The sequence below is a fragment of the Pezoporus wallicus genome, unplaced genomic scaffold (assembly GCF_028554395.1).
Source record: "Pezoporus wallicus isolate ANWC-B61680 ecotype Strahan unplaced genomic scaffold, APGP_CSIRO_Pwel_v1 contig_7731, whole genome shotgun sequence".
NCBI lineage: Eukaryota > Metazoa > Chordata > Aves > Psittaciformes > Psittacidae > Pezoporus > Pezoporus wallicus.
This window is the reverse complement of record NW_026635361.1, coordinates 1,481,807-1,614,602: the sequence shown is the minus strand read 5'-3', so window position 1 is coordinate 1,614,602 and position 132,796 is coordinate 1,481,807. Positions and strand designations below refer to the sequence as shown.

The 132,796-nt window shown below is 57.0% G+C and overlaps 11 protein-coding genes across 13 annotated transcripts; 5 read left to right on the top strand and 6 right to left on the bottom strand.

The window, feature by feature from the left end:
* Nucleotides 1–11,480: 11,480 nt before the first annotated feature.
* On the bottom strand, nucleotides 11,481–16,163 carry CUNH15orf39 (chromosome unknown C15orf39 homolog). The gene is made up of 3 exons (XM_057421542.1): nucleotides 13,330–16,163; nucleotides 12,014–12,909; nucleotides 11,481–11,518 (listed from the first exon to the last, which is right to left on the bottom strand). The coding sequence occupies exons 1-3, from the start codon at nucleotides 16,146–16,148 to the stop codon at nucleotides 11,481–11,483; spliced, it is 3,753 nt and encodes a 1,250-aa protein (XP_057277525.1). The 5' UTR covers nucleotides 16,149–16,163.
* Nucleotides 16,164–42,359: 26,196 nt separating this feature from the next.
* PPCDC (phosphopantothenoylcysteine decarboxylase) lies at nucleotides 42,360–58,460 on the bottom strand. Of its 2 annotated transcripts, XM_057421522.1 has the most exons (6): nucleotides 58,424–58,460; nucleotides 57,391–57,557; nucleotides 52,001–52,096; nucleotides 49,543–49,671; nucleotides 47,490–47,658; nucleotides 42,361–42,971 (listed from the first exon to the last, which is right to left on the bottom strand). In XM_057421522.1, the coding sequence occupies exons 2-6, from the start codon at nucleotides 57,541–57,543 to the stop codon at nucleotides 42,886–42,888; spliced, it is 633 nt and encodes a 210-aa protein (XP_057277505.1). In that variant the 5' UTR covers nucleotides 57,544–57,557; nucleotides 58,424–58,460; the 3' UTR covers nucleotides 42,361–42,885. The 2 variants fall into 2 exon arrangements, with proteins under 2 accessions (XP_057277511.1, XP_057277505.1); XM_057421528.1 differs by lacking the exons at nucleotides 49,543–49,671; nucleotides 58,424–58,460 and having other exon boundaries at nucleotides 42,360–42,971; nucleotides 57,391–57,794.
* Nucleotides 58,461–61,091: 2,631 nt separating this feature from the next.
* Nucleotides 61,092–65,955, bottom strand: SCAMP5 (secretory carrier membrane protein 5). Its single transcript, XM_057421510.1, has 6 exons — nucleotides 65,877–65,955; nucleotides 65,461–65,589; nucleotides 63,109–63,265; nucleotides 62,301–62,402; nucleotides 61,636–61,753; nucleotides 61,092–61,536 (listed from the first exon to the last, which is right to left on the bottom strand). Exons 1-6 carry the CDS (start codon nucleotides 65,881–65,883, stop codon nucleotides 61,342–61,344), a joined length of 708 nt encoding a protein of 235 aa, XP_057277493.1. The 5' UTR covers nucleotides 65,884–65,955; the 3' UTR covers nucleotides 61,092–61,341.
* Nucleotides 65,956–72,596: 6,641 nt separating this feature from the next.
* On the top strand, nucleotides 72,597–73,677 carry RPP25 (ribonuclease P and MRP subunit p25). The gene has a single exon (XM_057421495.1). The coding sequence runs from the start codon at nucleotides 73,027–73,029 to the stop codon at nucleotides 73,675–73,677; it is 651 nt and encodes a 216-aa protein (XP_057277478.1). The 5' UTR covers nucleotides 72,597–73,026.
* A 2,227-nt stretch (nucleotides 73,678–75,904) lies between these two features.
* Nucleotides 75,905–83,183, top strand: LOC130605756 (cytochrome c oxidase subunit 5A, mitochondrial). Its single transcript, XM_057421481.1, has 5 exons — nucleotides 75,905–76,051; nucleotides 79,734–79,850; nucleotides 80,780–80,901; nucleotides 81,793–81,915; nucleotides 83,024–83,183. Exons 1-4 carry the CDS (start codon nucleotides 75,970–75,972, stop codon nucleotides 81,904–81,906), a joined length of 435 nt encoding a protein of 144 aa, XP_057277464.1. The 5' UTR covers nucleotides 75,905–75,969; the 3' UTR covers nucleotides 81,907–81,915; nucleotides 83,024–83,183.
* A 1,758-nt stretch (nucleotides 83,184–84,941) lies between these two features.
* On the top strand, nucleotides 84,942–87,133 carry FAM219B (family with sequence similarity 219 member B). Of its 2 annotated transcripts, none has more exons than XM_057420426.1 (5): nucleotides 84,942–85,120; nucleotides 85,248–85,335; nucleotides 85,628–85,705; nucleotides 85,835–85,883; nucleotides 86,092–87,133. In XM_057420426.1, the coding sequence occupies exons 1-5, from the start codon at nucleotides 85,021–85,023 to the stop codon at nucleotides 86,245–86,247; spliced, it is 471 nt and encodes a 156-aa protein (XP_057276409.1). In that variant the 5' UTR covers nucleotides 84,942–85,020; the 3' UTR covers nucleotides 86,248–87,133. The 2 variants fall into 2 exon arrangements, with proteins under 2 accessions (XP_057276409.1, XP_057276399.1); XM_057420416.1 differs by having other exon boundaries at nucleotides 86,089–87,133.
* Nucleotides 87,134–87,366: 233 nt separating this feature from the next.
* Nucleotides 87,367–90,208, bottom strand: MPI (mannose phosphate isomerase). Its single transcript, XM_057421469.1, has 6 exons — nucleotides 89,827–90,208; nucleotides 89,607–89,748; nucleotides 88,964–89,146; nucleotides 88,692–88,865; nucleotides 88,377–88,585; nucleotides 87,367–88,125 (listed from the first exon to the last, which is right to left on the bottom strand). The coding sequence occupies exons 1-6, from the start codon at nucleotides 90,205–90,207 to the stop codon at nucleotides 87,907–87,909; spliced, it is 1,308 nt and encodes a 435-aa protein (XP_057277452.1). The 5' UTR covers nucleotide 90,208; the 3' UTR covers nucleotides 87,367–87,906.
* A 4,430-nt stretch (nucleotides 90,209–94,638) lies between these two features.
* On the top strand, nucleotides 94,639–102,921 carry SCAMP2 (secretory carrier membrane protein 2). The gene is made up of 9 exons (XM_057420498.1): nucleotides 94,639–94,693; nucleotides 95,258–95,391; nucleotides 96,042–96,131; nucleotides 97,374–97,491; nucleotides 97,870–97,998; nucleotides 98,696–98,855; nucleotides 99,113–99,214; nucleotides 101,359–101,476; nucleotides 102,546–102,921. Exons 1-9 carry the CDS (start codon nucleotides 94,639–94,641, stop codon nucleotides 102,690–102,692), a joined length of 1,053 nt encoding a protein of 350 aa, XP_057276481.1. The 3' UTR covers nucleotides 102,693–102,921.
* A 1,170-nt stretch (nucleotides 102,922–104,091) lies between these two features.
* ULK3 (unc-51 like kinase 3) lies at nucleotides 104,092–107,286 on the top strand. Its single transcript, XM_057420402.1, has 16 exons — nucleotides 104,092–104,246; nucleotides 104,429–104,569; nucleotides 104,651–104,771; nucleotides 104,887–104,991; nucleotides 105,097–105,240; nucleotides 105,340–105,422; nucleotides 105,499–105,654; nucleotides 105,732–105,837; nucleotides 105,948–105,988; nucleotides 106,076–106,178; nucleotides 106,259–106,323; nucleotides 106,429–106,507; nucleotides 106,592–106,632; nucleotides 106,721–106,768; nucleotides 106,844–106,898; nucleotides 107,072–107,286. The coding sequence occupies exons 1-16, from the start codon at nucleotides 104,145–104,147 to the stop codon at nucleotides 107,086–107,088; spliced, it is 1,407 nt and encodes a 468-aa protein (XP_057276385.1). The 5' UTR covers nucleotides 104,092–104,144; the 3' UTR covers nucleotides 107,089–107,286.
* Nucleotides 107,287–110,581: 3,295 nt separating this feature from the next.
* CPLX3 (complexin 3) lies at nucleotides 110,582–113,530 on the bottom strand. The gene is made up of 3 exons (XM_057420389.1): nucleotides 113,259–113,530; nucleotides 112,855–112,942; nucleotides 110,582–111,627 (listed from the first exon to the last, which is right to left on the bottom strand). The coding sequence occupies exons 1-3, from the start codon at nucleotides 113,417–113,419 to the stop codon at nucleotides 111,403–111,405; spliced, it is 474 nt and encodes a 157-aa protein (XP_057276372.1). The 5' UTR covers nucleotides 113,420–113,530; the 3' UTR covers nucleotides 110,582–111,402.
* Nucleotides 113,531–120,740: 7,210 nt separating this feature from the next.
* Nucleotides 120,741–131,206, bottom strand: CSK (C-terminal Src kinase). Its single transcript, XM_057421465.1, has 13 exons — nucleotides 131,077–131,206; nucleotides 125,653–125,728; nucleotides 125,241–125,354; nucleotides 124,621–124,733; nucleotides 123,803–124,022; nucleotides 123,391–123,484; nucleotides 123,249–123,314; nucleotides 123,015–123,114; nucleotides 122,779–122,869; nucleotides 121,984–122,057; nucleotides 121,678–121,873; nucleotides 121,160–121,246; nucleotides 120,741–121,065 (listed from the first exon to the last, which is right to left on the bottom strand). The coding sequence occupies exons 2-13, from the start codon at nucleotides 125,665–125,667 to the stop codon at nucleotides 120,883–120,885; spliced, it is 1,353 nt and encodes a 450-aa protein (XP_057277448.1). The 5' UTR covers nucleotides 125,668–125,728; nucleotides 131,077–131,206; the 3' UTR covers nucleotides 120,741–120,882.
* Nucleotides 131,207–132,796: the final 1,590 nt, after the last annotated feature.

Sequence of the window (132,796 nt, the reverse complement as noted above, 5' to 3'; positions counted from 1 at the left end):
TAGGGCTTAGCTGAACTAGACACACAGGGTTGGAGCTGGGCTGCTATAGAGACTCTGGAGCCAGAGCTGAGCCTCCACAGAGCTGGAGCTGGAATGAAAGCACTGGGGCTGGAGAATAAAGCTTGTGGGAACGAGGTGAAATCACTGAGGGCTGGGATCTTGGCTGGGACTGGGATCTTGGCTGCAGATTGGAGCTGGGTTAAGGCAGAGCTGGACTGGAATGAATCTTCTAGAGCTGGAAAATAAAGCTGGTGGGAATGAGCTGAAATCACTGAGAGCTGTGGTCTTTTCTGGGCTGGGACCATGGCTAGGGCTAGAGATGGGATCTCAGCTGGAGCCAGGATAAGGTAGCTGGTTTGGAATGAATCTCCTGGAGCTGGAAAATAAAGCTTGTGGGAATAAGCTGAAACACCGAGTGTGGGGCTGGATCTGGATAAATCCCATAGGACTGAGCTGAACTAGAGACACTGGGTTGGAGCTGGGATCTCCTGGAGCTGGGCTGCTATAGAGACCCTAGAGCCAGAGCTGAGCCTCCATAGAGGCAGGGCTGTAATGAAAGCACTGGGGCTGGAGAATAAAGCTTGTGGGAACAAGGTGAAATCACTGAGGGCTTGGATGTTGGCTGGGCTTGGAAAAGATGGCCAGGTCTGAAAAGAAAGCACTGGGGCAGGAAAATAAAGCTGATGGGAATGAGGTAAAATCACTGAGGGCTTGGATGTTGGCTGGGGCTGCAGCTTGGTGGGGGCTGGAGATGGAATCTCAGCTGGAGGTGGGATAAGGCAGAGCTGGACTGGAATGAATCTTCTGGAGCTGGAAAATAAAGCTTGAATAAAGCTTGTGGGAATGAGCTGAAATCGCTGAGTGTGGGGCTGGATCTGGATAAATCCCATAGGGCTGAGCTGAACTAGAGACACAGGGTTGGAGCTGGGATCTCCTGGAGCTAGGTGTGAAATAAAGACTCTGAAGCCAGAGTTGGAATGAAAGCACTGGGGCTGGAGAATAAAACTGGGGGGGGAAATGAGGTGAAATCACTGAGGGCTGGGATGCTTTGTGTCTGCGATACAGAGCCAGAGCTGGGCCATGACTGAGCCAGACTGGAATGCACCTTCTGGAGCTGGAAAATAAAGCTGATGGGAATGAGCCAAAAATCATTGCAGGTTGTGATCCCCTGCGGCTGGCCTTTACATAGAGACCTGGAGCCAGACCTGATACAGCACAGAACCAGGGCTGGATTGAGAGTGCTGGAGCTGGAAAACAAAGTTGTGGGAATGAGCTGAAATTAGTTGAGACTGGGGCTGAGCTGGAGCCTGAATAACAATTGTGGGTCTGGAGCCAAGACCATGCAGAACTGGAGCTGGCCATAAAGCTTGTGGGAACGAGCTGCAATCCCACAGAGCTGGAATAAAACCCTGTGGGGCTGAGCTGGAATTTCCCACTGCCGAGGCCAAAATAAGCTCTTTAGGGCTGGTAGTGCCCTGGGGCAGAGCAGGAGCTGAAACACCGGGTGGGGCTCGCAATAAAGCTTGTGGGGCAGAGCTGCAGCACAGAACCTGGGGATGGGATCTCCTGGAGCTGCAATAGAGATCCCAGAGCTGGTGCGGGAATAACCTCTCGGGGTCGGGCCAGGGCAGGGGCTGAGGCCAGGTCGCGTCTGGCGCATTTGGGCACAGCAGCCGTTTTCCGTCCTCCAGCTGTTCCTCCTCTATCCCCACCATTCCCGTTGGGAAGCGGCTCCAAGGACGCAGCCGGTTTTCCCCCAGGAAGCGGGTTCCGTGTGCGGCAGCTCAGAGGGAAGCGCAGCTGGAGGCGCTCTCCCCCTTGGAGAGGAGCGGGGAGCTCAGCACAGCCCCGGAGCATCCCTCCCACGGGTCCAGCACCCCCAGAGCAGCTTGCGGCCAGCTCTGCCCGTGCCTGCTGTGGAGACCCGCAGCACTGGCTGACCTGTAGCTAGAGAAGAGTTCCTGAAGCTGCTCCTAGCAGCGAGTGTCTGTCTGTAGAGCTGCTTCCTGCCACCAGAGCCTGGGGAAAGCACGCTTTTGGGTGGCAAAACCCCAACGCTTCTCCTTGCCATTACTGACAGGCCCCAGCCGTGGGTGCTGAGCCTGCTGGGGTGACAGGCAGCCCCCAGTTCCCTCACCCCAGCCCCACGAGGGAAGCATTTCCTCACCCCTTTAACCCACATCACTAGAGCCTGGGGAGGCAGAGGTTTCAGCAAACCCAGCCCAGAAGCAGAGCTCCTGCACCACTGGCTTTGGCATTTCATAAACAGTTTAATAAAGTTCAACACACAGATTTCTTTGTCTACTGAGCCTGCATCCACCAGGGAGCAGGGATGGCTTCTTGGCATCTCTCCCCCCATAGCTGCTCCTCAGGCTCCCCCATCAGCTGCGTTTCCTCTCCTCAGGCTGAGGAACTGTGCCACTGTTGCTGAGCATCCCCAGCGCCCTGTGGGGAGAGGGGGAGAAGCTGTTCCACCAAGGGCAGTGGGGAGGTCTCCACCCCCACAGGGCTGCCCCAAGCCCTCAGGTACATCAGGGACCTGCCCTAACCTCAGCTGCACCTCAAGGCTCCAGCTCTGCAGCACAGGAGCTCAATTCAGGGGCCTAGAAGCCACTTGCCTGCTCAGAGGATGCCCAGAAGCCTTGGCTATCCATTTCCAGGGTCTGGATCCCTGCCTCAGGGTCTCTTCTGTCCGAGAGAGGTTCCACGTGCCACCAGCTCAGCCTCTTGGTCCTCAAGCACTGGGGAGGAGAGCACAGGGGCTGCAGCCATGCTTGACTCCTCAGTGGTCTCTCTGCTCAGAGACCAGCACTGCTTCACCCCGGCTTGATCCTGTTCTCCCCCCCCAACACAGACAGGGCCCTTACCAGCAGCAAGATGACAGGAACAGTGATGATGACGAGGCCACACACCACCATGATGGCCACACCGTACTCCGGGAAGCCCGGCTCAGGCAGGGGTGGCTCCAGGGTGTCCTCTGGAGCAGAACACAAGGGGTTGGATCAGTGGGTGGAATACCAGGGTAGCACAGGACACAGGGCAATAACATCCATGAGACAGCCTGCAGGAAGTGACCCTTCCCTCCTGTCCTCTGCCAGCCTGCAGCACATGGTGTATTGGAGACAGGGATGAGGGCATGGTTGCTGCCAGAATGGCCCTTTCAAATCAGCCCTTTCAAGCTGTCACCTCACCAGCCAGAAGGTGTCACCCTCCCCTTGCCCAAAGGACCTGCACCTAGCTAGTTATGGATCTAAGCTTTCAGTGTGCATAGAGCCACAGGCTTCTCTACCCATGCCCCAAAGGGATGCTTACCTCCCACAGCAAGGGAATACGGATCCACCTGGAAGTCTGAACCAGCCAAAGCCTTGTTTGACCCAACTGAGAGCACAAGCGCCTCCAACACTTCCAGGCTGGTTGGAGCTGGGTGCAGGAAGACCAAATCCCCATGGCAGATCAAGGAGCCTGGCCTGTAGGGTGAGGTAGGAAGAGCTCCAGCAGCCGTCAGTCCCATCAGCCCCCCCCCCCCCCCGCCCCGACACCACACACCAGTGCTGCTCAGTGAGGCAATGGGTCCGGATCTGCTCTTTGGGATGGCAAGGACATCCCCGAGGGTGCCTGCTGCAGGCCCTCGTGTGGCAGAGGTAACTCCCAACAGCCATGACCTGGCTGTTGATGTCTATGGGGAGACCTCCCAAGCCCTGCCCCAGCAGAGCCTCTGCTCCCACTCACAGGAATTCTCTTAGCAGCACTTGCAGGAAGCTCCTGTGGTCCCTCAGGGCTCGCACCACCTGAAAGAGAGGTTTGGGCTCAGCTCCACACCAGCCTCCGAGAGGTTTCCCCCAGCCAGATCCCCGTTTCCACCTCCCCAGGGAAGAGGAGGACTCCCAGCAATGGACAAGGTGTTGGGACATCTGGTCTGAGTCATGTTTTGCTTAGAATGATCCTCGAGGTCCCTTCCAACGGCATTCTGTGACTGACGATGGAGCTGGGTCAGTCAGCACAGCAGGAACACAGGGCAGCTGTGGCCCTGCAGCACCTCCAGATGTAGTGTGGTGGCTTGAACCGCCATCAGCAGAGGTGCCAGCACCCTGTCAGGGATGCCTCAGTGCCAGCCTCCAGCAGGCACCAGCACAACACTGGAGACGTGGATCTGGTTCAGACAACCCCAAAGCAGTCCCTCCTCCTCCTCCCGTGGTCCCCAGTACCCTCAAGGACCCTGCTCCGCTCCCTCCAGCCATTCCTACCACATCCCCAATGCCCGTGCTGAGCTCGTGGTGCAATGCAGAGAGCGGATCCAGGAGGTCCTCACTGAAGCGTCTGTTGGTGACGAGGAGGGAGAGCGGGTACAGCTGGAGGTGCAGCCTGGCTCCTGGGGAGGCAAGGTACGGCTGGTGGGTGAGCAGCGCTGGCCCCGAGCCCCACCAGCACACAGGGGCTGCCCTCACCCTCCAGCGAGAGCGAGGTCAGGTCCACAGAGCAAGCTTTCAGAGCCGTCAGGGCTTGCAGAGCCTCCGGAACATCCACATGGGCGATGGTGTCAAGGTAAATGTCTCCAGTGAGCTCCAGGTCCCCACTGTGGGTTCTAGGGGAAGAAAGGCTCTAAGCAAGGCAGGGAGGTGGAACAGGCTCCCCAAGCACACCCTGGCTGGCCCTGGTCTTTCATGGCTCCTCAGCCCAAGGACGAGGCTCAGGGCATTGCCGCCAGCCCCACATCACCCTCCCTGAGCTCCCTAGTGCAGCAGAGCTCATCCTTCCCACCCTTGCAGCATGGCTAATGCCACAGAGAGCACACAAAGGGTAGCGAAAGACATTAAATGAAGAGCTTTGGGCAGTTGTGCCCCATACCTGAGCTGGGTGATAGTGAAGTTCCTCACACTGTGAAGGGCACCAAGAGACTCTGTCACCTGGATGAAGGGAAAACAACTCACACCTTGCCCTTGCTTTAGGATGCGCTGTCCCATGGTGCAGGCAGCAGCCAGCCTGGGCCCATCCTCCCAGCATCGTCTTTGGGAAGAGCCCCCAAGGCTCACCATACCTTGCTGATCACCCCCCCCAGGGGGTCTGTCCTGCTCCTGCCAGGCTGGAGGACAGTGAAGGAGATGGACAGCTTCTCCGGGGCCAGGTTCTCCAGGCTGAACCCTGGAAGCGTTCAGACAGTTACACTCATCCCTGCTCCTTCACCGTCCTTGGACCTATCATCAGTCTTGAGCATCCTGTGCACTGAATACAGAGCCCAGCACGGCAGGGTGAGGTACCTCATCCTGGGTGAGGATGAGTGGCTTGTAGCGGTGGGAAGGGCTTGGCAGGACAGGACAGGAGAAGCAGGTTGAGGAGAGGAAGCCATAGGGTTTAGCAGGAACACTGGACCCCACAGGTCCAACTGCTGCAGATGTTGCCTCCAGCAGCCTTAACACTACAGGGCTTTGTATGGGTTGGGATGTTCAGGCTTCACCTTCACTTCAGTGCGGACTGGGCAGGTTCTGGCTTTGACAGAGGTACAGGGAGGACGCTGAGAGCAGCGGCTGTGCTCTGGGAAGGTCTCCATTGCTTACCGCCGGACTGGACAGACCGTGGCTCCAGCCGCCAGCTGAAGGAGCTCCTTCCTCTGCTCGCCTCCGTGACCATGGTGCGGATGAGGTGGGAGCTGGTGGGAGCAGGAGCGTCCCCCCGGAACAGAGCCTGCGCTCGCACCACCACCGAGCCGTTCCTGCAGGGAGAGCAGGCCACGGGCAGCTCGGAGCCCCCCATGAACACCCACCCAAAGTCAGGGCTTCAGCCACCTGCAGGCAGGGATCCCTTGGGATGATGCCCCTGTGGAGGGAGCGCGGCCCCTCACAAGAGCATTTCACTGCGCAACCACTTCCGTCCAAGCCAAAGCCACCCCTCTCCACGTTGCCACTCACATGAACTCTAGGACTTTTGCCCGCAGGAAGGTCTCATAGATGGACAGCGTCTGGTTCAGCTGGAAGACAGAAGCACGTGTTAATTGGGCCCATGGAAAGGGGTATTCCAGGTCTCTGGAGGCGGTCCTGGCTAAGCTGACATAACCAGGGCTCCATCAGCATAGAGACAGCAGCCAGGAGGGGACACCCCAGCACCACCAGTGTACAACAGCCCCGATGGCTGCCCAAGTCCCACCTCAAGCCAGGAACCCCTTCCAGCTCCAGTGGTGGGATCTGCTCGTCTCCACCATGACGAGAGCCCTCCGGCTCCTCACCCCAGCAGTAGCTCCTCAGCTGCACCCCAAAGCACCAGCATCCCCACCCGCCAACTCCTGCACTCACCAGCAGCATCACTTCCTCCTCCAGCCGCCTGTAGCTCTCTGAAGCGCTGCTGCTCAGAGCCTCCGTGTAAGTGATGCCCAAGAGCCGGAACTGCAAGGGCAGAACGTGAGCAGAAGAGGGGAGCCCGGAGGGGTGGGATGGAGCCGAGGAGCCAGGTTTGCCCGTGGGCATCAGCTCATATGCAGGGAGATGCTCTGTGGCTGCGGAGGGTTGCTGGGAGGTGACAGAGTGCCTGCACACGGGCTGAGCATCACAGGGCACGGGCTGGGAGCCGACTGCATGCACAGCTCTGGTGGAAGCCAGCGGGTAGGATGGGGATGGGAACGTGGTGCCAGCACGGTGGGCAGCACCAGAGCCATGCTCCAGAGTGGGCAGCTTGGAGCCTGGGCTGGCACTGGGGGGCTCTGGAGGTCCTGCTGGGGCAGCCCCCGTAGTGGCCTCATGGTGCTGCCCTGCAGAGGGTCCATCTGCGGATGCTGTTGTGAGGAAGGGGTCTGGACGCAGAGATGGCCCCTGGGCAGGTGATGCTGCAGCTCGTGGGGAGGGGGGGGTCACCACAGCAGCTCCATCCTTGTGGGAGGCTTCGGTCACTCCAGGCTCTGCTGCTGCGCTCACCCCAGTCACAGAGGGACCCACAGCACCGGGAGCCCTGATCCAAGCTGGGGAGGGGTGGGCTCTGGTGGGTGCCATGGGCTGCTGTGCAGGGGGTGCAGATGGGTCGCTCGCTTTCCCCAAGGTGACAGCAGGTCCCGCGGGCTCCACTGTAGGAAGGGAAGGAGCCAGGACTTGTGGGTGGGTGACCCCATGAGCCGGCGCAGCACTGGGGAAGGAAGCCAGGACCGTGCCCAGAAACACAGACCCATTTCCTGCAGCATCGGCCACGGCATCCACCGGCAGAGCAGCTTCTCCGTGCAGGAAGGTGCCAGCGGGCTGCGTGTCCCAGAGCACCTCAGGCGTCGCAGCAGAGGGGACCCACTCGGTGCCGGGATGAGCGGTGCTGGAGATGGACATCCCTGCTGCTGGCGGAGCTGAGGGCAGCCAGGGCAGGGGAGGAGCGGCCGTGTGGTCCCCACCCACACCACGCTCAGGGCTTGGCCTCACCTCTCCCTTCTGCCCGTTGCAGCTCCTCGCTGCGGCTCCGGCAATGGAAGCTCCACTGACTGCAGGCTGAGGAGCTGCGGTTGCGCCGCTGGGAGCCCAGGGAGGCGAGGTGCTGGCTGTGACCACAGCAGCAGGCTCAGAGCTCACAGCCAGGCTCAGATCAGCTCTGTGGGGCATGGTCCAAGGGCCAGGGGATGCCCCAAGGGCTGGTGTCCGCTCCTCTCTGTGCTCCTCCATCAAGCTGTGGCTCTGGGAGGGGATTCCCGTCACGGTCCACACTGACCCTGTGCTGTCCTCAGAGCTCCCCTCAGGGTGCCAGGGCTCTGCTGTGCCCGCAGCCTGCCCAACACCATGAGCTGAGGTCGTTGCATCGTGTGAGCCTGGTTCTGGGCCACGGGGACTTCCTGAAGCTGGGCCATGCCAGGAGCCAGGGCTGGGCTCACCCAGGGGCTGGAGGACCTGAGCAGAGGTATCAGGCACCCCTGTACCAAGCCACTGCGCAGGGGATGGTGTCACAGCCACTGCTGTGCCCAACATGAGCCCTTCCTGGTCCCTGGGTCCGGGATGCCCCAACAGTGAGGTCTGAGCAGTCTGTGTCCTCTGGCTCCATCCCGCAGTATCCACACCATGGGTCAGGCTCCATCCTTCAGCATCCACCCCATGGGTCACACTCCATCCCTCAGCATCCGCACCATGGGTCAGGCTCCATCCCTCAGCATCCACCCCATGGGTCAGGCTCCATCCTTCAGCATCCACCCCATGGGTCACACTCCATCCCTCAGCATCTGCCCCATGGGTCAGGCTCCATCCTTCAGCATCCACCCCATGGGTCACACTCCATCCTTCAGCATCCACCCCATGGGTCACACTCCATCCCTCAGCATCCACACCATGGGTCAGGCTCCATCCCTCAGCATCCACCCCATGGGTCACACTCCATTCCTCAGCATCCACCCCATGGGTCACATCTCCTTTGACCCCTGGGGTGCCCACTGAAACTATCAGCACCCTTCCATGCTGCTGCATCGCTGGCTCCTCACGCAGGCCCCTGTGTGTTGCCATCAGATCACCACTGGTCTCTCTCTGGGAGCCTGGCGAGTCAGGCCAAGCATGGGATGGTGCCAGGGGGCCCAGCAGGACAGCCAGAGACCCCAGGCCATAGGGCAGGGCAGTGGCAGACAGGCAGATGCCCAGCACCAGGAAGGCTTTGCACCGCAGCCCACCCACAGCAGCAGCCGCATGGGCAGCAGGAGCCACATCCACAGCCCCTTCCCTCTCAGCACAGGGCATGGGTTGTGGCTGCAGGGCAGCAGTGTCCGTAGGGCCTGGGGGTCCTACCCCTCTGCTCAGCTCAGGAGAGGCCATGGGGAGAGCCCAGCTGTGGAGAGACACAGGAGGGGCTTTAAGCTGGGTCCCTCCAAGCTGCCCCCAAGCAGTGACAATCCCACACCCAAAGCACCCGCACACCAGAGCCAAGGACATGATGCCCCTCGTCAAACACCTCCCTGGTCTCCAGCAGCACTGAGCAGCTTCCCCAGCTCAGGAAGCTTTGTGCTAGGGCTCAGCATCACCCAGGAAGACTCCTGGTGCAGAGCACAGCTGTAACCGGCCTTGGGGTCAGCCATTACCCCATTCCCTGCCCCAAACACCCACCACATCCCTGATAACCTCACCGGAGGCCACAGGATGCTCCAGCCCAGCAGCACCCCTTACCTGGCAGCACCCAAGGGGAAGAGAGCACCAAGCTCCCAGCCCAGCCCCGTGCTTTTATCCCATTGCCAAGGCCTGATAGTGGCTCCATTCCAGCTGCTCCCAATTCACACCCAAGCTCATTTGCACCACCCCAGGTGAAGCTCTTTCCCTCTGGAAGGGTCCCAGCTTCCCTCTGCTCCTCATTAAGCCCTTGGCACTTTGTTTCCCAAGCACCAGCTTGAGGATGTTTCCTATAACCCTGTATTCTCCTGCCAGGATGGAGTGATTTGGGTTGGAAACGTGGCTCGGGGTGCCTGGCTCTCAGGACCAGGCAGATTTCATGCTCCTCATGGGGGTTCATAAGGGATAGGACCCCCAGGGGACCGCTGCCAACCCTGCTGCACCCACAGCTCTCCTGACCAGCTTCTGATGCAGACACCTCCACCAGCACCCTCCTGCCCAGCTATCACCTGGGGGGCTCAGGATGTTGCCTTCATGGGTGCTGGGATGTGCTCCCTTGGGTGCTCACCAATGGGTGACCCATGGGGCACCCCCAGCAGGCCTCACAGTGGACGAGTGGATGGAGATGGGCACATCACTCATGGCTTCTTGCAGGGAGAAGCTAGCAAGTGCATTGCAGGGGGGACCCAGACCTGTGGCTTGGTCTGTGCAAGCCAGCTGGGTGATGCTGGGTGCTGATGTGGGACCCCCCTTTGTCCCTGGAAAGGTCCCGTGGTGCCCATGCTGGCAATTAGAGGCTGAAACACGGTGTCTGGAAATGAACCAAACCCTTTTATTCAGGCAAGGCACCTCTGAGAATCCATGTTCTTACAAAACATTAAATAAAGTGAAGGAACTTTCTTCCCTGGAACCTCTCATATATATATAGACATGTACAAAAAATACAGTATTATCAACAAGCACTGCTTTACAATGCTATGCACACGTGTGGATGGCAAGGGGGAGCTGCATCCCTCCTTCCCTATCCCATCCATGGCCAGCACATCCCAATGGAAAATCAGAAACACACGGATCAAACCACAGTCTCTGGTGGGTTTTTTCTTATTTTTAGTTGGGGTTTTTTGTTTGTTTTAAAATAAATATTTCCTGTAGTGAAATCCTTGTTTTGTTCCTCCGCACCCAGAATCAGCCGGAAGAACACCCGAGTGTTGAGTTTGTAAGGTCTCTGCTGTGTCCTGCTGCTGCAGACCGGGCAAGGGGCGTGCAGGCTGGCAGGATTCCTCCCGGGATCCCCATCAACTTTCCATCAGCCCATGCAGGGATGAAAGCATCTCTCCTCCCAAGGTCTCGCTGCATCGCTCCCCTCTCCCGCCCCTCCGGCATCACCACATCTCCATCTCCATCAAGGTTGTCCCTCGTGGATGCCCCACGTTCTCCATTGGGACAGCTGGGATGTGCGTGGTGCAGTGAGCTGAGCTTCTTTAGCTGCCTTTAAAGACTTCTTGCAGCTATTTTAAGCTCCGATTGGGACCGAAACCCTTGGCCCCAACAAGCTCCCACAGGTCCAGCAGGGAAGAGGAGAAACCACGAGTTCAAATAAACCACAAGTATAAATTACTCTATTTTTATACAAACCCCACATAACCCGAAGGCAGCAGCTCCTTATAAAGGTAAATTCAGAACAGTTAAAAAATGTCTTCATTTAAAACAAGAAGAAAATCAGTCCTGGGACTCCCGACGTCGCGGTTCCCTTGACCGGTTGAGATGGGTTAAATCTCCAGAGCCCTGGAAAGATTCAAAGCCAGGAGGAAGGTTTCTTTATTGGGAACGGGGTGTATAAAGCAGCAGAGGCGAGTCAGAGCAGTCTTCTGTGGCCACTGCCATGCTCCCCTTGGAGCCGCTCCATTGGAACTCCAATCATTCCCTCCTGGTTCTCCAGCTGCAGCCGGGCTGGTCATGGATGGAGGTGGGAGATGCTCTACAAGATGAGGCATGGAAAGAAATGCAGCTCCAGCTGCTGTGAGGGGCTTGAGCTCATCCCTGTGGGTACCACACCAGCCAGGGCATCACCCCGGACGGAGCATCCCTGTTCCAGGCATCAGCATCCCGGGAGGACCTGTCCCCATCCTCAGCATCTGCATCACAGGCAGCTCGGCTCCTGCCATCGGCACATTCCTTCATGCCTCCTTTTTCTTTGTGCTATCCATAGCTATCACTTTGCCATCAGAACCTCCATGCCAGGACTACCTGGGGGAGAAAAGCGTGGTTAGGGAGGGCAGGGTCTTCACCTCCCCATCCCAAATAATCCCCCCTCCAGCCCAGCAGAGCCACTTTGTGCTCCTCCCCAGCCAGCCCAAACTCCCCATCATCACAGCAAATGCACACAAATACACAGACAGTCACGGCACATGTAAATCCAAACACACCCACAGGAAGAGTGACCTACTTGGAGGGATTCTTGCCAGCCGTCGAGCTTGAACCTGGAAGAGATGAAGCTGTTGGCAACAGCCTTGAGCAGCAGCAACCCCCCCCCCGATATCCCCAGAATGACTTTTCTCATCCCCTGGCTCCATCACCACCCCCAGCTCAAGCCTTCCTCCTCCACAACCCACAGGGGAAAGCTGAATCACCCAGGATGGTTTGGGTTGAAGGGACCTTAAAGCCCCTCCAGCTCCAATCCCTGCCACGGGCAGGGACACCTTCCACTAGAGCAGCTTGCTCCAAGCCCCTGTGTCCAACCTGGCCTTGAACACTGCCAGGGATGGGGCAGCCACAGCTTCTCTGGGCACCCTGTGCCAGCGCCTCAGCACCCTCACAGGGACCAAATGCCCACAGAACCCTTGGGAGGACCAGGATGCTGAGGGACAATGCAAGCCGATCAGCTGCATCTTGGGAGGCCGACGGAGCTGGAGCTTCCGTGGAGGAGGAGTCCCAGGGTGTCCCCAGCCCTCCACAGGAGATGCCGGGCTGCTTACCCAGCTGCTGCTTGATGGAGTTGTGCCAGTGGAGGTTCAGCAGGTCCGGGTAGATGTCAGGGAGCTGCTTGAGTGCCAGGAGCTTCAGCATGCGCAAGGTGCAGCTCTTCAGCTCCAGGTCCCTCAAGTGCCTCTCCTCCGAGAGCGTGGTGGGGCGCAGCTCCACCTTGTGCTCCTGCAGCACTTGGTCCACGGAGACGCCAGGGAGCTTGGGGAAGAGCTTCTCCTTCACCACGTGGATGGGGATGAAGACGGCCCCTGCCCGCACCACGTGTGGGAAAGGACACGAGGGAGCGAACATGAAGGACTCCAGCTGGGACAGCAGGTTGGCGAGGAGGGCAGGCACGTCCTGGAAAGCCAACCAGACCTCCTTGCCCTTGGCGGCCCTGTGATGCTCGGGGAGCCTGGAGCCGTTCTTGGCTTCCAGGGGGGATTTGGGCGCCGTCTCCCCCTGCTCCTCCGCCGGCTCCGCCTTCCGGAGCCACTCCCGCAGGCGCTGCGGGGAGGAGCTGGTCACGGAGCACGAGAGGAGGTCGCAGAGCCCCGTGTGCAGGGCGGTGAAGCAGTGCTCGGCAGAGGGCACCGGCCCCGGCTCCTCGCCCGGCGCCGAGCTGGGGGGCTCCGGCAGCGCCAAGGGGCTGGGCTGGGGGCCGGGCTGCGGGGAGGCAGGGGGGGAGCTGCTGCAGGGCGCTGGGCTGCACTGCGGGCTGCCGGGCGGAGAGGGAACGGAGCTGGGTAGAGCAGGAGTGGTGCTGGATGGAGCGGGAAGGGTGCTGGGTAGAGCGGGAAGGGTGCTGGATGGAGCGGGAATGGTACTGGAAAGAGCAGGAATCGTGCTTGATAGAGCAGGAATGATGCTAGGTGCAGCGGGAATGGTGCTGGAGAGAGTGGGAATCCTGCTGGATAGAGCGGGAATGAGGCAGGACAGAGCAGGAATGGTGCTGGATAGAACGGGAATGGTGCTGGATAGAACGGGAATGGTGCTGGGTAGAGCAGGAATGACACTGGATAGAGCGGGAATGGTGCTGGATAGAGTGGGAACGATGCTGGGTAGAGCAGGAATGGTGCTGGATGGAGCAGGAGTGGTGCTGGATAGAGCAGGAATGATGCTGGATAGAGCAGGAATGGTACTGAATAGAGCAGGAATGGTTCTGGATAGAGTGGGAATGGTGGTGGATGGAGCAGGAGTGGTTCTGAATGGAGAAGGAATGATGCTGGATAGAGCAGGAATGGTACTGGATAGAGCAGGCATGGTGCAGGATGGAGCAAGAATGGTTCTGGATGCAGCAGGAGTGGAGATGGATGGAGCAGAAATGGTGCTGGGTGGAGCAGGAATGGAGGTGGATGGAGCAGGCACGGTGCTGGATGGAGCAGGAATGGTGCTGGATAAAGCAGGAGTGGTGCTGGATGGAGCAGAAATGGTGCTGGATAGAGTGGAAATGGCTTTGGACGGAGCTGGAATGGTGCTGGATGGAGCAGGAATGGTGCCTGATAGACCAGGCATGGTGTCGGATGGAGCAGGTATGGCTCTGGATGGAGCGGGAATGGTGCTGGATAGAGCAGGAATGGCTCTGGATGGAGCAGGAATGGTGCTGGATAGAGTGGGAATGGTGCTGGATAGAGCAGGAATGGCTCTAGATGGAGCAGGAATGGTGCTGGATAGAGTGGGAATGGTGCTGGACAGAGCAGGAATGGCTCTAGATGGAGTGGGAATGGTGCTGGATGGAGCGGGAATGGTGCTGGATGGAGCAGGAATGGTGCTGGATAGAGTGGAAATGGTGCTGGATAGAGCAGGAATGGCTCTAGATGGAGTGGGAATGGTGCTGGATGGAGCGGGAATGGTGCTGGATGGAGCAGGAATGGTGCTGGATAGAGTGGAAATGGTGCTGGATGGAGCAGGAATGGTGCTGGATAGAGTGGAAATGGTGCTGGATAGAGCGGGAATGGTGCTGGATGGAGTGGGAATGGTGCTGGATGGAGCGGGAATGGTGCTGGATGGAGCAGGAATGGTGCTGGATGGAGCAGGAAGGGTGCTGGATGGAGCGGGAATGGTGCTGGATGGAGCAGGAATGGTGCTGGATGGAGCAGGAAGGGTGCTGGGTGCAGCTAAGGGGGAGCGCAGGACCAGGAAGGAGGCCGACCTCTGGAAGCTGCTCTTGTCCCAAGAGATGACCCTGACCAGCAAGGGGTCCCTCTGGAGCTGGGTTCCCGCTCGCCCTCCCGCCTCCCTCTCTTCACCCTTTTCCTCCTCCTTCCCCTCTTCCCCATCCAGCACCCAGATGCTCTCCCCGACTTCCACCCATCTCTTCTTTACGCTGAGGTCCAGCGCCCCCTCCTCAGAGCCCAGGGCCTGGGGCTCAGGCTCTGGCTCTCCAGGGACCCCCCTGCACCCGCTCTCCCCTTGGCCCTGCACCACCCCTTCATGGGCCAGCTCCTGGCCGGCCGCGGCGGGCACCGTGTCTGGTGGGTCCGCGTCCTCCCACAGGTGCTCCCTGCAGAAGGAGTCCGAGGCCTCGGCCTCCTCCAGGAAGTCTCCATAGGATGCCAGGCTGAAGACTTTTTTGATCACTGGCATGGGCGGGGAGGGAGGAGGAACCTCGCTGCCCCTTGGGTCTTCCGGCCCCTCTGGCAGGGATGCAGGTGGAGGAGGAGAGATGAGATCCTTGGTTGCATCCTTGACCTTGCAAGTATCTCCTTTCTCTATGATGATGAGAGCCGGTGGTCCCTCACGGGGGGTCTCCTGGGGGGCCGGGCTGGCTCTTCTCTCTGGGTTAGCAGGCTCCTGCTTCCCTAAGCCCCTTTGTCCTTTGGGAAAGGCCTCTGGGATCCCACCGGAGCCCCCAGGCGCCTCCTGGGCGCAGACGGGTTGGAAAGCACTGCTGTGCCTCACCACCCCTGGCCAACGGGGACCTTCTGCCTGGTGCTGCTCACATCCCGGCTCCATGTGGGCTCTGGGGGTGCTGGATGCAGCCGTGCCACCGGGACTGAAGGCAAAGCTGGAGCTCAGCACGTACTCCTCTTGCCTCGATGGCTTCGCATCCCTCGGCAGCGCCGCTGGCTTGGAAGGGGGCAACACCACTGCACTGGTTGCCCTTGGCATGTAGGTATCCGACGGGGTGGGGAAGAATCTCCATGGGGCTTGGGGCCTGAGGTAAGTGCCGGGATAGGGCTCCCTGCTTCCCTCAAAGCCAAAGCCTCTGTAGGCACAGGGCTGTGCCTCCATGTGGGGTGCCGGTGGGGGGAAGAGGAGGGGAGCCTTATGGAGGGACGGATAACACTCGGGTGGCCTCTCCTGGTACCCGGTGCTGGTGGCGGGTGGACAGAGCTTGTGCCAGGGCTCCGGGCTCAGCCTGTGCGTCTCAGGCACCTTCCTCTGGGTGGGGGGGCTGTCATCCAGGAACGGGGATTTGGGGGGGCTCCGGTACTGATGAAAGGCAGCATAGTAGGGGGAGAAGGCAGCCGGGGAGCCCACCTTCTCCCTGGCGGGCAGCACCATGCCGGGGTGCAGCGGTGGGAGGCTGGGGTCAGCGTGGGGTCCCCTCCTTTGCTCCCCCCGGTGGAAGGGGTGGCTGGCAGCGGGCAGAGCCCAGTCTGCATTGCCTGGTCTCTGCTGCAGCGACTGAGCCACCCTGAGGTCCATGAAGTATGCAGGAGCCCTGTACATGGGCCTGGGGACAGCCAGGGTGGGTGCCCTCTTCACCATTGCCGGGTGCCTCACCAGGAAGGGGTTCCCTGGCCCCACGCTGCCCCACTTCTCCCTGGCCACCACCGGCTCCGGCACCAGCCTGTCCCTGCCCATCTCAGCACTGGGGGGGGGCTGAAGCCCAGGTCCCACACTCTCGGGTGGGTTGGGGGGGCAGCACTCGCCTGGTCCCTCCACCGGCATGGGCTGGCTGCTGGCACCGGTGCCGTAGTGCAGGTGGCGAGGTGCCGGGCTCTGTTGCATGTGGGGCGCCTTGGGGCCATTGGGGCTCTGCAGCGCGCAGGCAAAGTAGGAGCCCTTGTAGTCAAAATGGGGTTTGGAGCCCGGTTTGCAGTGGCCCGTGGGGAAGCTGGCGCCGGGGTCCTTCTCGAGCCGAGGCAGCTTGACGAAGATCACAGGCTCCAGAGGCTCCACGTTACGTTTTGAGGCCATTTGTACGGTGCTGCCAGTACAGTGCGAGGTGGGAGAGGTGAGCTGGCCTTCCTGAGCGGGAGAGAGGAAACAAACCGTGAGCACAGCGAGTCCCCACGGCGAGCACGCAGCCCAGGGTGGAGCAGCAATGGGGTGATAGGGGCTGCCAAGAGCCCCCCCGAAGTCACCTTGCCATGTGCTCACTGGAGAAAGCATGTTGCTTCCCATGTGCAGCTCTTCCTTATGCAGCTGTGATGCTCAGCATCACACTGGGAGGCTGAAGGAGAGGAGGGAAAGTCCTGCTTGTCCCACCGTCAGCCTCGGCCAAGCACAACAAGGACTTGTTTCCCTTCTCCCACCCTCCTGGGATCTGGCAGAGATCCTAAACCTACCCAACCCACCCCAGCTGGGAAGCAACATTAGATCCTCAGTGGGGAAGCTCGGGATCAGCTCACGGGGACCCTTCCCCCTGGCCTCTCCTGGTTTGGGGCTCTGGCCTACAGCGTGCATGCCAGCAGGTGGAGCTGGCAGACCGTCCCAGCACTGCCCTGCAGCACTCCCCTTGAGCATCCTCTTGAGCATCGCAAGGATGCCCCCAGCATCTCCGGCCATCACCAGCATCCCCCCAGTACCGCCCTGCACCTCCCGAGCATCTCACTGAGACACCTGAGCACCACGTGAGCCCAAACAGCATCACTGAACCGTCTCCCGGTATCCTCCCAGCATCACCTGAGCATTGTGTACATCCCCCAAGCAAGCCCCAAGACCTGCCTGAGCATCGCTGGACCACGGCTCAGCATCCTCAGCGTGGCCAAACATCACCCTGCATCTCCAAATGTCACTCAGAATCTCCCAGCATCCTCCAAGCATGGCCTGGCATCTCCCAGCCCACGGTTGGAGCTACTACAACGAGATCTCAGGCCTGTTCACACACACACATACACACCCATGGTTTCTTTTTCCTTTCTGTGGCAGGAATTAGGAAGCAGAGGAAGAGTGTGGAGATAAGATAAAAAGCTTGTCCACAGGAGGGAAACGGAGCTGATAACTGGGGAGACCTGTGAGGGTGGATAAGGGACCCGAGCACGGCTGGAGCCCAGAGCTGCACACAGCCCTCTCTGAGGAGCACCCCACTGACACCTCTCCATGCAGGCAGAGCCCTGCCAGGCCCATTCCAGCCACAAACAGGGCTCCCGGGTCCACCAGCCCCCCAACTGCAGCTCTGCCCCCTCCATGGCCCAGGGAGGGACCAGGGGACAGCCCAAAGGCAGAGCTTTCCCCCAGAAGAGCAGCTCTGGGGTGACCAAGCAGAGCAGGGTGCACCCCTCCACTGTTCCTTCAGGTTGGGCTCCTTTGCCAAACCTCACCAACTCCTTGCTTTCCAGGGAGGATGCTGCCTCCCCTTTGGAGGGTTGGTGCAGTTGAGAAGGAAGCTCCTGTCCCCACCTGCACTCTCAAAAGCAGTTCCCCAAATAAAGGGGTTGTGGGGCAACCACATCATTTCCAAGCTTTATCCTCAGGAGCCTTGCAGTAACTTCCAAGACATCCAGAGGATCATGGGATGGTTTGGGTTGGAAAGGACCTTAAGATCATCCAGCTCCAACCCCTGCCACGGGCAGGGACACCTTCCACTAGAGCAGCTTGCTCCAAGCCCCTGTGTCCAACCTGGCCTTGAACACTGCCAGGGATAACAGTACCAGTCAAATTTGCCATCTCTTAGATCCTAGAAAAATGGGGAGAAAACCCTAAAAACCTGCAACTGGTTTATTTTCCTTGCCCCATCCACGAGCCCAAGAGGGATGTCTCCAGGTGGTTAGTGTTTAAATCCTGGGAGATGCTGTGTGGGATCCCTTCCATGCAGTGATGATGCTCAGGGTGGGACAGAAACCCGGGATCTTGTGACTTCCGACATTTCCCCTTTTGCTGAAGCTCAGGGATCTACATCCCCGCGGTGGGGACGTTGCGCAACCGGCCATGCCATTGTGTAGGATTTGGTGACGCTGCAGGATTTGGTGTCGTGGGCAGCGCTGGTGCAATCACCCGTTTCCAAACCCCACTGCAGCAGCGGGAACCCCCCTTCAGCAGAGAAGGAAAAGGACTCATAACCCCCTTACAAGGAGGCTTTTTCTCCTTGGGAACACCGATGCAGTGGGAAAGGGAAGCAGGGGTGGCCAGCTCCGGCTGGCCTTGCCACAGGGATGCAGAAGTGAGCAAGTCACCTCCCAGCTGCGGCCGGAGCCAGGCACGTGGGTGCTCTGATGTCTGCTAAGGTTGAGCTCAGTAACCTCATTAGGGCGAGAGCATTAATGGGCTCTCTCTACGAAATACACTGGGGCTTTGCTGGGCTGGCGCCATCCCCACACCTGCGCTGTCTGCCCCAAGAACACGGCTCTGCTGTTGCCATCACCATCAGCCCGCTGGGAATATCCCCTTGCAGCCTCCTTCCTCCCCCCCCACCGCAGCCACGGGAGAGCTCTCAGGGCCGGGGGGAGGCATAGGGAGGAGAGGGGCACAGGGGGATGAGGGGATGCCGGAGTCAACACTAACACGTGTAGCCAGTGCTTGTGATACCGAAACCCCACAGCTGGCGAAAGCAGTGGGTGGCTTAAACACAGCCCATTCATTCTTCCTTTTTAGTACTTTCAAACTTGTTTTTCCCCTCCCTCTTCTTCGCAGGGGGTTTCCCATAAGGGACTGTTTGGCTGGGAGGGAGAAAAGTCGAACCAAACGAGAAGGAGCACGCAGCATCTCCCAAACGGCTGCGTGCAGGCGAGACCTCCCCGATAAGAGCTCGCAAGCCGCAGCCAGCTTTATCTGCATCGTTTCGGGTGTTGGAGGAGCACGGGAGGGCTCCTTGGCCCGTTGGGTTGTCCAGGCACCCCTTTTTGCTCTCAGAGCTCGTCAAGCGCGGCCGTGCCCGTTATCGCCGGGGCACAGCAGACGGCTCCCGGTACTTCCTCCCCAGGATACGATGTCCTAAAACGCGGCAGTGAGAGGTGGAAGCCTCTCACCGCAGCCTCCCGCCTCCTCCGTTGCCACGTGATGCGGAGAAACAACCGCCAGCAAACAAGGATCAAGAAACGAACCCCCAAATCTCCAAACCCCGCTGGCACCAGGACCCCCGAACCCATCCCACAGCACCCCCTCCGCCCCCCCACCCTAGGGTCCGAGGGTCCCCAGCGGAGGGGCTTTTCCCGTGTCACCACGAACCACGACCGTGTCCCGCGGGACGAAGGGGGTTTCCCGTCCGGCTCTAACACCGGTTCCAGTCACGGGGACGCTGGGTCCCAGCCCAGGGATCAGTTTTCCCACCTCCCCGATGGGTTGGGATGCGATGGCCAGCAAGGCTCCCCCCGTTGAGGCCATTTGAGGGAGCAAACAAGAGGCCTCACCGGTCCCAGCTTCCCCATTCCAGACCTTATCCCTCTTCAGAAAAGTTTGCAGCTCCCGAGCTTTTCCCAAGGAGGCAAAAGCCCGCTTGGAGCTTTCACTCGGACCAAGGCAGTATCCTCGCGGAATGCCTGCAGGAATCCCTGCTTGCACTGCACATGAGGTGGTTGTTCCTCAAAACTCCCCCAGAATAGTCACTTTTACATAAAAAACCCTTAATTAAGCGCGTAACAGCCAGCACAGCGACTGCCCCCAGAATAACCGAGTGTTTAACGGGTTAAACCCTTATCTACACACGAGTAAAACCGCATCGATCCAACGCCATGGGTGTCACGTCCCAGGCTGGCCGCAGGCACCGCAGTGACACGCTCCTGCCCAGCCACGAGGTCCGGGCTGGACGCCCGCGTCCGTCCTTCTGTCCTGTCCACACGGTCACAGCGTTTGTGTAGGCAACGCTGTCGCGATCACCGCCGTAACCACCGGCGGGTTCCTGCTCTCGCAGGGGAGCGAACGCACGTTCGGCCCCGCGGACACTTCGCTCATGTGGCTGATGCCCAACGCGTCCATGGGGAAAAATGGGGGTCAGGCTCCGGAGCCAGGGATCTAACCCCCTAAACCCCATTTTTCCCTGCATCGCGCAACCAGAAGGAGATGATCTGGAGCAAAACATCCGCACAGGGTGCAGGAAAGCTTGGGGAAGCCCTCCTGCAGCCATGCCCCGGCCAGGAGCTGCACCCTCCGGGGGTCCCCGCAACGCGCTGGCCCCGGTGCCCTCCCCTGGTCCCTGGCCCCATCCCACACTCACCTCCGGCTGCGGAGCGGTTCCTCCCCCGGAGCATCTCTACGGGGCCGTGCGGGGGACTCGGAGGCGGGGGGGGTCCTGCTGCCGCCTCCCCGCTCGACCGGCAGCGTGCATCGTGCGGAGGAAGTGGGAGGAGGAGGAGGACGGGCAGGGAGGAGGAGGGCTGGGTGTGCGTGGGGGCCGGCTGGAGGAGGGGATGGGACGGGACGGGACGGGAAAGGATGGGATGGGATGGGATGGGACAGCCAAGCCCAGCCCAGCGCGCCACATGTGCAAGGAGCTGCTCGGGTCTCTGCCCGCCCTGTCCCGCCTGGCTCTTCGGTACAGGGTAATCCTCCCCCTTAACCGCTCATTTCGGGGAACCTCTGGTATGGAAGGGTTCCTATTGCAGCAAGCCTCCCATTATGGAGGAATAGCCATACGGGGAGTCTATAGTCGGGGAACTCCCGTTAAGGGATTTCATTGTACGGAGCCCCCACTATGGGGAGCTTGCACTGAACTGAGTCCCGATGTGGGGAGCACTCCCATTATAGGGAGCCCCCATTGTACAGAGCCCCTGTTAGGGAGGAGTCCCCATTATGGGGATCCCTGATGGTATGGAGCCCCCATTAAGGGAAGACCCCATAGTGGCAAGCCCCCATTATGGGGATCCTTCACTGCAGGCAGTCCCTGCTTTGCTAGGAGCCCCGGTTAAAAAGGACCCCCAGTTAGAAGGACCCCCCTTACAGAGGAGCCCCAGCTCCTCAGGGATGCCCCCCCACCCTGATGCAGGCACCGATGCAGCTGCAGGGTCTGAGTCTGGCTGGCTGCGAGTCCATCCATCCACACACAGGAGCTTCCCCATCCCCTGTGCAGGAACAGAGGGAAGCTGAGGGATCCTCTGGAAGCCTGGGGTGGGCTGGGGGTGGTTTTCTAGCCCCACTTCCCCCCCCCCAAGAAAAGCCTCTCTGAATTTAACCACACACACAGGGGACTCCCACACAGCGCCACAGGTTGGATGCCAGCAGTCCCCAACTAATCATTAGCCCTCATAAAAGGCCCGTAAATACGACTAGCCCAGTGACACACATGCTGTGAGATGAAGCGAGCTCCCCAATGCCAAAGAACGAAGACGTGGCAGAGACTCAGCTCCCACCTGGAGAGAGAAACAACCATTTCTAAGTGAGAAACAAAGGTTCCTACTTTTCAAATCGCCTTTCCTTCCCATATAGCCCAGCCTGCTCCTTGTGCAGCACGGAGGTGCCTGAAAATCCAGGCATCGGAGCCCCTCTTTCCTTGGAACCAAACCCCTCCGAGCACCTTTGGATGGCAGGTGGCAGGAGAAAAGGGAAGGAAAATGATTCCCTTGGACGTTTCCCAAGAGAATGAGCTTCCCATTTACTAAACGTGAAGGCAACACAATGGTTAGCGCTGGCAAAGGGGTTATATGGGTTGTTTCAGGCAGGGATCTACCCCACCTCCAGCTCACCGGCATGGAAGAAGCCGCTCACGCTCTTTCTGGCTCCAATTCAGCACAGGGCTTAGGAATGTGCCTAATCATTAATACAGGTGATTAAAGACGTTATTGAGCAAAGGCCGAGGAGGCAGCGTTTGAACTCCCCTCTCCTGGGCCTCACAACCATTATTTTTCCCTTCCCTATTTAATTTATAGCAGTTTTGTGGCAGTTGGTTCCTGCACAGAAAAGAAGTGGTTGGGAGGAGCTGTCTCTGAGCTCCCAGTCCCTGAGCTCTCATGTCTGGAGCCCATCAATCGCGTGCTGCCGTTTGATCGAGCTGTAATGCAATTCTCTACTCATTATCGTGTGTTTAACTTTCAGGTGTATTAGGGTGTAATACAGAATTATTGCTATGTATCAATGTGGGTAAATGGGAGCATAATAGAGCTTTATTTGGAGTTCTGGCCATTACAAACCTATCGGTGTTACTTTTCCCCTTGCTGCAACTCACTCCACATGGCAAATAATCCCTTTAAGCTTGAGGTGGTTGAGACATTGGCTTAACTTGACATCAGGAACACCCTTCCCCATCCGTACATGGACACATCTCTGGTGCCAGTCATTCAGCTGAACCTGAAAACTAAATCCCATCGAGTTCTCCTCCCTATTCTTGGGTCTGATGGGGTTTTGATATTGGTGTTGTAATTTGTGTTACCCTTTTCCTCCTACCCAGGCTTTTAAAGGCTGGGACGTGTGGCACCAGGTTCTCACCACAGCCCCCTCGGGTTTCTAGAGGATGTTTTGTTTTTAGGGTGACTTGTTCTAAACCACACATGATTTCCCTTGTTGTCTCCCTCTTGAAATAACTCACTCTTCTCTGAGGGGCTCCACCTGGCCTCTAACCAAATACCTGCTCTGTTTCCTTCATTTCTCCTCTGAATTGCCATCAACTTCCTGCGTGTTTCATCTCTTCATTAGCAACTGAAATCAAGCAGGAGGCAAACCTTGCTGAGGCGTCAAACCTGCCAGCACCACGAGCAGCAGCCTCAAAACCCCCCTGTTTTATATGGTCTATGATTAATGAAGACATAAGTGCTTAGGAATAAGGCCTCTGGGTGCTGATCCCAGCGCTGGTGTGCCCAGGGGATGGCTGGAACTCTTTGCCCCTCCATCCTCCTCCACGGTGGGTGAGCACCCAGAGGATGCAGGGATCCCCCCTGCTCCCCCATCCCTGTGGGGCTGACGTGAGCACCGAGGAGGTGAGGTTTTGACCGGCTTACTCAGATGTTGGCCATGTGGTTTCCCATTTTCTGCTTGAGGCTTCTCAGCCCCGGCAGCCTCCCGCTCTATCTCTGGGTTCATCGCTTGGGCCATCCCACCTGTGGTTTGCCGTGCTCGGGCTCCCTCCCAGCATGCAGGAAACCTGCTGCCTTCAGATTGCTGCTGCTGCTGCTGCAGCCAGGGACACCCGCTCCTGGGGGTCACCCCTGCAGGCATAGGGATAGGGGAGCTTGGCCATCAGGCTCCATCCCCCAGGCAGCGCCTCAGGTTTGAGCCATCGCTGCTCCCCAGCCGTGCTACTTCTCCCCTATCCCCCCAGAGGGTCTGTTCTGGTCCCAGCTTGTGCTGCCCAATTTGTCCTGGTGCTAATTAAGCCCCTTGGGGGGGGGGGGGGGGAATTAACCCCCTTTAGGTAGGCAGCACCCAGAGTGATGCAGGATGGGGGTACCCAGCTCCTGGAGACGGCCAGAGAACAGATCCCTGCCCATCTCCTCTTCCCACAGCAGATCACTCCAGGAGCATCTTCCCTTTATTTCTTTCCCTCTCTTTTTTCCCCTCTTCTATTTGATCCACTTCCCCATAGAGTTGTGCTCCAGCTTCCTGTAGGTTTTAGCTGATCTCTTGGCAACACGGAGAAGTGAGATTTAAAGTTCACAAACACAGCTACAAAGCTTCTTATTTGGCCATCAAAAACCTATTGGTGTTAGTTTTCCCTTCACTGGGTGGAACTACCAAGCGTTTAAATACAGCATCCTTCCAAAAAGGCCTTGGGTTTGCTCATGGTACCTGGGCAAAGGCTTTGGAGCGGGACCGGCTGCTTATGCAGTGATGAGAAAACCCCTCTGCCCTCCTCAAATCACCTAGCAACCCCCAGATTACCCAAGCAAGCCCAAACAGAGAATGAGAGATGCCTGCTGGACCCGTGTCCCTGTGGGTACTCTATGGGGGATGACAGGAGGTGGTCATAGGGTCCTGCCTGGGACTTCCCAGCCTTGTTAGCAGCTCTCACCTTGGAGACATCCTTGGAGGCTGCATCATCCTTGATGAGGCTCTAATCATGGAGCTAATTGGGGCAAGAGAGCTGTACTGATGGTCTTAATTTCTACTTTGCGTGTTCCCCACACGCTGCAAGAGAGGGGCTGATCCCACATCACACTGGTGAGCAAAGGAAAACAGGGATGAAGGGATAGAGCGGTGCTGAGAGAGCTGGAGGGAGGAGGATGGAGGGTCATAAGGGAGGGCTTCCAGCAGCTTCCAGGGTGCTTGGGTTTAGATACACTTACTGAGAAAAGAGAGAGAGGTCAGGGCTTCCTCCTCCTTTCAGTGCCAAGGTGAAGGGGTTGAAGCCTTGGGAGCTGCCTGATCATCCGCTAAGGTGAAATGACCTTTAAGGATGAATTAGGAGAAAATAAAACACAAGGCAGGCCTGGTTGCTTGCCCAATGTTGTGCCAGCTTCAGACCTTCGATTTACATCACATCAGGGCCTACAATTACTTGTAAATGAATAAAACCCCAACCTGCACATCTCACTGCCCCAGGAAAGCAATAAAGACAAGGCCCAGTAAAGCATAGATGCAGGTATCTCATTAGCTCTGGATAATTATCAGTAGGTAATGAGATATCCAACCCCCAGCTACAGCGGGGTGGGTATAGATTCCCAAGGGCCATAAAACATCATCACCCAGAAGATGGGCAGCACCTACATGATGGCAATGGAGGTGCTGGGAGCAGACCTGACCAGCCAAGAGGGTTTTTCCTCTGCTAAACCATATCCTCAGCAAAGCTGCTCTCAAAGGGACGTTGAAAACAAGCCTAATTCTGTTCTCCCAGGGGGAGGAGAACAAACATGACCCTGCGGATGAATGAACAGCACAAAGCTGAGGCTTGGGTAGCGTTTGGGAGCTGAAAGCTCTCCAGCTCCGTGTTCCTGCTTGAATTATTGCTTCTGCATTCACATGCTGTTCCTCCGCTCACAGCAAGCCAAACACACACACACAAAGAGGCCCGAGGGTTGCTTTTTGCTTTTATTTCCCAGCCAGGAGGCTTTGCCCTATAAAACCCTTGGGGAGGGCATGGGGAGGGAGAGCCGAGCAGCCCCTGGGTGCCTGGTCCCATGCTGCTGGTGGTGGAGCTCGCAGTGGGGTTATTTTATAGCCCTTGAGAGCAGAGCCTCCCCCTTCTCTGTTCTTCTCTCTCTCGAGTGCAAACCCAAAGCCACCCTTTTTGGTTGGGAGGTGATGAATTAGGGCTCCTGACAGCCTGGGGAGGCTTCCTGGAGCAGGGCTGGCAGGAGCCCGCCCTCATCCACAATGGGGTGAGGCTGCCAAGCACTCTGCTTCAAGGCTGTGCCCCACATCCTCCCACTGGGATGCTCCCAGGATGCGGATGGAGCTGCTTCTCACCCCTCGGAGCAGCTCACAGTGATGGATCCTGTCCAAAGGCAAGGAAAATCACTCTCACATTATGGCTTGAGAGCTCATGGCTCCAGCACTGAAGCCCAGCACATTTGGATGCTCTGACCATGGGAAGTCCCATGGTTGGGGTGGCCTCGGGGGTGTTCCAGACACACTTCCCTGCTCTTTTGATGGGCAGGATGCAGGCACTGGGGTGGCTCATCTGCTCCCTGCCTGCGGGAAGGGAACAACCCCAATCCCAGAGACCCATTCAATACTCAAAGCAGCCCCATGGTACAGCTTCTCCCCAGCACCAGCACATGCATGGGAACAGAGGAGCCTCCTGGGCTGTGAGGAATGGGCTTTTGCAGGAATCCCACACTCAGGAGCAGAGATCCCTGGGCCAGGGCTCCCCTGTGAGCTTCCCCTCCTTCCACCCTTCCAGCAGGGAAGCTCAGCTCCCTGCCTGGGTTTGTTCCTCGGGCACCCATCACCTCCAGGGACACCCCCTGCATTCCCCAGAGCCTGTTGAGGAGGAAGAGGACGTGAGCAGGCGGGGCAGGGAAACTACCTTGCTCAGTGCTTCATGGTGAGGAATAGACCTGTGGTCTTGGAAAAGGCTTGGATGTGGCTACAGGTGAGCCCAGGGAAGCTGGCAAGATGCCCTCTGCTCTGGATAACAGCGGCTGAGCACGGACACGCAGGAGCCAGGCCCATGCCCGAGCATCCCTCACCTCTCTGGGCTCCAAAACCAAGCCAGGTCCTCCTTCAGGACCTGATCCCACTGCTGTCCCATACACCAGTGTGGTGTCCGCACCACAACCTCAACGTCAGTGCCTTAGGGTTAGGCTGTGCCAGGCTCTCCACTGTACGGTGTGCAGATGTGCCGCATCCTCCTGCAGCAGCACCCGTGCCCAGGGACCTGCCATCCCGGCGGGAAGGTGGCTCTGTTCCCGGTTACACCAGTGTGGGGTGCCCTGCACGCCTCTCCATGGCAAAGCAGCCGGTGGGATCTCTCCGTGGGATCCTTGGTGAGGATCCCAGGCAGGGGAGCACCCAGGGGCCCTGGGAGGGCACGGGCTGGGCTCTGCTGCAGGTGCCTGATGAACACCATGATGTAACCCAGGGCGAGCCTTGCGGGAGCAGCCCGGGGACGCTGCAGCTCCTTTGATGGATGTGTTTACCTCTGCCTTTTTCCACCCTGGTTGAGGTCACCCGGTGTGACCCACAGCAACACGTGGGTTTTCCTCCCCTTCTCCTCCCACCCGCGGCCGCAGCTCCCGAAGGGGAAGCCTTGACCTCTCGGAGGCTTTCTGCGCTCTCAGGAGCATCTGGGGTTTGCTTTTGTTGCTAAACGCGTGGTTTGGCTGCCTCGGAAATGCCACCTATAGCCACAAATGAGCCCGATGCGATGACTAAGGAGGGAGCTCTCTCTGGCTTGCATGGCCCCTGGGCTTTTTGGGCTGTCGAAGGAGATGGGTGGATGAAAGGACCGGCTTTCCATGGAGCTGATGGAGCCATCGTTCTCCTTTTACCTGCACACTACCCCGAGGCGGTGTGGCACAAAACATCCTCAATGCGAACAAAGGCTCCTTCATCCCGGTGCAGGGAGAAATGGGGCTCGCAGGGATCCAGAGCAAGCAGTCCGTTGCTGTGTGTGGGGCTGGGGAGGGTGGAGGTGGCCTCTGCCAGCCAGGATGGAGGGGTTTCAGCTCCTCAGCTGCCTTCAGGGCACTGGGGATGGTGACACCTCCTCTGGGAAGGCAGCAGAGGGGCACGGAGGAGGCGGGAAGCACCATTTCCCAACCAGCATCAGGATCATGGGTGCTGCACCCCATCAGCCTGGCTTACACAGCAAGCAGCGGACAGTACCGGGCATGGAGACACCGGTCGGGACCCACGGGGCACCGGGATGGAGGCAGAAGTCCGCGGGTCTGCCCCACATTATAAAGATGAAGCCTGAGGGTGTGAGATAGCGGTGAAGGGATTAGCGAAGTGTGGTCCTCGCAGCAGGCTGAGCGGGGTGATCGGCTGCTGATGGGCTATCAGGGGGAGGCCTGATGGTCCTTTGTGCTGCCTTAGCTTATGCAAACGATTAAGGGCTCTGTTCAGCCCTTGCAGGAGAGCCCTAGAGCAGCCTGACCGAAGGTGATCGAAATTCATTACCCTGCATTTACATATAAAACACTCTGAAGTGGCCCCTGCGCTGGGACTCACTCAATGGGGTGGGTTTGGAAGGGGTTTCCAGCAGCAAAAGCTGAGCTGAGTCTGTGCTGCCACATATACCTAAGGCTCAGGATAGGTTAATTCATGGATTTCCATGCGGTTCCCAGTGTGGGGATGGCTGCAGGACTCTGTCACCTCCGGTCTGTTCCCCATCAGCTGTCCTGATATCCGTGTGCCCGGGGCTCGTCCAGGCCAGCCTGCAGCTGCCTCCCACCCATACAGCCTGCACTGAGATGCTCTCAAAGTCTTTAAACCCCTTTTGGTTCCTCCCCCCAGCTGGGTCAGAGGTGGGCTCACCTCTGCAGGGTCTTCACATGGCATATGAATGACTTGGTGTTGAACTGGGTTGGTTCATTCTCCCCTTCTGCCTGCAGAAACCACTGGAAACCCTTCAAGGTGTTCTGCATGGCTCTGGTCCCACATGGGAGCTTGCTTTTTCCCCTCTAGGATGCTCTAAGGTCGTTTGTCCTTTTCCACTGGGATCCACTTGATGCTGATGGGGAGGAGGACCCCAAGAAGGATGAGGAGCCAACCTCTGCTGCTGCCAGCACCACTGAGCCACAGACCTGGGGGCGTCCCAAGAGTTTCTGCAGGAGCCCCGAGGACCAGGGTGGAAGGTCCAATGGTCCAGGATGCAGGTCCAGTGGGACTCATGGCTGCGGTGGTGGCCACCATGTCCCTAGAGCTGAAAGGCCTCTGCTGTGCTAGCAGGGAGGTCCCTCCCTTGCAGAGGTCACCTTGTTCCTCCCAGCTGGGTCTCTTGGCTTGGGTCCACTCTCCCCATGCCTCAGAGCACCCAAAGCTGGCTGTGATACAGGTGATGAAAGCATCAGAAGCGCCTTCCTCCCAGTGGGACATCCTCAAGGAGCTCTGCACAGGAGGGGCTGTCCCAGGAGGCTGATTACAGCCGCGTGGTTTTCTCTCCTGGGTGCTTTGGCTCCAGGTCCCACCAGAGCAGAGGGCAAGAGCATCCCCTTTACCTGCCAGAGCAGACCGGGGCTCGTGTCCTCCAGCCTGCAGAAGGGCAGCTCAGCTGCAGGGTGGGATGGAGAAGAGGAGCCCTCTCTGTTTACTCACATAGCTTCAAGGTGAATAACGCACTCACAGCCTTTGGTTCGACCGCCCTCCCCAGCCCTTGGGTTGCCAGGATGGGCAGAAGCAGCTGTTCAAGGGGAACCCATGGGGTTTTCAGCCCCCTTCTGCCCCATGCCAGCTGGGGCTGGTGGCCACAGCCCCCTCCTCGCTGGCACACAGCTCTTTGTCCTCTTCTCCTCTGCCTCCCCCTTTGTTCTGGCACAAAGGAGCTGCGCTGATGCCCTCCCGAGACACATTTTCCACCGATAACTGATCCTTGTGGTTGCTCCTGTGACCGGCTCCTACTGAGTCATTCTTCCTGTGGGGAGAAATTCCAGCAGCTCCAGCTCCCTTTGGCCACCTTGGGAATGGGGATCTCTCCTTTCCTTCATCTCCACCAGCAGCAAATACCCCTCCCTTGCTCCTGACCCTGCTCAAGGCTGCGAGCCCTGACCCAGGGCTTAGCCCACCCTTGGTCAATGTGTCCCCACGTGCCGCTCTGTGCCTTGGGCCAGGGTTTCACCAGGAGTGAGCAGAGGTGCCACCCACCAGTGGGTATTTCTCCTTTCCAACCATAGAATCATGGAATGGTTTGGGTTGGAAAGGACCTTAAACTCATCCGGTTCCAACCCGCTGCCATGGGCAGGGATGCCTCGCCCTCGACCATGCCACCCAAGGCTCTGTTCAACCTGGCCTCGAGCAGACAACCAAGGGAAAACACGAGACCTCAGCACACACAGGTTACCTGTAAACCCCTTGTAGCACCCAGCAGAGCGAGCTGGCGATGGTCCTTGCATCCTGAGTGGCTTGCCCTTCCAGGAGCTGCTGTTTTGAAACAACCCTCAGCCTTCTGCATCACACTGCCTTGCGACAAAGGGCTCCGCAGCTTAATCCTTTGGAGAAGCATCTCCTTTGGGCTGCTTGGAACCTGCCAGCTGCTGCCCTACAGCAAGGGGCAGGGGTTCATCACCCCTTCATTGATCGTCTCTGGAGTCATGGCTATAGCTCCGTGACACACAGACCTTGGTCATGGTTGCTCCAGTGTCTCTGTGCCAGCCTGTTTCATCACCCTTTGCACTAGAGGAAGGCAGGGGACCACGGCTCTCTGAGGCTGTTTGCCGCAGGAAGGATGCTCATGGGATTTGGGAATCCTCCCTTGTCTGCAGGGTGTGGGGAGGGTTGTCTGGGAACATCTTGTGCTCTGCAGCCTCTGCTGGCAGCGGGAGGTGGGAATGGCTCCTGGTGGTTGTTGCCATAGTGGTGAGGTAAACTGGATTAGCCCGTTGGGCAATGGTCCGGACCCTCTTGCCCAGGCTGGAACCATATTGCAGCAGCACCAGAGCCCCGGGGCCACGGGCAGGCAATCACCACCCCGTCTGCTGGAACATCTCATTGCCCTCATAAACCCTTGTTTCACTCATCAGGATAATGTGGGATTTAACCGGAGCAATTACAGTCTCATAAAGGGACCCACCACAACCTCCCCCAAGCCTTCTGCCCTCACCAGGGCCTTTGGTGGGGCTTGGTTGTGAGAAGAAAAGCCAGCTTTTCCCTTCCCCTCCCCAAGGCAGCTTTGAGACCATTCACTCTGCAGCAGGAGTGAAGAGCCCCCCTCCCACACCCCACAAAAAGGCCATCCCCCCCCCCCCCCCCTTTTTGTCTTGCACCCAGCCCGCGGGCGCAGGGAGCTGTTGGAGCAGAAGCACTCCAGGTTTTGGCATGGAAGCTCCTGGTTCATCCCATTTATAGTGGGGGGGGGGGTGAGAGGATCCAGCCCCAAGGAGCCTGCCAAGCTGCCGGCGAGCTGGAGATGAACCTGAAGCATTCCTTGCCTTGGGAACCAGCCAAGCTCTATTGGCCAAGTGTCTTCTTTATTCCCTTCCAGGCTTTTTCCGTGCCTGGGTGTATTTCCACGGTGTGGAAAATTACTGGTGATGCTGCGGTGCCAGGCCTCTGCCCCGGCACAGCTGAGCTAAGGCTGTGCATTCATAGAATCATGGAGCCATGGGATCGACTCCGTTGGAAAAGACCTTTAAGATCACCAAGTCCAACCGTTCAGCTGGGGAACTCCTTGGCACAGGAGGCTGAAAACACCTTTAAGTGTCAATTAGATCATTTAAGAAGAGAAAGCTGTTAAACCCAAATACCTCCAGTTTTGCTTAGAAATGCTCCTCTGCAGGGATCTCTACATGGCATCCCATGGAGAGGGGTTTTAGCAGCTTCTTGCTCCTCAGAAGTACCACGAGAAGCCACAACTACATCGCAGATGGCACAAAGAAGCAGATAAACTGAGATAAATGACGGGCACCAACATCAACAGCCCCAAAACCAACCAAGGAGCTTGTAAAGAAACACTCGGAAGCTGAGGAGCAAACAAGCTGTCAGGTTTCAACCTGCGACTGCAGGGTTTGCAAGAGGCTTTCCAAGAGAGCACGTGGTGGTGGTGCTGCAGGGAAGGAAGGGGGATATACACTGGGAAACAACCACAGACTCCCTTGGTACCCTTGGGGTGACAGGGAGCAAAAGGTTTAGTGCAACGGTGCAGGGATGGATGGGTGGGTGGATGGATAGATGGAGGATGGATGGATGGATGGATGGATGGATGGATGGATGGATGGATGGATGGATGGATGGATGGATGGATGGATGGGTGGATGGATGGATGAACAGATGGGTGCATGGGCGGATGGGTGGATGGATGGGTGGATGGATGGTGGATGGATGAGGAGCAGGGAGCAAGCCCTGAGGATCTCTGTTCTGCTAACTAAGGCATTATTCACAGACCACAAGGCCGGGCAGCCAAGACACTGCTCCTCCTAGGACACAGAGGGGAACATCGCAATCCTCCTGCTCTGGGAAACCCCTGATTTCAACACATAAACCAAGGGGCTAAGCCTTGGCACCATCCCCAACCAGATCCCTTGGGACTTTTACCCCTGCTCTTTGATGTCTCCCAATGCCTCTCTGTGGGCATGCTCCTCATTAGAGGGTGCAGCAGGGAAGGTGTGAGACCCCCTTGGGCTCTTTGCAAAGGCTGAGTGGATGCTCCAGGCTCAGGGATGCTTTCCCGACCCAATTCCCGTGCTGCGGGGCTGAGCCCAGACCAGCAGGAGGGATGCAGCGTGCCCTGCTTATATCCAGGTCACTGGAAAATCCCCTTGGCTGGGACAGAAGCAGCACATGGACATCAAACACATCAGAGGACCGAGGCTGGTGTCTCTGCTCCCGTGGCTCTGCAGCTCCAGCCTGCCTAGTTTTCTTCTGAAGCTACCAATTTTCCTAGTGTTAGTGTTGGGAAGTTGGCTTTTCCAGCCAGGAAGGGCAAGCCCAGGTGTTGGGATGGCCGTAGACAGAAACCATCTGCTTGGCAAGCTCGGCACAGCCATTCATCCACTCCAAATCCTCCTCTTCCCACGCAGCAATTTTCAGTGCCTGGAAAGGGAAAAACACGTAAATAAAAACGAGTGGATCATTGCAGTGTGCCGGGATGCAGGGATCAAAGCTGGATCCCACCAGCCAAAAGCTCTGATGTGCAGGCTCCCTCATTTTCCATCCCTCTGTTATTGAGATGGGGACTTTAGGAGTTGGTCCTCAGGTTCCCCTCAGGGCAGATGGGTCCAAGGGAGGTGGTGTGGGATGAGCCATGCTCCTGGGTGGCTTTAGCACTCTGTGTAGCAGAGAGGGATGGCTCAGGCTGCCATCTGATCATCCCACCCGGTGCCTGCAGGGAACCACAGATGGAACCGGCTCAGCATCACCGGGATGGGGGATCCCCTGGTCCCAGCTGATGCCACCAAAGTCCCCAGGGACTTCCCCGGGTCTGGGCTGGGCAGGAGCAGCCTTTGAGGGCTCGCACTCCGTGGGCCAGCCCTGGAGAAGCTGCCCCAGGGACACCCAGGGGTCCCCTCCTCCTCCTCTTGCTTCCTTGGGAGCTTTTCCTGCTTTGCCCGCTCTCCTTTAGCCCCGTTGGGCAGCCAGGAACACGGAGACCATCCCAAAGCTTTGTCCTTGTCCTCCATGGTGCAGGCAAGCCAGGCCTGACCAGGGCAAGCAAAATGTAAGAGCTGGAACCTCTGCGATGCTAACGCCATCCAGGTGAGATCCACACATTGAAGGCACTCAGGATCCCTCATCACCTCCCCTTATCTCTTCTCTCTTTGCCACTGTGCATCACCTCCTTTTACACACGTCCTTTGGTTTTCACTGCAGCACAATCCCACTTACCAAGCACTCTCTTGGCTGAGTACTTTACACCATCCCAATGGACACTGCTTTGAGAAGCTGCTGGAGAGAGGTGCAGGAGATGCAGCTCCATTTCCTGGCACACTTTTTCCCCAGCACCCTTTCCCCATCGCCTTTGGCCCTCCGATCCCATCCCAGGGCAGCACCACCTCGGAGCCTTCCTGGGTGTCCAATCTGGCCTCCTCACTGCTCCAAACACCTCCACACGTGCTAAGACAACTGGGTCAGTGGTGGCCTAGGGCTGGATCACTGTGCGCTGCTGGCTTTGCCTCCGAGGGATTGGGGACAGGCTGGGGAGGCAGCACAGGTGTCCCATAGTCAACCTCACGGACCAAAGCTGGGAGACACCATTGCGAACTCCATGCTGAGCACGGGATGCTCATAAGATGATGCCATCCCCAATATTCCCATCGTCTTCCCCTCTGCCAAAAAAGCGTGGGTAGGAACTGGGGTCATCCTCCTCTGTGTTATCTGGAACCACATCTTGGTGCCACCAGTGAGAAGGAGCTCAGAAGTCCAGAAGGAAAGAGAAATCCCAGAGGATAAATCAATGAGCTGCACCCAAACAGGGGTTTAATTGTCATCGTTAAAGCAGACTTCGGTGGGAGGAAGGAGAGCAGAGGTGGCCACGTGCAGCCGGTGAGGCTGGAGGAGCCGAGGCAGCCCTGATTTACCCCATGGAACAACGCGTGCCCCTCTCCACTTTGCAGGGAGCAGCGATTGAGCAATGGCCCGCTTGCACAAACCAGCCATGGACACGTTTGTCACCCCAGAACTGGGAAAGAAAACCCCAACCAACCCCATTCCTGCAGTGACACCATCATCCATGGCATGGAGCGGCCTGCTCTAGTGGAAGGTGTCCCTGCCCTTGGCACGGGGCTGGAACTGGGTGAGCTTTAAGGTCCCTCCAGCCCAAACCAGGCTGTGGTTCTGTGCCCAGCTCCTCCCAGGCTGCCTGCCACGGTGCAATGAGCAGGGCAGGAGCTGGCAGAGGAGCCCCATCAGCTGCGGGAGGGGTTTTGGAGCCAACCTGCCCTCCTTGGGAACACCCGCCTTGGCTTCCTCCATTCGGGGGGTCTTGCCAAGCCCAGCTCATGCTGGATGTGATCCCCTCTCTTTATCCACGGCTTCCCCATAACCCCCGAGGCTGCTCCTTCCAAGCTCCCCTCACTGATCCAGCCGGGTGCTGCTCCTTGCTGGGAGCATTGCTTCCTTCCTCCCCTCCAGGGAGACTTGCGGAGACGAGATAAGGATCCACTGGCTCCAATACTGGGATGGGGAGGGAAAAGCAGCCCCCCTGAACCATGCAAGTGTCCCCCAAGGATGAGGTGGAGGAAACCGTCTGCCATCAGATCCCGCTCTGCCAAAGAGCCCGAGGGCTCCTCGCACTGCAGCCTCCCTCCTACGCTGTCGGGTTCCCTTGGCCTGGGCATGCCTGGGAAGGCAAAAATGAGCACGAGATGAGATAAACCCAAGCAAAGAGGAGAAGGGGAAGTGCTGCGCTTCCCTGCCTGCTTCCAGAGCAATCCCCTTCCGAGCTGCAGTGAAGAACGCTCCTTTTCATCCATAGCGTTGGGATTGAGGCCGGCCGAGATCCGAGACCACACTGGGGGAAAGCAAAGCCAGCACCATGCAGTTCATATCCCCCCTTCTGCTGGGCCTGGAAGGATGCTCGGGACCCTGGGTTGGAGGGATCCTGCTCCTGTTTCCCACTAGGGAAGGGGGGATGTTGGGATCCTCATCGGGACCATCCCACCCGCACACCTGCAGGCTCCGGGGGTTTTGGTGATGCTGGGAAGGGAAGGACCAGGCTGGGGTGGGATGCTCAGGAGCAGGGTGAGCAGAGCAAACATCAGCAAAGGGCTCTGGAACCGGGTGAGGACACAAGCAATTGAAGATGAAACATGTCCAGGTCCCGCTGCTGAGCTCCACAGCTGGGATTCAGGGAATGGCTTTAACTTATCTGCCATACCCCCCCCCCAGTGACATTATTCCTTGTTTCTTGTGTTGGTTCAATCCAGAGGGAAAGCCTCCGGCCCTTTTCTTTTCCTCCTGCATTCCCCTGTCACTGCCTCCCTCTCTTGTCCCGCTTCCTCCGCCTCTGGAATAGGATTGACCTGATAATTATGGAATTTAAAGCTGGTGTATAGGAAGTGAAGGGGCCAAATGAGCTCAGCGCTAACAGAGCATGGAGGAGTGGGAAAGTAGGGTTGGAAATGGAGAGCAGCTGTCCCCAGGGAAAGGCTTTGCAGGGACGAGGATGCTCCCTCCCCAGCAGGTCAGGTCCCGGGTGTTTTGAAGTCAGGAATGCTGAAGCAGGCTGAAACTGATGGCTACATGTGGGAGGACGCTGGTTATTGTTTTGTCCCAAGCCCTGTGTCTGGGGAATGCTTATCTTGGCCTTCAAGATTCCAGGGGGTTTGGCCTTCACTCCTTACAGCAGCAGGACAAAGCGAGCCAGGAGCTGTTGTGTAAACCAGGAGCCAGGGAAAACCCTGAGGGAAAGCAATGTGGGGCTTTTTTAACACATCAGTACCATGCCAGAACCTCTCCATCGTCAGGTCTTGGCCATCCCTCACCTCTTCGTACTGTGGGTGAAAGGAAACCACTTGCTCTACACCCTGGAAGCTCTTTCAACCCTTAGTGATGAGTGTTTCACACCAACAGCTTTTACTGAGGTTCTTGATGTGCCAAAGCCCCCCCCACTCTGCCCACTACCAGGCCTCCAGTCCTGCATGGACCCATGGCAGGGACCCATGGGAGATGCACTCTGTTTAAAGATTCACATAGTTCCATATTCAGAGGCCAAGCACACAGATGCAGCCCATGCACCAGGGACTGGCAGCAGGGCTGGCAGCCTCTGCAGAGGGGATGGAGAGGGGTGATGCAGCTTGGACATGTCTGCAGCCTCGGCAGGGAAGGGATACCCTCCAAACCCCACCGTGCAGGGATGCTCAGTGGTACCCCTAAATCCCACCATGGCAGGGATGCTCATTGGTACCCCGAAACCCCACTGCGTGGGGATGCTCAGCGGTACCACCAAATCCCACCATGGCAGGGATGCTCATTGGTACCCCCAAACTCCAGGAATTTATGAGCAGAAACAGGGGAGGGGATAAAAAAGAGACAGAAGCCAGGAAAACCTGCCCTGACAGGGAAGTGAAACCCCCAAAGATAGCGCTCCCACTCTTTCACATGGGGACTTTCAGTAATCACAGCTGCTTTCACTTCTCCTTCACCGCCTGCCCTGCTCCTCACTGGTGGGTTTTGGTTCCTCTCTGCTCCTCCACCACCTTCCCCCTCCTGAGGCCAAGCCTTCAAACCACTTCAGCTCCTACTGCCAGTCTGGAAGCCTGTTCCCATGTCCCGTGATGTGCTCTGCCCCACTCCTGAGCCACGGCGCCCTATGAGGAGCTGGGGACACGGTGGGGATGGGGATGATGCTCCCACTGTGGTGGTCCAGCTTGGATGGATGCTCGGGGGGAGGATGATGCTGTGTGAGGGGTGGAAGAGAGGGGTAAGAAATAAGCAGCAGAGCAGGTTTTCCATGGCTTTTCCCACATCTTTGACTTCCAATAAAGCCCAAATCAATAAAACTATTTTATTATAATTGTTTTTATAGAGAATCAGCAAATTAAGCTGGTGTTGGAGGGAAGCTCGAGGCTTTGTGCTGCCGTTGGTAACTTCAGTGCTCAAGGGTCGATAGTGACTTTCTGTCCAAGCAAGTGGCAGGGTTCAGTGACCGGAGGCATCCATGCGCTCTGCCTGTTCCCTGCCTTTGGCCCGCCTGCGCCCTACCTGTATCCTGCCCGCACACAGGAGCTTTAGCCCTGCCTGTGCAATTCCCCCCAGCTAAAGAGCCATTTCCTACCAGTGCAAACCGGGGGCCGAGAGCAACGTCCCCGCCGCACATCCATCCATCCCAGCGCCAGCCCTGCCGGGGTGCGGATGCTGCAGGGCAGCACCTCCTGCCCTGGGGCATCGCTGCGGTCCTCGCCTTGCTCCCGGCTCCGCTGCCAGCCGCAGGCTGCGCCCGGCACCGCCCGCATTCCTCTGCGCTGACGCGGCTCTCGCTTCCCCCGTCCTTATCGCGCTCGGGTTCGCGGATCGCGCTTCTCCCCAGCTAAGAACCCCCCCTGCGGCCGTGCGAACCGAACGGGAAACGGGGCAGCGCCGGGCTCGGCTCTCCTGGGAAAGGCTCTTCCAGCCACGCAAAGAGAAACCCCGTTTATAAGGCTTGGTCCTGCCCCAAGGCCAGGAACCCTGCTTCCCCTTGGAGGGAAGGGATGCTGCCTGCCCCAGCGCTGCGGGGAGGATGGAGGGGATTTCCTGGCTACCTAAAGGGCTGGGGCCAGAGGGATGAGCGGGTCCTGGGATGCTCCCGGGCTGGCACTGGCCGTGGATAACTTAACAGACGCTTCAGGGCATGGGTGCAGGGGCTATGAGCACTTTCAGGCTGAGGTGTCTGCAACCAGCATCGGTGGAGCCTGATTACATCAGCCCCCAGGGCACAGCCCACCCCCGTGTATTGCCCAGGAGCCTGAGGTCAGAAACAGGTTGATTTTATCTTAAGTGCCCGGATTACAGCCTTAGGTTCTTTTAAATCCACCTTTATTCCTCATCTCCCTGGCCAGCACCAAGGCTTTCCGCTTGTGCTGACCCCTTCATCCTCTGCTCCCTGCCCAGAGAGCTGGAAAAGTGAGGTGCAACAAAACCAGGACTGCCAGAGACACAAATCCCAGTCTCCATGTGAAGGACAACACGACATCCCACCAGGAAACCCCAAACAGGGTGAGCCCACGCAGGGATCTGCCCCCATCCCATTCTTTCTCTGCATCTCTGAGCATCTTCATTCCTCTGCATCCCAACAAGCACAGGAACTCTCAGCAGGCTTCCTGCTGGAATTCAAGCTCCTAATGAAGCTCAATTACTCCTGAAAACAAACTGCAGCGAGGCTGCTGGCCAGGGCCAGAGCAGTGCACCTGCAAGCTCTAACGGCAAGGCTGTCACCACTGAAGCCAAGCTATCGCTGTAGTGGGTGCCAAGGAGTCTGTGCCGGGTCCTTTGGCACTGGCCTTATCGTGGTAACCTCTCCCAAGGGATGAAATGGATGCAAATGGCAGCAAAGCACATCCATTGGTTTTACAGTGACTTCTCCTCTGTCCCATGCTCAACCTTAGCCCCCTGGCCTGGCCACAGGGTGATGGGGTGGCCTTGGATGGAGCCTGAGATTGAGGGACCACCTCCTGCACCCACGGAAGCACCGCTGAGCCACAGCACTTGCCAATAAACCCCTCTGCTGGCTCTGGTACCTGAAGTACAGAACACATGGGGCAGGGCTCACAGGTATCCACTGGCTTGGGTCTGGCTCCGGTAACCGCATCCCTGGCAGTGCTCAAGGCCAGGTGGGAAACAGGGGCTTGGAGCAAGCTGCTCTAGTGGAAGGTGTCCCTGCCTGTGGCAGGGGTTGGAGCTGCATGGGATTTAAGGTCCCTTCAACCCAAAGCAGGCCGGGATTCTACACAAACCGGCTGGTTTTGGTCACGGCAATAACTGCCCATTGCTGGACCCACACCTTGGTTGAGAGCAAAGAGCCCTCAGGCTGTATTTGTGCCTCCAGATCAGATTTGGCTGGGGTACAAATGACAAGGGCTCTCCCCTTGGGTTGGGCATCCTTGAGGTTGAGAGCTCGACTGGTGAGTGAAACCCATTCAATTCCCTTTCAAACCCGGAGTCAGTCCCATAGTGTTGGATTCCTCCTGGCCCCTACAACCTGCAGTAGATTCTTGTTGCCATTCAATGAGTTTTGATGAGAATAAACTCCTTCTGGGGCTTGTCATCTACCAAAGGCAATTCTGTGGCCTCTGTGACAGTGACTAGTACGCTCAGCCCTGAAATCCTGCCCAATGTATGCCAAAGAATTGGTTGGCATGTGTATCTGCTCCTTCAGACATGAGCCATTGAGCAAGTCCGGGATTAGGAGTGGATCCAGCTGCATCTAAACACCCCTTTGAGGAATTTCGGAAGCAAGGGATCCTCCCTGAACCCTGTGACTCAATGGGTCTGTCCGACCCCATCCCCTACACAGCAATCAACCAAGTGAACCCTGCCATGGGATTGTGTTAGATCACTGTCCCATTTACCATGGAATTTCACCAATGGATTGATGCTTCCTACACCTGCTCCAGAGCCCTTTCCCGACCTGCCCATCGCTCCATGGGGCTCAGGAGCACCCGGTGCTCTCATGTGCCACCACCGCCTCGTCACCCCCGGGCCCTGGCACTGCTAAGCACAAACCCGCTTCCTGCCACCCGGCACCTTGGCAGCACAGCCCAGCGGGAGGTGTGAACCCAGCTGCTGCTGCTGCTGCTGGGTGTCAGATCCAGAGCCCCTGCAGAGCTGCAGCACCAAGCAGGGCTGGGCACTGGGGATGGTGAAGCCCAGCGTGACCATGCCTCAGTGTGGGCTTGAGCCCAGAACCCCCCCATGTGCTGGGCTGCACCCCCAGAGTGTGAGCAGCAGCTCAGGGAGGGGATCCTGCCCCTCTGCTGTGCTCTGGGGAGACTCCCCTGCAGTCCTGATCCAGCTCTGGGGCAGCAGCACAAGAGGGACGTGGAGCTGTTGGAGAGAGGCCAGAGGAGGCCATGGAGATGCTGCGAGGGCTGGAGCAGCTCTGCTCTGGAGCCAGGCTGAGAGAGCTGGGCTGGGGCAGCCTGGAAAAGAGAAGGCTCCTGAAGGGGAGACCTGAGAGCAGCTCCAGTGCCTGAAGGGGCTGCAGGAAACCTGGAGAGGGGCTTGGGACAAGGGATGTAGGGACAGGCCAAGGGCAATGGCTTGAACCTGCTCGAGGGGAGACTGAGATGAGCTCTTAGGCAGAAGCTCTTCCCTGGGAGGGTGCTGAGGCGCTGGCACAGGGTGCCCAGAGAAGCTGTGGCTGCCCCATCCCTGGCAGTGTTCAAGGCCAGGTTGGACACAGGGGCTTGGAGCAAGCTGCTCTAGGGGAAGGTGTCCCTGCCCGTGGCAGGGATTGGAACTGGGTGAGCTTTAAGGTCCCTTCAACCCAAACCAGTCTGGGATTCTATGGTCTGTTCATGGACCTTTGCTCTTGCTGCAGGACAAAGGCACAGGCTGATGCACCTCCTGTCACAACTGACAGCAGAGGGATTTGACACCTGGGGAGCCAACTCTTAAGCAAAGCACCACATTCGGAGCCATCCAGATGCAAACCAGCCCCGCAGCATCCCATCAAGTTTGGTATGAGAAATGGATGCTCCAAGTCACACCGGAGCCCAGATCTAAGCGCAGGGAGAAGGAAGGCTGCTGCCTGAGCTCAGCTTTGCTCCCAGCCCTTTATCGCTCCTTAGCCAGTGCTGAAAGTAAGTTTTGAGCAGCATGAATGCAATTGCAAGGCAGCCTCATGGGGATGCTGCCTTGCTCTTTAGAGAGCTTCATGGGAAAGCAAAACGAAGGATCAGTGCGTGCGTGGCTTAGAAAGAGCTGAAGGAAAAGCAAAAGCACCAAGGCAGCATCTTCTGCCCCCCCTGTGAACCTGAAACACACAAAGGTGAGAGGTGTCTGCAGGTCTGCCTCAAGGAACTTGTCACCCAGCACCTCTTGGTGACCTGGCTGCCCTGGTTTGGTGGCACTGAGGCATTTCCCAAGCCCTGGTTTTGAATCGGGTCCTTCCCCCATTGCCCCAGCCTTCATCCTGAAAGGCCTCATCCCAAAGCCAAACAAGTGGGACAGGGCTTTCCTGCAGGCAGCAGTGTCCTGGGTGCAGGCATGTGCTCTGGTTGAAGCTGCCCTTGCTTTAGCCCTTCCAAAAAGGATCTAACAGCTGCTTCTATTTGCCCTGAAGGAAAGGTGCTTCAGGGATGGGTTTATCCCAGTGTTATCCCGACCTTCCTCCAATGCATATCACAGCAGTTATGCAAAGGATCACTCAGCAGCACAATTAGCATCTGCTTCTGCAGGACAAAGAATCAGCTTCCTCTATTCACAGACCTGAGAGTGCTTTGCAAGTCTTAATTTCAGCCTCTCCACAAGCTTGAGAGGCAACTTTATAGCCTTAGCAGTGGCTTTCTGCCTGACAGATCAGCCTGGTGTCAGCTCTGTGGGGGACCAGGCAACCCAGCCCTGGATCTAAACCCACAATGTTCCCCTTTCCTGCTGAGTTATCAGAGCTCAAACAGTGCAGGGCACGTTGGGCACCTTCTTGGCCACCCTCCAGCTGACACCTGCCAACGTCTGCTGGCTCCAGCCAGCGACCCAGACTTGCAGGAGATAAAGACTCTTACCAAGGACAGGGTGTTTTGGGTCGGTCTGAGGAACAGGACTGCTGGATCCTGGGCACAGACTAGGAGGAAGGATAAGCAACTCCAACCACGAGGCAGCCCCAGCAGAGCCTAGCCCCAAGGCCAAGTTAGGGCTGCAACTGCCAGAACATGCATATCTCCGAGTAGGAGAAACAAAGTTCACTACAAACCCCATGGAAACCAAGCAGCATGTCTCCCACTACCTTCAATAAGCTGAAAGTAAGCTGCTCTGACAGGGAGGAGAGCTCTCACAGTGCTAAGGACGTCAGCACACGATACAGGTCACACCACAAAGGCAACGTTCACAGCCATGCTACCACCACGGCCCTTTGTGAGAGCCACAACCTCTGCTCTTTGGAGGCTGGAAGAACCAACAAAGATCCCTCTGTCTCAATCCCCAGAAGCTCTGGATCCCTGGATCTATCAGTAGAGGAGCCAGAGTGCTATTTGTGTGGTGTGGGATAGATAAGAAAAGCAAACATACCCCGAGAACCTCCTCCCTGGTGTGCAGCAGGCTGAAGGTTGCCCCCACAGGCAGGATGCACGTTCTGTACCAAAGGCCTTAAATTTGCCTGGGACTGGTTAAAAATAAACTCTCTGGGGCAGTGCTCTGCCACAGCAACGTGCCCCACAGCCCCAGTCTGCTCCCGTTCCTTCCCATTGCCAAGGGAAAGCTGGATGGGGCAGCCCTGGCTGCTCTGGCCCCAGTCGCTTTTATGCCAGTCAGTTAATTTTCAAGCTGAAACAGACCATCATAGGCAATGTTTGACTTCATTCCCTTGGGATACACCCAGCCTGGCTTTCCACAAGGGCTCAGGCTGTTCATTTCCTGACTAGAGCACTCAGATGGGCATTTTGGTACACAGTTGATGTCTGCAGCCCCATCCAGACAACAGATACAATAGAGCAAAAGCTGATCTGAGGACTAAAAAGCTGCTTTCTGCCTATTTTTCCCAAGTCTGACAGGAACCACATGCAGACACAACAGCTTAGCAATGACGTGAGGTGCAAACATCCCCCAGGGCAGCTACAAGAGGCAATTCTCCAGGGGCAGAATGCAAAGCTCTCATTTATTAAGTCCCAAAAAGGGGTTGGAGCGGGATGATTTTAAGGTCCTTTCCAAACCAAACCATTCTGTGATTCTACGAGCCTATGAAATGCCTTTTGGACAGTGACTCCTGCTGGAAAGGTGAAGCCAACACAACTACAACCCAGGCTTTGGAGAGCAGTGATATCCCCATGCAGGGGCCAGCACTATCCCCATGGCCAGGGCTTGCACTGCACTTTCTCTCCAGCAGCTCTTGGGGGAAACCACTGAAATACATCAGCAATTCCTTCTGCAGCCTCCTCAGGAAGGAAACGTGAGACACGAGGTGAGTGGCCAGGCAGAACGTTGCTCCATCTCTGTGAGATACCACAGGGCTTTCCCATACTAAAGCAGCATGTCCTTGGCTTTGGTTTCTGAGAGTCTGCAGCACTGAACCACATTTGAGGCTGGCACCAGCTGGAAGCAACTGTTTCAGTTCTTTGGTTGCAGAGCACTTGGTTTTATCTTCAAATCATTAGGGAGGCACCAAACACAATGAATGTGCCAAACATCAGCTCTGTGCTGGCAAGCCCCGCTCCTCCAGGATCCTCTTCACGCTCTCCACAATGGTCCACACCTCTGCCATGGCACCGCGACCTGCAGGGGAACAGCAAACCACACACAGTGAAATCCCAACACAAGAGGGACGTGGAGCTGCTGGGGTGAGACCAGAGGAGGCCACGGAGATGCTGCGAGGGCTGGAGCAGCTCTGCTCTGGAGCCAGGCTGAGAGAGCTGGGCTGGGGCAGCCTGGAGAAGAGAAGGCTCCTGAAGGGGAGACCTCAGAGCAGCTCCAGTGCCTGAAGGGGCTGCAGGAAACCTGGAGAGGGGCTTGGGACAAGGGATGTAGGGACAGGCCAAGGGCAATGGCTTTAACCTGCCAGAGGGGAGACTGAGATGAGCTCTTAGGCAGAAGCTCTTCCCTGTGAGGGTGCTGAGGCGCTGGCACAGGGTGCCCAGAGAAGCTGTGGCTGCCCCATCCCTGGCAGTGTTCAAGGCCAGGTTGGACACAGGGGCTTGGAGCAAGCTGCTCTAGTGGAAGGTGTCCCTGCCTGTGGCAGGGGGTGGGAACTGGATGAGCTTTAAGCTTCCTTCAACCCAAACCATTCTGGGATACTGTGAAATCCAGATCCACAGAGACATGAGGCATGTGCTTCCCCTGTCCCACCACCTCTCTGTTCCACACACTGCATGACTGCAGAAGATGAGCTGCACCGCAGTGGCACAGGTCAGCAGAGCTCACCAGGCATCCCCACGTTGTTTCCTTATGACCCAAGAGAAAGGAACCCCCAGTTCTGCAGGGGTTCTATGGCACGGGGGGACATCAGCAAGGGAGGAGAGTGAGAAGAGTCTTACAAGTTTGGTTCGTAACTCAGAAGTCCAGGCAGAAGCACAAGCTCTGCAGTCAATGGAGAGAGGCAGGAAACCTCAACAGGCAACTCAGATGACCTTCTGAAGCACCTCATCTTCCCAATCATCCCCAGAGGAGCCTGCATCTAACCCTTGACTGCACACGGAGTTACAATCTCAGCTCACACCACCCCGGGGGCAAACGTGCAAAAGCACCCCAAAAATAGCAAATCCTCTGTTCCACCTCCTTTCTTCACAATAAACTGTGTGTGCATGCTCAGGAGCTTTCTGAAACGGCCTTTGCCTAGGAAGAGCAGACTTTCAGATACTCATCTGGCACCAACCCAGTCCAGAAGGAAAAAAGCTTTTACATTTTGTTCTGTGCAGCACTCGGTCATCTCCAAGCATTACTCCCAGGATTCAAGCTGGTGCAGATCCAGAACAGCTTTCTCTAATGTGGGGGGAAATGGACTGGCTTGGTGCCAGATGAACATCTGAAAGTCTTTTTAAACTTAGGTTTAGAAGTTTAAGGCCAGAGAGCATTAAATCATGGTGTCCAAGCCTCTGTACTGAACTCCGCGCTCAGGCCATTCACTCCCGCAATTCCCCTGGGGCTGAGGAAGGATACTTCTCCCACTAGCATCTGTCTCCATTGGAAGATTGAAGAGATGGATCTCTATTGATCTTCTGTCCTGCTGGCTCTAAACACTGGAAATATGTGCTTTACTGGGCAGCAGCAATCAGTTTCTCACCTGAGACTTGTCTGGGACCAAAGGTGTAGCTGGATACAGAACCCAGACTGGTTTGGGTTGGAAGGGGCCTTAAAGCTCATCCAGTTCGAACCCCTGCCATGGGCAGGGACACCTTCCACTAGAGCAGCTTGCTCCAAGCCCTTGTGTCCAACCTGGCCTTGAGCACTGCCAGGGATGGGGCAGCCACAGCTTCTCTGGGCACCCTGTGCCAACGCCTCAGCACCCTCACAGGGAAGAGCTTCTGCCTTAGATCTAACCTGAACTTCCCCTACTTCAGTTTGAACCCATCACCCCTTGTCCTGAGGATTTGTGGTGAAGAATGGTATTTTTGGAAGGAGAAGAAAATTGGGTTTCCCTGCAGTGTAAGCCTGTGAATGCCTTTCAGACCTGCCCATCCCAGGAGGTCTGGAGCATCCTGTGGACAAGCTGCAGGCAGATGTGGGCCCTCCTGATCTCCTCACCTCAAGGAGAGGAGCTGCAGTTGCCCGGTCCTGCTAAACACGAGACATTCCCTGCCTGCCTCTGCAGAGCTGAGAACAATCCCAAGACCTGCCTTTGTCCTCTACCACCCACTTGCTCAACAATTGGGCAATTCCCAGCTGGATTCTTAGGTTGAGCAGAGCCTGTCTTGCAGCACAGCTCATGCCTACAGGTCAAAACCTTCCAGTGTGTCTGGCTCTAGAAATGCAGCCAAGAGTGAGGAAGATCCCAGCAGTCTGGCAATGCTTTTGCCAAGGGGAATCGCTGCAGGCCCATGGGTGGGATGGCACCTCCCAGAGCTCCCTTTCTATTGTGATATAAAGATAGCATTTAACTACCCAGCCAAGGAAACAGTTTAGTTGTCAACTCAATTTAACTGATGATTTGAACTCTTTTAGGATCTGGCCCACTTCAGGTGAGACCAGCCACATGAGTGAGGACCTAATCCTCTTCTGCAGCAAGCCAAACCGCAGCGTCAACAGACAGAACTGGGGCAAACTGAATCTCTTTCCTTCAGCAGCAGCTGTGAGAACTTTGTTACCTGCTGCTCGGGTGAAGCTTTGTGGATGAAACCCACATTCAATTACTAGAGAGGAAGAGGCTTTGGGGTGAACGGCCTGAAACAGAGGGGATGAGAGGAAAAAGGCAGTGGTGGAGAGTGTCTTGGGTCTTAAAGAGACCTGGAGTCCATCACTGCTGTGCTGGATGGAGTTCATTTACTTCGGATTAGCTCCAATGGGGCTGTTGGTTGGATTTGGGCTGGAAATAGCGTTAGGAACACTGGGATGTTTTCCTTCTTGCTGAGCAGCACTTACACAGTTGAGGCCTTTGCTGGTCCTCACCCCACCCCACCAGGGAGAGGGCACAAGGACTTGGGAGGGGACAGGGCCAGACAGCTGACCCAAGGGCTATTCTATATGCCATATGACATCACTTGTAAGTGATTTCATTTGCATCACTTGGCTTTCTGGGGTTTATTTCTCTCTTACTTTCCTTTTCATCACAGTTTATTCTTTTATTTCCATTATTAAACTGGTTTTCTCTCAAGTTTTCTCCCTTTTACCCTTCTGAATCTCTCTCTCCATCCCACTGAGGGGAAGGAAGTGAGTGGCTGCATGGGGCTGAGCTGCTGGCTGGGCTTAAAGCAGGACAACAACTGCTTCACCAGCATTTTCCTACAGGAAAATCCTGCCTACAGGAAAATCTTGGTGGGAATTGACTCACAAACACAAGTGGAGGCTCAGGGATGCAAAACTGCACCCATTTCATCTGTGGAGTAGGGATGTAACACCACAGCTCTGCCTCAGGTGCATGAACCTGCAAGCAGCAGCACAGTACCAATGAGGAGGCACTCAGCTGCTTGCTATGGGGATGGAGATCCTACATGTGTACTGAAAAGGATGAAGGGAAGAAAGAAAGGACAAAGTGATGCCAGATGCTCTTCCTGCTTCTGCCAAAACATCTGCACAGGATAACCTCTTTTGGGCAGCTTCCCTTAACATCATTACAAGTGTGTCAGGAATTTGATGTCATCAGGGCTAAAACCCCAACAGAAGCATAAATGTCCAGGGTATTTCAATGGTTCCTGAGTTACTTGACTATAGTCACCCCAGTGTAACTATTTCTTAGTGTCTTGCTCCAAAACCACCCTCTAGAAGCATTGCAACCACTTAAGAGTTCAGGAACTAAAGCCAGCCCTAGGGTTGAACTGTGAAGAGCATTTTAACACCCTGTCTCTGCTACAGCCTGTTTATTGAACAGAGCTGTTAAAATCCTGCATGAGTTGAGGTTGCTAACCAAAAGTATGAGTCCATTACTGCACAGGTAAGTGCATATTTGCTGTTATGGGCTAGAACTGGGTGATATTTTCCAATCTGGCCAAATTGCTTGCATGAAAAACCCTCCTCAACCCCCCCCCAAAGTCAAAATACCTCCAGTTAAAGCAGCTTCTAAAACACAGATGAGATCATTTCAGTGGTATTTCTTAGCACTGCAAGTGAAGCCTTTTGAAAGCGGGTGTGACAACACTCCCTCCCCACCCTCTTTCACTTCACAGACAAATCTGATGTCAAAACCCCAAATCAAAACTCATCTGGGAAGCTGAAGAGTAACCCAGGCAACAAACACCAACAGATGTGACATGCACATCCAGCGACACCCTCGGCCAGGACTGCAAAGTGCTTGTTGTAGTCACATTAGAAGTCAGGATACCCAAATCCCAGGCTGACAACACTCACCACAAAGCATTCCTTCTGCTTCCATCTCCTCTCTACTTGAATGAGTGTTTCTTTGGAATCTCAGGCCTATCTCACAGCTCATTTGAAAGCCTGGCTTGGATGACCTCTTAAGACTACTTAAAAATTAATGGATGAGGATGACAGATACCAGCCAGCACAGGGGAAAGCTTCAGTTTGTTTGTGTCAACCCCAGCAGTGAGCATCTGCTCCTTGCAGCTCAACATGGGGAGCACCACATGACAAAAGAATGCACTTGTGCAGGGAAGAAAGAGCCAGAAGGCTGGCAAAGGGACTGACCTTCATCTCCACACACTAGTTTCTTCACCACACAGGGGATCTCCGTGTAGCCAAAGCCTTTCAGCTGCTCCACGTGCCGTGCTGTGATGGGATGCTCCCACATGGCTGTGTTCATTGCTGGGCAGAAGAGCAGAGGTTTGCTCAGATCCCAGGCACGGATCACACAGGTCTGCAAGAGAAGCCGAGAGGGTCAGCTCTGGATGGCTTGGCTTTCCCCATTCCCCCCCCCATCACTCGGCACCACAGAAGTGCTTTCCCAGCCTGGGTGTCATGACAGGGCCAAAAGCCTCAACCTGTCAGTGCAGAGGTAGTAACCCACAAGCAGATGCATGGGGCTGATGCTGATTTGTACCACATTCCAGCAGAGCTCAGCTCTGACAGGCAGGAAAGATAAGGGAGACTTCAAAGAGGATAGATCCCATCCTGCAAACAGCCCAATGGCTGGAGCAAAGCAAGCTGGCACACAATGTGCCAGCCCATTTGGAGGGCTGAGGGGAGCTGAAGGGTGGCCACAGGCCATACCAGCTACAGGGAGATCCCCAGGCAACACTTGAGCTGTGGAGCCAAACACAGCACGCTGGCAAAGCTATGCCAGCTGGATGTGTAACTCCTCCCAAGGGAAGCACTGCTGCTTCCAGGGTACAGAGGATACCAGAATACACGTGGACTGCGGCAGCAGCTGCTGGCAGCTCCTGTGTGCTACAGCGAGTCATAGCTGACTCCTCTGTAATACAGAGCTCCCAGATAACCAAGCATCACCTTGAAAAGATGAATGCTGGTTGCCATACTGCAATGTCCATCAGGTTCTCTAGGCCCAGAGGCATTTAAATCCTGCAAAAGGAGCTTCCCAGGTAGCAACAGCCCCGGTGCAGGGTCTCTGTTCAGATCACAGAGTACTTGGAGAACTCTGCCCATCCTTTCTTGTGTCCTGTGATTTGAACCTTTCCCAGCACAGGGAATCCTGCCAGCATCCGTTTTAACTTGCCAACCAGCACCTGCAGGAGCTTCCTCTTCCCTCCACAAGGCTCTCTGAAAACACTGGCAGGAGTTTGGGAAGCCATGCATCCCTAACACCCTTCCTGAGCTCTTCCCTCTGCTACCACCATGGCATCTATAGTACCAAGGGGACCCAGAAGGACAAGATATTGCTTGTCCCTCCCACAGCTCCTCCTGGCTTCTCTCAGACCCTCTACTCATACAAATCAGGGCTGTTGCTCTGCATTTACATGCGCTTCCTCTTACCTGAAGAGCTAAGTTGGTCACACAGGGCTCTCTGGATGTGATGCACTGCCCTCCATTCCTAGTTCTAATGCATCTTCCTCCATGCATTACCGCTGGGTGATGTACCACAGCAACATCTGCAGCTTCTTGGCACATCTTAATGGTGGTTAATGCTTATGACCTCTCCTAACGAAGACCTAATGCCTGGACACAGAGCATTCAGCCCTGGTGAAGGTCCCTATCAGCCATGAGAGGCCCACAGTCTCTTTTAATGCACTTTCTGATCAGCCTTTAAGCACTTTTGATACCAAAAAAACAAGCCTGAACAAGCAAAATGCCCTCTAGCTGCGAGTGGAAGGTGAGTGAGTGTGTGTTTGACTTGGTGTGCTCTGCAGTTAGGTGAGGGAGGAGGCAAGGGAGGAGGAAGTCAATAGTTTTATCAGATCTCACAGGTGTCTTTTCAGATCACATCTAAGAAATGCAGAGAGGAACTCAAAAGTAAGCGCGAGTGCATGTGTGCACAGGCATGGCAGAGAGAGGGTGGGGGTAGAAAGAGCAATAAATGAAAGCGAAAGCAGGAAAGGCACAAAGCAGGGACTGGGAACTGATGGAAGAGAGACTGAGGTGAGGATTGGAAAGGGATGCAGAGAAGGGAAGGGAGGAATGACTGTTTGAGAAGGAGCCATAGTGCAGGAAGAGCAAGACGAGCAGATGAAGTGGGAGCAGAACATGCAAATGTGGCTGATCTCGCTGCTGCAGAAGCACAAGTTTCCATGAAAAGAAAGGTCAGGCAGTCTAACACTGGGAGGTGAGAGAACTCACTGTTACTCACCAGCAGGTTGTCACAGATGCCATTGGCAAGCTTTGCCAGCGTGTTTGCATCCAGAGGTGCCACGAGCATCAGGTCAGCCCAGCGCCTGAGCTCAATGTGCAGCACAGGGTCCGAGCGCGCCTTCCACAGCTGGGGAGCAGACAAGGTGCAGGTTACTGAGCCCTCACTTGAGCAATCCCATAGTAACCACCATGGAAACCTATTTTCACACTGAGACCTGAGAGTGTGCAGAACCAGGGACCCAGTGCCCACTTGTTTGAAGGCCATGTTGCCCATTCAGGGATCACAGCTAAGGGACAGCACTGCTGCGCTTGGAGCTCTACAAACAGATGTCCTTCCCCTACAGGGACAATTCACACGTCAGACAACCCCAGATTTCAACTCACAGGAAAGAGCTTTCCCCATTCACTTCTCACCCACATCACCCCTCAGCTTCACTCTTGTTTGCAAAAGCCCCCTCAACTTGCAGCATATCTGAGTGGAAGGAAGAGCTCCATCCTGTCAGCAACTGAAGCCAGGCAGGCCCAAACTGGGGGCACATTCCTTGAGGAAGCCTTGTGGTTTATAAGCTCCATGATTCTTTCAAGAGAAGCTGTCCACTGGCTTTTATGAGGTCTAGATCCCTAATTCCACAAGTCCCTTCCAGTTAGGATGCATACTCACAGCAGCATCCTCTTAAGTACAGCAGCAAACAGTCCTGTTGGCTTTCTTCAGGACGGATGAGGTTAGGCCAACAGGGCACTTCCCTCCTCAACTGGCTCTAAACTCTAAAGCTGAGCTGCTCAAAAGAGTCCTGGTCTCTTTGTAAGAGCACAGTTAACTGGGAACTTATGTGGGAAAGCACCAACAGAAGCAGCAACAGGTGCTTAATCCCCAGAGGACACATACAACCACAGGCCAGAAGAGGTGCATCAGGGCCACAAGCTGTTCCTTCTCTAAGTCACTGGAAATCATAACAAAAAGCCAGCCTCCAGAAAGCTGGTGCTTCCTGACACCGTTTCCAGCTCCTCCTTGTACTTGGCTCAGGACTGCCACATATATATATATATATATATATACAAATGCTGATGTTTATACAATGAGCCTCCACACACACAGGAACTCTCAAAGCATGTCAGCAAAGCTGTAGTGAAGAGAAAAAGCCATTTTACAGGGTCTAGAGATGTCCACAGCCCTGGCAACTGAGCCATCCTTTGCTGGAATGGCTCTTCTATGTACGCACATGAGCACAGAGCACAGACTTCCAAGGCAAACAGTGCTTCCAGCAGGAAGGAGAACCTCTCTAACCTCCAGCCACTTATCCCATCAGCGCATGGCACCTCCAGGAGCTGGTCTGCTCCTCCCTGCCAGCAGGTAGCCTCCCAGCCCCACACCAGATGTTTCAAAGCAGTGTGGGCAGCTGGGGAACACCACTGATGTCTGTAGAGCCAATACTTAGTGCTAAAAAGAATTAAGCTCTTGCTTTTGGGACAAGTGTGACTCATGACAAGTCCCAAACACCCTCACCACGACTCTGCAGTGGCTTTCTTGACACTTCCTGAGACTCCTCTTAGACCTGTGGATAGTGGCTGAGCCCAGGGTGGTGAGACACCACTGCCACCCTCACCACCTGCTGCAGCCCTGCCAGGGCAGCCTGTCCTTCCTCATTTACAGTGTGGTTGGAACCATGTTCTTGGAAAGCCAGATTCCAAAGCATACATGACTAGAACCATAGAATGGTTTGGGTTGGAAGGGACCTTAATGTTCATCCAGTTCCAACCCCTGCCACGGGCAGGGACATCTTGCACTAGAGCAGCTTGCTCCAAGCCCCTGTGTCCAACCTGGCCTTGAACACTGCCAAGGATGGGGCAGCCACAGCTTCTCTGGGCGCCCTGTGCCAGCACCTCAGCACCCTCACAGGGAAGAACTTCTGCCTTAGATCTAACTTGAACTTCCCCTTTTTCAGTTTGAACCCATCACCCCTTGTCCTATCGCTACAGTCCCTAATGAAGAGTCCCTCTCCAGAATCCTTGTAGTCCCCTTCAGACACTGGAAGCTGCTCTGAGGTCTCCACACAGCTTCTCTTCTCCAGGCTGAACAGCCCCAGTATTCTCAGCCTGGCTCCATACAGGAGCTGCTCCAGCCCCTGAGCATCCTCATGGCCTCCTCTGGACTTGCTCCAACGGCTCCATGTCCTTCTTATGCTGAGGACACCAGAACTGCACACAATGCTCCAAAGAAACAAGTCTTGGCCGAGGATTAAAGCACAAACAGATGTGGTCTCTTGCAATGAAGCACTTCTATTTGCTGTTCAGCACTTGAACAAGTGAATCTCCCAGGAGCCTGCTTTTTTCCTGAAGCATGACCCCACCGGCCCTCTGGAAGCAGAAGGCATGACAAAGCTACTTGAATTACAAAACCTGTGGCTGCTGGGGATGGGATGGAAGCCTTTGCAGTCTCCCATGGAAGCACAACTCACCTTCCATTCATCTTCATCGCTGTAGAGGGTGACAGGAATCTCCTGGACGTTGTAGAAATGCTTTGCTCTCTCAGTGGTGACCACCTTCACTTCGAGCTGATCAGAAAAGAGAGACAGACCAGCGGTTAGACTTCAGGACAACCCTGTCAAGCTGGGCTCGAGCCACAAAGCAGTTTCTCAGGGGAGCTTCCCCTGTTCACAGCTGAAAGGCCACTACAGGTATTTATGGGAGCCAAAGACTCATTTTAAAGCCCCCTAAAATGCTCAGGCCAGCTCATGTTGAGCCAGTTTATGTGTTCACATGGCCAGTTCCCAGCAGGGACAGCAGAGAGGCCAGAGCAGGTCTGAATGAGGTGCACTCTGCACAGAACTTCAAAGAGGCAGCAAGAAGGAGCAAACCAAAGCTCAGGGAAAAAATGCCCTTTAATCTCTCCAACATGCCTGCCAAAGGGAGTAGGAGAGCATCTCACCTCAGTGGGATCCATAACCACAGTGTACAGGACTGCCAAGGGGTGGCATTGCCTACAGGGCACTTGCATCTTTCCATACTTGGAGCCAAGAGCAAGCACAGTGCTGACTGATCAAAAGAACTGCTGAGGGACAAGAAGGTGAGTGGGGCTCAGCACCAGCACCAAAAACAAACCCACCGGTGCCATGCAAGGCTTCACAAGGAAGAGGGGCTTTGGGAGACAGAGGAGCACTTCTTGGTCGCATGGACCACACTGCGAACCTCTTTCTGTCCCTCTCATGATGATCTCCTGGTGCCAGACACGGGGATAGCTACAGATCACTGGATCCTGCCTTTTAAAACCAGGTTAGTTAGACTTGCTCCAGCCAGGGATAAAATAAGTCAGAGCGGTGTCTTCCAGCCTTCCTATCCCCCCTTATCAAGGTAAGATGCTGGAAAGAGGAGAAACTCTAGGTATGTTCACAGCACATGGTTTCTGTGCAGCCAAACCAGTAAAGCAGTGGTTTCCGCCAAGAAAAGGGTGAAAATGTATGAAGGTTTTCTCTGAAACCCTGGATAAACCTGCCTGCCTTTGCTGAAAGCCAGTGGAACCTTCAGTTATACGGTATATCCTGGGGATGTTGGTCAATGAGAAGCCCAACATGAAGCTGCTGGAATGAGTCCAGATTAGACCAGAGAGATGCTGCGAGGGCTGGAGCAGCTCTGCTCTGGAGCCAGGCTGAGAGAGCTGGGCTGGGGCAGCCTGGACAAGAGAAGGCTCCTGAAGGGGAGACCTCAGAGCAGCTCCAGTGCCTGAAGGGGCTGCAGGAAAGCTGGAGAGGGGCTTGGGACAAGGGCCTGTAGGGACAGGCCAAGGGCAATGGCTTGAACCTGCCAGAGGGGAGACTGAGATAAGCTCTTAGGCAGAAGCTCTTCCCTGTGAGGGTGCTGAGGCGCTGGCACAGGGTGCCCAGAGAAGCTGTGGCTGCCCCATCCCTGGCAGTGTTCAAGGCCAGGTTGGACACAGGGGCTTGGAGCAAGGTGCTCCAGTGGAAGGTGTCCCTGCCTGTGGCAGGGGTTGGAACTGGGTGAGCTTTAAGCTTCCTTCAACCCAAACCATTCTGGGAAACCCTATCACATCCCTTGGAGTTTTTTTGACACACACTTAGGAGGTGCCAAGTTGCCCTATGACACGAGATCCTTTCATTTCCTCCTGTAGAAATCTCAACAAGAGGAAAAAGGAGGGTTTCCCCAATTTCTATGTGTCCCATGACCTGCTCAAAGCTGTCACCCTGGCAAATGTCACAGCCAAATGCCACAGCCAGCTGCCTGCCCCATGCAGCCCACTGGAGCTGCCCTGCACACAGCAGGTCAGTGTTAGGGTGGTTCTGCTTGTGCTGGTCATCCATGGTGCAGGACATGCAACTGTACACCCACCTGCAATTCCTCCAGGGGTACCCCTTCAAAAAGAGACAGGCCAACACATGGAGGGAGAGCTCTGAAAAGACTGGTAATGTGGGAGATGCCACAGATAACAGTGAGAAAGAACACTTTTCCTTATTGTTAGCCAGTTTTAACCACTGCCTGCTCCTTCAAGCCGTTCACAGTGCAACGTGGTTCTATTGGCCCAGCAGAGAGATGGGGAGAAAGCAGCCTCACCAAAACTCCTTCCCACTAAAACCCTGTGGCCTGAGGAAAACAACTGATAAAGCACTGCCTGCTCACTTGTCCTAAAACCCAGTGCCAGACCCCTCCAACCAGCTATCTTCAGCAGCAATGGTTGAAGTAACGACACATGTTAACCTATCTCCCCGACACCATCTATTTGACTGGGAATGAAGCAGGGTTGGTTATCTGCACCCTATGTGACTAGAACAGCAGCTGGAAGCAGCTGGAAAATCCCAGCCTTAGCATATCACAGGCTTCAGTAATTTTCCCCACTTCCTGAAGAGAAAAGGATGGGAAAACACAGCTGCACACAGTGCTATATGTGGTTCTTTGCCTCTTCTAAATGTCTGCTCTTCTTCAAGTGAGCCTAACTTGGAACCACAGCTGCACTTCTAGTGCTTCTGAGCGTGAAGATCACATTCACAGCAAGCAAGTGTATGGTTTCCATGTTAACCTCAGCTCACAGGAAGCTACTCTTTGGAGCCAAGCACTGACACCCACAGAGGTGCTAACGCTGCTCTCTGCCGCGCTGCAGGCCTAGCTAGGTGTTAACCTCACAGCCTGCAAGATGCTAGTTCTCTAGTGATTTTAAAGGGCAATGTGCAGCTTTAAGGGGCATGTCAGCTCTCTGAAATGGCAGCAGGAGGCCAGGTTTGGGCTAGAAGTTGTCAGGAGGAATGTTTGGTAGTGGTAGTCTTGTTTTGCAGTGAGACAGAAGGAGTTTCAGGTGATACAACTCCACCTACCACATATTTTATCACTTCAGTTGTGTCATTAGACAAAATCTAGACCAGAAATGCCCCTCTCAGGGTAAAGGACAGAAAAATACCCCAAAGACACTTTGTTTTTCTTAAAAACATCATTTCAGAACCATCTCCAGTCTTCAAAGCATAAGCTCAGGAACAGGGAATTGGGCTATGGAGTTCAGCATCCAACCCACAAGCCAGAGCATACCAGAGTGATGCTCAAGGACCTCACGTGGTGGCAATTCCACCACTCTCCCAAGAAAGTTGCTATCTTAAGTTAAATATTCTCCCCAATGAAGGTTTTCTGCTGGGGTGGGCTCCTGGTTCCCTTGTTCTGAGAAAGAACTTCAAGTCCCTCCAGTTACGCTGGGAAGAGATCAGTGTTCTCAAGCTCACTTAAGCCTCCACAGCTTTTTCCTTCTATTTACCTGGCACACCCTCTGTTTGCCTGTGGATATATCTCTGCTTAAACAGTAAAGCCAGTCTAGCCATGCTCCAACAACTTTACTGGAGAGAGTTCAGACTGGTCAGAGTTCATTTGCTTGGAGCACTTAAGCTGATTCTCCAGAACAAACCTGATGGCAAAAGCATTCTCCTGTGCTCACCCAGTTTTGCTGGTTGCTGGTAGAGGATCCTCCTGTCACAGATGTTTCTGTGTGGGGTAAAGGGCTGTGCAGGGTTTTTCCTCCATAGACTTCTCAGTTTTGACAACAAAATCTTTACAGACTGAGCTTCAGGAACAACTGCTGAAGAGAATGAGGAGCTCCTCTGGTAAATGGCACTTACAAGCTGGTGTAGAGGTTACCTGGCAGGAGCACCACGAAATGGTTTAAACCTCAAGGTCCACATGAGAGCCTGTAGCTCCAATAGCAACACATTTCCCCCACTGTTGCCTTTCTTTACAACTAACCAACATCATTTTTGCCATTGTATTCCTGCCAGGCTGCTCAGAAATTCCAGGCACCAGCCTGAGATCATCAGCATGTGAGTGTAGGACAACCATGAGTTACCCACAGCATCCTGAGGAGACCCTTTTGGCTGTGTCCCCACAACACCAGGTGTAAGGGGAATAACCTGAAAGGTGGAAGCTGCTGCTGTCTGAATTTCCTCCATCTTCAGAGAGGTTAAACAGAAGGCAGTCAGATGGAGTCACCTCCACTATCACCCTCAAGGAGCTGTGAAAGTTTAATGAGTGCAGAACCATGCTGCCAAGTTGTTCACCAAGGATCACTCCAGCCAAAACAGCAACTTAAAGTAACCCCTCCAGTTTCAAGCCTCCGGCCACATCTCCTTCAGTATCAAAACCTTCCCCTGCTTCCTTTCAGAGTTCTGTTCCATCAGTAAAGAAATTGACTTGTACAAGACAGACCAAACTGCATGGAAAAGTCACAGTGGTTCAGCAGGCCTTGGGTCAGGCCTGGAAATCACAGCACAAGTGAGTAAATATATCATTTAAATTAATAAATGAACTACCAGGAGCTCCCTGGGAGCAGCTGTCTGTGGCACTCTTCCTTTAGGCTATAACCTTTGGCCTCACTAATCACTTCAGGTCAAGTAATAAATTAACTGAGGCCCCTCTCTCCAACCCACCATGCCAGCCCAAAAGCTCCCTGCATCCTTAGTACCCTTAAAGCTTGGACACCAACAGCTCTCCAAGCCAACACCAACCAGATGCATCAGAGTTACTCAAGGATCACAACTCTTCTGACTCTGATAGTGTATCTACAAGACAAAGCTGCCCATATCATTCTAAAGGAGATTCACTGAGCAATCTAACCAATATCTGCATATTTAAGTGCACTGTTGTGTTTCTGCCACTCTTCTACTGCTCCAAAATCATTTGCTCCTCTTCTTAAAAGCCAAAGGTTTTCTAAGTTTTTCTCTGACTTTAGTCTACAGCGAAAAGTTCACACGTTTCCCTCCCTGATTCCAGTCACTACTGGCCTCTGCTGGACACCTCTGTTACTCCAGACAACAAACCCTTAGTAAAAACCAAGCGCATGGGCACATACAGCACATTGTTACTTCTGCCTTTACAAGATGCAGTTGCCCTTTGCTGCTCAGCACCTTTGCAAAGTCCACACCTCACCTACAGAGAATTGCAGTATCCTAACCAGAGATTTCCCATTCCAGAAACTATCACCTGCGGCTGTGGCCAGAGCTGATAATTTGGCTGACAAAGACATATTCCACCAAAAAACCCCACCAAAGCAAGGACCTATTCAATCACTTCAGAGAGTTAGGCTGAGCTGAACAATAACACTTTCATAGTCCAGAATCCAAATTTTGCCTACGGAAATACCCTGGAATAGGCGCTTTAAGCCTAATGTGAAGCTAAGTGTAGAAGTATGAAATGAGAGGAAATTGATTGATTTTTAAACCCAGGAGGAATCCTCCCACAACACAATTTCAGAAGGCTCAAAGCCAGAAGGAACCTTCCATTCCATCAGAAGCCACACAATCCCTCCCTCAAGAACAGCAACAGGACAACACCAACTTTAAAATGCTCTGCCAACAGCTTTACTCACCTCAGTGATCTTCAGCAACTCAGCAATGAGAAGGGGCAGCTTGAGGGCAGCCACACTCCCAGTCACACCCACCAGGACGCGGTAGTTTCTCTGTGGCACAGAGGAGCTCCTCCCTGCAGGACTCCCTGGGTCTGGTGGGGAAGAAGGCTCCATGTTCCCATCAAACTCTGCAAGCACAGGAGAACCAAGACACTGACTAACGAAGCACAACAGGGCTCCGTTGGCAAGCACTTGTGTGGACTAAGCAGGACCTGGAGTAACTCAGCCTGAAGATGAACACTCAGACCCTCATCCACAAAGCTTCCAAGCACCAGCAGAGCTTTAAGCATAGCTGAAGCCTCCTCCTCCTGTTTAAGTCTCTCAGATACTGGTAAACACAAGGCTAAACCCCACACAAGACAGACCTCAAAAGCATTCTGAAAACTCCCAGAACAAAAGATACACTTTCATGTGTTGAATGTGGTTCAGAATTCCCAATACATGCAGCTTGTGGGGAAGAAGACAGCTCCCATTAGAGGCAGCCTCCCTTCACAATCTCGGGTGAGCAACAACTGCAGGGAAGTTTTTTAATAATGCAGAATCTGGGGCTGCCACACTGATAAATCCCCAGTGAGTGCTCAGGTGAGGAGGAGTGCTCCTGAGCAGAACTGATGCAAAAGGTTCTGCCTCACTAGCCATTAGCAGAGAGGAAATTCAGTCCTTGAAGCAGCTGAAAGCGCTTTCCTGGCAAAGACTGGGATTCAGTAACCCTTGGTCCATTTGAGTGCTCTTCAAAGCATTTTGGGTTGGAATAAAGAGACATTGGTGCTGCCCTTGTTTTCATCACCGAACTGAGCGACACAAACCAACCCTCCCATCCCCTCCCGGGTTCAATTCAGGACCCAAACCTCTGCCCCTGACATCAAGGCAAGCACAAACACCCTTCTGGCACCCACCCACCCAGCGCGGCAGCACTGACACGTGCTCCTTTTCCATGCTCCGCTTGGAATTAATGAGTTTAAACGTTCCTCAGCGTGGTTATAAAAGGAATTACCAGGGTAAGAGCAGGCCTTCAGCTGGAGCTCCCAGGCACTGATTAGCAACAGCAATTAGAGGCGAGGAACCGCAGCGAGTGCATCGGCAGGGCGACTCCAGAGCTGCTCCGTGTGGTCATCTACGGCTGATTAAAACCAAGTTAACACCGTCCCAGTAAGGAAAACACCCGCTTCCCGTGGGATTACTGATGGACAATTATGCACCGACGCACCCACACTTTAAAGCCTGGGGAATAAGATGTAATTTATTAATAGGCAGCTTACAATAAGGGTTATTAGTGGTAAAACCAGAGCAGGCCGGGCAGGGCCTGCCTCCCGCCTGAGCACAGCGCCGGGCTATCGGTAAGGAGCCATCAGAGGTACGCTATGTGCCGTTTAACGCCGCGGTGATGCTGCAAACGGCGGCTGAGGCACAGGGCAGACCCGAGGAACCCCGGTGGGTTCCAAACACCGGTTATATACCGGCAACGGTGCTCAGGCCCTGGTGCCCGCCGCGGCCTACTCCGCGCCTCCGCCTCACCCCCGCCGTTGCCCGGCAACGCGGGCCGGCCCCGGAAGCCGAAGGGCACGCTGGGAAACCCTGATTGGTTGTGGAGGGAAGGGGGCGGGCCTGAGGCGGTGTCATGGCGGCGGCGGCGGCGCCCGGTACCGTCCCGTTCGTCCCGCTGCGGTGGGGGCCTTTGGGCCTTGCACCGCGGTGGGGGTTAGAGGTGGCGGAGGACAGCAGGAAGGTCATTGCGTGTGAGAGGACGGAGCGAGGGGCACCGCGCCATGAGCGGCTCTCGGTCCCCGCAAGCAGCAGCGGGCAGCACCCGGCGATGGGAGCCCTTCCATGCGGGAGGCACACACACGGGGGGGGAAGCACGTTAAAGGGCTGCCCATTCCTTGTCAAGCAGGGGCAGGCACATCTGGGGTGGTCCCCCACCCTTCCGCACACAGCTTAAAAGCCGCATTTGTCAGGTGCAAATAAGCACCAGGAAGAAGGCAAAGAGGCAGAGAGCTCTGCAGAAAGCAATGGGGAGACCTCAGTGAAACCCTGCATCTGCCAAAGCACCTGCACATCAGCTCTCCCACCCGCGGTGCTGGGATCCCAACCCAGGTGAAGAATAAGGGTGCAGGGGTCTGGTGTCCAGCCCAGCCCCATGGCAGGGCAGGGGGCTGGAGCGCTGGTGGCCGCAGGTTGAGGAGACAGAGCGGAGAGGAGGGTTAGGTGCTGAAGCAATGTCTGTTAGTTACAGCTCGGTACAGTTATCATCAATGCAAAAGGTGAAGTCACTTTCATTGCATCACTTCTCAAGACATGGATGACAGAGCACATGGTTTGGCATAGTCAGTTTTCGGCTAGCTAGAAATGAATTGCACAATATTTAAACCTGATTAAGTACATAATAGGCTCAGCAAAGGATTACTTTTCTCCTTAAGTTTTACACGTATATACACACGCACACACACGGACAGGCAATTTATTGTTAGCTGCAGTTTAGTCTTATCAGGAGACCACTGTCCACTGCAGAATGACTGAAGTGACATCCTTAAGAGGGGAGCTCGGCTTGGGATTCAGTTTGGGCTGCTTTCCTAGGACTTGGAGAGAAATTTGGCATATTTAAAGTGCATTTAGAGTCTGAAAAGCATCTCTGAGAAGGAGCTTTCCCTGCTCCTGGTCCAGCAGCATCCATTAGCTCCCCTTGACAGCCCAGGAGGTGTTGGTCTGAGCTCAGCTGCCTCTGCTGAGGTGCCACATCATTATTTAAAGCCCAAACTAACCCCCACCTGGGCATGGATTGGGGGCTGAGAGGAGCAGGGATTTCCACACCAGAAGCTCAAGTGAGCAGGAATCCTTCTCCAGCAGCTTGGAGGTTTCCGTACGCTCCTGCACACCTCAACAGCTAAGAGGGACAAATCCTGGCCTCGCTATTTACACAGTACACAGGTGGTATGTGCTTGATGTGACCCAGAGCAGTCCCCAAGAACAGCTCCTCTGAGAAACACTGCCTGTTCTATAGCTGCTTTTCAAGAAGCCTTTACAAACCAGCCTCAGGAGGCAGAATCTGGAATGGAAAGGTTGTACCCCACAAGGAAAAACCTGTCCTCACTCCCCAGCACATGCACACACACACAGCACACCGGGGCTCCTGCCCACGGACACACACAAATACTGGATGGAAGCTACTCATTTACACCACCACACACGGAGAGAAGTTGTAGATCCTGAGCCAGGGTGTAGGGTAGGAATCTCTCGACTTCCAGCATATCAACAGCAGGATGGAGGGGTTCTTTTCTGCCTTATCCCCTCTTTTTCTTGGTTAATACTAACCCAGCCAGCCACCTTCTGGTTAAAAATCAAGGGAAAAAGGTGAATTCCCGGGATGGCTTGTCCTTGCTGAGACAGTGGTGAGTGGCTGGGTGCTACCAACTCAAAGAGAAAACACACACATCAGAAACCTGTGCCTCAGGGCTTATTCCAAGAGGGAAAATGGGTGCTGGTTGCCATTTGTATCTTTCCCTTTTAGGAGTGGGGGCTTTTGGCTGATGGAGTTCTAACGTACACCTATCACCACAGGAATTAAAAACCACCACCATACACTAGTTCACAGGGAAAAGGAAGACACGTGAACGTACATGTAACTACCACACACACACACACACACACACACACACCAAGAGCCCTGCGGGTCAGCTCACAGCCTCTTCAAAATGAAAGGGAAAGGAGAGGAGAAAACAAAAGCTCCAGACAGTAACGGGGAGGAAAAAGAAGAAGAAAACAAATCCCAAATGATCTCGTTACAAAGAATAGGAAAAGAACCGTTATGGTACACTCCAGCTTTCTGGAATAGCTGCAGAAATCCAGCTCAGCCTTCCTCCTCCTCCTCCTCAATTTCTCCCCAAGATCTGGTGCCTGAGGACAGAGTCCTGCTGCTCACATCTCGTTGGAGTAGGTGTAGTTGGGGGTGGCCGAGTACTGTGTCTCGTGCTGCATCATGGCCCCCTGCGCTGCGCCCATGGCAGCGTTCTGCGCTGCCTGCTGCACGTGGGGGTTCTTCCATGCCCCAGTGGTCCACTCCTCCTGGGCTTTGCTGAAGCTCCCGCCGCTCCCCCGGTAGAACTTATGCACCTGGGAAGAGAGAATCCACAGGGATTGAGGGACTGCAGCTCCCCCCAGCCGGCCAGGGGGGCAGCAAGGGAGCCCCAATGTGCTGCAGCGCCTCCGTACCATAGTGAGGGCGATGAAGGAGAAGACAGCCATCCCCGTGAACAGCACAGTGGGAATGAGCATCACCACAGCTGAGCCCACGTTGGTCCCAAAGAAGGAAATCGCTGCAATCCAGCCACTGCAAGGAGAGCAAAACAACTGGAATGCTCAGCAGTGTGGGCCTCCCCAGCTGCCAGCATCCCCCTGCTGCTCCTCACAGCACCCACCCAAGAAGCCACTTGGGCACCAAGGGTGCTAAAAACACACCAGGAGGACACAGCACCTGTGCAATGGTGATTTATAGAGTCCCAGATTGGTTTGGGTTAGAAGGGACCTTAAAGCTCATCCAGCTCCAACCCTTGCCATGGGCAGGGACACCTTCCCCTAGAGCAGCTTGCTCCAAGCCCCTGTGTCCAACCTGGCCTTGAACACTGCCAGGGATGGGGCAGCCACAGCTTCTCTGGGCACCCTGTGCCAGCGCCTCAGCACCCTCCCAGGGAAGAGCTTCTGCCTAAGAGCTCATCTCAGTCTCCCCTCTGGCAGGTTAAAGCCATTCCCCTTGGCCTGTCCCTACATCCCTTGTCCCAAGCCCCTCTCCAGGTTTCTTGTAGCCCCCTTTAGGTACTGAAAGAGTGTTATAAGGTCTCCCCTCCTTGCATCCAATGCAAGAGCAGCACCTTCCTTACCAGACACCCCAGCCAGGAATTCCCACCGCCTGGATAATGCTGATCACCAGCTGGGCCATGAAAGTGAAGAAGAAGGCCATGAAGCTGAAGGAGCTGTCTGTCCTGCAAGAGAAGGCTCAGTCACTCCCTACACATCCATCCCTGCTGCACCACAAGGGGAGGGAGATGCTCCCACGTCTCAGACCCTTTAGGGGCAGAAGGTGCTGTGGTTTAGTGAGAGGGTGGTGAGAAGCAGAGCACCAGAGCACAACTAAAGACAAGGGAGAAACTGAGAGAGGCTGAAGGAACACTTGGGAAAGCCACAGGGCATCCAACCCTCCCCATGGCTCAGCCAGCTCTGCACATCAGGCCGCTGGGCATCCGTGTTTGGACACAGCTCTCTACTCACATCAGCTTCACTCATCCCATATGGGGAATAAATACACCCCCAGCTCCTAGATCTGGGAATACTGCACTGAGGATCAATCTCAGTAGTGGGATAATGATTACAAGCACCTTGAGGACTTGTGGAAAGCTATAAAAGAAGCCTCAAGGATGGGAGGGGAGGGCAAGCTGGCATCCAACTGCCTCCTCACCACTCCCCTAGCACTTGGTGGAGGCCCACAAAGGATGTCTTTACACTGTATGGCCTCAGGGCATCCCAAACACCCTCCCTTTGAAGGTTAGAAAGTAAAGCTAAAGGGCTGGACAGAAAGAGCAGAAATATCCCCAGATCTTCAGGCAGTGCCCCAAGCGAAGCACTAACCGGTTGGGAAGGGAAACAAACCCAAAAGCCCATGAGAAGCCAGGCTGAGGAGTGACCACTTACTTGAAAGCTTTGTAAATAGGTCTAAACCAGCAGACATAGGAGCAGGGCGTAAAGAGAATGAGCCAGAGAATTGCCAGTCCAAAATTAACAGCTCCACCGCCTCCAATGAGCCATGCGAGGCAGCCAACGAGATTCACTGCCAAGGTGATGCTGTTCACTGCAAACACACACACACACACACACAGAGGGAGCAGAGGAGCACGGACACAAGGATGTCAGTGAGATACGAAAGACCCCAGGGATGTCCCTGTAGGGCTGACCTCCAATCCTGGATGGATTACCCTTAAATTAAGATGCCTGAGTGCAGGAGGGGTCCCCAGGCTGGCTCAGCTTGAGCTGAGGAGCAGGGGAAAACATATATTGCTTGGAACTGCAATGTGTTAAGCAGGCCCAGGGCTCATGGGGCTCTTTGGGAACAGCCACAGCCTCCTGCTGCCTGCAATCTGGGGCACATTTCCCCCACCAAGAGGAAGCAGGAGGAACCCAAGCGCAGCTCCTTCCCTGCCTCCAGCTACAGCTTTGCTTGTGGAAGAGCTGCCTGAGCTACAGCCCCCAGGAGCCGATGCCCTGAGCTGCCTGTGCCCGCCTCGGCAGGTCAGGGGGGCAGCCTTGCCCGGGGTGAAGGCGGCACAAGGGCAGGCACTGTGCAGCCCAGCCGGGGCGGACACAGCACAAAGCAGAGGAGCCTCAGCTGCATCCTGACGCCTCGGGCTCTTGAGAATGATTCATTATTTGGAGGAGCACGAAACCCCTCCCACTGCTGCCCACAAGAGAGCTGCAGCTGCAGGAGAGGCAGCGGGGCACTCGCTGCTCCCTGAGCACCCCCAGGGACCTTTCAGCCTCTGCTGGGTGCTTGTGGGCGCGTTACAGAGCAAGAACAGGCAGATCAGGCTGGGGAGGGAGCTGGACACCCCCAAGACAGGTTCCCCAGGGAGGCACAACTTCTTTTGCCTCCCTTTGCATGGAAAGGCTGCGCAAAGTGACAGGGGCGTTATCCCAGGGACATGTTCCTGATGGGATGGGGCCCCCAAAAGCTGGAGCAAGGTATGGCCGTGGGGGTGCTGTACCAGAAGCAGAAAAGCCCAACCTCTCCAGTGCTAGCTCAGCTCCCCATAACCTGCCTCCAAAGCACGTGGCACTCCCTGGGCATCCCAGCTTCCAAAGTTCAGGGGAAACGCCTGCTTAAGGAACCAAGTTCTTCTAAAAAGGAATAGAGCGATGGTGCCAGCTTGCCCTGAGCAGCACACACACATTTCCACGCATGGTGGGGTGTGATCTGTCCCTCCATGGCTCTTCTCCCCACTCAGGATTGATAAGGATGAGAGGCCCAGGGTAGTTTCAGGAGTCGGAAGACAGTGAGAGCTCTGTTAGCACAGCACGGCACACAGAGGCATGCAAGAGGAGCAGGCAAGAACTGGCGTGGGGGAAGCCGCAGGCTCCCATGGTTTGGATGTCAAGGTCACCCCAACGGCCCTTGGGCACTGAGCCAGCTCCACACCTCCACCCTGGAGCCTGGAAGGGCTGAGCACAGGGGATGCTGCAGCCCACACAGAATCAACCAGGCTGGAAAAGCCCTTTAAGCTCCTCCAGTCCAACCATTGCCCAGCACTGCCAAGGCCACCACTAACCCACGGCACTGAGGCCTCGTCTCCACGCTGTGTGAACACTTGCAGGGACGGTGACTGCAGCCCTGCCCTGGGCAGCCTGTTCCAATGCCTGAGCACCCTCTGGGGCAGGAATTGTTCCTCAGCTCCATCTAAACCTGCCCTGGTGCAGCTTGAGGCCGGTTCCTCTTGTCCCATCCCTTGTTCCTTGGGAGCAGAGCCCAGCCCCTCCTGGCTCCATCCTCCTGTCAGGCAGTTGCAGGGAGCGATCAGGTCCCCCCTGAGCCTTCTCTTCTCCAGACTGAACCCCCCAGGTCCCTCAGCCGTTCCTCATCACGTTTGTGCTCTAGGCCCTGCACCAGCTCTGGTGCCCTTTTCTGGCCTCGCTCCAGCCCCTCAATGTCTCTTGTAGTGAGGGGCCCAGAACTGAACACAGGATTTGAGGTGCAGCCTCACCAGTGCCCAGGGCAGGGGCACAATCACTGCCACTGGTGGTGATATAAGCCAGGATGCTGGGGGCTTCTTGGCTGCCTGGGCACAAGCTGCTCATGTTCAGCTCCATCAATCAGCACCCCCTACTCCTTTCCCATGAGCAACTTCCCACCCCCCAACGGGTTTTAATGGGAGACCCCAAGGCCTGGAGGGGCAGAAGGGCTTCCCCCAACCTTGCTCTGCTCTTCCAGCCAGGAGCTGCCTTTGGAGAGGAATGGAAACCACAGACCCTCCCGAGCCCTTCTCGGCCACTCACGCATCCAGAGGTAGTAAAGCCGCTTGGCCATGGTGCGGTGCTGCGGCGGGATCTCCGCATCGAAGTCCTGGTAGAAACATGGCTTCAAGGGGATGAACTTTGGCAGGGGAGGGAAGTTGTTCACTTTCTCTGCAATAGAGTTTCACCGCCATTGGGCACTGCACAGAGCTGAACTAAATCAAGGTTTCCCACCGAGTCTCATTCAGCCCCAGGAATTGACGTGTTTCATGCAGGAATTAAGGATTTCCCCTCATAATCACCACCCCCAAGCATCGAACAGATTTAACCTTCACTGGCCACGTGGATCCTGCAAGCATGGACACCTACAACACTACCAGGGACTAGTGAGGGGATGCGATGTCCAGCAACACCTCTCTTCAGAGGTGAGGGGCAGCCACACCAGAGCCCCCCCGTACCTGCCATGCTGGCACACGCTCAGCCTCTCCTTTCCACAGGAAAAGCAGGGGGGAAGAAAACCCAGGAGCTTTCCCAGAGCTGTAGGAAAACGAGAGAAAACGAATGATGTGAAGAGCTTCCACCTTCCCCCTGCTCCAGAACAGCTCAGGAAGGCGCTTCGCTTTGGCAACAGAGACGTGCTATTCCTGCATCCAGGCTGTCTGCTGGCACCTGGCTGGCAGCAGAATAAATCCTGGCTCCGGCCTGAGGCTTCACACCGGTTAAGGCAGGAGATTAAGAGAAGATCCAGTGATGTGGGGCAGGGCGCAGGCTTCGCCTCCCACTCCCGACTGACCTACATCCAGCCCCTGGGAGAGGAGCCAGGCTGGATGGCAGCAAAACGAAGAGCCCCACGAGGCAGCCTGAAACCCTCAGTTTCATGACCTAGCCCCCAAACCAACTGATTTATTTATAAATTCCCATGTTTACAAAGCATTCCAGCACAAGGAACTACCTGGCTCCATGGCAGCACCCATCTCTGCAAGCCCAATTCCAGAAACCAGGCCGGAAGGGAGCAGGGAAAGCAGCTGAAAATACCAGCTGGAAAAAACCCACAAATGAGTGGTGATTGTCACTAATGAGTCACTTGAGCGCTGGTTTAAGGATTACTCACGGCATTCGGAACCTGGTGCTGTGTCTTGCAGGTGGAGCTCAGAAAATGGAGCCAAATTAAAGCAAGAATGAAGAGGTTTTCAATCCGAGCCGCTCTGCCCATCCCACCTTGCCCTCTCCCAGGTGGACAGACAGCAGCAGGGAACACATTTCTCAATGCACGGTGCTTGAGGATCGGATTTGGGGGGGGGAAGGTGTGTCTCATCTAACTCCGAGCCCTCCAACCATCACAAGGCAAAGCACTCCCGCCACGTGCCATCGCCCGACACCCGACGGCAGCCCACGGATGGCTCCGGGAATACGAGTGACGTCTCCCGGGCACGTGTGCCGGGAGCAGGGACACGCGGTTGGGGTGCCCCCGACCCGGCTCCGCTGCTCCACAGCCTGGCAAGGACAAGGGGCATCCGCACAATTTAGGGGGAAAAGTGCGATTTGGGGGAGCGGCTGTTGCAATATGGGGCTTGCAAAGCTAAAAGGGATGGATTCTGCAATGGAGCAAGCAGGAGAAGCCCCGACACCCGCTCCGGGTGCCAGCACTGCAAGGGCGGCCCGGGGGCGCTACGGGTTTGGGCTCGGTGCCCGTGGGTTACCCACGGGGGTCGCACGGACCCCCCCACCCCAAAACCGGACGTGGCCCCCCCTCAGCGGCCTGGCTATGGGAGAACGGCGGCCGCGCTCCCGCTCGGTTCCCGGCCCGCGGGTGCCCCCACGCCACGCACATTCCCCCCCCCCCCCCCCAGCGGTGGGCTGCAGGCGGGGGATGGGTGCAGGGGGCGGTCGGTCCCGCCGGGGGTCGCAGCCGAGCGCTGCCCCCGAGGCCGCTGCCCACGGCCCCGGCACTCACCCGGTGTGCTCTGACCGTGCCCGTCCCCTCCGGTCCGGTGCCGCGGCGGGTGGCGGCCGCCCGCCCGCCTGGCGCTGGTCCTGCCGCAGCGGCAGCGGTATCGCGAGAGTACAGCGTCGCCGCTGGCCGGCTATGGGGGCAGCGCAGAGATCTCGCGAGAGCAGCCGCAGCTGCCGCTGTCCAGGGTCCTGCTGCCGCCGTCGGGAGGGGCGGGGCTGACAAAGGGGCGGGGCCATATGGGGTCGGGGTCTATGGGGTGCCTATGGGGCTGGGGTGTAGCAATCCCTACCTGGGGCACAGCAGAGCCTCTATGGAGCACGGGTTCGGTGACCTCCACAAGGGCAGCGGTCCTGCTTGAGTGTGTGCTGGGCTGCACCCCCAGAGTGTGAGCAGCAGCTCAGGGAGGGGATCCTGCCCCTCTGCTGTGCTCTGGGGAGACCCCCCTGCAGCCCTGATCCAGCTCTGGGGCAGCAGCGCAAGAGGGACGTGGAGCTGTTGGAGAGAGGCCACAGGAGGCCATGGAGATGCTGCGAGGGCTGGAGCAGCTCTGCTCTGGAGCCAGGCTGAGAGAGCTGGGCTGGGGCAGCCTGGAAAAGAGAAGGCTCCTGAAGGGGAGACCTGAGAGCAGCTCCAGTGCCTGAAGGGGCTGCAGGAAACCTGGAGAGGGGCTTGGGACAAGGGATGTAGGGACAGGCCAAGGGGTGATGGGCTTAAACTTAAACAGGGGAGATTCAGGCTGGATAGAAGGGAGACATTCTTTGCTGTGAGAGTGGTGATGCACTGGCACAGGTTGCCCAATCCTATAACCAAGCACAAGGGAACTGCAGCAGCAAGGCGAAGCACCCACATGTTGCTCAGGTATGTGCACAGGGAAGTAGTTATCCTAATGGGAAAACACTCTAAGAAAAGCTAGGCACTTTTCCCGAGAGCAGGGAAAAGGATTTCACTGTCCCAGGCAGGTCAGAAGCCACCATCCCCATCACCCTGTGTTCCCTCCTGGTCTGCCTCCCACCAGGAGCTGCTCCACATGGTCATTAATTAGAATCATAAAGTGGTCTGGGTTGGGAAGGACCTTAAAATCTAGTTCTAACTCCCTAATTAATGGCTTGCACGACAGGCAGAGGAGATGCTGATTTCTTTTGCCATTGATGCTAAGGTTGGGATGAAGAGGAAGGGACTGACTGACCCACACATGGGTTGGGGAGGGAGAAAACACCCCTAAAGGGGCCATAAATCCCAAATCAGCCTGAGAACTCCAAGCAACACGAGGAGGATTCCATGTCCCTTGTCCTCAGTGTCACTGCTAGGAGCCCTGCAGGGACCCCTCAGACCTCCTGTGCCGGTGCTTGGGACCGTGTCGGTGCACTGTCATGAAACTGGTTTCATTTGACAACTAAATCCTCCTCCCTTCCCAAGATCCAGTTTTGAGCAACAGCACAGAGATCAGCGAGGATAGCATCCCACCATGTGAAGGTGGGAAGCGCAGGAAAGCAGCTCCATCTCCTCATACCAGCGAGTCCTGGTCACCAAACCCCTTTGGCAGAGGACTGGCGTTGCTCCATAGGGATGTAATGAAGGAAACCTGGCAGAAACAGGGAAAACGCCTGTTTCACAGATGGCAGAATAGAGGGAAGCAGGGAAATCAGCATGCCACAATGGCCCCATACCTGAGGGCCCAGCTGCTCACTCCAAACACCTTCTGGGTCCTCGGCCCCATGCACCCAGCTCCGTGCACGGCAGCAGGAGGAACACGAGCAGCAGCAGGAGGAGGTTGGTTGTAACTCCCCATTGTCACCAAGCGCCACTGCTCAGCCACGTGTGAGACCTCACGGGGGTGCTCTGGGACTTGAAGAGCTGCGCTGGCCCTGCCTGCAGGCACCCAGCACCGGCACCAACCCCAGCCTTGCTCCTTGCTCAGTGCCAGCTATGGGGTGCCTCCTTCACAGCCAGGACAACAGAACTGCTTTATGCTCCTTATTCCTTGACTCTCGAGCTTTCTCCCAACTGGATTTGCTCCCTACAAGCCTCAGGTCCACCTTCCCCACTCATTCGTTTGGGGATGGCCAGTGACAGAGCTCTTCTTGCCCACATCTCCATCTGCCCACAGGCTTTACAGGAAGAGCTGTGTCCTCCCTTGGGTCCTGGGGGATATCTGGAGAACCAAGGGGACATCCCAGTGCCTACCTCACACTACCTGAGCAGCTGCTCAGGTTCAACTGAGAGCCCAGGTCAGCCAGAATCCAGGCAGGTTCAAAGCCAAGCCATGAGATCAATCTGCAGGTGAGGTCTACAGAGCCCAACCCAGACACAAAGATTACTGCATCTCACTTAGAGACCAGCTGTAACATAGCTCAGACCAGAACTAAAGCCCCTGGGCTGAGCTTAAATAGTGTTCCTGGGCCAGGGGCAGGATGGGAAGGGTGTTCCAGGTGTGGCTGTTCAGGACCATTAGGGTCTATTAAAGCCCTTACAGCGTTATCCTGCCTATTGGGGTATAGCTTTGCAAAGGGATTTATCCTATGAAAGGTTGGTTTTCTCCTTTTTAAACTGTCTACTTACCCAGAATGAGGATTATCTTGAGCTCTACTGCTTTTCCCTTTAGGAATAAGGGAGGATATTCCACTGCCTTAACTTGCAAGGAGCTAAAGCCACCCGAAGGTGCTCCTGGCATCCCAAAGCAGTCCCTGCCCCCTGGGGTCACATCCTCAGGGTTCTAGTGCTGGGGAGCAGTAGGTCCCAGCCCCTGGTTCAGATAGAGCACCCCAGGGCTGCATCAGCTCAGGCGCCAGCCTGCCGCTGGATGCAATGTGATGAGCAGCAGAGACCTGAGCCGGGCCGATGTGACGCAGAGATGGCCGGCGGCACCCAGACTTTCCTTGTATCGGATGCTCCCACTTTCCGACCCGCTCCCATGCAGGCAGCCTCGAGTGAAAGAAAATATAGGGAGGGCAGGTGAAGGACAAGGGCTTGGGTTACTGCTCCTCTCCAGCTGCCCTGCTAGCCATTAGGAACACTTTTCTGGGTGCTTTCCCCCCTTGCACAGGCTTGGTTGGGGCTGGTGTCAGCTCTGGCTCCATGCAGCCCTCTCTATCCCATCCCTGTCAGCCTCCATCTCTGGCTCCTCTGCTAGATGGCCCTTCCAAGCTCACATCTCTTGTGGCAAGAGGGTCCTTCAGGGAAGGGGACTCTCAGCCCTATAGGATGCTCAGAGAGACACTCAATGGGAAAAGGGAGGAAGAAACCAGTCCCTGGCTCCCGCTGTGACCAGCGCGGATGCTCAGGGAGGACAGACAGGGTGTAATTGCTTTATTCCCATCTTTCCTTCATTCCTCTTTACCATTTGCCTCATCTCCATTTTAAATTACTCTGCACCCTGTTTCCCAGTGTTTCTTTCCTGGTTCTCCCCATGGCTGGAGCTGTCTGTGCCTTTATCCCCCCTGTCCCTGCTCTCCCCCCTTTCCCACCCCGCTGTTTGCTGCTGCTGAGCTCATTTCAGCTATTCCTTTGCTTGGAACAGCCCATCCACTCTGTTGTCCTCCACCAAACAAGCTGACAGGCTAATGAATGGCTTCAGATGGTAATTAGCAATGGAGTTGCTAATAATGAATTGCATTTACATGTTAGGCGCTGCAGAGGAAAAGCAAGACCCTGCCATCAGTGCCCCTCTGGGGGCTGCAGAAAGCCTTTGCTGTGATTTCACCTCCTCCGCCTCCATTTCCAAGGCTCCACTGAGCAGAGTTTGTGAAGCAGCAATTAGATGCAAGGGGGGAAGGTGCCCAACACCATGGAAAATGGGGCACGGGAGGCAGGAGCTGGGCCTGGGCCAGGAAAGAAGGGCTGGTTTCATCCAGCACTGGGATCTATCCAGGTCGCCTGGTGCTCTTGGTGGCCACAACCCCCTCCTGTGCAAATCCTGCAGGATTTCTCAGCTCCCTGACTTCACACACGCTCTGTGGATGTTGCTGAAATCTTCCTTGGTTGTTTTCCCTGCATCTTTTGAAGGCAGCAATTTTCCCAGTATGCTTAATCCATTCCTGCCTGCCCAAGGAAGGAGCCAAGTGCCTGCTGCAGCGATGCCATAAAGAGCCATGAAGCGGAAAAGGGGAGAAGTGATGTTGTTTTGTCTGCTAGGAGAAAGGGATTCGTGGTGGAAGCACAGCAACTAAGCATGCAGCAGGGGGGACGACGACTTGGGGGATGCTCCAAGCTGGAATCTGATGCTGGGGTGTCCTGCCTCAGTTTCCCCCTCTGTGTTAGCTGGGTCAGGAAGAGATGCTTGGGTTTTCCTCAAGCATCCCATCCCAGGTGGATGACACACCAGTGCTGTCCCCCATTGCCCACTGGACCCCCATGTAGGGCACCAGTACCCCAGAAAGATGCTTTGGGGACTACAGGGATGGCTGCATCCTGCCCTGCCACAGCCCTCGCTGCACTGCCATGGATAGATTGATTTATTTATGTATTTTTCAAGCCCTGCTCAGAGTGAAAACAATCCAGAGGCTGGTAAGATTTGACTGCAAGGCAATACTCAGCGTGTCTTTCCACTGTGCAATGATCCCCCGGGCCATGGGGCATGCAGGGGACAGGCCGGTGACAGGGGCAGGCAGAGGGGAGCCGGGGCAGGGGCAGCCTCTCTGCCTGGGGAAGGGATTGGGAGCAGAAAGGGGAGATCTCCTGGCCTGTGATGGATACCTCTGGGACGTAACCAGTCAATGTGATGCTGACTCCTAGCTGGGGACATGGAGGTGAGAAGGGACAGGGGAAGGAGGAGGGAGAGAAATGCCATCCACCAGGATTTCTCCCAATAGCTTCTCTGATGGCTAATAAGGGTTGAGCTCAGGCTCCAAAGTACTTCCCGAAGTACCTGCTGCATTTCCGTGCCATCCCTGGGCACAGTGTGGCCGGGACTTCCCATACCTCTCGGAATGCTGCCGGAGAGAGGGCAGGCAGACAGGCCGGCTGCCCGCAGCGTGCTGACACTTGCAGTTAGTTAGCAGCCAGCCCGTCCTTGAGAGGAAGCGTGGAGAGAAGGGACCAGGTTCTCTTTAAGGGGGCAGGACTCCGGGAGCATCATGAAAGCAAAGACTGAGCTTCTCCCTCTGCCCTTCCTCCTTCCCTGCCTGCTGTTTCCCTGCCTGCTGTTTCCCTGCCTGCATGCTCCCGGGGAGGAACTGGGCTCCCCTTCGCCTTCCCGGGCTCTCGGTGCAGGACAGGGATGAAGGCAGGAGCTGGGTGCTGGGATGGGAGGCTGAGCGAGGGGAGGAGGAGGCAGAGGAGGGGAGGGCTAGGGGGAGGATCTGCTAATTACACAGAACAGCTCTGGGGGCTCTGCTGAAGTCCAGAATGAAGCAAAGAGCAGCAGAAGCAAGTGCTGCAGTGGGAGCGGAGCAGCGTCACCAAGAGCCGGGGCTGGCTGGGAGCAAACGGGGGCACCCCGGGAACCCTGCAGCCCCGTATCCCCAGGGAACAGCCTCCAGCACAGCCACCAGCTCCTCGGCAGCCAGCCCCGGGCCAGAAGAGGGGAAGGGGCTGGTGGTCCCGGGGGTGCAGGGTTAAACTCAGCCCTGCTGCAGGCTAGGCTGGAGGGCAGCGGAGCCCTGCCATGGTCCCGGGGGGCTAGGAACCTGAGCGGATCCACCGGGAAGGGGTAACGGATGGCTGCTGAAGGAGGGAGAGCCAAGCCCGGCACCCAGTCCAGGATGGAGAACTTCCGAAAGGTGAGGACGTCGGAGGAGGAGAGCCCATTGCCCTTCCCCGACCTGCCACCGGACGTGGTGGAGATGAAAGTGAAGGAGGGCAGCAAGATCAGGAACCTGATGAACTTCGCCATGGCCCAGATGGAGCTGAAGGGCAGGCGGCAGATTGTCTTCAGCGGCTGCGGCAGGGCCGTCACCAAGACCATCACCTGCGTGGAGATCATGAAGCGGAAGCTGGGAGGGCTGCACCAGGTCACCAAGGTGCGCTACAAAACCCTGCTGGAAGTCTGGGAGAACCAGGACCCACTGCCCAGCGGCGGGGCACAGAACCTGACTGTCCACAAGAACGTCCCCTCCATCAGCATCCTGCTCTCCCGGGACCCCCTGGATCCCAACCAGACCGGCTACCAGCCCCCGGAGCCCCGGCACGGGCTGGAGCCACAGCTCGGCCAGGAGGGAGAAGACACGTCCAGCTCCTCCAGCAAGGGGGTGAAGCGGCCCCTGCCACCTCCCTGCGAGGAGCTGCTCACCAAGAAGCTGCAGGTACAGATACCCGATGGCCCGAGGGGCTCGGGGAGCACCGACCGCCCAGCAGACCATCACCACTGAGCGCCACCTCCTGCCCCGACCAGCCCCACGCTGGGTAGAGGTTGTGCTGGAGGAGTTTTAGCTGCTTTGTGGTGGACAAAGGCAGTGTGAAGCCTTGCTTTGGGGACATTAGTGTGCTGCAGGCTCCCCCCAAGGTGTCCCCACATCTGGGGTGAGGGTTAAAGGGTTAAATGCACTCGCTTTCTGTTATGGACTGAGGGTGTATTGGTGACCCCATAGGGATAATGCTACCCACCTCCAGCCACGTTCCTGCAGTGACTCCCATGGGTGCCCTGGCTGGGGAAGGCGGCTGCACATCTTCGCTCCCCGTTGCTATGTCTCAGCTATCAGGAAGATGCTTTGGTCCCAGGCTCGCTGGAGTAACACCTTCATCATCAAAACTGCCGCAATTACACCCGCTGAGGAGCTGTCAGGGTTATTGATGCTGGACTCGGCACCCTGCGGTGCCGCGATTTATCCTGAATGAAGCACACAGACGAAGAGTCGGGACAGCACAGGAAAACAAACCAGCCCTCCTCCTCCTGCCTCTTCTTCACACATCGGATGTTCAGGTCTTTGCTTTCCCAGAGGTGTCCATAGGGTCTGGAGCTGGGGTGAAGCACCCATCGGGAGCTGCAGGCAATGGGAGCGTTCAGTGGGTGCTTGTGGCTGGATGCAGTGGCCAGGACTGGGAGGTGCTGGGGCTGTGGGGAAGCCTTTTGGAGCAACGTTCCTGCTGCTTCCAGGGGTAAAGGGAGGCGTATGGAAAATAAAAGCTTTTTGGAAATCGCTGGAATATGTCTATGGGAAAACATGGGGGATCACCTTGGCTGCCGGCCACGGCACGGATCAGCACAAGCGAGGGCTGCTGCCGATCCAGGACAAGAGGATCCCAGCTGAGCCATGGTGGAATGGGATAGGGGCCTCCTGTGTGCTCCGGGAGCAGGCTGGCGCTGCGGGGAGGGCAGGGATGGGATGGGGTGAATTACATTGGCATTACGAGCACATCCTTCGGAAACGCCAGCCGGGAGCGATGCTGCTGAGCATCCCCTTTTGTCTAGGGCTTGCTTGGCTGGGAACGGGAATGAAAGGAGATGAGGGGAGTGAGGAGGAGAAGGAAGCAGGGGTCTGTTTTGTTTGGCAATGACCTTGTTATCTCCCTCCGCAGGCTCCCGCTTATCTCCCCTGCTGCAGAGCGATTCCCTTCACCTCTCTGCCGCTGGGCTGCTGAATGTCGATTTCTATTGTAATTCGTTATAATGGGTTTCGGTGGGGTCGGGGCTGCTTCGGACTCCCAGCTCCTCTCCTTGGCGCAGACACCGTTCAGGTTCAGCGCTCTGCCCCGCACGCGAGCTGCAGCACCCGGGCACAGGCTCCTATCCCGAATGTACTGAACAACCGGGATGATGAATAACACCACCGGGAAAGGGAGCCTAAACCCTGCGGGACCCCCTCACCTCCCCAGCCCTGCCCCGCTGCGGCTCGCACTGCCCCCAGCCAGGGCAGGGAACAGCAGCGCTCACTCGCTCCTCTCCGTTGTTAACGCTTGGACTTGGCTCAGATGGATTTTACACGCAGGCAGTTCCAGCCTCGGAGGGGATCCTGTCCTCTCCGGACCGAGGCGTTTCCTGCATGAGCGGTTAACAGGGCTCGTAACCCGAAAGGAGCAGCATTCAAACAGCGCGGTGCCAGCTGGCGCCACGGCTCCCGAGGGGGCACGGCGAGGATGTGCGCCGCAGAGCCAGGCTCAGCCCCACGAGCCTCATGAACCGCCTCTGGGGCGATGCTGAGCGCAGCAGTGACGGGAACACGGGGCAACAGAGACTGAAGGCGGTCAGGGGCTAGGTTTGGGGACAACGAGGTGACAAGACAACCCCTGGGGAGCGGACGGGGCCACCCAGAGCCGCGCTGCGCCCCATCTTCCCCTCACAGCGAGCCGATCCCCGCTGTGAGGGCTGGCAGCACGGCGACCACGGCACCTCGCCCTGCCCTGTGGCCACCACCGTCACGGGCCGGGTGAACGGGGCCGGTGTCACCACACAAACAGCCCCGAGCACCGCCCGCTGCCGATGGGGGCACAAACCCGCTCCTCTCCCCTCCCGGCCCGTCCCCACACGCCACAAAATGGCGGCAGGCACCGCCCTCAGCCCCGCCCCTGCGGCTTCCCGCCGTCACGCGTGCGGCGCGGCGTGTCCCCGCCGAGCCACCATAGCCGCCGCCTCCGTCCTGCCCGCCCGCCGTCCCTCCCTCCCCGCCCGCGGTCCGGTGCCCGGTGCAGGAGCGAGCGGCGCCCGGTGCTGCCTCCCCGCCGCCATGCAGGCTGCCGCCGCGCTCCTCCGCCGCTGCGCCGTCTCCGGCCTCCGCGCTGCCGTCCGCAGGCCCGTCGGCCCCGCAGGTGAGCGGCCGCCCGCTTGCTTCACACCTTCCCCCCTCAGCACCCCGCCCGCCCAGCGGCCCCGGCCCCGCACCCCGCCGCGGTTCCCCTCCCGGTCCCCGGGTGGCGCCGTGTCCTTGCGGTGACCCGCCGCTGTCACCCGAGGGCAGGCCGCGCCTGCGGCCTAGTGCTCGCCGCGCCGCTGGGCCCGGCGCTGACCCGCTGCCGCCTGCCCCGGTAACCACCCCCCCCGTCGGTACCGGCCTCACCGCCAAGGGGCGGGCGCCGGGCCCCGGCCCGGGAGCTGTAGCGAGGGCGGCGGCGCTTTCCCGGGCCTCTCCTGAAGGTGACATTGACGGAGGTCGGCGGTGACCTCCGCATCCGGGGCCGGCACCGAGCTCCTCACGGCCCCCGGGACCGGCGCTGGGCCGGGCCTGCCGCGGCTTCCTCCCGCTGCCCTCATCAGCACCCCGATTAATCGGAAGGGGAGGAAGAGAAACAGCGCGGCCTCGGTGCTGATGGGGAAAGCAGAGCTGAACACCCGGCCTGCGGGGAGACGGTGCCCGTGCCCCGCAATTAACAGCTGATTAACGGGCACGGAGCGCGGTTAAAGCGCTCGGGGTGTGTGGGAGTTAAGCACTTGCCGCAGGGGCCGTATTGCTGCCTGCCTTTAAAGTGCAAAGGGTTAAGCGGCGATTGTGGTGTTCGTGTGCTGGGGTTTCTTTGACACGTCTTTAAACCCCTGTTTTAATTCAAACCCCATTAAATCCCCGTGCCCGCCGCCCCTCTGGGCTCCTGCAGGACCCCGGCTGCTCGTGCCCTACCTTCTCTGCGCCTTTGCTAACACGGAGCAGGGTCCGAGCTCTTCTTTCCCAAGGTCTTGTATTACAAAGGCCTCACTTGACACGGCTGCCTTTTCCCAGGGAATTAATGTAAACGAATGCTCCTCTGGATGAGTGCTTTAATTCAGTGCTCATTGCCAGGGAAAGCGGCTGAATTCTGGTGCTGGGGGAAGCTTTAAAGTGTGGTGTCAGGCGATTTTAGCACCAGAGTGCTCTCAAAACCAGTGGAGTTCTCTTGCAAGCACACCTCTGGAGACACAGCTTGCCCTTGGCTTCCTCCCCGAGCTGGGAATCTCCGTGTGGATGGGTTGGCATGGTGTGACTTCCACCTGTGTGTGACCGTGACCTTGAGGGACCCCAGGGAAGTGCCAGGCTCCAGCTGGCTCCTGCCTCAGCTTTGCCAGGGTGGATCGCAGGGTCCGGCCTCCCGGATGTAGATGTGAGTGTTAGCATGGGAGATAAACCAGGGAAAGGTTGGAAAACACATGCTGGCAATCCATAATCCATGTTCTTGTAGCCTGTTGCATTTTCCTTCAGTGCCCTTTTAGCCTAACCGAGTTGTTCCTTAGTTTAAGACTAAAGGGAATGGTTTTGTTGAGCTCCATGGAAGGAGACTTTAGGGGTTTGACTTCAAGATGGCATTTGGGAACGTGGCTCTGCGCTCTTCTCAAACTAGATGTGCTATTTCCCTGCAGGCTTTGCTTTTGTGATTAGGAAAGAAAGTGTTTCCCCTCAAACAGCACTTGAGCATGTACATAGAATCATAGAATAGTTAGGGTTGGAAAGGACCTTAAGATCATCCAGTTCCAACCCCCTGCCATGGGCAGGGACACCTCACACTAAACCATCTCACCCAAGGCTTCATTGAACCTGGCCTTGAACACTGCCAGGGATGGAAGCATTCACAACCTCCCTGGGCAACCCATTCCAGTGCCTCACCACCCTAACAGGAAAGAACTTCCTCCTTATATCCAATCTAAACTTCCCCTGTTTAAGTTTTAACCCATTACCCCTTGTCCTGTCACTACAGTCCCTAATGAAGAGTCCCTCCACAGTATCCCTATGGGCCCCCTTCAGATACTGGAAGGCTGCTATGAGGTCTCCACTCAGCCTTCTCTTCTCTCTTGCTCTGAGCTCTGCTGGGCATGTGCTTTATTGGAGAAAGCAGGGTCAAGGAGCTGCTTTGGAGCTGGGCAGAGATGGGGAATCTCCTCCTGGAACACAAAAAGTGCGTTACAATTCTGGCTTGGCCTGAATTTGCCTTTCCCTTACCTAGTGATGGAGAGAAACGAGATGCAGGGTGGTTTATCTTCCCATTTCCCTGGCTTAGGAAGCACTGCAGAAACCAGAACCACAGCTGACACATTGAACCTCATGGAAATCTGGGTTGTGCGCTGGCTGGGCCATCACTTCAGGAGACTAAAGATACTCCTTGAGGTTCCTTCCATTGTACTTTACCTAGAACCAGGCTGCTGGTTCGCAGTGTGGCTGTTCCCTGCACTCCTCAAAGCAGAACAGTGTATCTGGGAAGGCTGCAAACCAGCAGCTCTGTTTAGGGGCTTCTTGCTGTGAATACAGCTTTGTAGCTAGGCAGCATGAGGGGCTCGGGTAAGGATGAGAAAGGAGGAGTGCCCGCTCAGCTCTGCCTTCCTCTGAAGCAGAGCTCCACGCTGGCAAGGTCATATCTAGTGTGTGACCTCTCTGCAAACATTGGTGGGGTGGAATTACCAGGAGGGAAGGAAGCGTCTCCAGCCAGGAGCTTGCAGGGAATGACTGTGCTGCAGGTGGAGCTGCCTGTGCCCCGCGTTTAGTTCCAACCTCTGCGGGTTAAAAAAAGGCAAAACTCCCCCCAAAAAGGGATATTTTGGTAAAGAGCAGTGTTGAGGGAGGAAATGAGTTCAGAATTGTGTCAATGGCATTTGTCCATTGCAGTATGGTCCCCTTCTGTGCTTTGTGATTGATCAAATACAAATGCAGTTACAGCCATGGGAGTTTTATCTTGCACGGGCACAGACAGCAATAGCTTTTGTCCTCCTTCAACCCCTCAGTAGCCTGTTGGAAGGAATAGCTCTGGTCCCTTTGCTTGAGAGCTGTTACATTTGGGCCCATGTCATTTTGTGCTAAAACCTCTTCAAAACAAGCCCTCATCAGCTCTGAACTTGTGCTGGACTCAAAAGCTTCAGAGGTACATTGCTATTGAGTCATCCCTCAAAACCAGCCTGGTTGGGAAACCCATCAGTTGGTTGGGAAATCTGCTTTTCTTGGATTACTGCACAGACTCAGTTGTGGAGCAGTCTCAGGAGCAGGTGGAATAAGGCAGTGTGTTGTCTGAAGTGAGCAGCGGTGTAACTAATGGGGTGTAAGGGTTTAGTTCTGGAGGAATGCCACTGACAAGCTGACCGTGGACATGTCCTGATGCTTTGAGAGGGGTCAAAGCAGGGAGCGGAACAATTTTGCTGATGGAGTACCTGTGTGGGATGTTTCTTTGGCTTCCTTGGTTCTGGAAAGAGGGAAGATTCCTGTGTCCTGCAGAAACAGGGCTCCCAGGAAACTTCTCTGAAGCACTGGTTATACTGAAGGGGTTTTCTCTGGTGTTTCCCCTCATTAAATAATCCTGCTCTAACCAAAGGGTTTGGGAGCACTTTGGGAGCCTGATGTAGATCAGAAAACACACACTTTGCCACCAGTCAAACCAACAGTGTTGAATAAGCTGTATCCATCCAGTGCATATCCCAGCTGAGGACTGATCCAGACTGACTGTAGTGAGTGAAACACCTCTTTCTATGGCTTTTGATGCGCTGGTCAGGGCTAAAGTGCAGTTCCTTCCTGTTTGCTCCACATCTCTTCCTCTCTGCCTCCAGCTGTGCTGCACGCCCGCTGCTACTCCCATGGGTCACAAGAGTCAGATGAAGAGTTTGATGCTCGCTGGGTGACCTATTTCAACAAGCCAGATATTGATGCCTGGGAGCTCAGGAAAGGTGAGTTGAGTGGAAAGGGGAGAGTGACCACAGAGTAAATAGAACGGTTCAGTGGCCAGGAATAACAAATGGATTTGACTTTGCTGTTGGGGAGCAGGAAGAGGGAAAACTGGGGTTAGATGCAGCAATCCTGTATGTACCCTGCTGGGGCTGCTCTGTGCTTATGCTGTTTGCTGTGAGCCTATTGTATCGGGCAGTGGCACCTTACCTGCTCACACAAGCAGGTTGCAAGGATGCAGAATGAGGGCTATGACACGGTGGGAGTCAGGCTTTGTAAGCTTTAGTGCCCCAGAACACACATTTCAGCACCTGGGTGGGAGGGAGAGAAACGTTTGCTCTGAGGAAAATGCATCTGAGCTCAGTTGTTGCCTAGAGCATAACCACACACGTTTGAATTTGGCCTTTGAGCTAATGGCTTGGCCATAACTCATGCAGACTGGTGCCTCCATTGTTGTTTGCCAGCTCCTATTAAACTGCCCCAATTAGGGCTTGAACATGTGTTTGCGTAACAGCCAGAGGGATCATTCCAGCATCACCTGCGTGAGGTATGGGCTGTAGTCCCTTGGAGGGGAAGAGCCAGCAGCTTGACTTCTAGTTTTCATTACACTTGTAGGAATGAAGTCATTTGGTATTCCTTAACGGTTCCATAACTGCTGTGGTGCAGACACCGACTCCTGTGGGGAGCATGGATGGAACTGGCTCACCAGGATTTCATGAAGTCAACTTAAAATCTACAGTAGTAGAGTAGGGAGAAAAGCAAAAGAAAACCCTGGGCTGTTTGTGTGTCCCCTGAATAGCAGTGAAAAGTCTCATCAGCTCCTAATGGTGGTGAGACTTAATCCCTTCATAAAGTGGAGCACAGTAACGCTCAGTGGGTTCCTTCTGATAGCACGAGGAGCTGCTACCAAGGCCCTCTTGGTGTTTCACAGGCATCAACACACTTGTGGGGTATGACCTGGTTCCGGAACCAAAGATCATCGACGCAGCTCTGAGGGCATGCAGACGGTTAAACGACTTTGCCACCGCTGTCCGCATCTTAGAAGTGGTAAAGGTGAGTGGAACAGCAGCTCCGGGCTCACTGCTGAGCCCTCCGTGCCCAGAGCGCAGCGTCTGCCTGGGCTTGCTCTCAGTGGTGCCAAGGAAAGACACTGTTTCCCATTGGTAGAGTCCATAGCTTCCATGTGAGTGTGTGCTTGGTGCCTTGGATAAGTTTTGAGAGCACTCAGCAGCACAGCTTCAGGTAGGATGTTCTTAGGTTGGTATTTTCCTTTCCTGCCACTGCCTCTGGTGGGAAAGGTGAAGGATTTTTCTTCCTTTTAGTTTTAAAACAAGCATTAGCAGGAATCCCTCAGGCAGAGGCAGTTTACCAGCTTCCTAAAGGGCTGAACGCTGAGCTGCACAGCCTTGAAACCCAGCAGAAACCAGCACCTTGAAACCTGAGTCCAGCCTTCACTTAGCAGGGAGTTAAAGTGGGTGAGCACGGAGGCAGGAGTCCTGTTTCAGTCCTGGAAGCCAGCAGCTCTGCTCTTCCAGCTGCCTTTTTGTCCCAAGGACTTACATACACCTGCTGCAGACTGTGCTCCACAGTCATTTTCCTCTGTGGTTGCTATTGCTGCTCTGTGCGTTCTGTAGAACTGAAACTCTCTTGGTGTTTTTAGAGGCTGATGGAAGAAACTTCCTGTGTTTCCCTTATCTCTTTTTTGTTTGCCCCCTTTGTCCCCACCATCTAAGGGATAACTCAATTGATCAGAACTTGGGGACAGTAACATGCTCTTACCCAAGGAGTGATGGTTTTTCCCTGATTTCCAAGCAAGTTGCGTTGTTTTTCCTAGGCAGAGCTGGGCTGTGATCTCCTGCCCTCATGAGTCCACACATCTGGATTGCAAACCTGACCGCTGTACAGCCCCTTGCTGTGGAAATAACACCATTCCTTTTCCTTTAGGACAAGGCAGGACCTCACAAGGAAATCTACCCTTACGTTATCCAGGAGCTTAGACCAACTTTGAGTGAATTGGGAATCTCCACTCCAGAGGAACTGGGCCTGGACAAAGCATAAATGTTATTGGTAAGGGATGCTGGTGCTTCTGCGAGTCATGGCATGGGAAACGGGTACCCCAAAACTCTCCTGGCAAGGACAGAGTGCCCTTCCTTGCCTTTACAGGGCTGTGTGTAGTGTGAGTCTCCAAATATGTGTACCTACATGCCTCCTGGAAAAGATGCTAACACTTGTAAAACTAAGTGTTACCCCATCCTTGGGAAGGGATGGGATGGTTGCCACCATCCCCAGCAGTGTCTAGGTAGTTGCTAAGACAATGGGTATTGCAACATGTTGACTGCTCAGCAGCTTGGCCCCAGAAGTGTGTTTTAGTAAATGGCAAGCTTGTTTCCATTGGGAATGCACAAACGTGCTGCGCATTATTGTCGCAATCTTGCCCATTTAGAAAACTGGGAGACCCTGCTTATAGCTTATGCTGGAAAATGAGCCTCACTGATGGTGGTCACCCAATACGTGAAGGGGGCTACAAGGATGCTGTGGAGGGATTCTTCATCAGGGACTGTAGCAATAGGACAAGGGGTGATGGGTTCAAACTGAAACAGGGGAAGTTCAGGTTAGATCTAAGGCAGAAGCTCTTGCCTGAGAGGGTGCTGAGGCGCTGGCACAGGGTGCCCAGAGAAGCTGTGGCTGCCCCATCCCTGGCAGTGTTCAAGGCCAGGTTGGACACAGGGGCTTGGAGCAAGCTGCTCTAGTGGAAGATGTCCCTGCCCGTGGCAGGGTTGGAACTGGATGAGCTTTAAGGTCCCTTCCAACCCAAATCATTTCATGATTCTATCAGTTTCTTCACATTACACTTAAAATAGCATCTTTTCTGTAATTAAACGCTACTTTGGAGCACTCCTTGCTTACCGAATAAGCAGATCAGCTGGAGCATGGCCAGAGCTTCACTGAATACCCTTTATTTCAGGAGTGGTGCTTGATGGAACAGCCTCGAGTCCTGGGAAACCACTTACTTTACTGTCTTTTTAGAGCTTCCGAGTACTTGCTAAACTTGAGAACAGCCATAGAAGACATTTAGCTCCCCAGCCTCTTAGATGAGCTCACATGAGCCCCCTGTGACACATGGTGGAGGTCCGGGCTGCTGCTTTGATGCCTTTTGTGTTCTTTTCCATTGCAGGTGCATTACCCCAGCATTTCACTGGTGCCACCTGATTGTACACAGCCGCCTGCAGGCACAAGTGTTAAAATCCTCTTAACTTCAGCTAACTTCCTTTATTGAGTCACAATGTACGTGAGGCGGAGTTGGACCTAATAAAGGAAAACCTGGTTTGACTGACGCGGTGGCAGTGGCTCCTGTGGTTGTTCTGGGGGCTGGGGTCATGGGGAAAAGGAGGAAATAAAGGGCAAAACACCCTCCCAGGGGTGAATAAACCCTTGTTTGCTTGCAGTGCCCACGGCCCTTCCTCCATGGGGAAGGGAAGGGCGCAGGGACCCTGCTGTACCCCCGGCTTTATGGAGGAGGAGCAGAACAAGGGCTCACAGAGCCCCCTGCCCCTGGGGAAGCCGTGTCCCTGCGGGAAGCTCTTGGCGCGGTGGGAGACTCCCGTTCGCAGCCCTGTGCCCTCTGCAGGGCTGGGGATCGCTCCACGGGGGATGTTGCTTTGCAGAGCCCGTTTCCTACCGCGGTTCCCGTGCAGGCGGAGGGGGAGGGGGGACAAAAAAAGGGGGGAAAAGGGAATTTTGTGGGGTTTTTCCACCAGAAAAAGGGACTTTTCCAGGAAAACGGGAGCTCCGGCAGGGAAGCGCATCGCGGTCTGCAGCCCCATGACGGCTCTCTGCGCATGCGCGGCAGGCCGAGGGGGCGCACCACCTCCTCTCCTCCCATTGGCTGGGTCTCGCCGCCACCGACCTCTGCCATTGGCGGGCGGGGGGAAAGGGGCGGGGCGAAAGGGAGGCCATGGCGGCAGACGGCGGAGGAGCCGGAGCCGGTGCCGGTGCGGGCAGAGCCGGCGGGCGGCGGGGCCCGGGGGTACGTGGGGGGCTGTGGGGTGTAGGGGGTGTGCATGGGGGTGTGGGGCTGGGGTACAGGGAGCAGTACCGGGTATGGGCATAGGTGGTACAGGGCTGGGGTGTACGCATAGGGCAGTATGGCGTGTGTTCATCATGGGTGTAGGGCTAGGGTACACGTATGGGGCAGCGTAGGGTATGTGCATTGATACTGTAGGGCTGGGGTATGTGTGTGGGGCAGCATAGGGCATGTGCATTGATACTGTAGGGCTGGAGCATGTGTGGGGGGCAGCATAGGGTATGTGCATAGATACTATAGGGCTATATGTGTGTGGGGCAGCATAGCATATGTGCATTGATACTGTAGGGCTGGGATGTGTGTGTGGGGCAGCATAGGGCATGTGCATTGATGTTACAGGGCTGGGGTATGTGTGTGTGGCAACATAGGGTATGTGCATAGATACTATAGGGCTAGGATATGTGTGTGGGGCAGTATAGGGCATATACAGGAGGATACAAGGCACATACAAGAGGGTATAGGGCTGGGATATGTGTGTGAGGAAGTATAGGGTATGTGCATGGGTGATATGGGGCAGCACAGGGGAGCACAAGGTGCAGGCAGGGGTTTGCTGCCATCGCGGTTAATCCCGCAGCTCCCTGTGCGCGGGGTTATTCCTGCGGGTAAGGCTCTGCCCTGCTAATTCCAGCTTCAGACCCTGCTAATCCCGGCTGTGCTCTCCCATCAGTGCCCCAAGCCCTCTGCCTTGTTGCTTCATTAACTGCTCCCTCTAATTCCTGCACAAGGGGAAGCTTGGAAGGCTCAAAACCTGCAGAGGAATTAAACCCAATGATCCCTGTATTTTAGTTGATGAACCTGCTCATTAAATCCCCTCCATCCCTGCTTCTCCGGGGTATTACTGGAGTGAGGCTTACAACGGAACTGCTGGCCACCGCGTGTGCTTTTAATTTAGCATTGCTGCTCCCGAAGAATCCCTTCCTCCCCTAATAGATCGGCTTATTCCTTTTCCTCCCTCTCCTCCGGGCATGGTGCAGGGCTGGGGAGCTGGAGATTCCCAGGGATGACCAGATGCTCTGGGATGCCTCCAGGTTACTTCATCCCCGTAGACAGATGCTACTAAACCCGTGTCTGTCCCTGTGTTGTAGCTGATGTGGGCTGAAAACCAGAGGCTGAGCAAGGCGGCGGACACGGTGGAGAAGAAGGGACCGTACATCGTGAGCAAGGCCCCCTCCCTCCACGCCAAGCTCAGTAAGTGCTGCCCCGGGGGCTGTGCCGGGATGCGGGCAGGGACCTGCACCTCCCAAAGCCCTGTGTGCCCCATGGTGGGCTCAGGCCGGCCCCCCCAGGGCTGTGTCAGCCCTGCCCTGTGTTGCAGAGCGGCAGCGGGAGCTGGCGAAGGCGGCGCTGCGGAGGCAGGGGCTGCTGGGGGCACCCGCGCCAAACCCGAAACCAGCACCAAAGAGGTTTGAGCCCGTTTCTGCTTTGCCATGTTCCTTTGGGAGACCTGCGGGCTCCGTTGTGGCCAGCAGGCACCCGGTGTAATAACAGGGATTGCTCTAGCTCCTCCTTCTCCTTGCTCTGGAGGTGGTTTGGGGGTGAGGATCTCCCCATGAGGGTGGCCTAGGGCTCAGCTGGGGTTAGCTTAGGGTGGGAAGGGAGGTTCAGGACCGGGATCCCTGCCCTGGCTCATCAGTCCGCGGGCTGGATTCCCATACCAAAATGCCTGTCACGGGCTGGTTCTTTGCTTCCCCACAGGTCGGTCAGGTTTAACAAGGGCTACACGGCGCTGAGCCAGACGGCTGATGAGAACCTGCTCTCCCTCGATTCGGACAGGTGGGAGTGGGGGAATATCCCGGGATTTGGGGATCTGGCTCAGAACTGCACCCCTGAGATTCCCTTCTCTGCATCCCGCACAAAGATGCTGCTTCCCTTCTGGCTCTGACTGTTTCCTTCTTCCCTTAGTGACGAGGAGCCAGGATCCAGATGTTCCTCAGGCTACTCCTCTGCTGAGGCAAGTGCAGGGCTCTGACTGATGGGGCTCCCTCACTCCCAGCCACCTCAAGGCTCCATGCAGGGATGTGTGTTGGGGTGCTGCACCCCATGCAGAGGCACTGGAGGAGGAGGCGATGCCCTTCTTGCTCACAGCCCTTCCCTTTGCAAGCCCTAAACTTGAACTAAAGCAGGACCAATCTGCATCTCCTCCGTGTCCCTCCCAGCAGGTGAACCAGGACCTGAGCCGGCAGCTGCTGCAGGATGGGTACCACCTCGACGAGGTCCCTGATGATGAGGATCTGGATCTCATCCCCCCAAAACCCATCACCTCCTCTTCTTGCCCCTGTTGTTTCGGAGACAGCCTCTCCTGTGTGATCCAGTAGACGCTGCTCATCCAGGGCCCTGCAAGAACAGGGCACAAACCAGCACTTTCTTTGTTCATGGGATGGCTGTTGCTGTCCGTGTCGACGCTGGGACAGTGACACAAAGACCAAATGATGCTGCGATGCCTCTCATGGTGAGCAGCTGCAACCAACCCACCCCAAAGGACTTTTCCTCATGCTCAGCAATAGCAGGGAGAGGTGGCACAGTGACATTCAGGTGGTTTGGATGGGACCAGTCACCTGGTTGGGGCTCAGGCATCTCCAAGGGGGCGTGAAAGGGACTGGGAGGTGCAGCAGCAAATGCTCCCTGCTTTGCCTGACCTCCTGTTTTCCTCCTTTAATTGGCCTTGCTGAGGTGCAGGACCTGGCCCCACACATGGGTTGTGCTGCTCTAATGATGGTGGGGTCGATGATCGCTGCTGGGTTCCCTCCTAACGCCTGGGCTGAGCTGAACCAAAGCTGGCAGCTCCAATGGAGGGACCCCAATGGAGTGGATTGAGCTTTAGGTGTCCGCATTGCTACATCCACCTGCAGCCACTGTGCATGCTGGGACCTCCCTGTCTGCTTTCTGCCCCTCGAGGACCTGTTAAGTTCTGGGTTTGGAGCTGGTGGCATGTTCCAGTTGTCCCCAGAGCTGCTTTGATGGAGGCGAGGGGCAGCCTGGACCCCCCTTTCGGGTGCAGGTTTGGGGGGGCTGCAGGCTGTACTTGCTGTGAACCTTAAAAGCTGCCTTAAATCATGGTCCTGTTACTCCATAGAGGACAATCAGCTGCTTAGAAACCTTATTTAAGTAGTTCATGTCTAGGGTCCTGAACTGTTGCTTTTGTTTTTTTTTTTGTATTCTATTCATTCAAGGGAGCACTCAATAAACTGCATCTTGTTACTCTGAGGATGTGTTGGTGCTGTGGTGGGGGCTGAGCCCCCACAGCCCTGCTGGGGGGGGCTCCTCCCCATACCCCAGTGCAGTTCCAGACTGATGGCTTTTCCCTTGTCACCCTGGTGGCACATTCCTTGTGGAGCTGCCGATGCTAGGGGGGTACCAGGGCCACCCCAGCCTCCTGGTCCCCAAGCCCTGCAGTGCTCTCCCCATCCTCCTTCCCCACACCAGGCTGCCCTGCACCGAGGACAAAGTCACCTCTTTATTCACAGCACCAGAGGCTCTCCAGCTCTGTCACCCCACCAAGCAGCCCCTTTTACAGCCGGGGAAGGGGTGACACGGCTCAGAGGACTCCCTGCCATCGACCAGGCTTGGGAAGAGCCCACCAGGAGCAGCAGGAGGCCTCAGCATCACAGTGGCAGCAGCTCCTAGAAGCCAGGCAGGGATGCTCAAGAGCTGGGGTGCAGAGCTCCGGGCTCCCTGCTGCTGCTCAGCAAAGGATGAGGAGGGGAAACAGAACCACCAGAGTCACTGTGGCATTGGCAGCACCCTGCGGGATCGATGCTACGGGGACATGGCTCGTGAGGAGGGGAGATGCCCTTCCTCTGCCCTCTCTGCTCCACACCATGTCCAAGGAGCTCATTCATGGAACTGCTCTTTCTCTACATCAGGTGGGGCTGGTCTGGGGGTTTAACAGGTTAAACTTCCAAGCGAGATGCCTTTGCCCAGGTCAGTTTCTATCTACTCCAATGCGGCCGGGGGGGGAAGCGCCCCAGGCCGGCTCAGAGCAGGCAGCAGGCTCGGAAGAGCAGCATCCCATCGGGAGAGGAGAGCTGGAGCGAGACGCTCTCGTTGGCAGAGATGAAGAGGACGGAGCCCCGGCACAGGGGGATCTCGGAGGCCGCGGCTGTGGAGGTGCCCACGGCTGCCCCTTGGATCACCAGCAGGATGCTGGCCGAGTCCACGGCGGAGACGAGGTACAGCTTGATGGAGGATGGGATCTGCAAGGGAAAGGGTCACCGCGGCTTGAGCCTCCCCATTCCCGCCCAGGGATTGAACACAGGGACACCCAAACCCTCCTCCCGGTCCTCCCTCCGCCCAGAGCTGCTGCAGAAGGTGATGGAGCTCTAGGCAGGGGGAACCCAAGCACTTCCAAGCATCCCTCCTTCCTCACTGGTGCACCGGCTTCTAGAGCACAGCCGAGATGGGATAAAGCCGGGGTGTCCACCTCCGTGTCCCCACCACCGCTCACCTCTATCCTCATGATGGCAAAGTCTGGCACAGGCGGGTCATAGAGGTAGACGTTGGGATCGAGCTGGCTCTGTGCCGCTGGGAAGATCTTGGAGCTGCTGGGTGCTGGTGTGTAGTTGAGCATCTCGCACAGGGTGAGGACATCGATGAACTTGGGGGTGAGCCCGGCGCGCACCGTGTTGTCCGAGCACGCCATGCACTCCACGCAGTCTGCGGGGATGGAGCAGCACCCTCAGCCCACCTCCATGGCCCAACAGGTGCAGGAGCCCCTGGGCACCCTGGGGAGGCCACTGGGGAAGGCCACCGCGGTGCTCACCTCCGTGCAGGTAGGCATGGGGCTCGTTGGCTCCCAGGAACATGGCCTCTCCCGGCTCCAGCCTCACCAGGTTGAGGAAGTAAATGGTGAAGCAGCCGATGTCCCCGGGGTACTGTGAGTGCAGCCGCAGCAGCAGGTCCCCGTTGCTCCCCGATGTGTCCTTCCCTTCCGCCACTGCAATGCACCAGGCACCACAGTGGGGATGGAGCTTTGAAGTGCCCCATCCCTTCCCCTTGAACAGAGCCCCCCAAGCCCCATAGGAAGGGACCCACCTTCCTGGGAGATCCTCTTCACCAGCATGTTGAGCTGGTCCACGAAGAGCTTCTTCTCGCTCTTCATGAGGCGGGTGAAGCAGACGCGGAGCGCGGCCGACACGCCACGGGGGTCATCGCTCCCGCTGCGCTCCAGCTGCTCCGCTGCCACCTCCCCGATGAGTGCCCGCAGCTCGGGGACGCCTCACAGGGGGACAGCATGCGTCATTCCTGAAGCCTGGCAATCCTATCCCACCCCACCAGCATCCCCATCCCACCAGTATCCCCATCCCGCCCCACCGGCATCCCCATCCCACCAGCATCCCTATCCCACCAGCATCCCTATCCCACTGGCATCCCCATCCCACCAGCATCCCCATCCTGCCCCACCAACATCTCCATCCCACCAGCATCCCCGCCCCACTGGCAATCCCATCCCGCCCCACGGGCATCCCCATCTTGCCCCACCAGCATCCCCATCCCACTGGCATCCCCATCCAATCCCACTGGCATCCCCATCCCACCAGCATCCCCATCCTGCCCCACCAGCACCCCCATAACACCAGCATCCCCAACCCACCCCACCAGCATCCCCATCCCACACCACGAGCATCCCCATCCTGCCCCACTGGCATCTTCATCCCACCAGCATCCCCATCCTTACTCTGGAGGAAGGAGACGATCTCAGCCACTGGCCGGAAGCCGCACAAGCCCTCGAAGGGGGTGAGAGCGATGGCCATCTCTGGCTTGTGGTTGGCATCAGGGTAGTGCTCCGGGAACTGGGCATGCAGCTTCGCTGCCAGCTCCTGGAGAGGGGACAAAGGGGCTGGGTGAGCTCCACAGGGACCAGCAAGGGCTGCCAGCACAACCCAGGGTCTCCCTACCTTGTTGGGGTGCGCCTGGATGGAGAGGGCGGTGTTGACGGACAGCACCTTGAAGAGGAAGGGGAGGTGGCCCTGGAAGGTGTCCTTCACCTTCGCCCCCAGGCACGCAGGGTTGTCGGCGATCCACTGCCCCAGTGTCCGCTGCGGGATGCGGTTATCCCTGATGATGGCATCACCACGGGGGTGTGTACCCATCCAGAGCTGCGGGACACACACAGACGGATGGGCACATGGATGATGGACCAGAGCCGGGCAGCCAGCAGGGATGACTTGGGCTTTTCTGGAGGCTGCTTGGCAATGGATGCAGCCAAAAGCTCCCCTGGGGGCTGAGTCACGCCGGGCTTCTCCTCTTCTCCTTCCCAGGCTATAGGGGATCCACATCCCTTCCAGGCTATAGGAGATCCACATCCCTCCTGGGTTATAGGGGATCCACATCCCTTCCAGGCTATAGGAGATCTACATCCCTCCCTGGCTATAGGGGGTCCACATCCCTCCCTGGCTATAGGGGATCCCTGTCCCTCCTGGGCTATAAGGGATCCCCATCCCTCCCTGGCTATAAGGGATCCCCATCCCTCCCTGGCTATAAGGGATCCCCATCCCTCCCAGGCTATAAGAGATCCTCATCCCTCCCTGGCTATAGGGGATCCCCATCCCTCCCTGGCTATAGGGGATCCCCATCCCTCCCTGGCTATAGGGGATCCACATCCCTCCCTGGCTACAGGGCATCCACATCCCTCCCCGAACCGGCCGGACCCGGGATGGTGAGGACCGCAGCTGGTTGCAATGCCCACACGGGTTGAAGTGACTCTTTCTTACCCAGGCCGGCCATGGGGCCGGGCACTCACCTCGGGGACCCTCCGGGGCCGTTGGGTTGTGCCGCGCCCCCCCCCCGCCCCGGTGCACCGGGAGCGGTGTCACCGGGCTCTGCCCGCCTCTGGCTCGGGGACAGCGTTTCCTCCCGTTTCCTCCCGTTTCCTCCCGTTTCCTCCCGTTTCCTCCCGTTTCCTCCCGTTTCCTCCCGTTTCCTCCCGTTTCCTCCCGTTTCCTCCCGTTTCCTCCCGTTTCCTCCCGTTCTCCCCGCTGGAGGAGGCTGCCCCCGACCTCCCCGGGCTTTGGGGGTTCAGCCCTAACCCTTAGAACCGGGCCCGTGAGGCAAAACGTGTCCTCCAGCCGTGAAAATAGGGGCGGGGGGCAAAGGGTGGGATTTCCGCTGGGAATCCTCGGGCTGCTTTCCCGGGATTGCCCTCCATGGGTTTAACCTGCTGGCTCTCCGGCAGGGAGCTGGGTGGGAATGGGGAAAAGGGACGATTTCCTGAGCAAAGGAAGTGTTTGGTGATGGGGCTGAGGGGTTTGAGGGATCCAAGTGGGAGCAGGAAGGAAAACAAAGTTCTTTCCCTCTCCTTCGCTTTAGCACAGCCTTCGGATGGCCCTGTTCCTGTAATATTCCTTCTGTGGGGTGGCTTTTGTGTAGGGACTTATGGCTTTGGCACTGAGGAAGTGAATGTGAAAGCTGTTGCAGTGTCTAAGCAGGCAGGGCCGGGCTCGAGCTTTACTCACTGTTCAAAAAGAGGTTGGACGTAATCTCCAGCAGGGAACGTGATTGCAACAGGTAACTCCTGGTTTCTAATGAGGACAAGTGAAAGCAGCACCATGGAAGTCCCTGTGGTTGTCTGATGGCTCTCTGTGGATGGGCTTTGTAGCAGGTTTCACATCCTCCTTTCGGGAATGGGAGGTTGTGTTCATCGTTGTCCCTTAATGAAAGACGTTCCCTGGTCACAGAATCCCAGCCTGGTTTGGGTTGAAGGGCCCTTAAAGCTCATCCAGCTCCAACCCCTGCCACAGGCAGGGACACCTTCCACTAGAGCAGCTTGTTCCAAGACCCTGTGTCCAACCTGGCCTTGAACACTGCCAGGGATGGGGCAGCCACAGCTTCTCTGGGCACCCTGTGCCAGCGCCTCAGCACCCTCACAGGGAAGAGCTTCTGCCTAAGAGCTCATCTCAGTCTCCCCTCTGGCAGGTTCAAGCCATTGCCCTTGGCCTGTCCCTACATCCCTTGTCCCAAGCCCCTCTCCAGGTTTCCTGCAGCCCCTTCAGGCACTGGAGCTGCTCTGAGGTCTCCCCTTCAGGAGCCTTCTCTTGTCCAGGCTGCCCCAGCCCAGCTCTCTCAGCCTGGCTCCAGAGCAGAGCTGCTCCAGCCCTCGCAGCATCTCCATGGCCTCCTCTGGCCTCTCTCCAGCAGCTCCACGTCCCTCTTGTGCTGCTGCCCCAGAGCTGGATCAGGGCTGCAGGGGGGTCTCGCCAGAGCACAGCAGAGGGGCAGGATCCCCTCCCTGAGCTGCTGCTTGCGCTCTGGGGGTGCAGCCCAGCACACAGGGGGGTTCTGGGCTCAAGAGCACACTGAAGTCAGGTCATGGGGAGCTGCTCCTTACGCAACACCCCCAAGTCCTTTACAGGCTGCTCCCTCCAGTCTCCCCCAGGCTCTGTTTGTGCTGGGATTGCTCTGCCCCAGTGGCATGACCTTCCCCTTGGCCTTGTTGAACTCCATGGTCCCACCTCTCCAGCCTGTCCAGATCCCTCTGGATCATGTCTCTTCCCTCCAGCTCATGAACTGGCAGGTGCTGCCATCCCCTTCCACGTGCTCCAGAGCTTGCTGAAGGCCTGGGTGTGTCTTCATGCTCCCAGCCTTGTCACGCTGAGGACCATCGGTGAGGCAGAGCAGCAGAGTTCTCTTTTCTCCTTGTGGATCCCAAGCTAGTGTTTCATACAACATTATCCCAACAAATCCCCTGCAGAGCCTGACACAACTGGGAATCTTTGCCTTCTAAGGGGGCTTTGTTGGTGATGGTCAATAAGCTTGGTGTCAAATAAGCTGGTTTGGTCCTGTGAGAAGTATCTCTGGATCTTCTCTCTGTTACTCTTAACATCTAAGAGATGATAACTGCCTTTGTTCATTCAGTGTCAGTGCTGCTGCGAGTGGCGGCTACCTCCAGAACTTTGTTACAAGCTTCCAACAGGGCTGAAAGCTTCCATCCTCTTTAGAGAGCTCCATAATAAACCCCTTGAGGTGTCTCTTAATGCTTCTTCCGGGCAGTGGCAGGGCTCTGAGGCCCCATGCTGGTGGCTGGCTGCAGGACTAGTGATGTTTGGGGCTGTCACTGTGGTTTTAGACAACATGATGAGTTCCCAGTGATTGTCATTTGAGTTCTCTTGCCCTGATCTCATCTAGAGGAGCATCTTTCTTCTGCTCGAGTTGAACTAGGGGTGCTAACAACTAAACCCTTCCAAAGGAAAGGTACCTACAGCACTCTCCTATGCTCCAATACTTCCTCCAAGGAGTGACAGCCCCATGTAGCGTGGCTTCAGGTAGTTAATTCAGAGGTTGAATTAGGCCCCTCTTTCCACGTTTCAAGCATAAAGGATCAGGTCAGCTTCCTTTTGCCCTGCAGCTGGCAGAAAGGAACTGCAGAATGTGGAGTTTGGGGCAACTTCTCGTTCATCTCCCCTGCGTTACCCAACCCTCAGCTGCGCAGTCCTGGCGCGCGGAAGCGGGTGCCTTTATACCACCCCATCTCCCAGCTGCTGGTTTCCTTCCTGCCCGCTCCAGAGCACAGGGACATGTGGGCAAGCACACTTCAGCTTTGTTGCACGTTCCCTGCTCTTTGTATAGCCATCATAGGCACACTTGCACAATAGGAAGCTGAGCTGAGCTGCCTTGGCCACTGCTGAAGTAAGTGATTTTTAAGCCATGCACCAAGACGAGAGGTATTCTCCCTTTGCAGTCAAGCTGCCGTGCAGCTGGAAGCAGTGGGACAGTGGTGCTGTTCTCCCTGCCCTTTCCAACAGCAGTGCTGTGCTGGTGAGCCTCCAGTTACCTTAGGAGCTTTCTTTTGAATGGACATGAGCAAAGGGAAGAAAAGCACGTCTTGCATTGCCATTCCAAGTGTTCCTCCTTATTTCCAAGCACTTTCCTCCCAGCGTGACCATCCAAGCTCTTTGGATGGTTGGTTTCCCACTCCCATTCCATTAATGGAGTTTCTCATCCTAGTGCAGTCATCTGCTGGACTCTAGTCAGGCTGGGACCTCATCCAGGCTGGATTAAAGGGTGTCTGTGCCACCATGCAGTAGCTATGGATTAACTGACTTGTAACCTCGTGTTGCCAGCCCTTGTGTCTGCAGCCTGAGGTGAAAGCCTCCAGAGGAGCGAGCAGTGAACTAAACCCTGTGTCTTGAGTCCTTACATCCTCTGTGGTGCTTCTCACAGCCCTGCCTGGCTGGGGACTCAACCTCACAGAGCAGCATCCAAAGGCTCCTGGTCTGGCATCCTTCAGCACAGGGTGATTCAGAAACTAGTGCGACCTGTTGCAGAGGGAGTGCCTGCTATGGAGGAGAGGGGAAGTTACTCATTAACTGCTCCTCAGGCATCTGAAGGCTCTGCTGGGACCTCAGGGGATGGCTCTGGCAGGGCTCACACAAGCCCAAAGGCTTCTCTGCAGCACATGGGCTCAGGCAGCACCCCCTTCCCTTGTCACAGCCTCAGCTGCTGCTCACCCCATTAAGTATAAAATCACTGATCTCAAGACATGGGGTGCTGAGGGAGGGAGGAAAAGCCACGTGTTGATGTTTTCCCCATACCAGCTATGGGGTAGCCAGGCTGTGCTTGCAGGAGCATTCCCCTTGTACCTCGTTTCTCTAATAACTGGGGAGAGAAGCACCGCAGAGGTCAAACCCTGGCTATCAAGGAGGGATCTCTGTATGGAAAGGAGTGTGTACAGAAGAGAAAGTGAAGTCAGCTCAGTGCAGTGCAGGTGAGGGATGAAAGGTGCTCTTCCAGCAGAGGAGCAGAGAAACATCAGGTTGTTTGACAGAGGTGAGCGGGAGATGCCATGAACACAGCTCTTATGTAGCACCATTAAACACCACCCTCCTCCTCCCCCCCCCCGCCAAAGTAATGGGTGTCCCACCTCTGGGTCCATTTCCCTGGGTGTTTTAACCATTTTGGAGCAGCCATTGGCACCTTTGCTGCTCCAAGTGCTCTGGGTGGCAGCCAGGCCCACTGTACCTGGATACTCGTTTTGGGAGGCTCTGCTCTGCTTGGTGGCTCCTCACTCGCTCTGTGGTGCCAGGGAGGTTTAGGAGGTATCAGCAGTGTTCTGACTGTGGGTGAATGAATCCAGTTCCCACTCCAAGGCCTTGGAAATGAGGGATAACTCACTGTGGGTAAGTGGTGGTCGTCTGCAGCAAGGGCTTCTGTGCCACCAGCGTGTTGGAGCTCTTCACAAGTACCCCTTGGCTGGACAGGAGGTGGTTCCTGCCTGCACATCCTTGCTGACAGTCACCTCCTGGGTTAGTTCAGCCCCTTGCCAGCCCCCTCTGGTTCCCAGCTAACAAGGGGATGCCAGCCTGGCAGCATGGATAATGGGTAATATCTAAGCTAATGATGAGCTTTGCTCAGCGCTGATTTCTCTTTGCTTTCTCTCCTGGCAGGACCCCTCAGTGACCCAGCTCACAAACACCAGCCAAAGTGGCTTGGATGAATTCAACCCCTTTTCTGAGAGCTCCCAGCTGGTACGTGCCATGTGTCTCTGCACTTGGGTGCCTTGGTGGTGCTTATGGTGGTATGTAAGGTTCCTTGATAGGCACAGCTTCAAAACAGTGAGGTATTCCCAGCAGATTTCCCCATGGACTGTGCAGCTCGTTGCGTGCATGGTGAGCTGTGAGCAGCTGCTCCTGCACTGGAGCACTAACAGGTTCCCAGCTGGAGCTCTCCACTCGCACGGAACAGCTTCTTCTACTGGCTGCTGGCTCACAGTGGAGCTACATGAAGTGTGAAGGGGAAGATGCTGTGTGGCAGGAGGCATCAATATTTATTGGGTCTTGGGGTTGGGAGCTGAGCTGCTGCAGTGATACCAGTGATGGGTCTCTGCAAGAGCTTCATGCTTATCTCCTGGCTGCTGCTGTGTGTGAGGTGAGAGGAGAACAGAACAGCAGGGTGAAGTGAGATTTGAAGTTGAAACAGTTGAGCACATTCCCTTTTTGCTTCGTCTTTGCCTAATAGCTGTAACCCTCAGATGCTGCTCGCCCAGTGCATTAAGGAGCTAACAAGCTTTGGAAGAGCAGAGTTGCTCTGTGCTTTGGTAATGCCACGGCTAAAATATACTTTGCCAAACGAAGCACTCTGTAACGGGTTCTCCTTGTTGCCTGTGATTTATCCCCAGACCAATGCAGCCCGGACAACACCGGCCACGCAGCCCTCGGGCCACTCGCAGCCTGCGGTTCTGCAGACGTCCGTGGAGCCCACTCCGCAGGTACAGCAGCATGGGCTGGGCAGGGGAGGGAGCAGACCTGGGGCTCTGGGGCACATGGGATTAGGAGTGGAACAGGATTCCCAGGGGTTGGGAAGCTACAGGTCATCTCTTCATCATTCTCTTCATCAGGGACTGCAGTGACAGGCCAAGGGGAATGGCTTGAACCTGCCAGAGGGGAGACTGAGATGAGCTCTTAGGCAGAAGCTCTTCCCTGGGAGGGTGCTGAGGCGCTGGCACAGGGTGCCCAGAGAAGCTGTGGCTGCCCCATCCCTGGCAGTGTTCAAGGCCAGGTTGGACACCGGGGCTTGGAGCAAGCTGCTCTAGGGGAAGGTGTCCCTGCCCGTGGCAGGGGGTTGGAGCTGGGTGACCTCTAAGGTCCCTTCCAACCCAAACCAGTCTGAGTCTATGATCTCTTAAACTCACGTTTGTGCCCATCTGGTGAAGTGGATCTCTATAGGGAATACGCACAGTTCTTTTTATGCCTTTTCCCCTGTGCCTCTGATGTCGGAGCTTGCTTTGCCTTGTAGCCTGTTTGCTCTGGCTTCCCTCTGCTGACACAGGAATGTGTCCTGCTGATGCTTTTAGCTCTGGTTCCTTAGTTTTGGTCAGACGTGCTCAATTCCAGGCATGTAAATACAGTCCAGCTCTTTGGAGCCACTGCTTAGACCAGCTGATGAGTACCTGACTGCCAGGACCACCTCATCCCAGATGCAGAGAAGGCTGCTGGGAGAAGGGATCAGTTCTTAGAGTAACAAACAGGGAGAAGGGATGCTGAAAGGTGCTGTAGACAGCTCCTGCCTTTCCTTTAGACCTCCTCTCCTACCCGGGAAGAGATTGTTGTGGTAAACGCCAGAGTCCTGCTCGCTGCTCTGTTGCGAGGAGCAATGAGCTGGGAAGGAGGAGAAGCTGTGGGAAGTGAATAGCTTTGCTGAAAGTGAAGGGCTTAGAGGATGGGTGACAGACTGCATCGCTTCCTTAGGGCTCTTCCAGCCCTCTTTTCCCATGGGATAAGAGGAACATCTGGATGGAGCTCTGCATTGAGCCTGATTTCAGCCTCCAGCTAAGGCAGAAAGCCTCAGGACATTTCAGATCAGCAATGGGTGTTCAGCTTCCAACTCGTCCTCAGTCCTTGCTATTGGATCGCCTTTGTTCCGTTCCAGTTTGCCATCTGGTGTGTTTGCTGGTGGTATTCCTGCTGCCTCAGCTAGGGAATGGCTTAACCTTCCTCTCCCCCTGCTGTAGGCCGTGGCGGCAGCAGCACAGGCTGGGCTCCTCCAGCAGCAGGCAGAATTAGAGAGGAAGGCAGCTGAGCTGGAGAAGAAGGAAAGGGAATTGCAGAGTCACGCAGCCAGCATTGATCGTGAGTACAGCTTCCTGCAACACCCCATCCAGCGGGATGCCGGGGGAGCCCGGGCTGCTTGCCTTGCCAGGGTTTGATGATGGCTCAGCCTGTCTGCGTGGCTTTCCTTGAGTCCTTCACAGCTGGGACAGTCCTCCTGGCATTGTACCTGTCGTCCCATAGCATCCCAGATGGGAACTGAGCTCAGAGATGAGGGGCTGGAGACCAGCTCTGGTGGGTGTCTGCCCTCCAGCATGGTCTCAGCACCTGCGTTTGGCCACGTTAAGCTCTTCCAACACTCTTGAGGCTCTCGGAACCACAGCAAAGCTGTATTTCCCCTAATCTTGGTTTTAAATGGCTGAAAGCAAGTGAAGAACTGCTCCTTTCTCCTTCCCGCAGCGAGGCAGAACAACTGGCCACCTCTTCCCAAGAAGTGTCCCATCAAGCCGTGCTTTTACCAGGATTTTTCTGCAGACATCCCTGCTGACTACCAGCGGATATGCAAGATGCTCTATTACTTGTGGATGTGTAAGTACTAGCTTGAGCTGCAAGAAAGCTTCTTCCTAAGGAGGTTCTGTGTCTAACGCTGAGCTTTGCCCTCCAGTCAGTTCTGCACGTGTTGTCTGCAGGGTAACATAATATCTCCCTTGTTTAGGGAGGACAGCACAGGTCAGAGATTGAGTCCACAATGGTCTTAACCTTATTTGTGACTTTTGGTGCCCTGATAAAGATTTAAGATGTGGTTGGAAGCAGCAGGATCAGATGAGGCTCAGTTTAAGCTGTTCCCTTTCAAGGGAGGCAGGGGACTCTTCATCAGGGACTGTAGCGATAGGACAAGGGGTGATGGGTTCAAACTGGAACAGGGGAAGTTCAGGTTAGATCTAAGGCAGAAGCTCTTCCCTGTGAGGGTGCTGAGGCGCTGGCACAGGGTGCCCAGAGAAGCTGTGGCTGTCCCATCCCTGGCAGTGCTCAAGGCCAGGTTGGACACAGGGGCTTGGAGCAAGCTGCTCTAGTGGAACGGGTCCCTGCCCATGGCAGGGTTGGAACTGGATGAGCTTTAAGGCCCCTTCCAACCCAAACCATTCCATGATTCTATAAATGAGAGGGCCCGAAGCCTTCTTATGTTTTGCAGAGCTCCATGTGTTCCATGAGGGATTTGGGATGCTTCAGAGTTTTCCAGGAACTTCCTGATGGGTTTTTTCTCTCTCTTTCCCATCCTGAACAGTGCATTCGATAACCCTGCTCCTCAACCTGCTTGCTTGCCTGGCGTGGTTCACAGTACAGACGGACAGAGGAGTAGACTTCGGTCTCTCCATCCTGTGGTTTATTATATTCACCCCTTGTGCCTTTCTCTGTTGGTACCGACCGATTTACAAGGCTTTCAGGCAAGTTCTCTTTTCTTCTGGAACAGGGAGATAGCTTTTAGTGGGAGGAACTTTGGGTTTATCTGCTCCCATCATGTGTTGCCTGCAGGATTCTTCCAGCTCTTTGCATCATTAAATAGATCAAACCCACTTGTTCCTAAACATGCCAGAAGGGTCTATAAAGGAGTTTGCTGAAGCTGTTTACCCCCCTCATGGCAAAGGGGGTCTGTGCAGGCCTCGTGTCGCTGGGTCTCACTCCTGCTCCATCTCTCCCGCAGGTCTGACAGCTCCTTCAGCTTCTTCGTCTTCTTTTTCGTCTTCTTCTGCCAAATAGCAATCTACGTCATCCAGGCTGTCGGCATTCCAGGCTGGGGAGACAGGTAAGCTAGGCTATACACTCACTGCCTGACAGCCCTGCCTGGGTGCTGCTTCTCACCAGGGCTGTGACTGGCAGAGCTGTGCGGTCCGTTTCTGACAGCTGCCTGTTCCTTCTCCCATGGTTTTCCACTCTCGCCCTGGCAGATCCCAGCTGGGCTCTTCCCATCCTAGTCCCAGCAAAGGCACAAAGCTTGTCGGTTGCTGCTGCCTTCCCCCTCGCTTAACACATCTAATACTTATGCCCTCTTGATGCTGAGCCTCTAGTGCTGACCACGTCTGCCTTGTGTTAAAGTGGAGCCTTCATCAATATAGGCCGTAGTGTGGGGGTGAGGCATCCCTCGTCCAGGATCTGGGGACAGCTTCACTCCATATAGCCTGATCATAGAATCATGGAATCAACCAGGTTGGAAAAGACCTTTAAGCTCATCAAGTCCAACCTTTACCCCAGCACTGCCAAGGCCACCACTAACCCATGGCACTAAATGGTGACACTAAATCACTGATGATGGTCCTGGATTTCTCTTGTGTTGATGATGGGTTGTGCTTCAAGCAACACCCAGAGAGCGTTTTGCCCTCACCCTTTCCTGATGGCACTGTACAGAAGGCTGCAGCTGAGCTTGTGCAGTGCCCCTGCAGTTAGAGCACAGCCTCTCTTTTCGCCTTGCTGCTCAGCTTGCAGCCTCACTGAACACAGCAAAGGTCAGCAGGCAGGGGCCCCTCTCCCGAGGGGCAGCCTTCAGGAGGTGAGCACAGTGAATCTCTGCCTATTTTGGCCCGCTGCCTGCAGAAGAGCTCGTGGGCAAAGCTGTCCTCGTGCTCCCTCCCCTGCTCCTGGTGCTGCCGTAGCGGTGGGGACGGGGAGGGAGCTCTCCCCTTTCAGTGTGACTCGCAGAGCGTGCCTCGAGCCTGCTGCTGCCTCTTCCGCAGCCAGGCAGCGCATTTATTTTTGGCTGCAGTTCGTGGTGTGCCTCTCCCTGTGACGAGGCTGGAGTGGTGAGCACGGCTCATGGGACGCTTTGGCTCACTTGATTTCCCCTCTCCTGGTGGCACACGGCTTGCTTGGTTTAGCAGTTGGAAAGATTCCTTTCTCCAGCACCCAGGAGGGTATTTTTGCCCACAGCCAGGCACTGATAACTCCAAGCATCCCCCTGCCCCTTCCACAAGTGCCAGTTTCCTCCTATCTGTAGCTCTAACTTCATCCCTTCCTTCCTCTTCCTCTGCCTCCCCCTCCTAACACTCAAGTCCCTGGCCATGCAGAGCTGTCATGGGGATATGTAGGTCTGGGCTCCAGATCTTCCGATTTAGATGTCCCAGCTTATCTTCACAAGCCTTGGCTGAATTTTGACAAGGTGCTTATGGAGGTGATTTGATTTGATTTACAGCAGCACCAAGGGTCTTGATTTTGCAGGTTAAGGGGGTGCAGCAGGGGCCAGGGCTGGAACACAGGTGGAGTGAGAATGGTTCTCTTGTGTGGAGGTGGATTGCTTCCAAGAAGTGATAATGGAAACTGTCCCCAAAATCCCAGAATCCCAGACTGGTTTGGGTTGGAAGGGACCTTCAAGCTCATCCAGTTCCAACCCCTGCCACAGGCAGGGACACCTTCCACTAGAGCAGCTTGCTCCAAGCCCCTGTGTCCAACCTGGCCTTGAACACTGCCAGGGATGGGGCAGTCACAGCTTCTCTGGGCACCCTGTGCCAGCGCCTCAGCACCCTCACAGGGAAGAGCTTCTGCCTAAGAGCTCATCTCAGTCTCCCCTCTGGCAGGTTCAAGCCATTCCCCTTGGCCTGTCCCTACAGGCCCTTGTCCCAAGCCCCTCTCCAGGTTTCCTGCAGCCCCTTCAGGCACTGGAGCTGCTCTCAGGTCTCCCCTTCAGGAGCCTTCTCTTGTCCAGGCTGCCCCAGCCCAGCTCTCTCAGCCTGGCTCCAGAGCAGAGCTGCTCCAGCCCTCGCAGCATCTCCATGGCCTCCTCTGGCCTCGCTCCAGCAGCTCCACATCCTCCATATAAAATGATGCCGGATGAACTCTGGGTCCATTTCCACAGCTGTTATGTTTGGGTTTGCACCTTGCTGTAACAAAAGGCTTTTGTGCAGCTGTGGGTGCTGTGAGTGGTGCTCTCTGTGCTCACGCTGCTCTCCTGTCCCGCAGTGGGTGGATCGCGGCGCTGTCGGAGCTGCACGGGAACCTGGCCGTGGCCATCATCATGATGGTGGTGGCAGGATTCTTCACTCTCTGCGCGGCTCTCTCCCTCTTCCTCCTCAAGCAGGTGAGTGGCTCAGGGGTAGGGCGAGATCTCATCTCAATTGCAGGTGCACAGCTCAGGCTGCCAGGGATGGGGCAGCCACAGCTTCTCTGGGCACCCTGTGCCAGCGCCTCAGCACCCTCCCAGGGAAGAGCTTCTGCCTAAGAGCTCATCTCAGTCTCCCCTCTGGCAGGTTAAAGCCATCCCCCTTGGCCTGGCCCTACAGGCCCTTGTCCAAAGCCCCTCTCCAGGTTTCCTGTAGCCCCTTTAGGCACTGGAGCTGCTCAGAACCGTCTCCAGGCTGTAGGTGTAATTGGGGTGGTCAGGCCAAGAGCTTTAATCAATGTATTTGTGCTTGTGCTTCCTGCTTTGATGCCAAATGTCTTAAACACTTGCAGGAGGGACAGCAGCCTTTGGGGAAGGGTTGAGAGCACAAGTGCTCCAGTGAGGCACACCATTAACCATGCAAGGTCCCAGATGTCATCCTCATCTCACATGGACCTTAGATTTCTTGTGCCTCCCTTTAGCTTGAGTGTGGCCAGAGCTGGCTGAGCAGAAGCCATTGCTTTGTTCACATATCCAGGGGTTACAGTCACTGCTGCCATAGTGTTCTGGGGCTTCCCAAAGCCTGGTGGCAACCACACAAGTGCCTTCCTGGGGGTTCCTAAGCACAAGCCCTCCTTGTGATCAACCACGTGAGGGTTGTGTTTCCCCAGTTAACAGCAGCAACGTGGCTCTGGGGGAGGCGAGGACAGGCTGAACTGGTCCTGTTGCCATTGCTTCCTGCTCCTTTTCTCCCTGTCTTGAAGGAAACACCTGATGCACCCTGCTCTGCAAGTGTCTGTAAGCGTGGGTTCAGTGTCCTTGCCAGCAGAGTGCAGGAAGTTTTGCTCTGACACCCACTATTTTCCTCAAAACTCCCTATTTTACAAGAAAATGAGGGTCTCCTGCAATGTGCAACCTCCCCTCCCGGGTGGGATGCATACAGTGGCTCCAGCCCATCCTCTCCGGCTGCATGAGCGCACGATGTGCACCGCAAACCCACGATTCATGCTCATCTGTGGTTGTTTTCCCCCTCTGCCCCTGTTCCCAGGTGCACTCCCTGTACCGACGCACGGGAGCCAGCTTCCAAAGGGCACAGGAAGAGTTCTCCCAGGGCATCCTCACCAACAGGAGCTTCCAGACGGCCGCTGCTGGGGCTGCCTCCTCAGCAGCACACAGCGCGTTCCGAGGAAACTAGCCTTTCCCTTGGCTCCCGCTGCCCTCCTCACCCCAACCTCCACTTCTGTTTGGGAAACATGCACTTTTTGGGGGTACCACGTTGTGACGCCGACTCCAGGGGGGAGGAGGCCTGGGTTTTAGCTGCAACCAGCCTGCGTTTGAGGGTGATCGGTTTTCCCTGTCTTGTTTTAGGGTGCGGGGAGATAGGGGAGACATTCTCTGAAGCAAATATATTTCTCTACCCAGGACCTACCATGTGCTTGTGTCTCTTCCTCCCCTGGCCCTGTGTGTAGCAGGGAGGTGAGGGGAAGCAGGACTTTTGTGTTATTCTCTCTTCTCTTGGTCTTTGCTATGGAGAACTTGGTTATCTGCTGTTTAGGGGGTGGTGGTGTAACGTGCATGTAGTTTATGTCCTTAATTTGGAGAGCAGAAACTGTCCTTCTGGTTTACTACACTTAAACGATGCTGTATTTCGGCCTCTTCCCTACTCAGCTGTCTGACAGGCAGGGAACCACGGCGCAAAGGAAAACCTGGGAGCAGGGAGGGGTTAGACAGGAGGGGAAGCATCCTCCTGCTTTCCCCGCTGTGGCAGATCCCCTCAGTACTTCCACCAGGATCCCATAGGCGCTCCTGCGCCCCGGGGAACGCAGGGGGAGAGAAGGGAGCAGCAGGGCTGGGGCTGTGTCTTCACTGCGGCCTTAAACGAGGGGAGGGAGGGCAACAGGGACTTCTTGCCGGGCCAGCTCTGTTGTTTGGGAGCTCGGACACCCCCGGTGCCTGCGCCGCCGGTCTCCCCCCAACCCTGAGAGCCTGCCAGGCGGGAGAGTGCATGGAATTTTCTCCCGGGACAGCCCCTCCCTGCTTCCTCCTCCCACGTGTGAGTTTTCAGCTGGGAACGAACGGCTTTGACGTGGTTTAGTATTATTTGGGGGTTATTTTCCAGCTGGGAACGAGCGGGTTTGATGTGCCCTGAGCTCCCAAGGCCGTGTCCCGAACGGGACATCCCTTTGGGTGGGGATAAGGCGCCCGTTGTGGCTCTCCATCCCCGGAGCGAGGGTTTTAACCCAGGTTTGACTTTGTGCCGTGTCTGTCCCTTCCTGTTTAGGGGGGAAAGTTGCATTTTCTCCCCCCCCCCTTCCCCAAGCGTGTGCCCGGTGCCCTCCTCACCCGGGCACCGGCACTTCCCTCCCTCCTCCCGTATCGTTATTGTCGGGTTTTGTTCCTCATCTTTTCATGTCCAGAATAAAGGTTAATAATAAAATGCCCATGTGCGCACCTGCAATCCCTGCTGCTGCCTGCGGGGGGGGGCGTGGCCACCACCAAAGGGGCGTGGCTAGCACCAAAGGGGCGTGGCCAGGGACCAGCCCTGAGTGCGGGCAGCATCGGGGGCGTGGCTATTGGGCAAGGGGGCGTGGCCAGCAGCGGAAGGCGGAAGCGGCGCCGGGGGCCGGGCACCGGGTCCGGTTGGGGCATGGCGGGGTCCGGTTGGGCCCCGCCGCGCCTGGACGGGTTCATCCTCACCGAGCGGCTCGGCACCGGCACGTACGCCACCGTCTACAAGGCCTACAGGAAGGTAGGGCCGGGCCGGGCCCGCTGTGCCCTGCGAGCTCCGTCTCGCAGCCCTCCACGTGGGTGCCAGCCCCATAGCCCCTCTATGGGGGCCTGTCCCGTGTCCCCCCCCGTTACCACCCCCTTGGAGTGTAGACCCCGGCCCGCAAGGGTAGCCGTGAGCGGGGGGGGTGCTCCCGTTGGCAGAGGGACACGCGTGAGGTGGTGGCCATCAAGTGCGTGAGCAAGAGGAGCCTCAACCGGGCCTCGGTGGAGAACCTGCTGACCGAGATCGAGATCCTCAAGACCATCCGGCACCCGCACATCGTGGAGCTCAAGGACTTCCAGGTGGGGCCGGGGGTACCCATGGCTCTGGGGTGCCGCAGGCAGGGCACGCCGGTGTGAGCCGGTTTTCCCCTTGCCTCGCAGTGGGACAGCGACCACATCTACCTGATCATGGAGTTCTGCGCGGGGGGGGACCTCTCCCGCTTCATCCGGATGCGCAGGATCCTCCCGGAGAAGGTGGCGCGCGTGTTCCTGCAGCAGCTGGGTAAGGGCTCCCTGCCCGGGGGCTGGGGTTGGGGAATGGGGGGGTCAGGGATGCGGTGGTGCCCCCCCCCCCCCCCCATCCCCACTGTCACACCCCCCCCTCTGCCCCCCCCCAGCCTGCGCCCTCAAGTTCCTGCACGACCACAACATCTCCCACCTGGACCTGAAGCCGCAGAACATCCTCCTGAGCGCCCCGGAGCACCCGCAGCTGAAGCTGGCAGGTCAGGGCAGCCCCATGGAGGGGTCCAGAGGTGGTGGTGGGGGGGATTCTTTCTGCCTGCTCCCCTCCCCCTCCCCAAAGCTCTCCTGACCCTCTCCCCCCGCAGACTTTGGGTTTGCCCAGTACATGTCCCCATGGGATGAGAAGCACGTCCTGCGTGGCTCCCCGCTCTACATGGCCCCCGAGATGGTGTGCCGGCAGCAGTACGACGCCCGGGTAGACCTGTGGTCGGTGGGGGTCATCCTTTACGGTGGGTGTTTGCTCTTATTCCCCCCCCACCCTCCCAGGGCTCGGTGTGGGGCTGGTTTCCCCCTCTCCATCCCCACATCTCTCCCTTTTCCCCCCATAGAAGCACTCTTTGGGAGGCCGCCCTTCGCCTCCCGCTCCTTCGCTGAGCTGGAGGAGAAGATCCGCAGCGATCGGGCTGTGGAGGTAACGTGGGGTGGGACGGAGCTGGGGGGTCTCACCCATCGCAGGGCCTGTGCTCTCAGCCCCATTCCTTCCCCAGCTGCCCAGCCGGCCCCTGCTCTCCCCGGAATGCCGGGATCTCTTGGGACAGCTCTTGGAAAGGGACCCTTTGAAGCGCATCTCCTTCGAGCGCTTCTTTGCGCACCCCTTTGTGGATATGGACCATGTCCCCGGCCCCGAGAGCCTCTGCAAGGCGGTGAGTGGGGTGCTGGGGGGTGCTGGTCCCTGGGGATGTGGGGGACCAAGCCCTGAATCCCCCCTCATCTCCCCCAGACTGACCTGGTGGTGGAAGCAGTGAAGAAGGATCAGGAGGGAGATGCCTCTGCTGCCCTGTCCCTCTACTGCAAGGCCCTGGAGTACTTTGTGCCTGCTCTGCACTGTGAGTCCCCCCTGAGGGGGTCCTGGGTGTGTTTGGGGGGGGCACAGCACCCCAGGGGTTGCTGGTTTGCACCCCAACCACCCTGACGTTCAGTCGCTCTTCCCCACCAGATGAAAGCGATGCTCGCCGGAAGGAAGCCATCCGGGCCAAGGTGAGATAAGAATCCCTTGTGATGTGGGGACAGCATCCCACCCAGAGGCTGTCCCCATGCCGGGGTCCCCTCACATGCTGTGGGCAGGTGGGGCAGTACATCTCCCGAGCGGAGGAGCTGAAGGCATTGGTCACCTCCAGCAGCAAGACCCTCCTGCAGAGAGAGAACCCAGCCAGAGAGCTCCTTAGAGGTACCGGGGGTTTGGGGGTGTGGGAGCAGGAGGGGGGGCACCCAGTGGGGTTTGGGGCTGAAGGGTGCTCCCCCTTGCAGAGATGGCCAAGGACAAGCCCCGGCTCTGCACTGCGCTGGAGATGGCTTCTGCTGCCATCGCTAAGGTGAGGGGTGGGCTTGGGGTGCCCTCGAGTGGAAGGGGCAGGAGCAGCCCTGTGCGGGGTGGAAGCTGCTGCATCCCCCGGTGCCTGGCAAGGGCTGTCTGGCAGGAGGAGGAGGGCAAGGACGATGCTGACACCCTGGAGCTGTACCAGCAGAGCCTGGGGGAGCTGCTGCTGCTGCTGGCTGGTGAGTTGTGGCCATGGTGGGTGCTGCAGGGGCCAGTCCTGTGCCGGCCACTGGGCTGATGCTGCATCCCTCTTCCTTCTGCAGCGGAGCCTGCGGGGAGGCGCCGGGAGCTGCTGCACGCAGAGGTGAGGAACAGCCTGGGCACGGCCCCGTGTCCCCTTGGGGTGGCTGTGAAGAGACTCGTGCAGACACTTCCCTCTCTTCCTGTGCCAGATCCAGACCCTGATGTCTCGAGCCGAGTACCTGAAGGAGCAGATGAAGGTATTGCTGCTTGGGGGGGGCTCTGGAGCGTGCTGGAGGGGGTTCAGGCTGGAAGCCTCTCCTCTCCCCTGACAGATGCGGGAGGCACAATCCATGGGCAAGGAAGCGCTGGCAGAGCCCGTGCGGAGCAGTGAGTGTCCATCCTCATCCCATCGGAGCCTGCGGTCCTGTGGTGGGGAATGCCCCTGCTTGGGGATATTCCTGCCCACGGGTGATCCCGACCCCGCACACCTTTATGCGTGCATGGGCGCTGGGAGACAATGGCTTGTGCAGCCCAATGAGTGTCCCCTGTCCCCCGCACAGCCTGTACCTTGCAGTGATGCCCGGAGCCGGCTGCCGGGATGCTGCTCACCCAGGGAGGATGGAGGGGGTGACGAGGCTTTCATCCTGCCTGCACTGGGGTAACCGCCTTGGGGAGCTCCCCTGCTCGGGTGGGTCCGCAGGGCCATGTGCCTGCTTCCCTTCCCGACAGGCGGGATCCCCTCCAGCCCTGGTGTGCCGTTATTCCACCCTAATTCCACCCTAATTCCCTCCGCTGGCTGCCACGGGTGGGTGTTGTTATCCTGGCACCGCCTCCGGCAGGATAACCCCGCATCCTGCCCATGCGGCTCCTGTCTCTTCTTCCACCTCCCGCGTCCTCCTGGGGGGGCCCTGAGCACCGCACAGCCCCACTGGTGGGGCAGGCAGCAGGGCTCGGCACGCTGTGCCTTTCTCACCCAGCAACTACCTCTCTGCGCCCATCACCGCGCCTCCGGCCTCCATGGCCCGGCCGGCCCTCCCTCCTGCTGCTCCTCAACCTGTGCTGGGGGCTGGTGGGTACCGACTGCGCTTTCATCTGTGCCGTGAGGGGTCAGTGCTCAGTGGGCAGGGTGAGAGCTCTTGGGGCTCTCACAACCCCAGCAGCCCACTTACATCCCCAGACCACCCCCAAGTCCTGCTGAATCACTTCGGGTGCTGAGGTCGCCTGTCCTGCAGAGCAGGGGCCCTCCTCCCTGTCTGCTGCACTGCAAAGGGAATGTAATTTATTGTCTCAAATAAACACTTGGTTTGGGTTTCTCCATCTCCTCCTGTCTCAGGTTTGTGCTTTAACCCCAAAGGGAGCTCCAAGACCATGACCCAGCCCGGGGTGCCTGGAGCCAGACCCCTCGTCTCTGTGCCTCTGGCCAAGAGCGGAGCTGGGGCATCCCCTTCCCTCCTCTCCTCCCAGCTCCCGTCCTCCCTGGGGACATGAGGCAGCCAAAGCCAGCCTTGACCTTGTTTTCACTTCAGATCCTTTGGGTTCTGTCAAACACGGAGCAGAACAACACGAAAGGTTACGTAAAATCACGTTTTCTCCACTCGGTTGTTGTGGCTGGTGAGGGACAGGGGGGTGTGGGGACGGATTGGGGTCACTTTGGGGTGTCCCAGGGCTGGTCTGAGCCAGGATCCCAGCAAAGCTCCTCCTGAGGCTGCCTTCACCCCAGATGCTACCCCATAACGTGGCTTCTTCCCCCCTCCATCCCCAGCCTTTAGTCCTTATCCATCTGCTCCGTGCCGGGCAGCTGGGGGAAGGCATTTCCACGTCTTTATTATTGTTATTATTATTATTGTGAGCACAGATTATTCCCTGAGGCTTTAAAGCGCTTCCAAAGCCCCTGCCCTCCCCGGCCTGTGGCGAGCGCAGAGCCGCTGGGGACGGCGGCACCGCAGCCGGGGCGGATAATCGCATCTGCCTTTCCGCTCTGCCGAAGACACGGATGAATCCGGAGCTCTGGAAGCAGGAAGAGGCTCCGGGGGTGCCGGAGCTTGGGGAGGGCGATGCCCCGGCTTTGTGTTGGGTGGATGGATCCCGATTAACCCTGGTACCTGGAGCAGCAGCGGCGTGACGCTGCAGCGGGATGGGAAAGGGTTCAGTGGAGATCCCGCATCATGCCGTGCTGGTTCGTTTGGTTCAGTGCTTAATGACTGCTCATTTGGGGAAAGCACTTGCTCACCAGTGGAAAAGAGGCCTGATCCTGCTCTGTAGGATGAGGGCCTGTTCCACAGCTGGTGCTGGAAAGCAGGAGCTCTGTCCGCAGTGATCCTCTAGCATCCAGCTTGAGGAATCACACCAAACCTGGCCTCATAGGTGAGGGAATTCTAGAGAGGTTTATAGCGTAGCAAAGGAAAATCTGGATCTTTCCTGCTTTAATCCACACTCATTCTTTTCTTTGAGTTTTCCAGGCTGCGTGTTGATGCCCGGAGCAGTCGTATGGCGTGCAGGCAGCCGGGATGCTCGGCTGCAGGGAATGACAGCAGACAGGATGCGCGTCGCGCTGGGCAGGAGGCGAGCTGCCTACGCTGCTCCCCCCCCATCCCAAACTGCCCTCCCTGGCACAGCACCGGGCTCGGAGCATCCTTGGAGCTCCCGCCAGGAATGGGGAGGAGCGAGGGCTGCGCTGCTGCTTTGCTTTCACATGCCTGGGGGTCATGGAGCCTCCTAAAATAAACCCGGGCAGCTTCACGCGGCCTTTGCGTGGCAGCACGTGGGCTGGGAGCGTAAGGGGGGCACATGCACCACCGGGGGCTGCGCTGCTCACCTGGACCCAAGGGCTGCATCCCGCATCCCTCCCGCATCCCTCCCGCTGCTCCAGAGGGGTGTTTTACTGATCAGGGCCTCGCCGTCAGCCTGGGATTTAAAAGCCAAGCCATGCCGGAGGGCTCGGCTTGGTCCTGCTATCGCTTTCCTGGGGGGGGGGGATTAGATGAGCTTGGGCTCATCCTCATCAGGTATGATCCTTTTCTGGAGCTAAAGCTGCTGCTGCCCATATTCCCCCCTTCTTTTCTCTGTGTGGGGCTGGGTTGGAGCAGATGTCCTCAAGGTGGTGGTGGGCCCCTGTGGGGCTGTGATAATGTGAGTCCCCATGGGTAGAGCATCCTTCCTGGGCTGCCTCTGTCCATCCTGGCAGCCAAAGCAGTGCCTGATGTCCTCTGAGAGGTGACTGCCCCATCCCTGGCAGTGTTCGAGGCCAGGCTGGACACAGGGGCTTGAAGCAAGCGGCTCTACTGGAAGGTGTCCCTGCCCGTGGCAGGGGTTGGAACTGGATGAGCTTTAAGGTCCCTTCAACCCAAACCAGGCTGGGATTCTGTGGAAACCTCTGGTTTTGGAGGGTTTCAGGCCCCAGCATGGCAGTACCAGGGATCTGTGGGCAGGAAGCAATCTCCTGGCTGTACCAGGGAGCTTTGCTCAGCCCCACATGGCCTGATCCAGCATCCTTGACTGCAGCAAAAACAAGTAACCACCATCCCCAGCTTCCCGCAGCCTCCCTGTGTTCTCCTGCCTGACCCAACTCCCCTGCCAAAGCAAATCACGGTTAATCCATCCCCGCCTCTGGGATGTGGAGCAAGACATTCCCAGCCAGTGCCAAGTGTTTCCCAGGAAGGCTGCTGCAGGCGCCCACCTCCCCTGCCGGGATGCAGCCAGGCTGGAGCTGCTCCAGCTTGGACGTGTATTGGGCAAAGCTGTGTCCTTGCTCGGAGCAGTGCCATGGACACCCCGTGAGGCTGAGGCCGTGCATGAGCTGAAGGCTTTTTACTCAAATAGCCCCAAATCTGTGGGATTTGGGGGTATTGTTGACTTTTAAACCCATCTGCTGACAAGAAACCTCTTGTAGCATCCCTTTGGTGCAAACCATTGCAAAGCACCCACCCGGAGCCCAGCGAGCTGCTCCCTGCTGGGTGATGCTGCTGGAGGTCTCCCCTTTGAGCCGCCAGCCCCGCTCCCCCTGCTCTGCAAAGGGGATGCCCTTGATCTCTCTGCACCCGAGGCGAGCACTGCTCAAGGACGGGCAGAAGTGCATAGACATCTCCTGGTATTTATTCCACCGGTTACAACTGTACCATGGCACGGGGACAGCAGAGGAGGTGGAGAGACACTCGATGAGCACAGCGCACAAGTACAGCACGACAGGGGAGGAGGAGGAGGAGGAGAGATTCCCTTTCCACTTTGTTCTCCTGGAAGGAACAAGGACACGAGCGGCTCCCACCCCGGGGAAGGGCTGGTGTGGGCTCCCATGGGCACCGGGGAGCGGGGTTTATTCCTCTCTGGCATCAATTCAGGCTCCATCCCTCCGGTCCTCAACACCCCCTTCCCGCTGGGCTGACTGGGATCGTATAGCAGGTCCTTCCCAGCTGACTCCTTGCGGAGGGGCCCTCAAGGGCAGTGCTTGGTGTCTCTTGCCCATATGGAAGGTTAACTCGCATCTCCCACCATGCAGAGCAAACCGGAGCCTCCCCATCATTCCAGGAGGCAGGAACCCGGCGCCTGGGCACCGCTCTGCGGGAAAGCCTTTGCCTTCCCATGCTGATGTGCTTCAATGACACCCCAAGGTCACTCCGGGCTTTCCTTCCCCGCTCTCCCTAGGGACACCCGCTGCCGGGCACAGGGGTGGGATGGGGCACAGGGGAACATGCTGCCTCTCGGCTCTAACCTCGGACCGGAGAACAGGACAACAGCCACACACCAGGGACACCTGGGGCAGGGGTTGAGGCAGGAGGAGGACCCGGCTCTGCGGGACGAGGGGGGCAGCATCAGTGGGGTCCCCGCTGCAGGCGGCACCGCTCGGCTGCCCCCCTCCCTTCCCATCCTGCCGGCGGGGAGCGGGGCTGCTGCCACCTCACATCATGGAGCACTTCTCAGCCGACTGCTTCAGGTCCTCGAGCGTGGCCGAGGCTTTGTCCTTCAAGGAGTCGAGGTCCAGGTTCTGGATGTTGCTGAGCTGGCCGATAACCGAGTTCTTCTCCTCCTCCTCCTCGTTGTCCTGCTCGATCATCTTGGCCAGCTCCTTGGGCAGCTCCACGTCACCTCCCACCAGCTGGATCTGGTTGTCATCCGTTTCGTTCTGTAATGGGCAAGGGGGAGGTCAGGGGGTGGCACAGGGGGGCTCTGCAGGCGCTGAGGGCACGTGAAGGGCTCACAGTGCTCCAGAGCGTGGGCTTTGAGCTGTCTCCCTGCACTCAGGTCCATGTGGGATGGTCCCTGCGGGGTGCCAGCCACGCTCGTGCAGTGGGTAGGATGCTGACCCCGAGGGGATGTGGGTGAGCAGAGCCTGGGCGCACACCAAGGGACCCCAGGGTGCAAGCATTGGTGTAAACTGGCGCTGGGGAGGTTTAGCACCCGGTTAAGTTCCACGTACACTCAACGGCTGTCCCCACGGAGAGCAGGGCTACAGAGCCACAGGGAGGCACGGGAAGAGGCAGCCGGGCTGCCAAGCAGCATCAGTGATGAGCAGAAGAAACTTGTCAGAAGATGAGGACATCTCCAGCATGGAAAGGATAAGGATCGGGGGCCAGAGCTGAGCTAATCCCGCTTTCCCCTGGAGAGCAAAGGGAATCTCGGTCCCGTTCTGCCTTTTCTCGCTTTTGGCAGGGGAAAGATTCCTTTTCCAGCTGTTTATTCCATGGCAATACAAGGGGTGTTTGGAGCAGGGGGTGCTGAGCACTAACAAATAGTCTGAACAATGCCACTTGGCTGGGCAGACCTTTCCCAACTAATATTAGCCTGGCTCCAATTTAGAGTATTCACCACTGAGGCTCCTGCTGAATGAATGGGGGGTTTGGGGGGGAGAAGAGCTTGTAGCAGGTCCAAGAATAGCTGAATTCTGCCTTGATTGGATTGTTCCTGGTGAATCGTTCATCACCAGAATGGAAACTCCAAAACAGGGCTTTAGGTAGGAAGTGTTTCCCAAATAATCCGGGCAGAGGAGAGGGCTAATCCAGCCGGGAAGGTGTAATTCCAGCTCCGATCCCAGCTACAGGGCTGAGAGCCCGGGGTGACGGCTGCTTCCCCTCATCCAGCTGGGTTTAGGGAGCAAAAGAGAGGAAGATGGGGATGAAGCACGGCTGAGGGGGTGCTGGGGGTCCCTCTGTGCGGGTTGCGGTGCTCAGGGGTGACTGGAAGGGGCCAGGGTTCACATGGGAGGGTGCTTTGGGGGGAAACTGGTTTGCATTTGGGCTTTGTAGTTCGGAGCCCCCCCCCCAGCCAAGAGCTGTGGTGCCTCTTCCCCATGCACAGAGCCCCCCGGTGGCTGCTCTGGGGTGCCCCCCCCCCATGCCCAGCAGGGCAGTACCTTGGGGAGCCTGTACTTGTCTCGGAAGTGGGACCTGACCGTGGCTCTCTCCGCCTTGCGCTGGGCAAACTGGGCATCCCTTTCCATCCTGTGAACCACAGGGGGCAGTTACCGGGGTCTGAACATCCCCCCCCCCCCCCCCCAGCCCGGGTACCCCACATCCCCTCCGCAAAGCCCCATTTCCCCACCACTTCCTCCCCTCCCAGTGCATCCCGAAAGGAGGAAACAATCCCATCTCCCGGGCGAGGAAGCGGATTAAGGGATTAGGGGGTTCATTAGAGTCCCTCATAGCCCTGCTGTCCCCAGCGCTGTCCGGCCCCCCCCCCCCCCCCCCCCAGGCTCCAATGCGTGGGGCTGCAGAGGGGGCACCCCACACCCCGGTGCCCGCCGCAGGGCTCACTTACTTCTCCTCCACCAGCTGCCGCTGATATTCCTCATACTCCTCCCGGGTCATTCCCTGCGCCTCGGCCGGGGACTTCTCGCCCTCGCTCTTCTCCTCGCCGCCCAGGCCGCCCGTCAGGTTCTTCAGCTGCCCCCCCACCATGCTCTTCACCATGAACGCCATGGTCGCGGTCCCGGGGGGAGCAGGGGTGCCGAGGAGATGGGGTGCTGGGAGACCCGGGGTCAACGGGGAGATGGGGTGCAGGGGTCAGGGTGGGGATGCACAGTCAGGAGGAGCCGAGGTGTACTCGGTGCTGGGGTAGCGGGAGTTACCGGAAAGCCGGGGAGATGTGGTGCGGATCCCCGGGGATCAGGAGTACGGGGTTATTGAGGAGCCAGGCTCAGCGGAGCCGAGTCCCGGAGCGCCGGAGCACGGGGTTACCCGGGAGCCGGGATGCTGTGGAAGTGAGTTCCCGGAGCACCGGATTACCGGGGAGCCGGGGTGCAGCGGCGCCGAGCTGCTGGGATGCTGGAGTACGGGGTGATTGAGGAGGCGGGGTGCAGCGGAGCTGAGTTCAAGGGATGCCGGAGCCCGGGGTTACCCGGGATGCTGCGGGGGTGAGCTCCCGGCGTTACTGCGGAGCCGGGATGGAGCAGAGCCGAGTTCCTGGGATGCGGGGCACGGGGTGATTGAGGAGCCGGGGTGCAGCGGCGCCGAGCTCCCTCTCTGCCGGGTCCCCGCTCCGGTGCTCAGCGTGTCCCCATGGCGGGGCCGGGGCCGGGGCCGGGCGGGCGCTGCAGCACCGTGCCGCGGACAGCTCCGGTGTGTGCGGGGCGGCAGCACCGCCCCGGCCCCGGCCCCGGCCCCGGCCCCGCCGCCCCCCGCCAGGCAGAGGCGGAGCCGCCGCCGCCGCCACCGCCCCCCCGGCCCCAGCCCCGGGGGATGCCGTGAGCTCCGCCCGACCCCCGCACCCCGAGCCCGGCGTCCCCCTGCGCCCATGGCCGGCAGCGGGCACAAGGAGCGAGGCGCTTCTCCCGTCTGTCCCCATCGGCCTGGTGCGGCGGGGGAAAAGCCGGATTTAACACCCTGTGAAAGCCATATGTGCCGTGCACAAGGAGCAACTGTTGTTTGCTTGTAGAGCTAAGGGCTGCCGTGCCCAAACCCTTCTTCCTCTCATTCCTACTAATGGTATTAACTGCCATTAAAGCTCACACCCGCTGATGTGCAACCCAGGGACCCACGCGTCCATCGGTCGCCTAAATCAATAGGCTGAGGCCAGAGCAGGCATTGATTTCGTTGTGTAATTCCCTCGGCCCCTCCAGCTTTCCTGGCTCCCATCCTGCCCCCACTCCCACTTCCCACTCCTGCAGTCTCCCTTGACTGCAGCCATACCAGGGGCCTTAGGGAGTGAGCAATTAATGGCATCAGAAACGCACCTCCCTTCCAGATGGCCAGCCTGGCTTTCACGGGCATTTCTCCCTTTTTCCCTTCTCTGCTCATGAGAAAACCAGCGCGGCTTCAAACCCCAATCCCGGCTCCGGGAAATCATCGCATTGCCCAAATTTAAGAGAACCTCTGCAGATTAAAAATGCTGGAACAGCTGTGAGGCGATGAAGTGAAGGAGGGAGGGGGAATGGGGCCATCTTTTCCCTTCCCCCCTCGCCCAAGGTGGCACCAGGCAGAAACGTGGCTTAAAGGGAAACTAAATCGGGAATAAATCCCATATTTGTCTTGGCTATTTTCCCTGGCGTCCCATTGGAAACAGCGTGTCCAAGTTCTGGCTGTCCATCAGCCAAGGACTGGGGGAAAGAGGGGCAGAGGGCAGGAAAAGCACCCCAGCTCGTGTCCCATGCCCAGGGCAGGCTTGAGCCCTGGGCTGGTTCAGAGCAGGCTCTGGATGCGGCTGGTCCCGGGTGCGTTGCTCAGGCCGGATTTCTGTCTAAGCAGTCACTAACAGCAAGAGACTTGAAGTCAGGACCGATTTTTTCCAGCTGGGTTGGATAGGTCAGCTCCCCTGTAGCCTCCCTGTCTGAGACGGAGAGGAAGCAGCTCGTGATGAGCAGCAGTGCTCGGCCAAGGCAGCTAGGTGAAAATGAGCATGTGAATACCTGCACGGGGTACGGAGCTGCTTCTATAGGGATGCAGCAAAGGGCAAAAGGAGCTCTTGCAGCTGATGGAAGCTCTCCAATCCCTCTGGCTCCTTGGCCCAGGCTCTTTCCAGAGGGCCAGTGTCCCATCTGGAGGCAGATAGAGGAGAAAGGGCCTTCGGAGGGTTGGGAATGCTTCAAGGTAGTTGATTTCCCCATCTGCTCTTCCTCGGGCAGCTGAACTGTTCCTTATCCCCTCAATATATTCAAGTCAGAGTGAGTCATCCTCCCTACCAGGACTCTAACCTGCAGTAATGAGATGTAAATCCTTGCATGACCTATTATATTAGCTTATGCTATATCACACATCTGCCTGGATTAGACGGGAGGGAGATGAAACGTCCCCCGGTAGCAGCCAGCCTCAGACAAGCCGGTGGAAGTTAAGAGGATCCTCTCTCAGCGTTGACACCTGATTTGAATAGGATGCAAGCAGTTTGGTTTCCTCCGCCATGGTGAGAGGGATCATTTCAGCTCTCCTTGCCAGGTAATAGGAGAACTGGCTCCAAAGCAGCAGCTGGATGCTCTCCCCTCATGCAGGGCTCTATGTGATGCTCCAGAGATCCCTGCAGGGGACCAGAACTGACCAGGATTCCTCCCATCACTGCCACATCGGGGCAGCCGCCTGCTCCGGGCACAGGGATAAGGCACAGTGACATCCATCCGTGATGGTGGCAGCTGGGGTGGAGCTGGGAGCTCAGCATCCGCCAGGCGGGAGCTCTGGCCAGTGGTAGAGTGGCCTTGGGGACAGTGGGGAACACCTGACCCCTTTCTTGGAGGTCCCCAGCAGCAAAAGAGCAATAGAACAGGCTCTGATTACACTTTAATACTAATACTGATACTGATACTAATACTGATGCTAATGCTAATACTCTGAGCTGAAACAGAGAGAGCTGGTGTAGGTGTGTTGTGTGCCCTTATTGGTTCAATCAGCTCCTCTCTGTAAACTCCTTTAGCTGTAAGAAGGCAACTATCACTCTGTGACAGCTATGAAGAAGCTGTTAAGAAGATACTGAGGTGCTGAAGTGCTGAGGTCAAATGCAGTGGGATCTTGTGAGGGAGAGCTTGGCCAGAGGGTCCTGGAGCTGTCTGGAACCATCATGAGCTTCAGCTGCCAAGAGCTCAAGAGAAAATATCATAGAATATAGCTAGAACATAATAGAAGCATGGAATGGTTTGTATTGCAAGGACCTCAAAGCTCATCTAGCCCCAACCCCTGCCATGGCAGGGACCCCTTCCACTAGAGCAGCTTGCTCCAAGCCCCTGTGTCCAACCCAATCTGAGCTCTTGACATAACATCCCTTCAAAGGGCAGCGGGTTCCCTTCTGCCCAGCAGTCGCAGGGGTAAAAGTGCTGCTGTGTCACCAATACAGGGAATAGAGCAGGGTAGGGAGAGGGTGGTGTAAATGATCAAATGAATGACTTCCTTTCGTCGTACTCGGATGTAATTCAATGAAGTGAAATGCATCTGGAGTTTGCCTTGGCTGCGGAAGGTGCAATGCAACGCAGCATGGTGTGGAAATGAAATCAAAGCTGCCTTGTCATGACCTAGGGAAGCCATTTCCATGTGAAACATTCCAACTCCTATAGAACCAAGCCTCTGAGGGCCAAAAATCTGTTGTCATCGCCTAAGATGAGGTCCCAAAGGGGGGAGGGTCATTTCTCTTCTTATTTGATGCTAAGCCTTCGTTTTACTCAAGGAGAGTGGTTTACCACGTAGGCTCTGTCACACATCATGAACACTTACTCCTTTTCAAGTCCCCTCGTGTTTAATTGCATCCCGAGCTGTGGGGTGGCAGCAGAGCTGCCCTCAGCGTGGACATCACTGTCTGTGCTCAGGAGGGAGAAGTCGCAAGGTCCTTCATAGGGTCATGCCCATCTCCTCTCTAGAAATACAAAATACTTTTACATTATTACAGTATTTTTACTTTATTACAGTCTTTTTACATTTCTAGCTTTTTTTTTTGATAATGAATGATAGACATAGCTTGATAATGGCCCTGGGCTGGCCTAGCAGAGCATCCCCTCTGTGGGACCTGGGAAGGGAAGCTGGGATGCTGCTGAGATCTCCCCAAATTCCCTCTGATCCCCTTTATATCATCATGGGGCTGAGCACGGGTTGCCCAGACTCAGTGTTTGAGCGCAGGATTTCTTTGTGTGGGATGGGAATGGCCCTGACGGGGCTGTGCGAAGGGACAGGCAGCCTCTGCCCAAGGGATGCAGGCTTTGGGATGCTGCGGGCGCATCCCCAGAAGAGGAGGGTGACGAGGCACGGGAGGAGGTCACAGCACAGGCCAGGGTGGTTGTGACCCCTGCCCGAGGAGCCATGCTGTTTGTGGGGGTGAGGAGGAAGAAGAGGGAGGTGATCGGGGTGCGGGTTGGCAGAGCCTGCACCCAAGCAGTGACACAAATCCAGCCGGACAGACACACGGAGCATGTAAACAGGCACATGGGGACACCATGTGCTGCCTCGGTGCAGAGCCAGCCCGGAGCAAAGGCACACGCCAGCCGGAACACACACACACACGCACAGCTTTCCCACGGGGGATCTTTCCAGCCTTGCCTTCATTTCCTGGAGCGCTCCGAAGGAAAAGGCAGAGCGGGATGAGGTGAACGGCGCGGAGCCGTGCTGGGAACGGCTTTGTGCTATAAATAGTGCTGGTGATAAAGGCAGGCGTGTGGGAGGGGGGGGACGGACGGACGTGCGGGCAGGGCACAGATGCCAGGGCTCTGGAAGCCCGTGCATCAGGGATGGAGCAGAAGGAGCCTTGTCCGGCCATCATGGGAGCGGGTAGCTTGCTCCCAGCAGCACTGAGTTAGGCATTAGGGCAGCTTGGGAGGGGGCACCGTGCACCCCTTTCTCTTGGGATGGATGCTTTGCAGCCCTGGGAAATGGGAAGCAGCGAGGAATTGCAGCTGGAATTGCGCTGGGAACAGATGGGCGCTTCGGTTCCCTTTGAAGTTTGTTGAGGGAGGGGAAGGCTCCCTGCACCCCTGGGGTAAGGGGGGAAGGCAGGGCTGGGATGTAGGGAAGGGTCAGAGCTAAAGGTCAGAGCATCTCTGCTGGGAGCAGGGATGGGACAGGCTGCTCCAAGAGGCAGCAGGAGGAAGCAGGTGAAGGAGCCGGGATAGGGAAGGAAAAGCAAAGCTCCTTCTGCCCCAGAGCCAGGGGCTGGTTCGCAGGAGCTGTTTCTCCTGGCAAGCCGTGCGGCAAAGGCAGAGGGAGAGGCAAAGCAAGTCCCTTTGTGCCGTGTCACGGGCACCCCGGCGCTCAGCAGCCATCACTCCCTGCCTGCTGCTGATGATTCACACTGAGAACTTGAGGCAGGATGGGAGCTGACACAACTGGGCCCAGTGCCCATCTCCCTGTCGCTGATGGGAAGAGGAGGAGGAGGAGGAAGAGGGGACATGTTGTGAGCCAGCACCCGAGGGACACAGCAGCCCCCGGGCATCACGCAGGAGCCGGCAGCCTGGATCCCCCCGAGGCTGCTGATGGGTTCAGAGATGATGGGAACAGCCCCCAGTCCCTAAGGAGAAAGCACCTTGTGGGATACAGGCTGTCCTTGGCTGGGCATCAATGGGCAGCAGCCCAGAGTGGAGGAGACCCAGCGACAGGAGTCAGGAGCAAACAGCCCTGCATGGGGGAACCGAGGTACAGGGGCTGGCATCAGGAGAGGCTTGGCAGGGCTCAGCCTCCTTCCTGCAGTGAGAAGGATTTCTTACAGCAGCCCCTGAGGATGCCATCATGGCACCAAACCCCTCCAAAGCTCCCCTCTGCCCATGGGACTGATGAGCACAGACCTGGCAGTCGATGCCATTTAGAGGAAAACCCAAGGTCTGGCTGAGTTCTGGGTTAGGGTTTCGCCACCATCACAAGAAGGTGCTGGGTATATAGCTCACCATTTCAACAGCATCTTCCTTGCAGGCTTTGCCTGTAAATGACTTTAATCTTCATAAGCCCCAAAAGTAAAGCTGCTTATATGGCTGGGGCCTGCTGGAGCACTAGGAGGAATGGGGGATGCAGGGGTTAGCCCAGGGGAAATAAAACCTGTGGTGGATCAAGCCGCAGCACATCCCTGTCCTGTCTCAGGGGCAGGAGCACTGGACTGCCACAGGTACCACTGCTGTGTCACTCCATCCTCCTTCCCACCCCGACCTCAGCCATACCTGCTCTCCCAGTGCTTCCTATTTTTCCCTCGATCATTCCTGCCAAGAGGAATCTCAGTCTCCATCCTCACCCAAAGCAGACCCAGAGCTCCTGACTCCAGTTTGCGCAGCCGGTAAAGCTGATGCCCTGCGCATCGTTTAACACTGAATAATTCTCTGTGGATAAAGGGAACTGTCAGAATCCTGCCAGACACCACCTCCATCCTTCAAGGCAGCAGGGACTCCATAGGGACACCTCCTTCAGGGTGCAGGATCTGGGGAGTCCCATTGCACAGATGGCTTCAGCTCCTTGGCTGAGACAAGCAGGGGAGGGAACAAGCCCCAAAAGGTATCCCCAGATCTTCCACCACTTTGTCCAACCAGAGAAACCAGCCTGGTTTGTGCCGAAGGGACCTTTATGCTCCTCCAGCTCCAACCCCTGCCATGGGCAGTGACACCTTCCCCTAGAGTAGCTTGCTCCAAGCCCCTGTGTCCAACCTGGCCTTGAACACTGCCAGGGATGGGGCAGCCAAAGGTGGAAGATGAAGCCTGGCTTAAAGGGGAGCTTTAGCAGCACCATCCTCACCTGCTCTCATGGGCAGGATGGAGCCAAGCTGCTCACCCCAGCTCTGCAATGCCTGCCTGGGAGCAGCGAGCAGGATGCGCCGCGTGCGTCGGGCAGGGGTTTGGTGGTCGTGTTCTGTTTTTTATTACAGGTTGAATCTCACAGTCGGTAGCATTACATGAGAATAAAGCACTGGACAGGACTGGAAAAAAAGGCCTCTGGAGACAGCATGCAAACATTGCGACGAGTTTAAAGCAAAACAACCCAAAAGGAAAGCGGCTCGCGGGGCCGCGGCTCGGCGGCGGCTCCCCTGTAACCATCACTTCTGTCGCTGGGGTTTCCTTGCCGTGTGTCCGGTTCATTGGCTGAGTTTATTATTATTCTTCTTCTATCCTCCTCCTCCTCCTCCTTCTCCTTCTTCTCTCTTTTTTTTTGTGTTTTCTTTTAATTACATTAAAAAATAAGATTCGTACTTTAGGAAAACGCCAGCGCGGGGCTGGGCCCTGCTGCAAATCATAAAAAACAGTGAAAAAAACCCCAACAACAACAACGAAAAAAAACCCCACATTTTGAAAACAAAAATCCCACCCCCCTCAAAAAAAAAACGAAACAAACAAACAAACAAAAGAACGTGGGAGACCCCCAAAAAACCCCAAAACCTGGGAAAAAAATAAAAAATAATAATAAAAACAGATTGATTTGGAAGTTTGGAAGCAACCGGGAGAATTAGGGGGGGGGGGGGGTTGAAGCACCCCCAGGGCTCCCTCCTGGCCGCTCCCGGTGCCCCCCCCTCACAGGTAGAGCTCCTTCTCTTTGATATGCACTAGCTGTTCACGGAGCTGGTGGAAGGACGGCCGGTGGCCGGGGTCCAGCGTCCAGCACTTCTTCATCACCTCGTAGACGACAGCGGGGCAGCCGTCGGGAGCATCCATCTTATAGCCCTTCTCCACGCGGGGTACCACGTCCTTCAGGGGCTGGGGGGACAGGGGAGGGAGTCAGGATGGGGACGGGGTGGGGTGCCCCCTCCGCACACCCAGCCCTGAGCGGATGGGGATGGTCCTCACTCACAATTCTTGGATAAGGCACTCGCCCGAAGGAGTAGATTTCCCAGAGGAGGATCCCGAAGCTCCACACGTCTGACTTGGTGGAGAATTTCTGGAGGGAGAGAAGCCTCGTGAGAGGGGTCAGGTAGGGATGGGGGTGACAGATCTTCAGGGCCGCTGGTCTTAGGGGTCAGACGGCAGGGACTGGGGCTCAAGCACCATCTCTGAATGGAAAAGTTGGGGGGAGCGCAGGGTGCAGCCCTCTCCATGAGCCTCCATCACATCCTCATCCTGAGGGGATCACAGAATTCCAGGATGGTTTGCAATGGAAAGGACCTTAAAGCTACTCCAGTCCCAACCCCTGCCATGGGCAGGGACCCCTTCCACTAGAGCAGCTTGCTCCAAGCCCCTGTGTCCAACCTGGCCTTGAACACTGCCAGGGATGGGGCAGCCACAGCTTCTCTGGGCACCCTGTGCCAGCGCCTCAGCACCCTCACAGGGAACAGCTTCTGCCTTGTACCAATCCATTCCCCGCTCACCCACCTTTTCTCTAAGTGCTTCTGGTGCTGTCCACTTCACGGGCAGCTTCCCCGTGTCCTGCGTGGAGGAGGCTTCCTTGGTCAGCCCAAAATCGCTGACCTTCGCGATGTTGTCCTCCGAGACCAGCACGTTCCTCGCCGCCAGGTCCCGGTGGACGAAGTTGTTGGCTTCCAGGTACTCCATGGCTTCACAGACATCTCTGGTTGGGGTGGGGAGGGAAGGGGGTCAGCGAGGAGGCCCCAGAAGGCTGCTGGGTGCGGGTCAGGGTGGTGGGCACGGCCAACCCTTGGTGCTTGGGCCTGTACTTACAAGGAGAACTTGAGCAGGCAGTCTGCACCGAGGACCGACCGCCCGCGCGACCGCAGATAGTCTACTAGGCTGCCCTGGAGGGATGGAGATCATAGAATCATGGAAGGGGTTGGGTCGGAAGGGACCTTAAAGCTCATCCAGTTCCAACCCCTGCCACAGGCAGGGACCCCTTCCACTAGAGCAGCTTGCTCCAAGCCCCTGTGTCCAACCTGGCCTTGAACACTGCCAGGGATGGGGCAGCCACAGCTTCTCTGGGCACCCTGTGCCAGCGCCTCAGCACCCTCACAGGGAAGAGCTTCTGCCTTAGATCTAACCTGAACTTCCCCTGTTTCAGTCTGAACCCATCACCCCTTGTCCTATCGCTACAGTCCCTGATGAAGAGTCCCTCTCCAGCATCCTTGTAGCCCCCTTCAGACACTGGCAGCTGCTCTGAGGTCTCCACACAGCTTCTCTTCTCCAGGCTGAACAGCCCCAGTCTTCTGAGCCTGGCTCCATATGGGAGCTGCTCCAGCCCCTGATCATGACCCTCCTCTGGCCTTGCTCCAACAGCTCCATGCCCTTGTATTGAAGACACCAGAACCACACACAGTGCTGCAAGTGGGGTCTCACGATGCCATCAGGGTCAGCATCCCACCTACTGCCCCTCCTGCGTGGGATGACATCCCTCCCTCGGAGCCAGCAATGGGACACACAAACTCCAACCACCAGGGTGGCCCAAGGGCAATACCACCCAAGTTGAGTCTGTGGGGTGAGCCCTGGTGGGGACACAGAGGGGACAGGGCGTGGGGGTCTCACCTTGGCCATGTACTCAGTGACGATGTAAAGGCCGCTCTTCTCCTCCACGATCACCCCCAGGAGCTGCACCAGGTTGCTGTGTCGGAGCTGCCTGCGAGGCACGGGAAGGCTCAGGGTAAGGGGCTGGGGTGAAGAAGGGGTCCCACAGTCCCCATAGGACGCTGGGGACCACCCACCCCTACGTATACGGACAGAAGAGCCCGCTCCCCTGCGCTGTGCCCCCCGGTAACACTCACGTCATGACGGACGCCTCCGCCAGAAAGGCTTGAGCTGTGGCATCGTTTTTAATGCACTTCACGGCGACTTTGTTCCCCCGGTAATCCCCCAGCATCACGTCTGCAGGCCGGGAGAGACGGGCACAGGAGACACTGGGAAGCATCCCGGCCTCCCAGGGCCCCACCATCACCCTGGGGGGGCTGCAGACCCTCCTCCCCCCCACAGGTCAGGGCCACCACAGCGCTGGGGCTTACCTCCGAATTCCCCTTTGCCAATGATCTGCAGCAATTTGAGGTCCTTCATGTTGAGGGCCCAGCCACCTGTGAGAGGGAGGAGGAGGGTGAGGGGGTGCTGGGGGGGGTCCCCAGGAGCCGGGGAAGGGGCACGGCCACTCACTGCGGGAGAACTCGTCCTGCGCTGCCACCGTCCCCTCCATCACCTTGGGTTTGATGAGGCGGGTGCAGAGCCCATCTGCGTCCGTGGTGTAATGCTGGGGAGGGGACACGGGGACATCGCAGTGGGGTGGGGGGGATCCCCACCAAGGCGATGCCAGGCTCTGGGATCCCACCAGGTGGCAGCACAAGGCCATGGATGGAGCATAGAGGGAGCGTGGGGGGTCCCAATGCCTCCTCCTGCCCATCCAGCCACCGCCTTTATCCTGCCCCGTCCTCCACTTTGCCCCATGGGGTGGGCAGAGAAGGCCCCACCATCTCTGGGTGGGAGCTCAGACCCATACGCCCCATCTCCCCCAGTCTCACGCCTATGGTCCCCATGCTGGCCGAGGCGGACAGGAGCAGTGGGCCCTCACCTCCACCAGCTGCATGAGGTTTTCGAAGTAGACCTCCTCGTCGATGCTCAGCTTGCTGGAGGAGTAGATGATGCGGTAGTGCTCCACCTTCCCCTCGCAGCTGACGCACAGCGTGTAGTCCCCGGGGTAGTTGGTGCTCTCCCGCACCAGGAACAGCCCCGTCTCGGGGGGGTACAGCAGCCTCTCCGCCTGCTCCCGAGTGATCTTCCCATGAAACCACCTGCAAGGGGCACACAGGGCAGGGTGAGCATTGGGACGTGTTTGGGATGGGGATGTGGAGCAGCCTTCAGCCCTTGCCTGCATGGAACCAGCTTGCTCATGCTCCTCCTCGCTACCCCCATGCACCCCATCACACAGCTCCTTCCATGGCATCCTGCTCCCCTCCCCACAGCAGCCTTGGCTCCTCCAGACTGGGTCACTGGTGGCTCTGGGATGCAGCAGGGATATCAAACCCATCATCCACCCATCTGCCTATCTCCCACCCCTCCCATACAGACCCCACTCCGACCCCCTTCTTCCTCCCAGCAGCTTTCACAACCATAACTGTGGGGAAAGGACCTATTTTGGCATCCAACCCAACCATCCACCACCTCCCCAGCTCTGCAGGCAGCTCCAAAGATGCTCAGAGCTTTCCCCAGCAGCACTGGATCCCAAATCCACTTGGGAAAGCCCAGGCCCCTGCTCCTTCTGCCTTCCCACCTCGCTAAACCCTGTGAGGGATTCTGTCTGGACACGGGGTCAGCTGGATCTCTGGTCTGACGCAGTGGGGATGCTCCCCCCCAGTATTCCCCATGGCTGAATCCCCAGTGGATACTCACGGCATGAGGCTGAGCTTGATCCCAGCTTTCACCCCTTCCCGCTTCTGCACGTAGTTAGCAGGGATGATGCCCTCCCGGCCCACCTTGTTCTTTGCCTTGTACCAGTTGGGATCCTGCAGGGACAGCAGAAACGTCACGAGGAGCCCACGGCCTCTGGAGACAGCAGCATCGCACCCGAGCTCTGCATGACCCCAAGCCGCAGGCAGGACGGGGTGCGCAGGGACAGCCACAGAGCTCAAGGTGGGTGCTGGGGCAGCAAACCCCAATGCTGGTGGCCCCATGGGGGCCACCACGACCCCCTTCCCAGGCTGTTGGGTACCCCAGAACCCCCTGACCCACGGCCGCTGTCCTTTCCCACCCCGGCACCAAGCATCGCTCCAATGTGAGCCTCTCCCCAACCTCCTCCACTTCCCAGGAGGCACTCCAGAGGCTTCCAATCTGGAGAAACCTTAACTAAGGAGGCCATGAGTTAATTAACCGAACGCGTGGCCCCATTCTGGCCCTGCGGGACGTCCATGGGGACCAGGAGATGGCACTGCCACAGCGTGTGGCGGGATGCAGGGATGCTCCCGGCGTGGCGCTGGCAGCAGGGTGCTGCCACGGGGAGGTGATGGCCTTACCTTGGTGACAGCCACAATGGTCAGGACGTCTCCTTTGCTGAAGGGCAGGTCCTGCTCGGCGGTACCGTGGAAGTTGTACTTGGCGATACATTCTGTACCGGACGGCCAAACGGCCTGGCCGGGGACAGCGGGATGGTGTCAGAGCCTGGCTGAGCACCCCCGCCCCCCAAGCACATCCTGGTGCAAACCCAATGGGATTCACTTAAACCTGCAGCACTCGGGGGGGATCTGGGGCAGCCCAGAGGGGGTTTTCAGCTGGGATGGGGAGGGAAGGACACAGACACGCTCAAACACAGGTCCCCACAGTGCTGGGCTTCTGCAGTGCACAGGGGGATGGGGACAAGTCCCTCCTGAGCCCTGGGGCTACCGCTGAACAGGTGAAGAGCCCGCTCCATCCCTGCCTGGTGCTCACCTGCATCCCTGACATCTTCTCAGGAGGCTGGAGCACGACTCTCACAGGGGGGACACGTCACTGGGTACCATGAGACCTGCAGCAGGGGCGAAGGACAACTTAGAATCCGAGACTGGTGTGGGTTGAAGGGACCCTAAAGCTCATCCAGCTCCAACCCCTGCCACGGGCAGGGACACCTTCCACTAGAGCACCTTGCTCCAAGCCCCTGTGTCCAACCCGGCCTTGAACACTGCCAGGGATGGGGCAGCCACAACCAGGCATGGTGGGCTGTGTAAGGACGATGCGCAAGGAACCCTGCTGCAAAGGATGCTGCCAGAGCCACGTCAGCAGCTCTTAACCACCAAGAAGGGAACAGATCAAGGTGCTGCTTCCAACACATCCCCAGAGCAATGCGGAAGCGAGAGCTCTGGGTCCACTCAGCTGAGAGTGGGACCAGTGCAGAACTGCTCACCCAGATTATAAGGTATTTGCATGGATCCAGCTTCTTAAGAGCGGAGGTTTACGTGCTGCGTGACCACTGCAGCATCAGCAGCAAGGATCCAAGGGATGAAACGGGATGGTACAGAGGGATGGAGGTGCCTGGGGATGGGATGGGAGCAGAGATGACCTCCAAGAGCCACTGAAGCCCATTTCCCAGCCCAGGGCGGCTGCTGCATCGTGATGGAACCAGCAGTGAGAAGCTCCAAACCCTCTGCCTTTGAAACCCCCCAGGCCAGCCTCATCCTGCAGAGCCTCCTCATCCCGAAGCAGTTCGGAGGGTTTTGGGCAGCCCTGGGAGCTCAGCCAGGGGTTTTCAGCTGGGATGGGGATGGAGGCACACACACAGGGGCTGCCGGTGAGGTGGTTCATGGTCCCTGCAGCACCAACGGGGAAAATGAGGCGTGAGGGATGCAGCCAGCAAGACGCAGCTTCCCCAAGCCCCACGCTCATATCCAGACGTATCCTGATCCCTCCTTGGCAGCACTGGGGACGACGCAGCCAGAGCCCTGCTCTCCCGCAGCGCCTGGTGCCCCCCACGTGGAAACATCCAGCCCCGGGAGCTTCCCAGGCCCGGGATCCAAAGGAAATAAACCACATCCATTCCCTGCAGGACCAACCCCCCGGCAGCACCCCGAGGCCCTAGGCTGGGTCGCATCCTGCCCCGGCATGTGGGAGGGGAACAAACCCGCCTTTATGCTCGCTGCTTGGACCCCGGGGAAGGGATGAAGTCACCGTCCCCAGCATCAAACCAGGCTTTCTTGGGCTGGGGCACGGGGTCGTGCCAGGCGGGGGGCACCGAGCGGGATGTGCGGGGATGCAGGAAGCGCATCCCTGCCCCAAAACCCACCCAGGTGCTAATGAATCCATTGCATGGGTCTGGGGCTGACAGCGGCTCAAAATAGCTTGGGAAAGAGGAACTGAAACAAGAGGCAAGGCTGGAGGAGGAAGAAGATAAGGGGTAGAACCACAGGGAGGAAGAGAGCAGGCATGGACACGGCCCCGTCTCCACCGCAGCCATGCCCAGAACTATCCGGAACAGGCATCACTCTCCCACCACCTCCTTCACTGTCCCCCAGGCCACAGTGCCCTTTAGCAGAGGGAAGTCAAGGCTCAGACACTCACCCCAAGGGAAGAGTTTGAGGACCGGAAGGTGAGCACTGGGGTTTCCAGTGAAGCCCATCACCACAGCGTCTGGGCCCCACGCACTGGGTTTTCTTCCCAGCCAGCCACGGGGCTGTTGATGAAGAACAGCATCTCGAGACGGCACCCAAACCCTACTTGATGGCACCCATGAGGTGGGAACAGAGCCATGGAGGTGGCCAGGAGCTGAGGGAGCGCAGCGCTGGGTGATGCTGGGCTGGGGAGCAGCAGCTGGGAATGCAGCCCCCCAAAACTGCCCCATCTGCAACTCGTTTCCAAGCTGATTTTTGGTTAAATTCAGAATTTACACCTGGTGTGGAGCAAAGGGTCCGGACAGCGCCAGCCTGAAACACAGCCCAAGGAAAACTGGGAACAAACTACACCCCTCCATCAGTCCATGGAGGGACTCGGCTAGCGCCTGGAAGGAATTGGTTGAAGAAGAGGTGCCTCTGCATCCCTGCAGAGAGAACTGCCCATTGCCAGGGCTTTTGACCCCTGTTCCCCAGTGAGCACGCTGTGGGGCACCGAGCAGGAGCAAGCCCCAGGTGTTGCTCAAGGATCAGCTCATCCCCAAAGTGCTGAGTCAGCGCTTCCCACCGCCCTGGCGCTCCGACGTCGTGATTCTAACCCTAAACTACCCAAAGGAGAGCAAGCAGCAGGAGGAGGCTTCACCCTGGATCCGACCGCAGCTGGAAAACCCGCAGGAGCTCAGTTGGGATGCCAGGGAACATCACCTGGAAGAGACGCCCAAAGACCCATCCCAGGACCACCAGGCTGGAAAAGCCACTTCCACCCTGCACCAGAGCAGGATCTTTCCACTCCCGCAGGATGGTTGTTTGGGCTTTCAGCTCACGAATGTCACCAGCACTCAGAGCTTACAAATACAGAGGGGCTCCAAAATGTACAGCCCGCCTTTGGGCTCTCAGGCCTTCATTAAGAGCACTTTCCTTCTCCTTTAAAGGGGAAACTGCCGCAGCAAACCCTGTCACAAGGAACCTGCTGCACGGCAGTTTGCACCTTCCTGGATCACGGACATCGCGTGGTGGCACTGGCATAAAGAGAGCACACGGGGAGGTGGTTAACAGCACCGGGGCTGCCCTGATGTCCCCCCGTCTCTTGCCACCGACCTCCCGCAGGTGACTTTTAGGCAGCAGCCTGGTTATTCATCACCTCGCTTTAATCGCTACCTTATTTCTGCCTCGGAGGAGGAGGAGGAGGAAACCCTGTACCCCTGAGAGCAGCGAGGCCGCTGCCACCCGGCCCCCCAAGGCGCTGTGCCTGCGGTGGCCTCATGTGACAGCCAGCGGTTCCTGCTGAGCACGTCACCCGCTGTCACCCAGCACGGCCCCAGCCTCGTGCCCCCACTCGCTTCCGCCATCCCACCTTATCCCCATGGATGGGAGCCGGCGCAGGGACAAGGACGCGGCGATGGACCCCGAGGCTCAAGGGAGCATCGCTCCCTGCTTTTCCAGCACAGGAACACGGGCATGGCCCCTTCTCAAAGCAGAGGTGCTCCCCCCAAGGAGGATGCGCAGGAGCAGAAGCCAGCTTGAAGCAAATAAATGATCATTAAGAAAATAGCCAGGGAGCCGCCCAGCAGATTCAGCAGAGCCGAGCGTCAGGTTTGGCTCTTCAGCTCTGCCAGGAGACGGCTTCACTCCCCCTGGAAACATCCCATCCCCATTGCCATCGGGAAGCAGCCAGAGTGCCCTTCCTCTGCCCGAGCATCTCTGCTCTGACCAGGCAAGGAACCTCGGCCCCACGTTGTGCACCGGGAAGGGCCAAGATTCACCCCCGCTGCCTCCCCGCTCCCAGCTTTCCCTCTGGGAAGCCCAGTTCATAGGGAAGAGCCGGGGAAGGCGGGCAGGGCAGGAATGGTGAATACCACAGGTACCCTGATAATCCAAAGAGCACCAGGGAAACCGTTCCTCTTGTCAATCACCAGCCAAAATCATGCTGCGCCAGACCCATGGGCAGGCTGGGACCGGCACCCAGCGGAATTTGGGACCCCTGGACCAAATCCCACTGGCACCAAGGGATGGGTTGAAGGAAAGATGCCACATTTCCACCTCAGACCCACTTAGCTGGAGGGAAACAGGGAGCAGCCCCTGCCCAGCCCCAGCTAAATCAAGCTGAGTTGTAGATGGTAGCAAAGCTTCACTCCCATGGAATTCAGGGTGCAGGCACCATCCACATCCACCTCACTGCAACATCTCCAGTCCGCAACAACTCGAGTTTCTTTAAACTTCACCAAAAATAACCCAACCCAACCCCAACCCAGACAACATCCTCACACTCTCCAAAAGATCTTATCTCCTGTTATTACAAGTAACACCTACGATTACTCTGATCGAAAGACAAACGTTCTTCCTTTATCTCATCAGCAAGCTGGCTGCGCTCGCAGGGCTCCGCTGCTGCTCCCCCGGCCCAGCGTGGCTGGAAAGGCAGGGGGGGGCTTTCCTTTTCTTGCTTTCATTTCTTTATGCTTCTCTTCAAGGGAAGATATTGCCCTTCAGGCCTAAGAAGGTGCCGAGGGGAGGCAGGTGGAGGGCTGGAGAGATGCTGCGCCCGGCCTCCCCATGGCAAAGGGCTGTTCCTTGTCATCCTTCCTACACAAACCAACCCATCAGGGTGATTTTCCGCCCTCCTTATCCCACACATCACCCCAGCATCCCTTCCCAGGGAGACCTTACATGTCCTGGGGGGTGTCAGGGCATCCTTGGGGAGCAGCACATGGTGAAGCCGCTTGGGGCACGGTTCAAAGGGTTTCCATTGCAAACACCCACCCCAAACTGAAAAGATGAAGGGGGGAGAAAGCAGAGTGAGGAGCACCCCAAACCTCCCCGTGCTCCCAGGGGGATTGTCCTGGTGCTGCTCCCCTTGATGAGGCTTTGCTTCATCACCACCATCGCGCCGATGAAGGGTGAGGAACGGGTACCCAAGGGATGCTCCCTGCATCCCTCCGCTGTGCTCCCACGGTCCTCTCCGGCCACTCTCTGCCTTGGCAGGGATCGGGATGGGCTCTTCCAGAGGGAAGCCGGGTTGAGCTCCCCTCTGCTGGGAAGGGAAGCAGCCATCACCCTCCTCGCGCTGCCCAGCCCTTGCACCTCAGGTTGGAGTTATTGTGTGTGACTTTTCTCCCCGCGCGCCGGCACAGCCCCTTTCACTCTCGATCAACCGACGGGCAACAGCCGCTGCTATAAATAACCCATCCCCGCCTCGGGGACCAGAAACATGAACATCAATACATAAAATTAGGGGAAAAAAAACTAAAACCCTGCTGCCAGCCCCTTCCGACGCCCGGCCCCAGCTCCCTCCTTCCGCCCCAACCGCTCTCAAAAACCCCGCCAGCAGCAACCCAAACGGGCCCGGCCTTTGTATGGGATGAGGATGGGGACGGGGCGGGAGGACGAGCACGGGGATGGAGACGGGGATGGGGCGGGAGGAGGGAGAGAAGCGGTGCCAGCCCCTGGCCGGGCGGCGGGTCCCCCCCCCGGGGGCAGGGGATGCTGCGGGGGTCCCTGGCTCCCTGCGTGGCCGGGGCCGGAGGACGCAGCCCCGTCCCCGGCGGTGCCGGTGTCCCTGGGGGCCGGGGTCACCCGTGCCGGGTCAGGCAGCACGGCCGTGCCCCCCCGCAGGCCCCATTGTCTGCGCTGGGCGGACGGGCCCGGCCCGGCCCCGCTGCCCCCGCCGTGGGGACGGGACCCCCAGCCCGGTGTGTGTGTGGGGGGGGGGGGGGGGGGGGTGCGGGCACCCCGGTACGTGCGTGCGCGTCCCCCCCCCGCCCCCCGGCGCGGCACTCACCTCCCTCGGGCAGGGGGCTCAGCCCGCCGCCGGCTGCTCCATGCGGCGCTGCCGGGGGCCTCCGGGCTCGGCTGGGCCGGCGGGGGGGGGCGGAAGGGGCGGAGGAAGCCGGAGCCGGAGCCGCCGCCGCCCGGCGGGGCCGAGCCCGTTGCGGCGGGAGGGGAGCGGGGAAGGGGTGGGGGGGGGTGCGTGCTGGGAGCGGGGGAAGGGGGGGGGCGGGCAGCGGAGCGTCCGCAGCCCGGGTCGGGCCGGGCCGGGAGGGGGGAGCGGGGTCCGCCCGGGGCGGCGGGGCCTGCTGGGAGGAAGCGGCGCCCGGAATGGGAGCGCGCCTGCGCCGGCACGGCTCGGAGCGGAGCGGCGCGGAACGGAGCGGAGCGGGGCGGAGCGGGGCCGCCACCTGCCGGGGGCCGGCGCACCCGCACCGGGACCGGCACCGGGACCCGCATCGAGCCCCTCCGCTGTGCTCCTGCCCGCCCCGCGGGTGCCTGCTCGGTGGGCGCGGAGCTGCGCTGAGGCGGTACCGAAAGAGCGTTAAAATACACGTGAAGAGGGGCTGCTGCTGCGGAGCCAGCGAGAAACAGCAGGGAAATGTGCAAGCAGCAGAGCGCCATCAAAATACTGTACTATTACTGTACTATACTGTGTCGTGTGTAGTCTGTAGTATATAGTGTATACTATGTACTATATATAGTATATACACTATATATGCTATATATGTACGTAGTATATAGGCTACGTATACAACATACTACATACTATATCCTATAACAATAATAATATAATAACAATGCAATATAATACAATATACTAATGATACGTGATATAATAAATTATGTGATATTGTATCATAGAATGGTTAGGGTTGGAAAGGACCTTAAGATCATCTGGTTCCAACCCCTCTGCCATGGGATATCCTTTCCTATCCTCTTATGTATAACCTGATATAATGTAGCATAATTTAATTAAGATATGGTATGACATAGTAATTTATATAACATATAAATAATGTTACATGCAATTGTACAATATAATTTACTCATAATGTATGATCCGTGCTATGCTATGATGTGATATAATGTGAAATGATCTTTAAGGTCCCTTCCAACCCAAACCAATCTACAATTCTATGTTTCTATGGTATAACGTCCACAGCAACAGTAACAGCAATCGTGATGATAATGACAGCGATGCTGCTGATGGGGTGAGGGTGTCCGGGCACAGCTGCAGTGGGGTGGAAAGCTGTGGGTGCCTTGCACTGCAGGCACTGTGTGGCCAGGACTGAGAACCTGCCTGAGGTGTCAGGGTTGTTCCAGCAAGGGAGCAGCGTGGAAGGAGGGATGGGAGAGAGGAAACAGTGCTTGGGCATCCTGCATTGTTTCCTTATCCACCACCGCGTGGGTCCCTTGGGATGGTCGGGGTTTGCTCCATCCCTGGGGAAAGGCACAGGCCCATGGGTGCTGGGCAGGACTCGGAGCGCCCCCTTCTCACTGGGAGGCCTCGCTGGAACACCAAGGTACAAAGGTGCTTCAGCACCCACACCGAGGTGGCTGCTGGTTGTCACTTCCTCGCCCCCTTAGGGCAGAGCAGGAAGCCCAGGCACCGGCCTCCCTCCACTTTTTGGCTACCCTTCGCTTCACCCCATGCTTCAGCATCCCGCTGCTGAACCATAGGTGCCCCAAACCCATCCAGCTGGGGAGGAGGACAATGCCAGCAGCTCCGC

Bases quoted from the DNA above. Each gene is read 5' to 3' on its own strand.
- SCAMP5 (XM_057421510.1), bottom strand. The intron at 62,403-63,108 runs GTAAGTGGTCAC...CTTCTCTTGCAG, and splicing joins CCTATTTACAAAGCTTTCAA to GACAGACAGCTCCTTCAGCT. The intron at 61,537-61,635 runs GTACGGAGGCGC...CTCTCTTCCCAG, and splicing joins CCTTCATCGCCCTCACTATG to GTGCATAAGTTCTACCGGGG.
- ULK3 (XM_057420402.1), top strand. From the start codon at position 104,145: ATGGCGGGGTCCGGTTGGGCCCCGCCGCGCCTGGACGGGTTCATCCTC. The intron at 105,655-105,731 runs GTGAGTGGGGTG...CATCTCCCCCAG, and splicing joins CCGAGAGCCTCTGCAAGGCG to ACTGACCTGGTGGTGGAAGC. The intron at 106,769-106,843 runs GTATTGCTGCTT...CTCCCCTGACAG, and splicing joins ACCTGAAGGAGCAGATGAAG to ATGCGGGAGGCACAATCCAT.
- PPCDC (XM_057421522.1), bottom strand. From the start codon at position 57,543: ATGGAGCCTTCTTCCCCACCAGACCCAGGGAGTCCTGCAGGGAGGAGC. The intron at 52,097-57,390 runs GTGAGTAAAGCT...TTTTCTGATCAG, and splicing joins AGTTGCTGAAGATCACTGAG to CTCGAAGTGAAGGTGGTCAC. The intron at 42,972-47,489 runs GTCAGTCCCTTT...GTTCCCCTGCAG, and splicing joins ACTAGTGTGTGGAGATGAAG to GTCGCGGTGCCATGGCAGAG.
- CPLX3 (XM_057420389.1), bottom strand. From the start codon at position 113,419: ATGGCGTTCATGGTGAAGAGCATGGTGGGGGGGCAGCTGAAGAACCTG. The intron at 112,943-113,258 runs GTAAGTGAGCCC...TGTGGTTCACAG, and splicing joins CGGCAGCTGGTGGAGGAGAA to GATGGAAAGGGATGCCCAGT. The intron at 111,628-112,854 runs GTACTGCCCTGC...TGCCCATTACAG, and splicing joins ACAAGTACAGGCTCCCCAAG to AACGAAACGGATGACAACCA.
- SCAMP2 (XM_057420498.1), top strand. From the start codon at position 94,639: ATGAAAGGTGCTCTTCCAGCAGAGGAGCAGAGAAACATCAGGTTGTTT. The intron at 97,999-98,695 runs GTAAGTACTAGC...CATCCTGAACAG, and splicing joins GCTCTATTACTTGTGGATGT to TGCATTCGATAACCCTGCTC. The intron at 99,215-101,358 runs GTAAGCTAGGCT...CCTGTCCCGCAG, and splicing joins ATTCCAGGCTGGGGAGACAG to TGGGTGGATCGCGGCGCTGT.
- MPI (XM_057421469.1), bottom strand. From the start codon at position 90,207: ATGTGGATCCCCTATAGCCTGGGAAGGAGAAGAGGAGAAGCCCGGCGT. The intron at 89,749-89,826 runs GTAGGGAGACCC...TCCCCTCTCCAG, and splicing joins TCCAGGCGCACCCCAACAAG to GAGCTGGCAGCGAAGCTGCA. The intron at 89,147-89,606 runs GTAAGGATGGGG...TCCCCCTGTGAG, and splicing joins GATCGTCTCCTTCCTCCAGA to GCGTCCCCGAGCTGCGGGCA.
- RPP25 (XM_057421495.1), top strand. From the start codon at position 73,027: ATGGCTGCTGAAGGAGGGAGAGCCAAGCCCGGCACCCAGTCCAGGATG.
- CSK (XM_057421465.1), bottom strand. The intron at 123,485-123,802 runs GTGAGGGCCCAC...TCCCCTCCCCAG, and splicing joins ACCTCATGCAGCTGGTGGAG to CATTACACCACGGACGCAGA. The intron at 122,058-122,778 runs GTGAGACCCCCA...CCATCCCTCCAG, and splicing joins TCACTGAGTACATGGCCAAG to GGCAGCCTAGTAGACTATCT.
- FAM219B (XM_057420416.1), top strand. From the start codon at position 85,021: ATGTGGGCTGAAAACCAGAGGCTGAGCAAGGCGGCGGACACGGTGGAG. The intron at 85,336-85,627 runs GTTTGAGCCCGT...GCTTCCCCACAG, and splicing joins CCGAAACCAGCACCAAAGAG to GTCGGTCAGGTTTAACAAGG. The intron at 85,884-86,088 runs GCAAGTGCAGGG...TGTCCCTCCCAG, and splicing joins CAGGCTACTCCTCTGCTGAG to CAGGTGAACCAGGACCTGAG.
- CUNH15orf39 (XM_057421542.1), bottom strand. From the start codon at position 16,148: ATGGCCTCAAAACGTAACGTGGAGCCTCTGGAGCCTGTGATCTTCGTC. The intron at 12,910-13,329 runs CATTTCTGCTCC...TCTATCCAGCAG, and splicing joins ATTCCTGCTCCACCCAGCAC to GATTCCCACTCTCTCCAGCA. The intron at 11,519-12,013 runs GTAAGCAGCCCG...CATCTCTTCCAG, and splicing joins CTCCATCAAGCAGCAGCTGG to GTTCAAGCTCGACGGCTGGC.
- LOC130605756 (XM_057421481.1), top strand. From the start codon at position 75,970: ATGCAGGCTGCCGCCGCGCTCCTCCGCCGCTGCGCCGTCTCCGGCCTC. The intron at 79,851-80,779 runs GTGAGTTGAGTG...GGTGTTTCACAG, and splicing joins TGCCTGGGAGCTCAGGAAAG to GCATCAACACACTTGTGGGG. The intron at 80,902-81,792 runs GTGAGTGGAACA...CTTTTCCTTTAG, and splicing joins GCATCTTAGAAGTGGTAAAG to GACAAGGCAGGACCTCACAA.